At 36.0% G+C, this 144,179-nt stretch overlaps 2 protein-coding genes and 1 long non-coding RNA gene across 7 annotated transcripts; 1 reads left to right on the forward strand and 2 right to left on the reverse strand.

Moving 5' to 3' along the window:
- The first annotated feature begins 13,816 nt into the window (after positions 1–13,816).
- Positions 13,817–49,818, forward strand: LOC110730693 (valine--tRNA ligase, chloroplastic/mitochondrial 2-like). 5 transcript variants are annotated; one of them, XM_021910512.1, is made up of 28 exons: positions 13,817–14,028; positions 14,126–14,210; positions 15,034–15,160; positions 18,638–18,721; positions 21,119–21,213; positions 22,161–22,252; positions 23,951–24,004; positions 24,518–24,570; positions 24,658–24,725; positions 24,963–25,038; positions 25,921–26,004; positions 27,996–28,144; positions 28,220–28,337; positions 28,460–28,576; positions 32,522–32,742; positions 33,447–33,536; positions 34,024–34,135; positions 35,048–35,158; positions 37,311–37,448; positions 39,599–39,649; positions 39,729–39,841; positions 40,699–40,846; positions 47,363–47,467; positions 47,600–47,701; positions 48,491–48,563; positions 48,651–48,817; positions 49,230–49,362; positions 49,453–49,818. In XM_021910512.1, exons 1-27 carry the CDS (start codon positions 13,890–13,892, stop codon positions 49,359–49,361), a joined length of 2,904 nt encoding a protein of 967 aa, XP_021766204.1. In that variant the 5' UTR covers positions 13,817–13,889; the 3' UTR covers position 49,362; positions 49,453–49,818. The 5 variants fall into 5 exon arrangements, with proteins under 5 accessions (XP_021766204.1, XP_021766205.1, XP_021766206.1 ...); XM_021910513.1 differs by having other exon boundaries at positions 49,463–49,818; XM_021910514.1 differs by having other exon boundaries at positions 14,132–14,210.
- Positions 49,819–89,656: 39,838 nt separating this feature from the next.
- LOC110730695 lies at positions 89,657–91,394 on the reverse strand. The gene is made up of 2 exons (XM_021910517.1): positions 90,660–91,394; positions 89,657–90,548 (listed from the first exon to the last, which is right to left on the reverse strand). The coding sequence occupies exons 1-2, from the start codon at positions 90,837–90,839 to the stop codon at positions 90,000–90,002; spliced, it is 729 nt and encodes a 242-aa protein (XP_021766209.1). The 5' UTR covers positions 90,840–91,394; the 3' UTR covers positions 89,657–89,999.
- A 551-nt stretch (positions 91,395–91,945) lies between these two features.
- LOC110730696 lies at positions 91,946–104,263 on the reverse strand. The gene is made up of 7 exons (XR_002513136.1): positions 102,328–104,263; positions 101,784–101,925; positions 101,606–101,667; positions 99,902–100,799; positions 99,475–99,547; positions 95,063–98,950; positions 91,946–93,983 (listed from the first exon to the last, which is right to left on the reverse strand). It is a non-coding gene; the product is annotated as an uncharacterized LOC110730696 (long non-coding RNA).
- Positions 104,264–144,179: the final 39,916 nt, after the last annotated feature.

Here is a 144,179-nt window from a genome sequence, read left to right on the forward strand (position 1 = left end):
GCTAAAGTCGTAATCACCCAATCAAAAATAATACCTAAATCCACTTACTATGTAGATAGGGAAGAAGGGTCGAACCACAGGGAAAAGAGTTAATTTATTCCTAATTAATCAATATAATCTAAATTATCAAGTAACCAAATTGTTATTGTAAAAGGGAACTAAACTACTAAGAGTAAAAGTGGGAAGGAAAAAAAGTAGGAGGAAAATCAATGAAATAAAAGCCTAGGGCATAGGTTCACCAATAAACAATATTCCAGGGTAACTCATAACAATCAATCATCAATGCATCAATTAATCAGATCATAAAGAGCTTTCGCTACGTATTACAATCACAGAGTTAATTTACCAGTATTAAATCTCATCTCTCGAATCTCGACTTAACCATTTATAAATTAGTCCGCCTATTGAAACTAAGCCTAAACATCAATTCTCATTTCTCGAATCTCGAATTAATATTGCTAAACTCATACAATTAAACTAGGCCTAATCTAATTGCATAGCATTAAATCAATCAATAGGAAATTAATCAAGCATTGATAATCAACAATAATTAATTACCCCTTCATATTATTTATGGATCCCTACAAACCCTAGAAGAGGACTACTCACACATAATTAAATCTAAACTAAATAAAGCAATTAAAGGCAACATGATGAATTAAAGAAATAAAATCAATGAAATTAATAAAGAGGAAAATGTTACCAAAGTTATCGTAAACAAGGAGTTGAATCAAGAACAAACTATGGAGTTTGTAGAGAGAGAAATAAACTAAGTAGAGAGAGAAAGTCTAAGAAGAGAGGTAAAACAAATTAAAAATACTCAATCGCACTTATACAAAACCTCTAATTATTCCTAATTAGAAACTAAGTAATAGTCGATGAAGCCTCCTCAGAAACACGCGCCCGATCGGGCGCGCCTTTTTCTTCGTAGCATTCTTCTGGACAGCCGTGCCCGATCAAGCCAATTCTTGCCCGATCGGGCCCAACCTAAATTGGAACCTTGGACTTTGATTGGGCTATTTCTTAACCCATCTTTGGATTTCCACTTAGGGGCTTTAACCATTCGGCCCAATGCTCGTATTTCACATGTCGAGCCCTTAAACATCGGCTTGATAACTCTAACCGGCCTTGGGCTACAAAAAGCGGTCGTGCTCCTCCAATGTCTGTAGTTGCTCCATAAAATCCCGGGAAAATGCTCAAAAAGCGTATTTCCCTACAAAACTCAACCAAAACTATGAAAACACTAGAAAACACCAATTAGTAATAAAAGTGGCTCTAACGAGCCAAAAACACTACTAATTGTGACCAAGGGACGGGGGTAAAATACCATATAAAATAGACATAATATGTTCCTAAAAGTGTTGAAAGCAAGGTTGTTAATGGAGAGGACATGGATCCCTCGAAGCTTGAGAATGAGTTTGAGATGCCTTCTTGGTTTGAGCTTTCTTTGAAGGAAGATGAGAATAGTTTTTCAAGTGGTGAACATGAGGATCTTAAAGATCCAAGGAAGAAGAAATCAAGGAAGAAGAAGAGACTTTCCAATAAATACAAGAGGAATTTGAAGACTAAAGAGTTTGATTTGGTTTCTATGATTCAAGATGACATGGGTCATGATGTAATTTTTCACAAGCTTTGCAATGATTTTACCCTCTCCACCACTTTGGACAAGGTGGTGTTCTTTTTTCCTCCGTGATTTGGAGGAAGGTTTGATCTTAGGACTTTAAGCAAGCGCTTCCCGCGAGGCAACCCGATTTTCTAACTTTTTCTTTTGATTTTATATTTCTAAATTTCTTGTCAATGATTTTCTTTATTTCACTTGTTTTGCGTTTGGAGTAATAGGTTGAATTCATCGGAGTTGGATTACCCCAAGCGAGCATGAGCATAATGGGAATTTGTTTTGTGATGTTTGGTGAGAATATGATCGATATTGTTGAATTTTGAGATGAATGGGTAAGGTAATGTAGGAGGTAAGTTAAGAAAAGTTGTGCTCAAATTTGAAGCAAGTATGAGCTTGGTGGGTTCATTATGGTGCTCTCACTAATTTGGAATGTTGAACCCATTGAAAATGAATTTAGTTACTGGTCATTTTAGTGGGTTCAATAATCTCGGAATGATAAAGATCTTTGAGCCCATGCATGAACGCACCAAGAGAAGAAATTAAGCAAGGAAGAGCAAGCACCTGGTGCGGGCGCGCTGTCCTTCTGCGCGGGCGCGCGTCCGAGCCTCCGAGACTACTTCTTTTCTTTTCTTCTTTCTTTTACTCATTTCCCCTCATCCTCACCCTCGAGCCCATTCCTTATCACACTAAACAACAACCCATGAACCCTAACCCCCATTATCAATCCAAAAACCTTCTCAAATCATCCAAACAATCAACCAAATCAACAATTTCCTTTTCCAAATTTATCATACTCATAAAAAATCATACTACTTTCCCCTATTTTTCAATCTCCAATCTCTCTCCTCCATTGAAGACCAATTTGGGGTTTTTCTATTTGGTGGGAATTGGTGGCTTGTTCTTGATCAATCTTGCTTCAAGTGTGGTATAATCTCCTTCTTTGACTCTATTTTACGTAATTGTATCATATTGTTGCAAGATTTTGATTGTTTATGATTGTGAATAGTAGTATTATGTATTTTGATGAACTTGGTGATTGAATGTGAAATTTGGGTTGGTTATTTGTGTTGTTGGTGATTTATTTTGCTTAACATTGTATTGTTGATTGTTTGTGTAGCCAAATTGTGCAAAATTGTTGTGATTTGTGGAAGGTGACTTTTGGTAGTGTTGGTAGTGATTGAAATTGGTTGGTTGAGCCAAGTGGTTATTGAGTCGTGTTGGTGGTTGAATTGTTTTTTGAAGTTGTTTTGTGATTGCGGTTGTAATAAATTGGCGAAGCAAATATGTTGAGAATTGTGAAAGCTATCACCTCCAAAACCAAAAAGAGAAAAACCAATGTCACCATTATGAGCCATCACCTTCAAACACTTCTTCTCCTCAAGCACAAAACCATGAGCCCCTTCCTCTTCTGAAAATCCATTTCCCTAATCAAGCAACTAAACCTTTGTGGTCAAACTTCAAAAAGAGAACCTACAAGCCCTCACGGCATTATCACCAACATAGCATGATCAAATTGGGAATAGATGAGGATTTGTGGTCTCTCTTTGATAATCTTAGGTTGAGTACTTTTGTCACTCGGACCTACAAGGCTTACCTCGAGCCTACTTGGGAGTTTTTGGCTTCCTTGAGTACTACTCCGGTGCGTGACAAAGACTATGAGATCACCTTCCAGCTCTTCAATAAGGTTCATGTCATGTCTTTGGCCGAGTTCAATGTAGCCTTAGATTTCAACCTGAATGCGAATTTATTCTTTTCTAACCGAGAACATGAGCATTTGGAGGGTTTCACTCAAAATTTCTTTTGGAAAGCCATCACGAGTTTGAATGAGTTTGGCGCTCTATTCTCTCTTGCAAGTGAAATTCATCAACCTTGATTGAGAGTGCTCCATAGACTATTAGGGTACTCGGCGTTACCTAAGCAAGACTTGGGAAAGATGTCGCTCCCGGAGTTGCGGGCTTTGTGGATAGCAACTAGGGAAGAGTATCGAGGTCGGTTGAACTTGGGGCAGATATTTTTGAAAATTTGTATGGACATGAGGGGCAACCGGTCAGGTGATATACCTTGTGGTAGTATGATCACAAGGTTAGATACAAAATTTGGGTGTGCGAGGTATCTTCTCTCTTGCACACCGGTGGGGGATCTTGGCACCCTATATCTCGACACCGATCAACTAAAGCAAGTGCAATTCTTGGCTTGTAATGATGATGAGGAGGTGTTCAATTGGCTTCGTAGGGGCTCTCATTGGTGTTATCTTCCGAACCCCTCTCTTACCTTTATTCACCGGGTAGCTCCAAATGTTTGGTTTGTGCCCTCTAGAAACCGCATCCCCAGGGAGGATGAAGACATGGAGGATGTTTTAAATGATGAGCGGCAAATTCATGAAAATCAACAACAACAACAACATCAACAAAAACAACAACCGCGACAACATCATCAACAACATCGTCAACAACAACAACAACATCAAGAACAACAACAATACATATTTTCTAACCCCGATATGGATGCTCTTAGTGCGCAAATAAAGGGGATGCAAATTCGTCTGGAAGGCATGTATGATCAAGATTTTGAAGCAATGTATAATTAAATGAGAGGCATTTCGGAGATGCAACAAGGTATGTTTCTCCAACAACAACAACATTTGTATGATGCTACTGTTAACAATAGGGAATTCTCCCCCCGCAGTTAAATATCCTTACTTTCCACCCCAACTTGGTCCTATTCCATCAAGCGAGTATCCTTATTGGAAAAGACCTCCGGGGTCCAACACCGAGACTCGCTCATTCCCCGATGAGCACGGTAACTACGATTACCGTGTTCCTGGTGGGAGCGATATAGGGGTGATCCTAACTACCCCTATGTCCACCCCGATCATCCACTACCGCTCGCTTTTCCCGAGTAATATTCTCCCCTTGCCCCTTGGCAACAAGAAAACTTCAAGGGGCACTATGGTTGGCCACTCGATTACACCAGGGGATGAGATCCTTATGGTCCCCCATCCAGGTTTTCCTATGAAAGGGATGACAGTGATAATGTCGGGCCGAGTGGTAGTTAGTTTCCTTATTTTGTGGATTTTTCCTCCATCCCTTATTTTATGTGTTGTTTGCTTTGTATTGATGGGATGTTGAGATGTATTCATGATTAGCTTGGGGGAACTTTATTTTCTTAGGGGTTTGTCTTAGTGGCCAATATAGTTATTAGGAATTTCCTTGTATACCTTTTGCCTCGATGATTGATAGTTGCATGCCTTGGTCTCTTATTGATGATGATGCATGTTGTTTGCTCCCGTGAATCCAAAGCTCTTATATCCAAAGCCCTTGAATCCAAATCTCTTCAATCCAAATCTTGTAGTTTAGGTGATTAGTTGCTAGTTTAGTGTATAGTTACTTTAGTTTTCTTTGTTTATTCTTACGTTTTGGTAGCTTAACTTGATTTTTGCTTTGTATTCCTTTTTGTTTAGTTTTGCTTTCTATTATTTTGTTTTGAAGTTATTAACCGTTTTCTTTGTTTTTAGCTATATTTTCTATTATTCTTCTCACTTGGCTTTGATGATGATGTTATTGATTCTTGGAGCTTAATGAAGGTGGTTGATCTTTCGCCTTATTATTATTAGCATTGCTTGGAAGCCCGGTGAGATCCTTCTTATTTTCTTTCTTTTATTTCTTTACTTTTCTTGAATGCATAGATTAGTATTAGTTTTAAGGAGAAGTTGAACAGTTCGAGGATGTAATGCTTGTAACATCTTAGAGTGTTTGGGGTCATTGACGTTGTTGTCGAATGACCACTTGTTTGACGATTGGGAATTACGTGTTATACTTGCATCTTTGTTCCTTTATTTATTTTCCTACTCTTCCTTTATCTTTATTTTCCTATTTTCTTTACTTTTTCTTTCTTTTCTTCTCTTTTGTTTTTGTTTTTGGTTTGTTTAATGTTTTTGAGGCTTTATTTTTCTTTTTGTTGTCTTTCTTGTGAATTGTACTATATACCAATGGACTTTTGCTTTTGAATGAACGTCTTCCTAATTGGTAGTGGTTTGCACGGTTTGAGAATATTCTTGGTTGATTCTAGGGTGGCGTATAAGGTAGCGTGTCTAAGAACTAGGGGGATCATGAAACCCGATTCTACTTGTTTTTGGCATGCTTGGTAGATGCTTCCTATGGTCAGTTTGACACAAGTAGTGTATTTTTGCTACATCCATGTAAGGTTTATAATTTTACAAGTCTTCTACACTTACTTGCATGAGCGGCATGGATCCTTGACTATTGCGGACCTAATCTTGAACCTTGACTCATAATTCTCAAACACGAGACTAAACCATCTAGGGAAAGGCATCTTTTCGGGGTGGTAATTTTTCTTTTCTAGGATAATCTTCATTATTTTAGTCCTTGGGTTTACATTTGCCTACTTGCTAACCATTTGAGCCTTTTTCCCTTCTTTTCAAGCCACATCTTTAGAACTTTGTTTCATTTTTGTTTCATTTTTGGTTTTTGTGAAGCAAATGGTCATGTTATTGGAGATTGTGGTATATGAGTTTGGATATTGGTTCTTTTGGTAAGCAAGCTTGTGTTTTGTATATCTTGTGAATAATGGCAAGTGAATATATGATAAAGCCGTCCAAAGTTAAAAAGGCAAGGACAATCAAATGCAAAGTTGAAAAAGTCGTCCATAGTTAAAAGAGGTGAGGACAGTGAATAAAGTGAAGTCATGAAAAATTGAAAAAAAATGAGAAAAAGCAAAGCTCATTCAAACGCTTTGGCAAAAATTGAAAAAAGTGAAAATATGAGAAATACAAAAATATTTTGATGTGATTCTTTTCTCCTTTTCAAGCATTGAGGAAAATGCTTCCTTTATTCTTGGGTGAGAAGCGTTTACACTTTTTGTATACATGATTGTGGTTATAGCTTTGAATAAGCTTGAGGGTGTTAGTTTGTTTTTGTTTGATGATTACTTAGTTATGAGGAGAAGGTTTGATCACCCTTTTGCTTCACTAATTAGGAATACCACCAAATTCTAAATTTTAAGCCTACCCTCACCCTTTTGCCCTTACGTTACAACCTTTGGGAAAGTCCTTTTGACCTAGAGGTTGAGTCACATACCGAGGGAGGGAACTATGAGTTAAAGCCTAAGGAGAGGGGATGCAAAGTCAAGACGTCGAGTAGCCGAAAATATGTTCTTTTCCGGCTCCTTCGAGGAGCTATTGGGATGCTCACTAGAGGGAGATTTGAGTCTATAGGGAGAATGCGGTAAGATCGAATGGGATGAGGGTGGATTGTGATTACTAGTTCTCTACGCTTAGCATATTATATGTTTCAATCAACCTCGGATATCTTGGAAAGTGCATACCCCTATTTGCTTAAGAAAGTTGTTTATTCCTTTGAAGTGTAGTCATTTGTAAAGTCCGCTTTGTAAAGGTTTTAATTTTGCTTTTCTTTTGATTTCTTTTACTTTTGTGATTTCCCTCATGTTTGTTTGTTGAGAGTTATGGGTTAATCTCTTAGGAAACCCTTACGAGAGCATCACTCGTCCTTTATAGCGATCTAAAGGTTTAAATGGCTTGTCTTTAGTTGCTAAAGTTGACCGTGATTCCTACGAAAGTGAGTCTTAGTGTATATTCTAATCTCATGTCTTTAATTTTCATTTTTTAATAGTGTCTTTCATCCTATTTCTTCTTGCTTGGTTTTTGCTCCAGGACGAGCAAAATTTTATCTTGGGGGAGTTTAATAAGTGTCATTTATGGCACTCATTTGGCTTCTTTTAGGATGATTTTACATGGTTTTTGTATCTCTTTTACTTCATTTTCTCTAGTTTTTCTTACATTTTCTTTACTTTGCTTTTTCCTTAGAAGTTTTCTTATTTTCTTGCTTTTCTAGTTTATTTTGCATTTTCTTCTTTACTTTCTTGATTTTCTTTGTTTATAGGAAGTTGGTGACATTTGAGAGTCTCAAGTGTGTCCTCCTCGAAGTTTTCAAGTCAAAAGAGATGTCCCGTTTCTCCATTTGAAGTCCAAGAGCAAAGGAATTTAAGAGCTTGTTCATCAAGGTTGCGCTTTCATGTTGTGTGGGCATGAAGGAGTGGTGCGAACCCACTAAGAGTGCTCAAACTTACTGCCTATAGTATCATGGCTCATCTGGAGCTCACGAGGACAAGCTCGGCCGCACTAGGGAGGTTCCCCTGCTCCAGCTGCATGGGCGCGCGCGAGAGAGGAGCGGCCGTGCGCGACCCTGGAGTGGTCGCGCCCCCTTCCTCTCCCTGTTCCGTATCCTTTTTGTAGCGGTCGCGCATGCAAGAGAGGGACCACGCTCTTTGAGGTCCTTTTTGGAACGTCTAACTAACTTCTTTATAGTTAGTTTTGCTATGTATAGAATTTCCTAGATTTTCTAGAGGGAAGTTTTATAAAGAAGATATTTAGAATTAGATTTTGATTAGATTTTTAGAGAGAGAAACTCTTGATTTTGTGGTATTGTTCTTAGATTCTAGAGAGAAAAACTTGGTATTTGATGAATGTGCTATTGAGATCTTCATTCCTCTATGATATTGATCAAAGTTGTGTAAGAATTCTTTACCTTTCAATGCAATTTGAAGTTTAATTTTGTTACACTGTTGAATTTCTATTGTTTAGCTTGAATTTGATTGTTGAAGTTGAATTACAATGTTGATGATTAGATTGATGATTTCTTTTGTTATGCATTTAAATTTCACCATGATTAGTGAGTAGTTGGTTTGATAGGGAATGTGGTGAAGCATGTTTTGGTGATAATCTAATGCTAATTTGGGGCTTTTGATTGAATTGTTGATGTGATTAAATTGGTTAATGAATCTTGTGCATATGCTTGGTTTAAAAAGGAGTAGCTAACTTTTGGGATCATGCTAGATTGCATAATAGTCTTCAATGACACGAACAATTGATTTGAGTGCTATTATTATCGTTTGATCTCAATTTGTGATTTTCCTATCTGAGTCATTTGTAGGGAAATCTATCTTGACCCTAGGAAATAGCATATTGAGTGACTATGATTGCTTGTTCCATTTTCCCTCGCATCGCTTTGTTAATTGAATCCTCCCAAATTAGCAAGATTGTTAGCAATGCATGTGGATCCTAAGTTCCTTAGTGTTTGATATTGAATTATATTTTATTTTTCTTGATTAATTTGATTTCTATTAGTGTAACCAACCCACTCTTTATCCCTTTAGAATAGCTTAACATTGACTTTAGCACTCCCTCCTTCCCTTGGGATTCGACCTAGACTTACCCTATACCTCTGGTTGGTTTAGCTTTATAATTATTGTTTTGGCCGAGAAATCTAGACCCCAACGACCTAGATTCACCCCTTGTCACCGTGCTTTAGGAAGTCTTGAACACTAACATCCTGCCCTGTTACATCCTAAGTCTCTTTATAAAAATCACTACCAAATCCATCAGGACCTGGAGCTTTGCTTCCATCAATTGCGAACATTGCCTTCTTGATCTCTTTAATAGTATAAGGAGCTTCTAACTTAGTTTTCAACTCAGAGGAAACTATAGGCCCACTTTAAACAATTGCTCTATTAACCTAAACTCTACAATCATCTAAATTGCCAAGAAAAACATCATAATACTTCAGAAAAGCATTTGGCAAATCACTGGGATTGTCTATCCAATTGCCATCCATGTCATGAATAGTGTAAATTTTATTTTGCAACTGTCTCTTCTTCAAAGTTGCATGAAAAACAGCAGTATTCTGGTCTCCCTCTAAAAGCCAAGTCACTTTCGACTTTTGACTTAAGAAAGAAACATAATTTTTCTTAGCAGTACTTGCCTCACTTTAAAAATTTCTAATATCAATTTCCCTGGGATTCTGATGCATAGCATTTTGAAAAGACTGCAGTTTATCAGAAGCCACCTTGTAAGCTACCTCGACATCCTGAAAACCCTTCTTATTCAAACCAATTAAAGCTTTTTTCACCTCTCTTAGTTTCCTGGTAACTTGAAACATCCAAGTTCCTTAAAACTCCACCTTCTAAGCTGAAGAGACAAGATCCTTAAAATCTGGAGCCTTACTCCACATATTAAAGTACCTGAAAGGTTTCTTCCCAGTAATCTGCTCAAGAAAGACATAAACAATACCAGGACAATGATCAAATTCTTCTTCATTCAGGAAGCACATCTCAGAATGCTCAAAGATATCTTCCCACTTCTCATTCCCCATCCCCAGCCCCTATCAATCTTAGAGAACACCCTAGTTGTGCCCTCTTGTTTATTGTTCCAAGTGAAGAAATTTCCACGGTATTTAATATCAACAAGACCACAATCTGCTACACACTGTCTGAAGTCAGCCATGTCATTAATAGAGACAGGAGCCCAATTCTCTCTTCATCATTGAGAACACAATTAAAGTCCCCTAATATTAACCAAGGAGCATGAAAAAGAGCTATGTTGACCTCTCAAGTTGTCCCAAAGCGGACCTCTATCCCTTGCATTGTTGAAACCATAGGTAAAAGTGCAATGGAAAGGAACACTCCTATTTTCGACTTGCACACTACAATGGATAAGCTGACTAGTGCTCAGCAAGATGGTAACACACTACAAGAAAAACTATTTTGGGCGACGGATGAGTTTATTAAGGGCAACAAATCTTCATTTTTTTGCACATTGTGAACCGTTTGTGCGACAAGATTAAAATTGTTGCCCTAAATTAAATTATGGGCAACGATCTTCATTACTCGTGGCACAACATGACCTTTGGGCTACGACTTTTCTCTTTTGTTGCGTAAAACAATAATTAGGCCACGATAGCGGATATAACGTCGTCCTTATTTTACATTATGGGTAACGCAATTTTGGAACTTGTTGCCCAAAAATCCAGACAAACAGGCGGAAAATTTTTTCAATCCAAAATTTTGCCGCTTATCTTCGAATTCTAATAGGTTGAACTGTGATAAGTCATAACCCTAGGAAATGCAATTTGCAGTTTATTTTTACCGTCCCTCACTATTATCTCCCCCGGCCCCCCTCTCACTCTTTCACTCTGAATTTTCAATGGCTGTTAATGAAAACTCACTTAAGTTGTCAAATCATAGGTTTCATAGAGTTGTTTATTCGATCGCTCACCATCGTTATGACTAGTAAGGTAACTATTTTGTTCTTACTCCTATCAATTTTGTTAATTATATGACTAATTTGATTTAATATTCTAATATTTTTGTTATTTATTTTCTTACAATTGGATTTTTTAATCATTGAAGGTTTTTCAATTCGAAGAACTGTATGTACGTAGCTTCTCTAAGCCTTTTTTCTGCAAAATTATTCTCTTTATTTTATTTGTTGATGAAATATTTGTCATTTGATAATTTTATTTTTTAGGTAATAAATTTGATTTCGTTCAATTTATCTTTTTTGGTCGTAGGAAATAACATTGGTAAATTTGTGCCATTATAGTGTATAATTATTTATTGGGTATTGTTGTTTTTGAGTTTTAGATTTTGATCTTTAATAATGTTTATTGCTAATTATTTGTATATAACAATGCAGCCGTGTAGGTTAGGTTCCCAACAATGAATTGTTATGGATATTTTAGATCGAAGAAATCTCTTAAAATTCTACATATTGGGTAAGTTACTTACTAGTTTACCATTGTTGAATAATATGTTGTTTGACTTTCATAATTATGATTTTTAATAGTAAATTAGTATAATTGATTAACACTAATTTATATATTGGATAATATCTTTTCAAGTTGTAGTTGATTTGTGTATGAATGAATACAAGTGGTTTCATCTGAATTGTGGTATGTTGTATTGGTAAAACGTGTATTTTTTTTGTTTTGTTTTTTTTTTGTTTTTTTTTTTGAGTCCAAACTAATGGTTAGCCCTTTTTAACTCTTGCAGACTCTTATCAGATTCAGATCCATGGTGACGCAGTCTCCTCTAATTAGCAACTCAACTTTGTCCTTAAAACCTTTTAATCATGTGGTTTCATGTATTTTCTCTTAGAGCTAGTAATTAGATTATCATTACACATGTATTAGAGGTTTTCCAATTTCCAATATTATGCGATGTAGAAGGTTGCTTACTGTAAATAGATGTACTACTTTTTTTATTGGTGACTATGGATATTTATTTTCCTATGAATGATAACCTTTATTATACTCTATAATTAATTCTAAGTATACTATAAAGATTTAAAGTGTGGGTGGATCAAGTTATGCTCTACAAAATATGAGTAAATTTTTAACTTACAAGAAATATGTGACAATAATAAATAAAATTTAAAAAAGCATTGTATTAAAGCTTTTTTTTTAGTAACTAATACAAAGTTTTGGGCAACAAATCTTGATATCTCGTTGCACAAAATAGCATCTCTGGGCGACGACATCTACTGTCGTGGCCCAAAATACCACCATGTGCAACGGATTAAGTTGACGCACAATCAATGGCATGGGCAACGAAGTATTCATTCGTTGCCAAAAATAGCATGGGCATCGAGGATAAGGCGACGACCCCACGACGAGTTGATATTCGTTGCACAAAGGATTAATTATACAATTAATTTAATTATAATTCTATTTTATTTTATTATTGAAAATAACTAATTAATGTTTGTAAAGTTAATTAAATAAAATAAGCAATTTAGGTAATAAAAAGCGAATTCGAAAAAATATATTAAACTATATCAATATGGGTGTCTATGTGTAGGTTTTGAAAAATTATGAACAATGGTAATTTTTTCATAATTATTTACTTTATAATTTTTTCTTAAAATACAATTGAAAAAAAAAAGATACATGATAACCAGGCCACATGACGTGACCTGGTTGGTTTATAATTTTATATTAAGTTAGATCCCATGCCACACACGGTAATTTTCAATAATTCTAATAATAAATTATTCAAACAAATAACAAAATTATCATATGTTGATTTGATATTTGCATTTTATTGTTTAAGCATGGAACTTCAATTACACAATAAAAAAAATATATAATCTTGTTGTAATACATAGTACATAATAAAGTATGTATTTTCTATTAAGAAAAAATATAGTCCATGTCACAAATTATGTTAAGAATATTATTTTTTATTTTTCTGTGTAAGTTTATAATTGTTAATAAGGTTTTTTTTAAAGATACGTCAAATCTTTTTAATGTTCATAATTATTACTTTATATAAATAAGAGATTTGTTTCTTAAATATATTTTTTTTCAAAAAAAAAACCCCGAGTACACACTAGGAGATGACACGTGTCATTGCTGGTGTGTCTTCATATAACTAATATATAAAGCTAAACTTTTAGCCAGGTCACGAAATAGTGACACTTGTAATTCCAACTTTTTGCCAAGTGTCGCACCACGTTGGATAGATTTAAATAAACTTCCTTAGATAAAAAAGTTAGTTTATAATTTTATTTGGATAGAATTTTAGGATAAAATTGTTAGTTTAGAGTTTTATTTTTGATTAAATATCAATATTTCAGATGTACAAATTGATTTATGATTTTATTAAAAAAGTTATTAGATTATAATTCTAAAAAATTATTAGATTATAATTCTGAAAAATTATTAGAATATAATTCTAAAAAATTATATATAAATTTATTTTTTATATCATAATATTTCTTAGAGAGAAGGAAGTTGTTTAAAGCGTAAAACGTCCATCTATAATGTATACTAATAATAAGTTAAAATAATATACTTCACTATCTAATAGAATTTTATTACTATGTAGACCTGTCAATTAGGGTCGGGTCATGAGTCATCATAAATTGAGTCATTTCAAGTGTAAGTCAAGAAATGTTCAACCCTTACCCAAAGTTTTGGGTTCAGGTCAACCCAACAGGCTTTGAACATTTAATTTATTTATTTTTTGCTAATTTTTTAATGTATTAAATCGTACATTTCCACCAATATTATTATTAGTCATTACGTGCGTACGAGATAGCAAATTGTCACAAAAGCACATATATTTTAAAATTTGACATACAGATTAAAATTTATCTCAAAATTCAATAAACAACCCGGGCACCGCACGGGTCACAAAAATACTTTAGTATATAGTTATTGATTGATTACACAGGAACCAAAACAAATGTTTACCATGGTAATATTCTAGGGTATATTATCACACCATTGTAGTAAAGATTATCATATTTTGGATGGTAACAAAATTATACACGAGTGTTGTATATAGTAGGAATTAAGCTTAACAAGTTGGAATTATGGATGAAATAATTAAGACCTATTTCAAAAGTGTTGCCATCACCACAATCTGCTGGTGAAGCTCTCAGAGGAGCACAACAATGGCGTTACTTGCCAACCCTTTAATCCTCTCTTCTTGCTCCATTCGCAAATTCAAACCTCTTATTCTCTCTCAACGTCGCTTCTTAATCAATGTCTCCTCTATTCGTTTATCCTATTTCAGACCTCGGCTTTTCTCCGGTAGTTCTTTATTGTGGAAGAAATTCCCACTTTTAATTTCGTATAATTCTTCTTTATTATTTATAATTATATTTCATAATTGCTGTTTTGGTCGCAGTTTCAGCTTCGAAGAATGAGGTGTTTACATCGCCAGAGGTGGCGAAATCATTTGATTTTGATTGGGAGGAGCGCATTTACAATTGGTGTGTTCTTGACATTAATTAACTAGTAATGCTATGAAGTTGTATAGATTATATTGTGAATTAATGCGGTTTAATATGACTTTGTCCGTTGCATTATCTCTTTGTTGTCTTACTTATCTGCAGACAGCAATTTTATAGCTGATATTCTTGAATAATTATTTTTCCAGTTTCATTGAATTTCTTGTATTTTATGTGCCAAAAATCAAAACCATCCATTTATTTGACTGTTACGATATTTGTGGGAGTTGGGCGAAATTATCTAGCTGGACATGCCACATCAATTTATTATGATTATTGTCAATTGTTTTTTTTTTTTTTTTTTTTTTTTTTTTTTTTTTTTTTTTATATATATATATATTCATTTCATATTTACCAAGCTAGCAAGAAGTGCTACAATGGTGGAGCTACTAGCTTAAGAAATTTTAATATTTGCAAGCAAGTCTCTTGTTAAAGTCATTAAAATGTAGTAGTAGATGAGAAGAGGGAATGGGGGGTGAGATAATGTTTGATTGGATGTGTATAACAGGAAGAAATTTTAACTTTGAGGAAATTCATTCTACTTGCGTTAGATCCTCGACACTTTTAGACATGGGTAGGACACTCCGACCCTTCATTTTTGACCAAAATCATGGAATTTTTTCACAAAATCGCTGCGTTGGACACTTGGATTGATTCTGCAAGCAACATAGCTGTAACAATTGTGCATATTTCCCTTTCACTTTTAAGCTTGCTTAACACATTTGGGTCCTCTCTCTCTCTCATTATGTCCTTTTCATGGTGAAGGCAATTTATGGCATCTTAAAGTGGAAGTGGCTGCTTTCAGGTGGGATTCTCAGGGTTACTTCAAACCAAATATGGACCAAGGAGGTGAACCTTTTGTTATTTCTATGCCACCACCTAATGTAACAGGATCATTACACATGGGGCATGCAATGTTCGTTACTCTTGAGGTTGGTGAAGTAATGTTTGTTTTCTTATAACATCTTAATCGTCTTATGTGTTTCATGGAGGGAAAACATGTTCTTGCATGTGTACTATCACTATGTGATTTGCTAGTGCAGAGATGGAACTTACTTGTTCTTGCATTTGTAATTTGGCGGCTTTCCTTAGAAATTATAAAGTGTTGCTGGGAATTATTGGGATTCCACCTAATTTTTTAAAAACATTTACAACCTAATAGGTCCATTATGTGACTTTTGGGAGGTGCATGGGCCATTATACTCCACATATTAGCTATTTTTCATATTTAGAGAAATAATATGATACATTGGGAGTAAATGTCTAATTAAGCTTTCTTATCGGATTGGACGATGTTTTTAGCTTTTATATAGCTTAATTGAGCTCATGGCCATGAGGTTTTTTGTGCCTTATTCATATGTAACATATAGATACTTTTTTCTCTTTCCTTTATTCTTATTTCTTGATTTTGATGGACGTGCGATGCCCCTTGTATTTCTTCTCCCTCTCTCTCCATATGTTGCTATGATTGGAATTTTTCTTAATGAAAAATGATGATTGAAAGTGGATTTTTGTATATCTTTTTGGAAAATGTTTGAATTTGTCAATAATGAAATTATAGGGAAAAAGCTTTTTTTGGAGGCATGAAAGTACTAACAAAACAAAATAATGTAAAGCTTTAAACTCAGAACTTGGGCATAGCTGAAAGTATGTTTCATCTCTCTTTTTCCAAATACTATTTAATTTAATTTTAAACTTTTTTAAATATTTATAAATATTTAAAGGTATGAGAACCCCCTTAAATTCTTTACCTGTTCAATTACCTATAACTCTATAGCCACCATGTTATTATTGAAAGTACTCTTCACTTTCAACACCTTAATCCCATGAGTGGGGTCGTCATGATAAACTAACATGAGGACTTCTCTATAGGTTACCCATCCTAGTACTACTCTTAATCATTGTGGGTAAAAGAGAAGATGTAAAAAGAGGGGGGGGGGGAGGGGTTATACCGTTATACGATAAAGTAGGAGAGAAAAGGTAAAAGGTGGGTGGGTGGGTGGGTGTAAGATGAAATAGGAGAGAGTAGGGGTGAGCAAACCGGGTAACCGATCAAAATTTTAGGACCCGGACTTGGAATTGGTCGGAACCGGGTCCTAAAATTCGAATCTGGAATTGGAATTGGTTCAATTGGGTCCTAAAATTTAGGAATTGGTATTGAAACCACCGGGTACCGATTCCGGTTCCGGGTTTCTCACTTATGTATGTAATTGTTAAATATAATACAAATTATAATTCTTATTTTAGTTAGGTTTATTTTTAGCGTATGTTAAAAATTTAAAACGTGTGTTCTAAGCTTTTTAATTATATGTTCCAGATTTTAAAGCATATGTTCTATTTTTTTTACACATATGTTCTAAATTCTTTACTCACACTTTCTATATTTTATATCAGTTTATTCTAAATTTTTATTCACATGTTCATAATCTTAAATCAGATGTTCTAAATTTTACTCATATGTTTAAAATTTCATAGAGCAGATTTTATAAATTTTTAATCACTTGTTCTAATTCTTAAATTAAATGTTCTAAACATATTACTCACATAAATGTTTTAAATTATTACTCATATGTTTTGAGTTTTAATTTGAGTCACATGTTCTAAATTTTAACTCACATGTTCTAAATTTTAAATTTGTTCTCACATAAGTATGAATTCTCACATATGGACCTATTATCACCGGATCCCTCATATATATACATATATATGTATATATACATATATATGTATATATATATATATATATATATATATATATACACATATATGTTAATGGCTAAAAATCGTGCATTGGCAACTAATTTGGTTGTTGTAGTTATGTTCTTATTCTATGTGCCCAAAAGCATCACAGAAATAAATGAGTTATTTTATGGGATGAAGTTGGAATTAGTCATTTTAATGATTTTTGGGAGAATGTCTCTCCTCTATTTCATGTTTTATCTAGGTAAGTAAAGGTATATAACCTATGTTCACCGGACTCGGCTAGAGTGTCCGTGTCGACACGACACGATGTGGACACGGACACGAAATTTGTGTCAGATTCGGTAGTTTGCACTCGGACACTTCAGAGAGAGGGGAAGGGGAGAAACCATAGTATAAAAACTCCGCATTTTCGATCGACTGATAGACAACTTAAACCCCCCAAAAACAGCTTTAATTCGTGAGTTCGTCGGAGTTTTGTGGTGGACTCCATTGTTGCCGGCGTGTAGCAACTACATGAATGCATGATAAAGAAATAGAGAGTGAAAGAAGAGAGTGAAAGACTGAGGGGTGAGGGCTGATAAAGTGATAAGAACGAGGTTTTGTGGTAAGTGGGACAACTGTATTGATAAAAAAAAAAGGGTGGACAACTGTGTGATGCTCTTCATTTTGGTTATATTTTATTTTTTAACCACTCAACCTCTTTTTTTTACTTTTAATATTTTGATTTGATAGAAAGTTGTAGTTACTGACGACATTTATTGGTTTTTTTTGACCACTCAACCTCTTCACTTTTAACTTTTTTTTTTTTTTTTTTATTTATAATTTTTTTTGCACAAAATGAAAGTGCCGTGTCCCCGCACCCGTGTCCAAATATAGGATAGAGTCCCCGTGTCCTAAAGTTTTGGAAATTGACGAATCGGACACTCGAACACGGTCCGACACACGTACCCGAGTCCATGTAACATAGTATGTAACTATGAGTGAGCTGGGGCTTAGAATAAATTAACAAAGTTAAGAGAAGATTTTTGTAATAAAAATATATTGGATTTGATATGTAATGGTTTTGGGAGTATAATTTGATTTCATTTTTCTTAGATCACTTTTATACTACCTCCGATTTTTTTTAGTTGCAACTTTGGAATATTTTATATCTCTCAAATAATACCCCAAAGTTGCAACTAAAAAAAATCGGAGGTAGTATTATTGTTATGGTTTGGTTTATTCACAAAAGCTGCTTTGAATTTGTTATCATAAGATTTTAAGTGCATCGATAACACTCCAAAGGTTTGCATGGTGTTTTTCTAACCTAAATGTGGCTTCTATATTTAATAAGAAGGGCTTAATGGGGTTGCTACAATTAGTTTGTCTTAGATGGAGAAAGTAATAATAAAGAATGGTTCAACTTTAGAAATTGGTGTCCTAGACAATGCCATTTGAGATTAAATGACTTTATGGGCTTATTCCTATGTAGGGTGTATGTTTATGCAGCTTGTGCTTGCTTGGCACTTGGAAGTGTCCCTTTATGTGACATCTTGAATTTTATCGTCATTTTTATCTTATGTGATGCTTTCCTTATCCATCTAAAGTGAAGAGGTGTTAATGGATGAATGTTCATTTTTTTCTACAATACAGCTGTGTGCTTGATGTTTCAACTGGGAGGTTTCTTGGAGTTTCTAAAGTCTGATGCCTTTTATGGTCTGTTGTAGGATATTATGGTTAGATATCACCGCATGAAAGGAAGACCAACAGTGTGGATTCCTGGTACTGATCATGCAGGCATCGCTACTCAGGTTTGGTTCTGGATCTGTTCCTGGTAAACATAATGTGATTACCCCTACAGAAACATGTTGCACAAATGGGGAGTTGATAGAGTTTAGTTATCTTCACCGCTTCCAATTTTTTTTCGTTTGGACAAAATTGCAACTGGCTAATTATGTGTGTGTTTCTTGAAATAACTCATGTTGACTTCCGGAAGTTTCCTTTTGCACCCCCTGGTCTCCTTTTTGTCCTCCATTGAACATGATACTAGTTGACTTGCTTACATGACCTCTGCAAATTATCAATCAGTACTTTCATCTTCATCCATAATCCATATCATCAATGTAAGACTTCCCAGCACCCAGGCTGCACCTTTATTTTCCATTACTATTATTTAAAAATCTCTTTATTTTCGTCATGAAAATGACTAGTATGACTTTCCCTTCTGTTTCCTAACTTAATAATATACTCGGCATTCCATTGCTGTGAAGTTGGCTTTACAATATAATTACAGTTGACCTAATAGCAACTTATATAAACTTAATTATGTTGAATTCGATTACCCCCCTTTTTTTTAGTGATTGTGTGACCTGGATGCTTGGTAGTAGTTGTGCCATTGGTTTGGGAAGGGGGATCGTTTTCAACAACAGCATGTAGGCACTTCCTCCAAATTACATTATGGCTAGAAATTTGCGTGGAGCTAAATGGAACAAAGATTTGAAGAAAGTGGCATTATTATTGCGTGTAAATAATGGAAGTTATAAATTTGGAAAAAAGTGAGGTTTTTTTTTTTTTTTTTTTTGGCACCGTTCGTTTCTCTTTGTCAAACTTTGCGGACTTTTGCCATATTTTTCTACTAATATATACCAAGAAAAAAAGGATCTCATTAAATTTGTCATAGTGTGTATATACAAAGTATCAACTTTTTAGTTTTTGTAAAATACAAATCGAAAATTATTTTTGGTCAAAGGTATGCATTGGAAATTAGGAAAAATTGTGGTGCTAATGAAATTAAAAATCATTAACACACAAATACCATAAGTGATGCCAAATGCAAATTTCTACAATGAGTGTCATTCATTGGGCTGGTAATTGATCAATAGGAAATACTGTTACTGAAAGTTGACGTTGGTGCTGTTAATCAATACTCACTAGGGGCACATTAAGAGTAAGTGTTGAAGGGAAAGGAGTAAGCTGTGATACACAAGTCGAGAGGTATAGGTCGTTAACAATTTGTAGTCTTGAGTGTTAGCATTCTAAAAAAAACTATATGTATGGAAATTGTAAATTGAAATAAAATCTGTATTTTTGAAGCGTTTTATAAACAATAATTGAAGAAACATTGGCAACACTCACTTTATTTTTGGTTTTGTTTTGTCTAAGTTTCTGATCATTAACACAATACACATCTGTTGACTCCAACAAGAAATGAGCTTAATAATTATTCCAAAAGTAGCTATAATCGATTGAGCTGAACACATTCGATAACTTTAATGTCTAATTGAATTGGTTTGAACAGATTTTTGAGCTCAACTGGAGTTCAACTTATTAAAATAAGTTTGAACAAAACAGAACAGTACTCAATTGAGATTGGCTCATATAAATCCCTATGCCCTATTGATATATTATAGAAAAAATTGTCAAAAATAATACAAACTTTGAGCAATCTGCCAAAAACAAGTCTAACTTTTAATTAGTTTTGAATAATACAAACTTTGAGGGTTATGCACTTTAAACAAGTTAAAACCGATTAGTTACCTCGTGAATAGGTTATATGGAACACGTGACATTGTATTATTTTTTTAAAACTATTAAACAACTTTATAAGATAAATAAAAAAAAAACCGGTTAAATAAGATATCGGTAAAATAACTTGTTTAAAGCAGATATCCCTTAAAGTTTGTATTATTTAGAAATAATTAAAAGTTTGACTTGTTTTTAGCGGATCGCTCAAAGTTTGTATTATTTTTGACAATTTTTCCTATATTATATAATCCCTCCGTCCCTATTTCTTTTTGGAATATCCCTTGAAGATTACCTTGTTTCCTATATAGTTACATATCTCCACCATTTACCCCACTTGCATACACTCATAGAAGTGAAAAAAAAAACCCATCCACTTGCAATTTTTTTTTGTATAATCTTACAGCATTTTAATCCTATGGCGCAAACAAATAAGGACAAAGGGAATATTAATATCTTTTGGGCTGAAAAGCTTTTCTAAAATGTAATGAGTTGTGGCTACATGCCAAGTTTGACTAGAATCAATTAGTGTGGGAAAGAAACTGTTTTTTTTATTTTTTATTTTTTGTGGAGCAACTTTTTCAGAAACTGCGGTTTATCTTCCAACATTTTTTTAATTTTTTGCCTCTCAAATTCAAAAACAGATGTTCTTATAAACTGATGATGCTGTGTTTCTTTTCTTGTAGTTGGTTGTTGAAAGAATGCTTGCTTCAGAGGGAATAAAAAGAGCTGATTTAGACAGAGATGAGTTTGTTAATCATGTTTGGAAGTGGAAGGAGAAGTAAGTTTGATTCTTGAATTTATTGACAGTTACACTTGGCGATTCTTGATTCAAAAGTAATTCTTATGAAATTACATGCTCATGCACACAAATACATACCCTTTGGTTTTTTGTTTTTGTTTGTTGTTTATCTATTTTAAATTGTTCCCTATTAAGTTGTGCACTATTCACATGCTTTTATTTGATCGGACATTTTAGCAAATTAATAAAAACAAATGTGTTATGAGTTATTCATACTAAGGTGGATGTAACAACTATATCACTAAGTAACCTTCTAATGTGGTATTACTCTTAGTTAATCCCATAAAGATATGCATAAGTTTCCACTTGAGGAAAAGACAAGACATTGGTTCCAAAAATCCCATATTTGAGGCCGAATGCAGCTTTTTGTAGCAAATTATTAGCAAGATATAGTTCAACGAAGACACTGGTGTGGTGATAAACGCATTTTACATTATCTATATGGGACTAGTGATATGAGACTGTTTTATAAAAAAAACACAGGGTTCTAAGTAGTGTCCAATTGATTGAATATGCAGATGCTGGCTATTTATTTAATGTACACAAATCAATATCTTTAACAATGTATTTACTCATGTATGGTGGAATTGCCATTGCTTGGCTTATAAATGCAATTCCTTCTCTATTCTAATTCGTTTATTCCACCAATGATAACTGCATTGATAGGGAAGAAATATAATGGAGAGAAAAATGTTTGTGTGTCATAGTTGAACCCAAATTAATTGATTTTAAAATGTTGTTTTAAAAGAAAAGTTTTGGATGAAGGGGTTCATGGTTAATGCTACCTTCTAATTTTTGTTAATAGAAATGGTTTTTGCTACCTTTATTTTATGTAGTGGACATTTATTGCATTGCATAATTTGTTATGTTATATAATTGCTATTAGAACTTTGTGCTGTGGATATAACAATTTTTGTGACTTATAGGTATGGTGGAACCATTACAAAACAAATCAAGAGGCTTGGGGCTTCTTGTGATTGGAGTCGAGAGCATTTTACTCTTGATGAACACCTAAGTCGTAAGAGAATTTTTTTTTTTTTCCTTTTTTTATATTGTTTTATCTGATTAATAAACCGTCTGATAATTACATTTTAAAATAATTAATTGTATTTGTGCTGAAGTGGAAGGAATTTGGAGGACAAGATGCCCCAAAAATGTATTCTAACTCAAGAAGCTTGTCCTTCTCTTATTTTGTCACTTGCACACAATTTTTGAATATATCTAATGGTGAGATCTCTGACAAACTGAATCTAGGAAAACCTGAAACCATATAGACTCTGTTTGTTTTGATGGGAAACATCTTTCTTGGTGAGATCTATAGATTCATCTTTTTGAGGCTGAAGGTATGCTTTGTGTCATTGAAAAAAGGTTACAAAAATCCTGTAGGAATGATGTGTGGGAACTGTTTCATCTATCTATTTGGTGCTGCATGCAGAAGGTAACCTGCAAATCTGTATGAACAAAGTTCTTTAACCTAGCATATAGCTAATATAGAGTTGAGTGATGAAGTCTATATGCCATGCATTTTTTAGAAAGAGGCGACTCTATCATCCTTTTGGAAGTCGTCGGATCTTAGTACAGAGGATTACTACCTGTGCTACACTTTTGATGTATGATACGAGTTCATTTTGGAGCATTACAGTTGAGGCACCAAATCAATTTGGCATTTATGGTTTTTGGTTGAGGAGCTTCTTGTGGCGACCCAGATTATTTTTTACTATACCTGATTTTAGTTTACGGCAAAACTCCAAAACTGTTCTGTTCCTTTGTACTTTTTCTGTTTAAAATCTTGTGATTTAATGTACTTCATTCTCTTCTGCAAAATGTGTGGGCATTTATCTCTTCACTCTTGTCATGTCCGAGGATCCTTTGTTGATTCTGATAACTGCATGCCGCTAGGAGGAGCATTTCGCTAGGTTCATTAAGTTATTTTCTCAGGGATTGCTTTCAATTAGTTTATTGTTTCTTTATGCTCTTTATTGTAAAATTCATAAGGTTTAAAATACGTGCCTTAAAGTAAATGAGTGTTTTTGGTGTCATAGTCTAGTACTGGAATAATTACTCTTCTAAGAGGACATTTAATGGCTAGATGGAGATTGGAGATGTTGGACATCTACATAATTTGGTGGCCGAGGTGAGGCTCTTAGATGGTAAATAGCAGCAATGTTCTTTGACCATGTTTGATTGGACCAATAATGTGGAAGCTAAGAAGAAATATCTAAATTAAATTGGATAAGTGTTTTCTATAGTGGCTAATAGTTTTAGATTGTATTGGAGGAGCCTAAAGCAGTCTTTGTCTTTCTGATTACAAAGTCTCTGCCATATGTAGCATTAAAACGGGAGGGCAGATTCATTCTAAGGCATTTGTCATGAGAGAGACAGGCAAAGTTATGAATGTAAAATAAGATGGATTTGTATTGTTGATGATAGATAGATAAAACTGCTACAAATATACAGAGATATAAAGTTATATGGTCTGTAAAGTTGCCTAAAAATCTTAGAGGAAAATTTGGCTAGTTCTAACCATCACCTTAGCAAATGGTTAGCCATGAACCATCATTCTAATGACTTTTTCTCTAACCTTTTATTCCTGTAGCTTTAATTAATTTTTTGTTCTAGAATTTCTATTTTTTTTTTTTGAGATTAATTTTCTTGTTCTAGTTGGTACTCTGTATCCAATGCAATGTTTATTATTTGAGAATTTCTACTTTTGCAGGAGCTGTGATAGAGGCCTTTGTGAGGCTCCATGAGAAAGGCCTAATATACCAAGGTAGATTATCTGAAGTCTATCTTTTTAGTGTGACTGTGAGTAATGTATTCTAAATGTGTGCTGCTCAAGTTCTGTATATGTTTTGTGAATATGTGCTTCTCAAGTTCTATCTATGTTTTGTGAATATGTGCTTCTCAAGTTTTGTGTTGACACCCAGATACACTTTTGGCACATAAAGTCTATCTTTTGCTTCTATCTTCTTGGATTGGTTCTTGAATTAACTGCTTGAATTTGTTCTAAACAAATGTATGATGATGCCCTGCAAAGTCTTTGTTGTGAAAGAAAAGGGGTTAGTTACCAAATGTATTTCCCACTTTTTATTTCCTCTTTAGATTGTTATCAGCCAGGTATATATTTTGTTCTACACAAAGTACTGTTGCACAAAAAATTGACTTTCACAAATATATTTAAGTGATTGTGGTTAACTGCTAAAATAAACTTTAATAGTACAAGATGGAAGTTGCTCACATGCATCTAGTAGACAATTGAATATGCATGGGTTGAATGTTTCAGGTTCATACATGGTAAATTGGTCTCCTAATCTTCAGACAGCTGTCTCAGATTTGGTAAGTTCATGTTTGGTGAAGGTATTGCTGATATTTCTATTTTATGATTTTTCTTGGGTTTGAGTTATATGTTCTATACACAATTAGGAAGTGGAATATTCTGAAGAACCGGGTGCTCTCTATCATATTAGATATCGCGTGGCTGGAGGCTCAAGGTGATTGTTATGCTTTATTTTCCTATTCTAGTTATACGTTAGACCTATATTCTCCTTTAAACCAGATCTTATAAGCTGTAGCTGCTTCTTAGTTTGAAGGGCTTATATGTTTAATTTGTACTGGAGTGATCACCTTTTGTCTTGTCATTGTGATAAATTTGAGAGTTTATGTATGTTGGTACACTATTTGGAATATTTCTAATTTGCTAAGTGAAGCCTTTTTTTTCTCATTTGAAGGGAGGACTTTCTGACAATCGCAACGACAAGGCCAGAGACTCTATTTGGTGATACAGCTATCGCCGTTAATCCTGAGGTTTACGGCATTATCTTCCCTGTTCCCAGATTTTGATTGTTTTGTATGATTGGAATAATTGTGTTGAAGTTTTTCTCATTTACACGCATCTTTCTAGAATATCTGTCAAGTAATAAGTAGTGTTGTTTATTCTCTTACCCATATGTTAAGAGAAAGTTGGATATAATGATGACAGTGGACCTGAAGGCATTATTGTATCAACAACATTTGTTCTTAATTACTAAAATTCTACAAAAAATATAGTTGTCATGTAGGTCCGGTATCCTTGATGCTTTTACTCGGTCATATTCAATGAATTGATATCTAATTTTTGTCAATGTTCCATTCGTCTCTGTTAGAAATATACTTTTAGGTTCAATTTAAGATAAATGAGAGTAACACTTGATGAATCAACTTATCATTTTCTTTTGTCTTGCGAATCTACTAGGAAATAATTTAAGGATAACTAGCAGATTAGCTACCATGTTTAGGACCTATAGGTTATTAGGATTCTGCAGCATTATTAGCATAGGATTGTACTGTAAGGACTAAGGAGTATGAATTGATCTGGACTGTTTGAGGATTAATGGGATCAGTTTTGTATTGGTTAGGATCCTTGATCAGATTCTATGATCCTTTCATGTGACATGTACCGAATATATGAATTTCATTACTAAAAGCTGTATCTTTTCATATTACAAGGTAATGGTACATGTCCCGTCAATTAATGAGCATGTAAAAGTATGTCGGGTTACTTGTGCATTACCAGATTCAACGTGCAGCTGCATTTGAAGAATGGTAGAGGCTGCTGTCAGTGACATATATTGTATGCTTGGCAGTAAATTTTAGCTTTTTTTTTATTATTTATTTCTGCATTCTGACCAAGGTTGTTGTGTTTTGAAGGATGAACGATATGCAAAATATGTAGGCTGTCAGGCAATCGTACCAATGACATATGGTCGTCATATCCCAATTATTGCAGATAAGGTAAAATCGTCACCTATTTGTGTCCTCTGATTTTTGGCACCTTTAATTTCCTTTGACCTTATAAAACAGTTCCTTTTCCTAACCCGGGCCGGATTGATCTGTAAGAGGTTCCAGTCTAGTAGGGCTCCTTCCTTACCTACAAATAAATAAATAAACAAATAAGATTAAGTAGGTTTAATCAAGTAATAATGCAAGGGAGGAATAAGAAGTAAGTGGATTTCATGGAAGGAAGTTAAGCAATGAGAATCTTTTTTTTTTTTTTTTTTTTTTTTTTTTTTTTTTGAATAATAAGCAATGAGAATATTGTAATATGATCATGAAAAGTTGAAAACTAAATTACTTGATTACACGGATTAATAAATACAAATCTGTAAGCTTTCTCTTAATTTCCTTTTTTATTATCGGGTTCATTGTACGATTATATTATGAGAGTGTAGGCAGGGGCGAATCTATTAAGGTGCACAGTGAGTCACGTGACTCACCAGCACCAAAAAAAAAAAAAAACAAAGAGACCGCCTATTACAGATAGGCGGTCTCTTTGATGCTTCTATTTGAGTTTAGACCACTGTTTGTTTTATAAATATCAAAGAGACCGCCTATTAAAATATAAAATAGGCGATTTCTTTGTTGCTGCTATTGTCAGGCATAGCGCTACTTTCATATTTCATTAAAGAGACCTATTAAATAACTGGTCTCTTAAGTTATTCCACGTTTTTTTTAGTAATTCTTGTTTTTATTTATACTATATTTGTGCAACTAATTTAATATTTTCCCACAAAACTAATTAAGTAAAAAAATCATAAAGTTAGTTTAATTTAATAGTTTTATAGTACTAGTATGTATTTTTAATGTCTTATTTTTGGATTGAAATTATTTTGGTAAAATATAACTTTTTTTAATATAATTTTTGGATTAAAACAAGTGATTAATTATTAAGGGTGACTCATAAGTTCGAAAATCCTGGATCCGCCACTGAGTGTAGGGAATGATAGTGAAAAATGCTTCATGTAATTGGATCCACAAGAACTATCTCTGGTAATTATACGTAATAAATTAGTCAAAAGTCATGTCAAATCACACATTATATCATCCCAACACAGCTAGTTTAATATCAGGTACTGCTCTACTCCGCTGCTATGTGGGTTCTGACAGAAATTAGGCATTTAAATATCATTGCGATTATCATTCATATTGCCCAATTGGTACCTATAAGGCTATAAGGATTGTCTATTAAAAGTCTGCCAGTCCTCTTCTTTCTTTCTTGTTATTATGTATTTTATTTTATTTTCCAATTTTCATAGACTGAGAACATCATATAGAAATTTAAGCAATGTGCTTGAGTAGAGGACTAATATTTTTCGGATCAGAAAATAAGAATCACCAGCCTCAAGTTGAAGACATTACTTGAGAGTTACTTGCTTAACCCCTGTGCTGTGAGCTTCTGATCAACTACAAAGAGTCAAAAGATAACCACATGATCATAAATACATATTGTTATGGAGGCTCGTTACTTTGTAAGTTGTATGTGACTGACCAAGAAAGGCCACCAGTAATTCAAACTTACTCCTGATGCAAGAACAAACAGAAGAGGGAGGGAAGGGAATTGCTTGTGGGTAAGGACCTTAAGGACAGTTGATTGGCAGTGTATAGAGCTGGCATAAAAGGTATAAGAATCGTCCCAGGAATTGCTGTAAATAAATAGGAAAGGTGATCGACAGAAGAAGGCATTTTGAAGTGTCATAGGTTATGTGGGAGAGTTAGTGAGTCTCTTTTATACTCACCATTTGTATTGTTTTGTTTTGGCTGCTGATTATCCTGCTTTGTTTCAAAGCTTGTTCCACTTTTGTTTACTGCTGTGCTGTGTTGTGTACTTGTGTGTATTAGTACCAATTGCTAGTGCTGCTCAGGTTCACTGCATGATAATCTTTGCAGTTTATGCATGTGTTTACTTTGTGTGATACATAATATCAGATGCTTGTTGATTAATGCAGTATGTTGATAAGGAATTTGGAACTGGTGTCTTGAAGATAAGCCCAGGGCATGATCATAATGACTATCTACTAGCTAGAAAGATTGGTCTCCCGATACTTAATGTTATGAACAAGGATGGAACATTGAATGAAGTTGCTGGACTTTATTGGTAAGTTTCTGAGTATTAGTGCACTGTCAATGATCATGTCAATTATATTTATCTATATGATTATGAATGTTGCAGTGGGCTAGACCGTTTTGAGGCTAGGGAAAAACTTTGGAAAGATCTCACCGAGACAGGCTTAGCTGTAAAAAAGGAACCCCACACCTTAAGAGTTCCTAGATCGCAACGAGGTGGAGAAGTGCGTGTACTTGACCTGGGCACGAAGTGCTGTAATTAATTTAATATTTATCAAAACTTTGCATTTTCCTTTTCACATGTCACTCACACTATTTTCTTTCTTTTAAAAAATTGGCAAAGCAGATAATTGAGCCACTTGTAAGCAAGCAGTGGTTTGTAACTATGGAGGCCTTGGCTGAGAAAGCCCTTCATTCCGTTGAGACAGGAGACCTGACCATTATTCCTGATAGGTTTGAGAAGGTAAGTCATCAATAATGTTTTGAGATAGACCTAATTAATCACTTTATTCCTGTTTGATAATTCTTAGCTTTGTTCATTATTTGTAGATGTGTATGCATAAGGATTGATAAGATGGGTGCAAGCCCTTAGTGAATTTGTATATTTGATTAAAGATGAAACCTGTACATGATTGTAGTGAATGCTTTGATAGGAAACAAAGAGGAATTCTTATATATTTTTCCTTACTTCATAATGTTCACAGCATACTTCACTTTGTTTGAGAATGATGTATATTTGGTCCTAAACTTCTCAGATGCTTGGTCATTAGCTACATATACATACCCTAATTATTTTATGTAGATTGTTAACCGTTAAATGTGATTGATAAAAATAGCCAAAAAATTGCTCCCTCCGTTCCACAATGATATTCTTGTTTGGAATCTTTGACTTTTTTAAGAAAGAGAGAATCTTCTAAATTTCTCTTAATCTATAAGAGTAAATAGTCATGTGGGATCTAGTTTGATTCGTCTTGATGAGTAGATTATTAATATCTAACTTTTATAATTTTTACTAGTGTGATATTAAAGATATTTGCGGTCAAAGTCGGGTAAAAATTTGCATCGATTTACGAAACAGGAACATCATTTTGAAACAGAAGGAGTAAATTTTATAACTTTTGGACAAGTGTGTGACTCTGTGTCTTGGGCAGGGGACTTATGACAATTCATGTTAGCAAACACCAAATCAAGTTGGGACAAAGGCTTTGTGGTTGTTGTTGGTTGGGGGGTGGGTGGGGATTGTTGGGTCTAATTACTAGATTTGTAGGGGGAGAGTGCATGGTGACACCTATGAGCTTGTATGAAGATACATGAGAATTAATGTTAAAAAAATGAGCAACACCCAGGGGCTGGTGGAAGCCCGCCCCCCCGTGACCCAACAGGTGATATGTGTATTTTGTGGTCTGGTCCCATAAGAAACTAATAAATAGTACATATTTAGCTAATACAACAGGTTGCCAATGGTAGCTAAGTTGGTAGTTTGAGTTTTGCATGGGGAAAGAGGTCTCAAGATCGACTCCCCACTTTAGTGCTTTTGTTTTGGTTTTTTTTTTTTTTTTTTTTTTTTTACTTCATCGAGTCTTGGCCCCTTTAGATTTTTATTCCTGACTTCGCCCCTGGCAACACCCACATGACATGCATGGACTAGTGATGTCCAGTCTGAGTAGGGGGTTTGGAAGTGGAAAAGATGGGTTTTTTTTTATTTTTTTTATTTTTATTTTTTATTTCCCCCAAAAAAGTAAACTTGTGATGGCTGCTATTAATAGAAGTTTTCAAGTTAGGCTTTGCAAAGGCGCTTAGGTTGTAGTGGTTTTGGTGATATGTCATATTTGCTGATGGCGTCTAGTGTGGCTGGGGTGGGGTGGGGGTTGGAACTAATAAAAATGGTTTTTCCCAATAGAAATTAGTTACTTACGATGGCTATTACTAATAATATTTTGATTTGTTGAAGTGACCATGTCATTTTAGATGACCACTTGCTTTAATCATGATTTAATTTAAGGCAGCCTAGGGAGGTAAGCTAGAGATGATATGTCATATTGTCATGTACTTACTATTGGTTTTGTTGTCGCCTATGATTGACTAGGAAAGTTTGCCCTAGGCTCTTGTACAATGATGCTATGACGGATAGGTTTGGAAGAAATAATGGCCATTTGCGTTTTCTATCTCTTGCTTATAGACATGTGGTGAAAATCCATGGATTTTTTATTCAGATTTTGGGTAAACAAGTGCCTCTCTTATTGGAAAGTTCATGACTATTTCTCTATGTAAGAAAAATGTGGGGATGGCATCAATTACTTTTGTTTATCTGATATTAGTAAAACATGATATTCTATGTTAAGACAAGGATTTTGATACGGAATATCACAAATTACAGCCACTTACCATGTTAGTATAGTATTGTGATGTAAGAATATTGAAAAAAATAAGAGACTGTTAAGGTGATTATAGAGACTAATGGGTTGAAGAGGGTTTATGTTGATTGATATGATGGATTTGAATGCAATTTACAATGGAAAATAGTATTAGGGAAAGTGAATTAGATATTGGTATAAGGTAGTAGGTCAAGAATTGAAAATTGAACGCGAAGGAGGTCTGGATTTTGGAAATCAAAAGGGAGGAGTGTTGTGATAAGTGTGATGATTGATAACTTGTGATCCAAATGCCATTGTCAGGGAGAGCGTTTCTTCCATGCAGGGGTCCACAGTGATGACAACAATTAGAGATATGTGTTGGATGGCATTGAGTGGAGGGCCTGTTGGCTTAATTTTTGCTGCTTATATTTCTTAGAGAAAGCATTTATATGTAGTGAAATTTGCAATATTGAAACTGATAAGGAGTGTATTGTTAGGACCAAGGGCTGTGGCTACAAAATGTGCAATATGTAATAAACTAACCAAAGGAGATTCTGGTATTACTTTGTTAATAGCTTTAGCTTTTTTAAAAGTTGAAAGAGGGGAAAGGAAGAGGCAGGCAGATTTTGAAGTGAAACCTATTTAGATTTGTGACCTCTTGAGAGTGGTGTCAGTCACTAATTTCAGTCACTTTTGGCAGCTTAAAGTTGATAGTTTGTACAAACCCCCTTTTCAATATTTTCAATCAAAGATTCGATCTTTTCTCTATGTTGTCTGTGTTAATTGTGTGTGTGAGTCTAACAAGCTTGAGTCCATTACGTAATAGTGCGGATTTAATAGACATGAAATAACAATTAAAAAAACAAGATAGATTTTTACGTGGAAAATCTTCTCTTTGCCTAAGAGAAGCTTAAACCATGAACTTTGCACCAGGATTTTAATCAATGTATGAGATGATGATAGTTAACTCTAAGATCTCTTAATAGTACAAATTCCCTCACTTAGGGTTCTCTAACCTAAAAATTATGATTTTAAATAATGTAATAGGATATTTGTAGTAGAGTACAAATTCTCTCCTAACCATGGAATTAAAACTCGGACGTTTTGTTATGTAACAACTGTTTGGTAACAGATTTTGGATATGCCGTTCTGCAAAAACCCATTACATAAAGCCGAATTTGTCCGTTACGTAACGGGGACTTGATGCGTTTTCCTTTATTACCACAACATCCATTATATTCTACTCCCTATGTTTTTTCAAGTGGCCCACTTCTCAAAAACAGCTATTTTTTTTTTAAGTGTCCCATTACCAAAAGTAGAAATTCCACTAACATAATATATTATTTCTCTCTCTTCCTATTAACCCCACTATCATTTTATAATATTTTCTCCCTCTCACATTATTCCTAGTGGTCCCCATTCATATTCTCTTTCTAACTTTTCCAAAAAAAAAATTCCTAACCATACCCACTCATATGAATAGTTTTTTAGTCATAAAAAGAAAAAAAAAATGTAAACAAGTCTTAACACGATAATGTGAGTTTTTGGAAAAACGTTTTAGAATGTGTTAGCCACGATCCGTTCTATTCATCCATCACAAGCTGTTTCCTCGACAATGCGAGCGTTAACATGATCACGGCTGCATTCACAATTTTCATATATGCTACTAATCCTAATCGACTAAGCACATTTTCTTTGAGAAATACACAACCGTGTATAGTACACTACACGGTCGTGTACCTTAAACATTGTACTATCAATCCCCATGGTCGTTTCTTTCTTTGTATACCCCTCCAAGTAGAACCATCTCCAAAAACCAAACATGTAGTCATGTAAAAGGCCCTGGTCTATCAAGAACGTGGGTATCGAGAATACAATAATGGAGGGTAAATTAGTGGTTAATAAGAGTGTGAAGTCAACTTTGTTTTCCTAATAGAGTGGTATGTGCATATACATACTCCCTTCTATGGTGTGTGGAATATGCGACCTTTCTGTTTTTTTCTTTCTTTAACAAGAATGGTTGTTCTTATGCAAAATTTGTTTTACGTTTATAGATCTATAATCACTGGCTATCCAATATCAAGGATTGGTGTATAAGTAGACAATTGTGGTGGGGCCATCGTATACCAGTCTGGTATATTGTGGGAAGAGATTGTGAAGAAGAATATATAGTTGCCAGGAGTCCGGATGAAGCACTTCAGAAGGCTCAGCAGAAGTACGGGAAGGATGCAGAAATATATCAGGACCCAGATGTTTTAGATACTTGGTTTTCAAGGTTAGCTATTATTGTTGTATACTTGTCATTTAGAATATCAGTTGTATGCATTATTTCAAAATCTTTGAGGCAAAAGTTTATTGTTAAACTAAGAAGACTACTATGTTCTACATTGAGATTCAGTGAGAACTGAGGAGTCTTGAAAAAGGTTTTTGTTCCTCTCAAGGCAACACTCATAGGATAACCACATATGTAGAATGATAAGGGGCTTCACATAGGACAAGTAGTTTTTTCAAAATCTTTGAGATTTAAGTTTAATATGAGGCCAAGAAGACTGCTATCCTATAATGAGATTCAGATTGTTTATTCATATTTACACAACACCACAAGGCCACAAGATTTGTTTGTTCAAAGTGGCAATGGGTTTTCCTCTCTTCACGGGGGAGCAGAACTAGAAAATAAGTCCTTGAAAGCTTCTGATTATATTGCAAGAATTTGTTACTACAGGACTTGCACAATACAATCAATTACTGAGATATATTGGTCGTAGAAAATGATGTCATCTACACACTAACTGTTCCCATATTGCAGGAGAAAATTTGACGGTCATTTACTCACTTGTGTATGACAGAAATTATTGACCTTATCTCATTTCTTATTGTCATTTTCTTTCATGGAATAATGGCACAAACTTTTATTCCATTTGTGAACACTAAAATATCTGTAAGCTTCTGATGATGTTTTGCTTATACATTTTTCTCCAGCTCCTTGTGGCCCTTCAGCACACTGGGATGGCCTGATGTATCAGATGAGGATTTTAAAAAATTCTATCCAACAACAATGCTTGAAACAGGGTAATTAAGAGCAATACTCTTCTCTCTGACTGCCACACCTGTTTGTTGTCTACGGTTGCATTAACTATGAGAATGTAACTTCAGTATGGAAAACCTGATAGTTGTAACTTGCTGCCTCTGTGAGGAAGAGTAGGGAGACTAGGGACAGCTGTAGACCACATCTTTCTTTTCAGCTACATGTAGTTTCTGTATGGAATCTATTTTCCCTTGAGTTTTGGTTTTCATTTTTGTATCGAAGTTGTTTGGGAAAATGGATAAGATAACTGAAGAAGTGGATTGGTGTAGTATGGAAGTGGGTTCCATAGTCCACATAGAAAAAGGAACTGAGTAATTTGCTAAACATCGGGTTATTGCTTGCTCACATGAAGATTTAACTTATAATATTTAGTGCTTTAATATAGCTTGCATCAAGCAGTGCAGGTAGAGTATTTCTTGACTATGTTGATAAATGTTTGATGATTCTGATGCTTGCCACCCCTTTGTACAGGCATGATATACTGTTCTTTTGGGTAGCAAGAATGGTTATGATGGGAATAGAGTTTACAGGAAATGTACCTTTTCGTTATGTATACCTGCATGGCCTCATTCGAGACTCTCAAGTGAGTAGCTTCCTAACTTATGAATCTGATTTGCATTTTTTATGGGAAGGTTACACACAAAGGCATATGTTTGGAATCTGAAATCATGGGAATTTGCAGTTGCAAGGTGAATCCCAACCTATTCATCTGAACATTCAGATGTTGAAAATTTAAAATGTTTTGGACCTATATTCTTTACTCTTGTCACTTATGCTGCTTTACAAAAGATTCAGGCACAAAAAATCAACATATAATAGTGAACATCAAGAACAATTATTAGTCATTTCCTATCATTATTCATCTTTCAGTGCCAAGTTTGGTGGAGGAGGGGGCGCGGAGTAGAAAGTGAGTTGTGGTAATTTACAATTTAAACCTAATATGACAGAAGGCAAGAAAGTTCTTGGAAAATATAATTACTAATTGAAAAAAAAAAAAAAAAACTGAAGGACCTGTCGATTGGGCTTTCCAGGGACTTGCGCATATAACAAATTTGAGGAGCTTAATTATGGTGTTTTGTAACTTAATTATGCCCTATGCCTGATTGGATTTCCATATCGGGACTCCTCTTGTCCAACCTGATATTATGGAGTCAGATCAGATTATTCCGTTGCCAAGTCCCCTTCCGTGTACTGATTTCCTGCCAACTTTATCTTCCAACTAATAAAAGTGTTTAGTAAAAAATAATTGTTTTGCTAAAACTTCAAAAAGGGTAATACAGAAGGACAGGTTACCTTACAGAGTTTGAGCCTCCCATATTAAATAGAACATCCTTGAGTTGAGTATGAGTAAAAGTTAGATGATAGAATAACTAGAGATATACTTGCTTCTTAATTAGATGCGAAAGTCTGAAAAGGTTGTTGTATTACTATATCTTTAAACTCGTAGTTTCTAACTTTATTTTATTCTTCTATTAATTTTTATTTTGTGTTTTAGGGAAGAAAGATGTCCAAAACACTGGGAAATGTAATTGATCCTGTTGACACAATCAAGGAGTTCGGAACTGATGCGTTACGATTTACACTTGCACTGGGAACTGCTGGTCAGGTCTGTTTAATGAAATTATAAAATCCTACACTATCATCTAATTGTTGGATTGTAGCTTCCATATCCTTATACCATCCTTTCTTTTTCCTAATCTCTTGTACTTCTGTTTCTCCTTTATAATTCTGATTTTTTTTTTTCGGTATCATTTTGAAATGGTTATTTCACTATGTACCAGTGTACCACTAAGGTTAGTTTGCTCAAGATTACCAATATTTGAATAAGTGCATTGTATACCTCAAAGGTTTGAAAAGATACTGCATAATAATACCCTTAATGATCAAACAGATGTCAACTTTCAGCAGCTAAACCCTCAAAATAGTGAGATCCTTAATTTAAAATGCTGCAAAATAATCAAAGCATTTTATGTACTATTTTGAATTAAAACCTCATTCATTAGGAGTTTTTAATAACAAAAGTTAATTTCTGTTTGGTCTATTGGGGTGTTATCCAGTAATATTTCATACCTTAGGGCTGCACGACTGCACAGTATATTTATATAATTTATAGAAACCTCGAGGGTACATGGTGATATAACCATTGATAAATCCTTTTCTTATGGTTTACAATATTATTCATATCTAATCAAAATATCATGTGAGTAAGACTTATTATAACTTTTTATAAGACCTGGGTACCTTTTCTATTTTCGAGATAATCTTTTGCTTTTGAGGTGTAACTTTTTAATGCTGCACAATAACTTACTGCATGTCCACGTGCGGCTTCTATACCACTAAAATGTGAACGCAATGCATGCCCTCCTTAATTTTCTTAGATGGGGAGCACTGGTGAGATGCCAACTTGAATTGAGCAGGGAGTAGAGTACTGAGAGGTTTGTAAACCTTGTAAGTAATCTCGTGATATCTTTCTATTGAGATATACTAAAGGTCCTTTCTTATACCAAACTGCTCATTTGGCCTCTAAGATATCCCATTTAATCTCCCTATCGATGTTGCCTCTTAATACTGCTATGATGTCTTCGTAGGACAAAAATGTATTGAAATTCCCCTGATGGCACGCAGTGGCTCCAGATGACTTATATTACTGTGTTATAGAATTGATTTTCTGGTTTTATATTTGATAAATAAGAGGAAATTTTGAGATGAAAGCTTGGAAATTTGACTGATAATGGCAAAAGAAGTTGCAAAATGATAAAGTTAATAGCTTGAGGCTTACTCTCTTGATAACTTTAGGTTATCACTCTCTCTTAGTAACTTGAGGTTACCATTCTCTCTCATTCCGCATTACAAATATCATGTCTTTCTACTGCTATGCTACTACTTCTCTTTTATAATCAAGCAAAACTACAAAGATAACCTAATGTTAATATTGTTTGTCCTTTACTGCTCAAGAGATCAGAATTCAGTCCTATGTTGCCGCACTCCCTAGCGCTTCTTTAATTACTTTTGTCTCTTAGTGTTGCTCCTTGTACCGGGTTCATTACGTAAGATATAAACTATTGAGCTTTGTTGCATCTTTTTAGAATTCATATAACCTTTTGAACTAATGCATTCTGATTTATTGGCCTTTTCTTTGTAATGATGTATGCTGAAGCCAGTCTTTCTATTTTCTCGTGTTCATTCTCATACATCTACTGGTGAATAATGGGTTAGAAACTTGGAACTCTTATGATAATTATGGAGCCAAAAAAAAAGTTTTTTATGAACTGTACTATGAAAAGAGGACATTGTGCTAAAAAAGTAAAAACTTTTTGTTTAATATAGTGTTTGTTTAGGTATCTTATGAGCTACTATACATATATACCTTGATGCCAGATAACCATTGGTGAACGTCATTGTATGGTGCCTTTTAAATAAAATTTATTGGTTGATTGTTTACCGTCATTAGCAGGGGTTCTTCATCAGAGTTTTCTTATATTATATATCGAATGTGTATACGTGTAAGCAGCCATGTTTGTTAAGCACTTTCTGTCATTCTTGGAAGATTAACTTATTTGTCTCTCTGGAAAAACCTGGGTGAGTTTTTATAATTTCATATTGGATGATCTAGAAAGCTCATATTCTTAGTATTAGTGGATTAATTTGTTCTCTTTTGTGAGATGGCAATAATTAACTGATTACTTGTTGTTTGGTTCTGTAAAGGCTTCTTAAATGATCTAACAAATGTTAATACTGCCTCTTTGTTTTCAAACCAGGATCTCAATTTGTCAACAGAAAGATTGACTGCAAATAAGGCTTTCACGAATAAATTGTGGAATGCTGGGAAGTTTGTGCTACAAAACCTGCCTAATCAAAGTGATAGTTTGGCATGGGAAACTTTACGTGCATTTGAGGTTGGTATATTTCCATTTTTTTTTTAAATGGCTAATATATTCTTAACTAAGCACCACAGCTTTCCTCTCTCATTTATACTTGTTGATTTCTGTTTCTCTCTCTGGTAATGTTTGAGTTCATATGATTGTTGTGTCAAGAAAGCTTCAATTTGCATATTGCTTCAGTTTGTTGCAGTGAAAATGACAGTTTTTTTACGTGACATGTTAAAACCAAAACCAAATAAACAAGTTTAATTTGCATATCCTAGTGTTTTTGCTTGTTGCATGTCCATTTTTATCAAGCTGAACCACAGGTTCCAATGATTGATTTGTCTCTAGAGATGCAGATACGTAGCATAGCATATGAACATATATCTAAGAATTTAAGCGTTAATTCTAGAGACCTTAAGGAATAAAGTGAATCTGTAGTAGTTGCTATTTCCTGGATACTCTTGGTCTACTCTCAACTGTCTTTGTATATCTGCTTATTCTATCGAAAAAAGTAAAGAATACCCCCTCCGTTCAGTTTTAATTGCAACATGTTGATTTTCACGTTTGCCAATGCATAACTATAACCGTCAATATCTTTAACTATCAAGTAAAAATTATGTAAATATCTAAGAATTTAAGAGTTATTTCTAGAGACCTTAAGGAATAAAGGGAATCTGTAGTAGTTGCTGTTTCCTGGAGGATATCTGTTCTCTTGGTTTACTCTCTACTGTCTTTGTATATCTGCTTATCGAAAAAAGTAAAGAATACCCCCTTCGTTCAGTTTTAATTGCAACATGTTGACTTTCACGTTTGCCAATGCATAACTATAACTGTCAATATCTTTAACTTTCAAGTAAAAATTATGTAAAGCTAATCTTTTGAAAATATACTTTGAGATGAATCTAAGATCCCAATTGACTACATTTTGCCTCAAATACCAAACACTAAGATGGTCAAATGAAAATTGTGATTAGTAGCAAATGTCAATACATTGCAAATAATACAATGTAATAATTGAGTTGTGAGCATGAATTCGTTAGGAGGTATCTTTAATAGTCTTTTTCCTATAAACAAATAGTAATCTTTCTCATTGGTAGCATCTTTATGTTGTAGGATGGTAAGAGAACAAGAGTTATGAATTATATGGTTAGAAATTTAATTGTGCCTCTTTTAGGTTACTAGTATGCCACCTTTAATGATATGATTTTAGTAATATGATTGAATATATGCTTATGGTTTTCCAAGAACCAAAAAGTGTTTTGAGTTTGTTTCTGATCTTTTAAGGAGTGGTTGGTTGGTGTTTGAAAATTTAAAGTGTAGTGATGAATGTGGAGAAGGTTTTGAGAAGCTAAATAATAATTCATTTTGGTAAATAAGAGGGATAGAAGTTTAATGAAGTTTCAAATCATAAGGGTGGTAATTTTCTTCTAGTGGCCTAATTTTTCTGAACAGAAAATGGAACCAAATCAAGAGGGACTCAGCCTAGCTCAAGATTCTTGCAGTCATATGGCTGTATTCTTAAAAGATGACTTGTATATTGTAAATTATGATACCCTTTTATGTCACTTTAGTTTTCATTGAAATATACTACAAAAGGAAGTATGATCATGTTACTCTTTTAAGTGCTTTTTGCTTTTCATGTTGGAAGGTATATAATTTGGACAGTTCTGTTATGAATACTATAAGAAAATGTTTCCAACTCATTCCAATATAGTCTAGATAGTTACTCGTTCTTGGTCACATGAGTCACAACTTACCTAGTACTAGAGTGAAGCTTTTTTAGGAAGTCATGGATAACAACACTGCTTACATTGTTTCTACGATTGTTAAATTTTAGGATTGAATATTAATTGTAATTAAAATGGCATGTGGCGCACTTGATTACTTCACTTTCAATTGTGATTAAGAGCAGGGTATTTTAAAATTTACTTTAAATTATCAACCTAAGTAAATACTTATGAGTTTTTCTTTTCTCTTTGACCTTTTGCTAGCATCTTCTATCAATTTCATTTTCTTCTCTCTTTGTCCTGTTGGCTTTCCATCTGTTTGTGGTTCTACATACGTGATTCTACGTATCTATTATTTTTTGAAATTAACATTTTCCATAATTTAAAGAGAACATTAGCACGTTGCTGATTATTTCTGGTTTCCATTTTCTACTTTTAATTTAATTTTTACAGTTCGATAAAGAAGAGTCATTGCTGATGTTGCGATTGCCAGAGTGCTGGGTGGTGAGAATTATTTAGGTTGTGCTTATGTTTATTGAATGCTATACTCCTATATTATATTGAATTCATCTTCAATCAACAGGTATCAAAACTACACATGCTGATTGACCAAGTGACTACAAGTTATGACAAATTTTACTTTGGAGATGTTGCAAGAGAAACTTATGATTTCTTTTGGGGAGATTTTGCTGATTGGTATGCATTTCTAAGTTCTAATAATCTGTCCTCAAATTCTGCTTCAATCATAGTTACAACAAAAAGTGAGCAATATAACTAATTAAATATATGAATATTATTTTCTTGATACTACAGTAATAGGTTATAGTACATATCTTGTAAATTGTGATATACTTCCTCCATTTCTTTTTAAATTCATTACTTTTTAAATAAGAAAGTTTCAAATTAGATGCTTCATTTCCTTTTTAGTTAATAAATTTACTCTTATCTCTCTCATATCACATGGGTCCTCATTTTTCTCTCTCTCTCTCTCATTTCCAAAATTTGCCTAGGAATCTGTGTTTATGCAAATGATGCAATAAAAAGATTGGAGGAAGTATTATATTTTGTAAAGATCATCCGTTATTACAGATCATGTACCTAAGTAACAGATTACAATAATATCAAGAAGATATTAACACATATTCAATACAATCAGACCTTTCATTAGGCAATGCGTAGGAACCTGAAAGAATGGATATATGTCACTTTGTAACTAATAATTAATCCTATTTCACTGTTCGTAGTTGGTTTCAAGGTAAAGAGAGGATTGAGGGTACTGTTTCGTGGATTATATGAATTTGCTTGTATAATGATGTCAGTGATTGGCTATCACATGCTATGTATCTTCATTGATATTCATTACAGATTACTCAATTTCCTCCATCCTTTTGCCTATTCTATCAATGAAATTCTTCTCAATCAAAACTAAACTGCCCAAACTGTATTCTGCATTAGATTCTAATCTTACTGAAGTGAGTGTATGAACAAACAATGTTAACCTTATGAATATTTCTTTGTTTGACTTATTCAAATGAAATTCATGCGTATAATAGGTACATTGAAGCTAGCAAAGCTCGCCTCTACCAAGCAGGGGATAACTCTGTGTCCTATGCAGCAAAAGCAGTACTTCTGTATGTCTTTGAAAACATATTGAAAATTCTGCATCCGTTTATGCCATTTGTTACCGAGGCTCTTTGGCAGGTATGATGAGTGAACTTCATTAATAGTGGTCCTGCAGTACTGCATTTGTCTGGATAACTATAGTGACATTATTTTGGCTGAGCAGATTTAGATGCTGTGCCTAACTGTCACATGAAATCACCGAACAGTTATGTTATTCTGGTTTATTAGCTCTTCGGTTAGAAGCCTCTTGTTAATAAATTTCACAACTTTATGGTGTTATTCTAGAGGCCTTTACTTTTTTGTTAATTAGATTAGGTTTCAGATGTGTGGGTGCAATGTCTGATTCAATATTCATAATTACTGTCGTTAGAACAGTAAATCTCTTGGAAGATAACCTGTCAGTAGTCTCCTTTAATATGCATTTGAGGAATAGGGACAGTTTAAAAATATCTAGTACATCCTGCCATCTTATCCTGCAATAAAATTGGATAATTTATTCCTGTCAAGCTGTTGCTTTAGATTCTACAGTGGCATGTTTTATTCTGTAACTATGAGACATGCCTTTTGCCTGTGATGTTTGTATGAATGAATTTTCCAAAGGAACTTGCTAGAATTTAGTAAGAAAACAGAGAGAATATCAAGCAAAGAAAGAAGAGAATTTAGCAGCCAAGATATTTGTATTGCAATCAGTGTAATTGCAACACAATAGCCTTCATTCGAGAGGGAGGAACTCTCCCAACAAGCAACCACAATAATATTCTGAATATCCTTCCCTCCCCCTATTAGCAATATTTATAATCATAATTAGCCTAACAAACTCAATTATTACAGCTAATGTAAGGAATCAAAATAACAAACTATTTCTTGAATTACTATCATGCCCTTGATCCAAAACTTAAATCATAACCAACTGTTGTCCAGCTCAGCCTCCAGCATTTGCTAGAGTTTTCTTGAACCCTTTCCTTGCATATGTGAAACGGACCTCAGGTCGGGGTTGATCTCTTGCAATACCCCCCACCCAAAGTTTCACCTTGTCCTCAAGGTGGAAACAAGGAAACCTCGAGTTGACTTCATCAAAGAACTCCCATGTGGCCTCAAAATCTTGTAACCCCTTCCACTGTATCAAAACTTCCATGGTAGTCTGAGAGTTTTGCACCCCCAGCACAGCCTCAGGTTCTACCTCCAGAGTCAAATCAGCTCAGCAGACAAATGCACAGGGAGTTGGGTTGGGGTATGAGTGACTCCAATAGCCTTCTTCAACTGTGAAATATGGAAAACAGGATGGATTTTGGCATAGGGAGGAAGCTGCAACTTATAAGCCACATTACCTATGCGTTGAATGACAGGGTAACGCCCATAAAATCTTGGAGAGAGTTTGTCATTGGACCTCCTCACCAAAGACTTCTGCCTGTAAGGCTGTAATTTCAGGTAGACCAGGTCACCAACCTGAAATGTACCCTCAAGCCTTCCCTGATTCTCATAGTGCCTCATATACACTTGTGCTTGCACCAAGTGGTACTTCAAGTCATCTAACATGGCATCCCTCTCACTCAACTGTTCTTCCACAGAAGAAACAGTAGTACTGCCAGCTGAAAAGCGAACCAGATGTGGTGGATCACGACCATAGAGAGCCTTGAAAGGGGTGCAATTGGTGGCGGAGTGAAAAGAAGTATTATACCTATACTCAGCCCAAGGAAGCCAACGAGCCCAGCTATGAGGCTTTCCATTCACAAAGCACCTTAAGTAAGCCTCGACACCTTTATTTACCACCTCGGTCCGACCATCCGTTTGAGGGTGGTAGGCCGTACTACGCATGAGATGAGTTCCTTGGAGGCGAAATAACTCTTTCCAGAAAATGCTAAGGAAGACTTTGTCCCTATCCGAGACAATAGAACAAGGTATGCCATGGAGCTTGACCACCTCTGTGACAAAAGTGTGGGCCACACTCTGAGCGGAGTAGGGGTGTTTAAGGGGAATGAAATGCCCGTACTTAGTCAACCTGTCCACGACCACAAGTATGGTATCCCACCCCGAAGACTTGGGTAATTCTTCTACAAAATCCATAGATATGTCCTCCCACACCCTTTCCGGAATGGGTAAAGGCTGTAGGAGAACCAAGCGTGAAAGAGTTGAGGTTTTGTTTTGCTGGCAAACATGGCAGTGCTGCACATATTGCTGAACATCCTTTCTCATACCAAACCAGAACCATTCCCCTGCTAAACGTTGGTATGTTTTGAAATCTCCCGCATGCCCTCCAACCACCGAATCATGATACTCCTTGAGCAATTTGCGCGTGAGTTCACTGTGCTTGGGGATCACTATCCTCCCCTTGTATTTCAGCACCCCATTATTCAGGCAAAACCATTTAGGAACCGAATCACCTGCCTGAATTTGTGATATCAGCCCTCTGGAGGACAGCATCATTCTTAATGAAAGATAAGACATAATCCCAGCGAATGCCGCAAGAAGTGACCATAGTACAACACTCCACATTAGGAGAAAATTGATGAGACAAGGCGTCAGCAACTTTATTCATGGGTCCGGGTTTATAATGAATGTAAACGTATAGCCAAGTGGCTTGCTCACCCACTTTTGATAAGCCTGCCCAATTTCCCGCTGTTCAAGGAGGTACTTGAGGCTCTTTTGGTCCGTCCTCACAAGGAAGTGACGGCCAAGTAGTGCCTCCATTTCTCAATGGCGAAGACAATAGCGATTAATTCTTTCTCATAAATTGGCTTGCCCCGATTCCTTACTCCCAAGATTTTGCTATAATAAGCAATGGGGTGTTCAGCCTAAAGTAACACTGCCCACAGACCATGCCCCGAGGCATCAGTCTCCACAATGAAAGGAAGAGAGAAATTAGGTGGTGCCAAAATTGGTGCATTGACCATGGCACCTTTAAGAGAGTTAAAGGCCTGTGTAGCAGCCTCAGTCCAATCAAACTTATCCTTGCATAGCTAGTCCGTAAGTGGTTGAGCAATGAGAGCATATCCTTGGATAAATTTTCAATAGTAGCCTGTGAGGCCAAGGAAGCCCCGCAACTCTCTCAAAGTCGAGGGAGGAGGCCAATCAACCATAGCTTGCACTTTCGCAGCATCCACTTCCACCCCTGCTGCAGAGATCACATGGCCGAGGTAAGCTACTCAGGACTTCCCTATTTCGCATTTTTTGGAATTGGCATACAATGCATGTTCTGCCAGAACCTCCAGCACTTGTTTCAAGTGAATTAAATGAGTGGTTTCACAGGGGCTATAGACAAGAATGTCATCGAAGAAGACAAGAACAAACTTGCGAAGAAACGGCCTGAAAACCTCATTCATAAGTGACTGAAATGTCGCTGGAGCATTGTCAGCCCGAAGGGCATGACCAAGAATTCATAGTGACCCTCGTGAGTGCGAAAGGCCGTCTTATGCACGTCTTCCTTGACTCTAATCTGGTGATACCCAGATTTTAGATCGAATTTGGAAAAGATAGCTGCCCCGTCCAACTCATCCAATAATTCATCAATTATTGGAATTGGAAACTTGTCCAGAGTAGTTTCCTTGTTAAGAGCCCTGTAATCGACACAGAAACGCCAGGAGCCATCTTTCTTTTTGACCAACAACACCGGACTCGAGTATGCTCTTGAAGAGGGTTGGATAATTCCTGCAGCCAACATGTCAGCTACTAATTTCTCCATCTCATCCTTCGGAGGTTATCTGTAAGGCCTAACACTAATCGGGTTAGAGCCGCTACGAAGCACAATAGAGTGTTCAATTTGGCGTTGCGGGGGCAACCCTGGTGGCATATTGAAAACTTGTTGAAAATCGTGCAATAAGGGCTGATACACTGCTGGAACAGGTGGTGCTTCTTCCTCCTCCACACTGCTAATATGATTGAGTTCGAGCAAATAGCCTTTCCCCTCTTTCTGAAGAGTTTTGAGCATTGCCTTCAATGAAATGCCGGTCCGACCCAACTGAGGATTACCCCGTAGTGTGACAGTCTCGCCATTCAATTGAAACTTAAGTGTCTAGGTCTTCCAATTGGTGGTAGTGTTCCCAAGCTTTTCCAACCATTGAATCCCCAAAATGACATCAGAGTTTCCTTAGGGTAAAAGGAGAAAATCTTCCACAATTGTGACCCCTTGAAGGTCCAATAAAACACCCTTACATTCCCCTTCCCCTTGCACTGCTTCTCCTGTTCCAAGCGTCACACCGAAGCTCTTAGTGGTAGATGGCTGAACTTGTAAGTGCTGGCAGCAACCGAGGACAAAAAGTTATGCGTGGCCCCCGGGTCAATCGTGACCACCATAGGGCGGCCGTTGATCGCACCAGCCAACCCCATAGTCTTAGGCCCGGTTAGTCCCATCACTGAGCTCAGGGGTACTCCGGCCTGGTGGTGTAGGGCGAATTGCGGCAAGGGTGTGGGTTGTGGCAAGGGAGTGGGGACAGGAGGCTGCTCGGGAGTGACAGGTTGAGTTTCGACCATGGAAAACTCACCTGAATCGTCCCGGTCATCGTCATCCACCGTGAGAAGCATGCTAAGCCCCCGCCGCTGGCATCGGTGATTGATGGTCCACTTTTCATCGCAGCGGAAACACAACCTGAGTTCCCATTTCTGCTGCAACTCTTTTTCCGATAACCGGTGAAGTTCGCTAGTTGGTTTGGTGGCAGATCTGTTGGTAAAAGGGTGGATTGAGGTGTTTTGGTTTGTGTTTTGGTTTGTGTTTGGGCTAGGTCGAAGGTTTGGGTAAGGTGTTCTCCAGGTGGGTAGGTTCGAAGAGTTGGATCTGGGCTTTGGGCTTAATTTTAATTTCTCCTCGACCCGCATCAAAAGATCCATAGCCAAATCCAGAGTGGGTGGGCTAAGGATCCGTACTTCGACCCGGATGTCCTCCTTAAGTCCATTAATATATTGCCCTTTGGCAATTTCCTCAGGCACTTCGTCAATAGGAGCTAAAAGCTCAATAAAACGGCGCCGGTAGTCCTCCACCAAGCCGGTTTGCTCGTGGGCCAACCACTGCTCGTGCAAGGACCTCGTCGCGGTGGTTCTGAAGCTGTGTAACAGCCGGTGCTCCCACGGGTACCACAGCAGGGCGCCACCACAGCGGCCTCTTGTTGATCCTCCTCCGACAGACGGTAAAAATGGAAAAATCGCTCTGCTCGGAGGATCCATCAATCTGGGTTCGTACCGTCGAATATGGGTAAATCAAGCTTCCGCAATTTCCAATTCGATTGATCACCTTGAAATCCACAATCACCATAATCGGGGTGGTGTTGCGAGGAGAAGGGGTTATCCCACTGATAACCATCAGTTTCTCGTGGTTGCGGACCACCAGACATAGTAGACCGCACCTCGGAACAGAGCTTCTCCTGACCTTCAGCCAACTGGTTGGTGACATCCGTTTTGAATGCCGCCCTAGCCGTGGAGATTTCTCGAGCAACACGAGCAGGGAGCCCAGAAATCTCCTGCTCCAGTAAGTCCAGTCTCTGACCATGATTTAGCCGTGCCATTGTCTTCTCCGGCAAGAATCGCCACTGCTCTGATACCAAATTTGCTAGAATTTAGTAAGAAAACAGAGAGAATATCAAGCAAAGAAAGAAGAGAATTTAGCAGCCTAGATATTTGTATTGCAATCAGTGTAATTACAACATAATAGCCTTCATTTGAGAGGAAGGAACTCTCCCGACAAGCAACCACAATAATTTTCTGAATATCCTTCCCTCCCCCTATTAGCAATATTATAATCATAATTAGCCTAACAAACTCAATTATTACAGCTAATGCAAGGAATCAAAATAACAAACTATTTCTTGAATTACTATCATGCCCTTGATCCAAAACTGAAATCATAACCAACTGTTGTCCAGCTCAGCCTCCAGCATTTGCTAGAGTATTCTTGAACCTTTTCCTTGCATATGTGAAACGGACCTCAGGTCAGGGCTGATCTCTTGCAGAACTATTCATCAAAAAATAATAACTAACAAAGAAATTAAATTAAAGTAGATAATATTTTCCTATTTTCCTATTCACCATCTTCAATTTCTCCTGGCTCCAGCCTTTAAGGATGACATGGAAACGTGCAAACTGGAAATAAGTTCTTTGACATGATAATGTAGTAGGAGACTTGGTTGGGGGTGAAAAGTATTGGTGTTAGGAGTAAGGACTATGGTATTAAGATGCTGGGTGTGAATTGCCTCACTATATTTATAAAATCCTCTCAGATTAGATATAATGATTTATTTTATTTTTTATTTTTTAATTGTTTATAAAGAACTATTTTTCCTCTGAAACAAACCTCAATTGCAGTAATAACATGCCTGAAACCTTTTGGGAGATAAATGTTGTTCAAGTGTTGAGTGAGCTCAAGTGCTTTAATATATCTGGTTAGCTTATGTTATATGTATTTGTGATCCCAAGCTTTTGTTCCATAAAAACAATGGTATTGTCACTAATTTTTTAGATACGTAAATTTAAGAAGCACAGGTCTGTTGGTGACATCGTTTATAATTTTCATCGTATGTGATGGGTTTTTTTTTTGGGATTCAAATTAGCACTTATGTATTAGATTGTTGCTTCTGTTAGGGTTTTGATGGTGTTTTATGCTTTATGTAGGCAATCCCCCATCAAAAAGAGCCTCTGATAGTATCTTCATGGCCAAAAACTTCGCTTCCAGCGTATTCAAATGTGATAAAAAGATTTGAGAACTTTCAAGCTTTGGTAAGTGAATTCATGGTGCACTAAAATCTTGTTTTTGATTTTTAATTTTTGTAAATGGATGTTTTTAATACAATTCCAGTCATGATGTATGCTAATGTAAGAATGACAGCAATTAGCTCTATCTGTTTCCAGACTAGGGCTATCCGTAATGTTAGAGCTGAATACTCGGTTGAGCCAGTGAAACGGATATCTGCAACTATAGTTGCCAACCCTGACGTTTTCCAGTACATCTCTGTAAGTATACAACTAATGTCTTCCAGCCTGTTTATGAATATTCTAATGATATGCTAATCGATGAGTATTTATGTGTGTATTTTTTAATCTTAATGTGACTCACATCAGTATCATCTAAGTATATTTTAAACACTGACGTGAACTAGTGTTATAATCCATATACTACAATTTCAAGTTAGGCTTTGGAAAGGCTCATGAAAAAAAAGGGTCAGTTCTCTCTTAAGTTTTTAGATAGGTATGTTATGCCTCATTTCATGTCAGTAATAACAGTCATCTTAAGTAGTTGTTCAGAGTAATTAATTATGTTATACAATACAGTCAAACTTTTCTTTATCACCTTGTTGTGTATGTTAAGGTGTGGGCCGTCCTCTGTGCATCGCACCATGTACCTTTGTGGTTATTCTTTTTGTTTACGAGCCAAAATAATAAACTAGTGCTCTATTCTGGACATTTGAGAAGAATCACATAGCTGAGATGACTAGGACTTAGTAAGGCTTTGTACGGAGTATTGTAGGAAGCATACGGTTTTTCTGATATGTGTGTGTGTGTGTGTGTGTGTGTGTGGGTGTGTGTGTGTGAGAGAGTTGGTGGCGGGCGGGCGAGGTATGCATCCTAGCGTTCCAGTTGGTGGTGGGCGGGCGAGGGGTGCCTGACTGCTTGCGTGTGTGTGTGTGTGTGGCAATACCTTGCTTTTTGTTTGGTCTCTTGAGGTTGTAATTAGTGGCATATCCTATTTCTCTAACTGTATGTTTAAAAAGAAATGCTAAATGTTATCATCTTTCATAACAGGAAGAGAGAGATGTTCTAGCTCTCCTATCCAAACTGGACCTGCAAGCCTTGCATTTTGCAGAATCACTTCCAGGTTTGTCATCATTACAGTTGAATATTGTTCATTAACCCTAAAAATGATGTCTACTCTATGAATACATATTAACACTTTCATCACCAGAAGATGCAAATCAATCAGTTCACATAGTTGCCAGTGAAGGTTTGGAAGCATATCTTCCTCTTGCCGATATGGTAGATATCTCTGCTGAATTGCAGCGGCTTCACAAGCGTCTTATTAAGATGGAAGGGGAGTATAAGGGCCTTAAAGCTCGCCTTGGTTCTCCGCAGGTAGGAGATGTTTTGGTCACTAACCTCTGTCTAGCTTTTGATCTTTCTTTCATAATTGTGTTATACTGTCTATAGTATGCCCATGTATCGGTGCAAAAGAGGCTAGAGACTGGAGCTGGTGATTTTATTTTGTTGACATTTCATATCCACTCACATCACACCCATATATCCAATCATTTCAAGCAAAAAAGCAACACTTGAATGGGTTAGGGTAGTACTTATATAGAAGAGACTGAGATAAAAGATATCTAGCTTATACGTAGTATGATCTAAGTTCTTTCTTCATCTTATTTACCACTCCATGGGCATTTATTAGCATTTGCCTTTCTTTTTTTTTTTTATTTTTTTTTTTTTTTTTAAAATTAACACAAATTCTTCCTGAGTCTTTCCGATTTTCTTTTCATACCCATAGTTTTTGGAGAAAGCTCCCGCAGAAATTGTCCAGGCATCTCAAGAAAAAGCTGAGGAAATGGAGGAGAAAATAAATCTGACCAAAAACCGAATAGCTTTTCTTGAATCTACAGTTTTGATGACAAACAGTTAAAGTGAGTGATACTAGCTGCTTCTTTTGCTTATTTGTCTTTATGTTGGATCCTGTAAATTGATATTTCAGCGTAATAACGGTGAATGGTCAGGCATCTCCAGGTTATTTGTCGGTGTTTTTGCTGTTAAGAGGATTGTAGTAGGCTGGTAGCATTCAAACTGAGAATCTTAGAAGACATTTTCTGTTGATGACTTGATGTTGCTGTTAAGAGGATTGTGGTAGGCAGGTAGCATTCAAGCTGAGAATCTTCTAAGACATTTTCTGTTGATTCAACGCAACACATCATGCAATTTTGACTCTCGTACATTCATGTATAGTGGTATTTAAATATAAATCTTGACTTTAGCCATTTTCATGGTACTCCTCTCTATTTAAGAGTCAAGGTACATCAATTTAGCTAAGTGAACAACTATGTTTAACAACTATATTACATAGTGATAGTTTAAACATTTTTTTGCCTTTTTTTTTTTTTTTTTTTTTTGTGTTGGCATTTATCTTACCCATGCGCTGCAGGAATTTGTTAAACAAAATATTTGATGGCAAATAACCAGTAATTACTTAAATGGTGATAGGACAACCTCTATTGATCACTAGTAGGAGTCATCAAGGCCATATATGCTTGTGAAGTTGTGGTAAGATAGCAAAGTTTGAGCACTACTAGAGTACTAGTCTACTTGGAGCCATTAGGGTCAAATATGGCGTTGTGAGTTTGTGTTAGCCAGGAGATAAATTGGCATAATCATATACTACCTTCGATTTTTTTTTAGTTGCAACTTTGGAATATTTTATATTTCTCAAATAATACCCCAAAGTTGCAACCAAAAAAAAAATCGGAGGTAGTATATACTAGCTTAGGTCTCGTGTCATGCACAATAAGTCTAATTATCCAACAAATAAAATTTTATAAAACATACCCATTAGCTATATAGAAATTATATTATCATAATCTATATTAAAAGGTTGTTTAAAAAGAATTTCATATACGAATCACTTTTATTGTTACTAGTTTTGTACCCGTGCGATGCCCGGGGTTTTTTTTTTTTTATTGAATTTTAAGATTATTTTTTAATCTATATGTCAAATTTTAAAACATATCATTGATACAAATTTAGTTAGGAAATTATGTGTTTTAATTTTGTGACAATTTAAACTATGTATTAGGCATGTAAGGACTAATAATAATAATATTGGTGAAAACATTTCTTAGCTTGTAACCTAAAATAATGACCCTGTCCGAAATGACTTGTGATCCGACCCGATTGTCGGGTAGGTTTACACACAGTAATAAAATTATTTTAGATTTTGAAGTATTATTATTTTAATTGATTAGAATATATTATAAATAATAGATGTGGTACATTTTGAACTAATTCCTTCGCTCCAAAAAAAATATTATGATACAAAAAATACAATTATATGATAATTTATGAGAGTTATAATGTAATTATTTTATGAATAAAATTATAATTCAATTTGTAAATATTGGTACTTTATCGAAAATAAAACTCTAAATTGACAATTTTATCTTAAATTCTATCCAAATTTGATTGAAAATAAAATTCTAAACAAACTTTTTTATCCTACAAATTGAATTCTGTATAACTCTATCCTACGTGGCGCGACACTTGGCGAAAAGTTAAAACGCCAAGTGTCGCTGTCTCGTTGCCTGGCTAAAAGTTTAGATTTAGTTATATGATTATTTTTAGCAAAATCTAATATTAATTAGTTTAAAAGATATTTAAATAAGAGTTGGAATAATATTTTACGTAAATGTTTATGTAAGAGAATTAAGAGCACCAAATAAATAGAAATATATTTATTATGAAGATATAAAATATTTGGAATATTATTGTTATATTTGTATTATATAAATGTATTCTTAAAAAATTGTCTAAAAAGAAAGGAGAAGTTTTGGAGGGAAAAAAAGCACCAGGATGTGACACGTGTCACTTTCGGTGTCAGTTTTAGTATTAAGTTACTGATTACTAGTTTTGTGCCCCATGCGATGGCCGCGTTGTTTTTTGAATTTTAAGATAAAATTTTAATTTATATGTCAAATTTTAAAATATATCATTGATATAAAATTAGTTAGGAATTGATGTGCTTTTGTAACGATTTGTTATCTAGAAGGCATGTAATGACTAATAATAATGTTGGTGGAAATGTTTGATTTAATACATTAAAAAAATTTAAAAAATTCAGCAAAAAAATTAAATAAAATAAATGTTCAAAGCACGTTGATTGGTTGACCCGAACCCAAAACTTTGGGCAAGGGTTGAACATTTATTGACTCGTAACCTAAAGTGAAACAATCCGAGATGACTCATGACCCGGCCCTAATTGATAAGTCTACATAGTAACAAAATTCTATTAGATTGTGAAATATATTATTTGTACCAATTAGTATATATTATAAATGGATGTTTTGAGCTTCAAACTACTTCTTTCGCTCAAAAAATTATTATGCTATAAAAAATAAAGTTATATGATAATTTTTTAGAATTATAATCTAATAATTTTTTTGAATAAATTATAATTCAATTTGTACATCTGAAATTTGGTATTTAATCGAAAATAAAGCTGTAAACTAGCAAATTTATCTTAAAATTTTATTCAAATAGAATTCTAAATTTTATTTTATGAAATCTATTTAAATCAATCAACGTGACGTGACACTTGGCGAAAAGTTAGAACGCCAAGTGTCGCTGCCTCGTGATCTGGCTAAAAGTTTAGCTTTATATATTAGTTATATTATTGATTTGTTCATTTATTTCCTCCGTTTCAAATTAATTGACACATTTTTCATTATGCGTGCCTGCATTATTTAATCGTAGATACCTAAAATCATCACTAAGTTAAAATTATAAAATTTTAGATATTTTGAAATACACGTGAGGAATCCAATAAGATTGGAGTGAAATATACTAAAAAGTCAAAACATATCGACTAATTTAAAAAAGGGGAAATATATAGGGGATGAATTTGGTAATAATAGAGTGATTTTAGGTTCATCACCTTGATAAACAAAGGGTAAACATGTAATCTCGAATAAGGATATTATTGTAATTTGGTATCTACCTGAGTCAACCTTATGAAAGTTGTGTTAAATGACGTTATCCCTTTGGACAGTTACTTCATTTTCTTCCTCACCCAACTTCATCTTCTTCCTTAGAAATCTTCTTCATTTCCTTTCTCAGCCACCTTTATCTTCTTCGTCACCTTCAATTCGCTTCAATGAAGTCTTCGCCAACACCGAAACCGACTCCACCACCACCATTTTTCGGCAACTTCACTGCTGAATTAAACGAAAAACCTAAGAAAAAACGGAGAAATAAGGTGACAATTGCATATAATTTTACGATAAAAGCTTGCATACGAACAACAAATAAAAACTACAATCCCAATTAGCACTTCGATGGAGAAATTTCATTGATCTTCTCTCTCTAGAATGTTCCCCTTTTGGTGTTAATTGGGTAAGATTCGGTTAACAAAGTTGCTTCATGCCTTATGGTAATTGACTGAGCTAACTTATAAGGTTAAGTTTTGAACTCGAGTCAATTACCAAGTGGACAACAAAGCAAAATACTGAAATTTTTAATGATAAAGTGCGACAATCAAGGCGACTTATTTACAATGTTGTCATTTAATTAACAACAAACGTACTATGAGAAACTTGGATTTTCTCATAAAATAATCCTTCCCTATGTAAGTACACCTTTTTATGTAAGAATCAATCTAATTCAGAAAATTAAATTAGATGTAAAGGTGGATATTTAGTTGACATAATGGTATAATTGTAAAATGTAAACATTGAACTTTTCTTACGTACTTGCTTAAAATGTACTCAACACTTTTTTAAGAACATATAAACAAGATCAAAGCTTCAAATTTCACTCAATTTCTCTCTCCAAAATTCCCCCATTCGCTCAATCTTCCTCCGGTTTTTCTTTCATAAGTTTCTCCAAAAAATTTCTCCCAAATAAATCTCCAATTGTTCTCTCTCTATCTTAAATTTCACCTAATTTAAAAAATTCTCCCCCTTCTATCTCTCTCACTCTCCCTCTCTTAAATTTTCTTAAATTTATACAAAATTTGTTGCAAAATTGCTACAGTCAAACAAATTTCTCCATAACTTCAAATTGATAGAAAAAAAACCCCATATATATGTGGAGTCACTAAGAATCTCAAAGAAGAAAAAAAAAATAACAACAAAATTTTCAACGACTATCATGAGTTTGCAGCAAAATAGTAAACCTAATGTTGTGATTTCAATGCATGATAATTAACATGAACTAATTAATGGGGAATGAGAGAAGATAAGAAAGAGAAAGAGATTATTTTTTTACAAATTATTTTTTATGTTAACTTTGGTATAATATAAGATGTATTTGTAGGCTAAGTGTTTTCATTCATATATACTTTTTCAATTGAGAAGAGAGAAAGGTATATATGTAGAATTTGTATGAACTTATGGCTTAAATCTCATTAATCTTATTAGATCAATATATACACAAGGCTAACCCTAGAATTACCATAACATGGTAACTAGAAATTATGATACAATATAAAAGATAACCTCACATAACAACTAAATATTCCCAAGTATCTTTAACCAAAATATATATTTACAATACCCCCCCTCAAGTTGGAGTATGGGTGTAAAAAGTGCAACTTGGAGAGAAGATTGTCGAATTGCGCCTTCCCAAGTTCCTTCGTGAAGATATCTACCAATTGAGGAGTAGAAACATAAGATGGATAAATTAAGCCTTCATTAATTGCATCCTCACCAAAATGACAGTCAACATCAATGTGTTTTGTTCGCTCATGAAAAACAAGATTATTTGCAATATGCAAAGCTAACTCACTATCACAGAATAACTTGATTGCTTTGGGATGATGCACTCCCAAGCTCAACAACAAGGCCTTAAGCCATTTCAACTCACAAGTTATCACAGACATAAACTTATATTTAGCCTCAGCAGAGGACTTCGACACCGTGTGTTGGTTTTTAGTCTTCCACGAAATAGGTGAATGCCCGAGGAACACAAGCCAATGTGTTAAAGAGCGACGAGTAAGTGGACAAGCCGCCCAATCTAATCACACCAATCCTACAGAGTTAAGTCACTATCTACATTCAACAAAATACCCTGACCCGAGGTTCCTTTAAGTAGCGAACTACACGTAGAGTCGCTTCCCAATGTTTACTATGAGGCTCTTGCATGAACTGTGTACGCCAAGTCAGGCCTAGTGACCGCAAGGTAAATAAAATGGCCTACCAGCCTCCGATATGCCTTGGGATCCGTAAAAAGCTTGCCTGTAGCAAGACCAAGTTTGTGATTTTGCTCAATAGGAAATCCGCTTGGCTTTGCTCCTAACAAACCTGCTTCAGAAATAATATCCAAAGTATACTTCCTTTGACACAAAAACAAACCAAATGAACTTCGAGCAACCTCTATGCCCAAAAAATATTTCAAAGGACCAAGATCCTTCATTTAAAACAATCATAAGATAAGACTTGAAACTCATAAGTGCAGCAGAAATGTTCCCAGAAATAATAAGATCATCAATATAAACTAAGACATTCATCTGAACATTATCATTAGTACGTATATGTGAAAAGAGAATAATCAGAGTAAGATTGTAGAAAGTCGTACCCTTTCAAAGCCGTAACTAGCTTGGTAAACCAACATTCGCGAGCTTATTTCAAATCATTCAGAGATTTTTCAAACAACACACAAGAGTCAAATCCAAACACTCAAACCCGGGAGGAAATTTCATATACACCTCCTCATCAACATCACCATGCAGAAAGGCATTGTGAACATCCATCTGATGGAGTTCCCAATTTTTAGAGGCCACAATTGCTAGAAATGCCTGTATTGCTGTCATCTTTTCCACAAGTGCAAACATCTCACTGTAATCAATACCTTCTTGCTGATTGTTTCGGGGTTTTCTGATGTCCTGCGGGAGAGTTACAATTCCGAGACTGGAACCGGACGCCTGTACCTGCAAAACAACGGAGACTCCTTGTGGTGGGAGCTCCGCCTCCAACGATCAAGTTAGTACTTGTTTGAGGAGTAATAGATGCGGAAATTAAAGGTGGGAGATCTGGTTCCTCTAGGGGAGGAGTGATCAATGTGTTTAGACTTCTCTAGGTGAGAGTCATCAATTGCTTAATCCCCTTTAATGAGGATTAATTAAGTATTTATAGTCTTTGAGAAGCGTGCCAATCCTAGGTTTAGGTTAACCTTGGGCTGATTGGGCTTTCCTCGGAAGTTGGGCCTGGGTGGCCGGTTTCTCCATTAGGCATGGAGTATGCCACGTGTCATGACATAATAGTTCCAAGGTGGACGAATAAGCGTGTGCCACGTGGCAAGCCCTGACAGTTCCGACTGGGGGACACTTGGCAGGACCTGATTGGCCCACGTGGCGCATTCCGATTGGTGGGAGCAAAATCCCCTAATCATTTGCCCCTCACAGGTGGCACGTGACTGGTCACGTGTTACCTGTGAAAGGTATCGCCCTGTAACAGGCGACGGCCTGCTACAGGTGTCAGTCGGCGAGAGGCCGAGAGATTCTCCCGCCAAAATTTTGAATTCTGGAAGTGACCCTTCGCCTTCTCACTTCGCCTATATAAAGGAGTGTTGACTTCGGTCATTTTCACACTTGAATACTTTGTGAGAGAACATTCGGACCCCTGAACTTGCTCTGACATTTTGGACCCTTTCTGCCTACCGCCTGCTCTGACAAGCCGACTGCAAAGGATTTTCAGAACTTCATCAATCGTCACTCGTTCAGGTAACTGTCGGTTCTCTTACTCTTAATTTTCTCTTTATTCTTTTTTTTTGAAATGGCACCACGGAAGCACATGACACGACCTAGGTTAGTGATCAGCCGGTCACCGGGGACGGCTGAATCTAGGACTAGGAGTGCCGCATGCCCTTTTCTGGACCCATCTTTGCCCTTTATACAAAGTCCGACTGTATATGTGTCTATGCAGAGCATGATGGCCAGAACAAAAAAGACTGTCAGGATCTCAAACTTAGACGGCTCCTCCCACAGGGTGCCGATTAGTGAGACATCTGACCAGGCGCCAGATGTGGAAGTGAAACAAAGCGGCTTGAAAGCCGGCAGTTCTGAGGGAGGAGTCAAAGTGACCCCTTCCCATTTTACAGTTGAAAATTCTACATTCTCTCCTGCTCCTTTTAAAGGAGAGGAGGCGGGCCCCTCCGGGAGAGGGGAGGAGCCGTCCTCTTCGGACTCGTCAGAGGACGATTCCGAGTCTAGCTCTTCTGGCCATGCTTCTCTGGACACAGAAGAGAAAAACAGTCGCCTGCAAGAGGCGAGGCTTTCTCACGCAGTTGAGAAGGGGGACGATTGGGCGGAGCCATCCGCCTCTCACCGAGAGCAAAATACCCCGTACTACTGCACGGTACCTCGGGGCCGGATCACAGCCATGCAAGAGAAAGTGGAGAGCTTTATCTCAAACCACACAATGGGCCCCGACTTTTTAGTGTTTGTGCCGGATCCAGAAGACACAGTCGTCTGGCCGGCTGGTACCAGTTATGATAGCGCCTGCTTTGGCTGCTACGAGGCGGCTATCAAGGCTGGGCTGCGCTTCCCACTACATCCGGCTGTTCAGCGGATCTTGGATGGGTATGAGTTGGGGTTATGACAGTTAGCCCCGAACTCCTGGGTCAACGTACTCGGCTATGTGGCCGGGTGCGAACTGCACGGGGTGGAGCCGAGCTTCGAGGCTTTCGCCCACATGAACTACCTCAGCCGGACCCCTAAGGCAGGCGGTACCGGCTGGTATCAATTGACGAGCCACAGGGGCTACCTCATGACGAGAGGTAAAGCAAACAAATGGAAGGACTGGCAGAGCACCTTCCTCATCATTGAGAGTTCAGACACAGAGCTGAACAAGCGCTTCAACAGGTGGAACAGGAATCCGCCCCTTCTTGCATGCGGCCGCAGCATGCCGCCTGTTCCCCCCAAGGCTAAGAAAGAGATCCTAGATAAAGGACTCTTCAAAGTAGAGTCGAAGGTGAACTCTACTTCAGGGGTACGAGAGCAAGTACCCCTGCACTGCGTCCCGAGCTTCAAATGGCTCTACGACGAGTACTTTTTGGCCGCCTGTGGCCTCAGCAGTCGGTGCTCAAGAGGTAGCCGGCCTGTCGAATACTCTGTTGTTCCATGCATTTCTTGTTATGACTTTTATTAACTTTGCTATTTGTTTTTGCAGCGGACGCTATGAGCAAAATTACCGCCTCCAAGATTGCGGCGGCCATGTTGCGGGCCTCCATCATGCAACAGTCTTCAACCGACTCCCCCAACAAGGGGGCACCCTTGGTGGGCTTCGAACCTTTCACCCTCTTTTTGGAGTTGTGTTTATGCATATACTGACTCTTTTCTTCTTTTTTAGACGGGCGCTCCAAGAGCTTCTTCTTCCCAACAGCCGGACCCCAAGGCCCGGAGGACGACTGTTGCGAGCTCTCCTGGTTCTGCCAGGAAACATGTGGCGGCTGAGAAACAGCCGACCACTTCTTCTAAAACTCCAGCTGGGCCACCTAGAAGTATGAAATTATCCTTGTAAATTTTAGACTTGCTCCCTTCTTTACTAGGTCTAATCCGTTTGTTTATGCTTGATGCAGCCGGCCCTCAGGAGCCTGATTTGGTCGAGGTGGCCAAGTCTATGATCAAGGCCGTTCCTCCAGCTGAAAGGGAGGCGGTCAGGGGTGTCGGCACCCTTGACCTAGACGGGATTGCAGGGGTCCTTGCTGAGGTATACTTAGCATATTTTTGAGTATTTGATTTCCAGGACGCGTGTTTTCTTTTTGTTTGGAAACTGACGCATGTTCCCCTTTTTACTTAGGCCCTGCTCCGAGTGAACGGCCTTCGCAAGCCGCTTGACCGGAAGAAAAAAGAGGTAAAGGCTGCAAAAGCTATGGCCGCCTCTGACTGTGATAAGGCAATGTTTCAAATTGCCCAAAATGAAGTTCTGACCATTGATATTCTTTATTATCAGGCGCAGGCTACCGCCGCTATCCGGGCTCAGTTAGAGGCGGCCTAGAAGAGGAATAGCGAGCTGGAGGCGACCATCAACAGCCTCAAGGCCGAGCTGAGACCTCTTCGCCAAAAGATGTCCTCGTACGAAACCTTGGAGAAATCCTTGGCGAGCGTAAAGGTACGCCTGGTGACCCAGGAGAAGAGTCTTACTCAGGAGCTCTCGGAAAAGGCCGAGCAAGAAAAGAAAGAGCTGGTCCGGGAGATGATGGAAGACTCTGCTCAAATCCAGCGCATGACTTGGGGCCGCCTCTTCCCCAATGCCGACTTTGCCTCATGGGAAAAAACGTACAACCAGTGTTCTGATAGATATAATCAAGAGATCCTGGCGGCTGCTGAGGAAGAGGCGTTGGAGGAGGCGTTGGAGGAGGAGCAGCCGGTAGTGGCGCTTGTGCCGCTTGGGGGTAATGCATCAAAGAAGGATGCAGCTGAAGCCGAGTCCAGCAAGAAGAGTGTTGACCAGGCGGCAGCTGCTGATATTGAAGATCTGCCCCCTTCTTAAGCTTTATGTCTTCTTTCCACGGCCTGCGTGCCGTTTGTTTGTATTTACCCGGCCAGGGGGCCGGGGCTCTGAACATTTTTCCGGTCTTTAATGACCGGCTTCTTTTTAATGAATTTTTTTTTTGTTTTGCTTCAAATTTGTTTAAGTATTGAATATTCTGATATCCAATTGTACACTATACCGACTGTTTTACATGGCCGATAGTTGCAGACAGGTACGGATAGTTAGTCACGCCGCCTATGCCCCTGGACGACTGGTGGTCTGTTTCCAGGCTAGACGATCAGTCAGCCATTTATCCAACCGGTATTCGAACCATTTTAAAGACTGGATCCCCCTTAGGCAGGCGGTCCTGTCATTAACCAAGTAGGAAAGTGGTTTGACCAAGTAAACATGATTGTTACCTAGTCGCCAAGTAACTGAGTAGTAGAGGTATCAAGCGGTTGGTACCGGTTGTTCCCCTTCATTCGCCAATGTTTGTTGGCTTTTAACTCATAGGTTGTTCACCTAGCAGAAGTAGTGGTTGAGAGCCCCTGTTTGCTAAAAACAGGCGGACGACTCATACCTTTTAGGCTCCATACTAAGTTTGAGAGAGTGACTATGAGTTAACTTTGGTGTTACTCAGTCGCTGTCACTCCTGCTTGAGTAGTAAAGGTACCAGGCGGCGGAGGCCGGCTGATCCTTTAGATTCGCCAATGTTTGTTGGCTATTAACTCAAGAGGTACCCCCTGCATTTATCCCAAGTATTACAGGCGGTCATCTGACTCAGATGTCAACTGCTACCACTGGTTTGGTTAGTGATAGAGTTATCCTTGTCTCAAAAACGGCTACGTGGTTGCCCTTGGGGACAGTCGTATAGGTGCCGTGTAATTAGTTTATAGAGCAATGTTCCACCCAAAAGGGAGCTGCTCTCTGCGACGAATTTCATCCGGAGGGATGCCGCCGGACGCCTGCTATGATGTTGGGACAGGTCGTATTAGTTTTGAAGATTGGATCAGTTGGCTTGGCGCCTGGTCTGATCATTCGGCCTGTGGCCTTGGTTAGTTCTTGGTGAACGTAGGTGCTAAGTAAGAGGAGGGTAGCCGCCTGTTTAGGCACAGGGTCGGCCAGGCCCTGATCATTTTTAGTTAAGTATAAGGGGGGGTGGCTGTGTGTTTGGAACCAGTCGGCCCTCTTCTATGGAGAGTAGCCGACTATATGTCCAGACGGCGTGCCCCTATGGTGAGTAAAATACTCAATGGAGAGTAGCCGACTGTAAAGGTACAGGCGGCATGCCCCTCTGAAAGAGTAAAATACTCAATGGAGAGTAGCCGACCGTAAAGGTACAGGCGGCGTGCCCCTCTGAAGATAGAGTAAAATACTCAATGGAGAGTAGCCGACTGTAAAGGTACAGACGGCATGCCCCTCTGAAGATAGAGTAAAATACTTAATGGAGAGTAGCCGACTGTAAAGGTACAGACGGCATGCCCCTCTGAAGATAGAGTAAAATACTCAATGGAGAGTAGCCGACTGTAAAGGTACAGACGACATGCCCCTCTGAAGATAGAGTAAAATACTCAATGGAGAGTAGCCGACTGTAAATGTATAGGCGGCCTGCCCCTCTTAAGTAAGAATGAAAATTAAACATAGAGAGTAGCTGACTGTTTGTTAGTAGGCGTGCCCCTCTTAGTACAAAATTGAATATTAAGTATGCAAACTTTTATTAAGTAGCCCTTGACTATTTACATCATTCAAAAGAAATATTTCTTAAGATTATCTACATTCCAAGTTCGAGGCAACGGTTGTTCGTCTGGTGTTCCAAGACGGTAGGTACCGTCCCTGACCTCTTCACAGATTCGGTAGGGTCCTTCCCAGTTGGGAGTTAGTTTGCCAGACTCATTCGCCCTACCAACTGCTTCCATTTTTCTAAGTACAAAGTCCCCCACTTTTAGTGGACGCCTGTGTACTTTTTTGTTGTATGATCTAGTCATTCTCAGGCGGTAAATTTCATGGCGCAAGACAGCATTGCCTCTCCTTTCAGGAAGTGAGTCTAATGCCAGGCGCATGGCTTCCCAGTTTTCCTCTTCGTCATATAGCATTACTCGAAGAGTCGGCTCGTAGTGTCTATTGGAAGAACAGCTTCCGCACCATAAGTTAGGAGGAATGGAGTTTCTCCAGTCGCCCCTTTTTCAGTCGTCCTAATGGCCCAGAGAACATGTGGTAATTCATCCGCCCATAGGCCGCCTGCTCGTTCAATCTTTTTCTTGAGACCGTCTGAGATGATTTTATTAAAGGCTTCTACCTGGCCGTTTGCTTGTGGACGGCCGACAGATGCAAAGTAGTGTGCAATTCCTTGGTCACCCAACCAGCTTTTGAGAACAGACGTCTCAAATTGGGGACCATTATCAAAAACCATAGACATGGGAACCCCGAACCGAGTGATGACATTTTTCCAAATGAATGAAATTACATCCTTCGTCTTGATTCCCTTTACAGCCTCCGCCTCTACCCATTTAGTGAAGTAGTCGACGGCAACAAGTATGTACCTCCTTCCGCCTGTAGCAGGCGTATATGGACCCAGAATATCCATGCCCCACTTAGCAAACGGTAGTGGGCTATGAATGGTAGTGAGGTCAGTAGCCGGACGGTGAATTAGTTTGCCAAACCTTTGGCACTTGTCACATTTTTTCACCATCACCATCGCATCTGCTTCTAAAGTAGGCCAAAAGTAGCCCTGCCGCCTTGCCCGTTGAGCAAGCGTCCTACCGCCTATATGGGAAGCACAGTAACCAGAGTGAAGATCGTCCAGTATCTCTCGCCCCTTTTTTGGAGTAACACACTTTAAGAAGGGTTGAAGGTACCCCCTTTTGTGAAGTTCTCCCTTTATTATTTCAAAACTGGTTGCTCGTTTTTTCAGTGCTGCCGCCTGTTGATGATCATCCGACAGGGTACCGTTTGTCAGATATGCCCTGATTGGATCCATCCAGGTTGAGCTTCTGTCTAGGATTGCAATAGGTTCTTCCTCAATGCTTCTCCTAACCATTACTTCCCAAAAAACAGTTCGAGGAGTATCACAGGAGGCGGATGATGCTAATTTTGAAAGTGCATCCGCCTGGTTGTTTTCTGATCTCGGCACTTGGGTCAGATGGAAATCCTCAAGGGAGCCGACTGCTTGTCGGACCGCCTGTAAATACTTGATCATGGCCGGATGGGTTGCTTCGTATTCGCCATTGTACTGACTCACTATCAATTGTGAATCGGAACAGGCGTCTATTTTTCTTGCCCCTGCCGCCTTGCACATGCGGATTCCGGCTAGTAAAGCTTCATATTCTGCCTCATTGTTTGAGGCCTGAAAACTGAAGCGTAGAGCATACTCGTACCTGTCGCCCTCTGGCGACTGACATATGACGCCTGCTCCACAACCATTTGAAGTAGAGCTTCCGTCCACATATACCTTCCAGACTTGGTCTGTAACTTGAGAGTCAGGAGGACGAGTCATCTCAACAATAAAGTCAGCAAAGGCTTGCCCCTTCACTGCTTTTCTAGGCTCGAAAGTAACTTCGAGGCTCTGTATTTCTATGGCCAATTTGATCATTCGGCCTGACGACTCCATGATGGTCAGTGGCCGCTTGATAGGTTGGTCTGTATACACGACGACTGCATGTGCCAAAAAGTAGGGCTTTAATTTTTTAACAGCCATGAAGAGTGCAAGACCAAAATTCTCCACTAAGGGATACCTCAACTCGGCATTTTTCAGTACATGACTGACAAAGTAGACCGGGAGCTGACAGCCGTCTCTTTCAGCAAGGAGAACAGCGCTTAACACATGATCAGAGACGGCCAGGTACATGTAGAGTACTTCTTTGGGCAAAGGGCTGACCAGCCTCGGCAAGGAATGCAAGTGAACTTTCAATTTCTGGAAGGCCGCCTCAGCATCCGGCCCCCATTCAAACCTTGCCTTTTTCTTAATTGCCTGGAAAAAGTATAGGCATTTGTCGCCTGATCGGCTTAGAAATCTTCCCAAGGCCGCCAGACAACCTGTTTACTTCTGAACCTCTCGGATGGTACAAGGCGACTGCATGTCAATGACCGCCTGCACCTTCTCAAGGTTCGCCTCTATTCCTCTCTGATTGATAAGGAATTCGAGAAATTTCCCAGACTCAACTCCAAAGACACATTTCTTGGGATTGAGCATGACATGGTGCCGCCTGAGTGTGGCGAAAGTTTCTCGGAGGTCCGTCAGATGATCTTTCTGAAGTTTAGACTTGACAATCATATCATCAATATATGCCTCGACATTTCTCCCAATTTGATCAAAGAACACAGTGTTTATCATTCGCTGGAAAGTGGCCGGGGCATTCTTAAGACCAAACGGCATGACCGTGTAACAGTATAACCCCTGATCAGTGACGAAGGCCGTCTTCTCCTGATCTTTCTTCCATAAAGGAATTTGATGGAAACCAGAGTAGGCGTCCATAAAGCTCATCAAAGCATGGCCGGCTGTTGAGTCGACCAGGTTATCAATTTTAGGCAGAGGGTAACTGTCTTTGGGGCACGCCTTGTTTAAGTCTGTGTAGTCTACACACATTCGCCAGGTGCCATTCGGCTTTTTAACAAGCACCACATTTGCAACCCAGTCTGGGAAGTAACATTGCCGAATGAACCCTGCATCAAGTAATTTTTTAACTTCGGCGGCTGCCGCCTGACTTCTTTCTTTGCCATGGTTCCGCTTCTTCTGCCGTACCGGCTTCTTTTTCGGATCCACGGCCAGTTTATGTACCGCCAGATCAGGACTAATGCCTGACATTTCGTGGACTTCGAATGCAAAGATGTCCTTGAACTCTTTCATAGTGTGTGAAAGTCGTCACCCAGGACTCTCAGAGCAGTCGTCCCAACTTTGACTGTTCGGTCAGGACGTGAGTCGTCTAAGATCAAGTCCGTATGCTCACCAGCCGGCTGAGGGCGGAATTCATCTGACCGCTCCTCTGCCAATGATTGCTATTTTCTGTCTTTTCTTGCGGCCCCCGTCTGGGATGCCTTTCTCTTCTTGCCGCCTGCTTCTTGAACAGGCGCACTCTTCTTGACATTGTCAAGGTCTATTTTTCCACCACTCGACCCAGTGGCCATAACAGTGGGCTTGACATCCGAGAGATAGCACTCTCGGGCCATCCTCTGATCTCCCCTTAGGGACCCGACTGTTCCATTATCCCTCTCAAACTTGAGCAACATAAGAGATGGGATTATAACAGCCTTGGAATTATTCAGGGTTGGTCGTCCCAGAATCATGTTGTAGGCCGAGAGTTCTTCTACTACCAGGAACCGGACTACCATGTGTCGTCCTTCCCCTTTTTCGCACAGGCGGATGGGTAAATCCACTCGTCCCACTGGGTGGACGACTCCTCCTCCAAACCCTACTAAAGGGTGGGATGCCGGATGTATGCAATTAGTCTGATATTTTAGTTTCGACAGACATTTGCTACTGATGAGATCTGAGGAGCTTCCGGTATCTATGAGGATTCGGCCAACTCTCTGGTTGGCCACTTTACATTCAATAACGATAGGGTCGTCATGCAGCCCTCTTACCCCTCCTAGATCTTCTTCAGTGATGACAATCTCAGGAAATGAATATTTGGAGGGCCGTTCTTGGTGAACGGAATTTACATCTAACCGTCTGATATTGTCTTTGTTGCCCCTAATAGTGGGGCCGCCTTCTGAGAAGCCGCCTGCAATGGTGTAGACGAATGCATCATCTGTATCGGAGCTGTCGGCCTGTTGATTCTTTTTGGCCGACTGCTTTTTTGAGGAAGTGTTCCCCGTAGATTTCTTGACATAAGTGTCAAGATCACCTTGCTCAGCCAGGCGGTCCAGATACCGCATGAGACTGATGCAGTCATTGGTGTGATGACCAACATCTTCATGATAATCACAGAATTTTTCTTGGTTCCGACTGTTTGCAGAACCCTTCATGGGGACCGGCTTCTCAATTGAGATCCGTCCCTTGATTTCCTTTAGGATAAATTGGCTATCCTTGTTAAACACATACTTTGGGGAGTATGGTTTGAATTCTTTTTTCTTTTTCTGGGCCGGCTGTTTAGAGGAATCAGCCGCCTAGACCTCTTTTCTCTTCTCGTCTTTGTTTGACGACTGTTTCTGTCGTCCTTCTCTTTTGTCGGACCTTTTCCCGTCTGACTGTTTAACCGTACTACAAAGATCAGTCGCCTGTATATAGGCTTCCGCTTCAATCAAGGCCTCTTGAAGAGTCGCCACCCTCTTTCGGACCAAATCAAATTTGAAGGTCGACCCGTCTTTGAGACCTTTGAAAAAGTCAGTATAGGCTACTTCATCCGGTAACCCTTGAATCTGTATCCTCATCAGGTTAAACCGCCTGATGTAAGAACGAAGCCCCTCCTTCTCGCCCTGCTGAATTGTTCCTAAATCAAGGGTCGTCTTCTTTGCAGGGATGTTCATGGCGAAGTTGGAGGTGAATAAGTAAGCAAGCGTCCTGAAGTTATTTACCAACCAGTCGGCAGGTTGCCGAACCATTGTTGTGCGATTCCTTTGAGAGTCGCTGGGAAACACTTGCACCAAGTGGGATCATCCAACCCTTGAAGGTACATTAGGTTGGTGAATGCCATCAGATGGTCTTCTGGGTTAGTAGTGCCGTCATAGGCGCCTACTAATAAATTTTTCACTTTGGCCGGCTGAGCGGCTTCAGTAATTTCCTTGGAGAAGGCCGACGGCTGTTCACCAAGTCTAAGCAACCGTAGCTGCCAGTCCATAGGTTGGACATTTTTTGCTGCATGTCCACCAAACGGAGGTGGCTGTAAAAAATACTGTTGTTGCGGTACAAACGGTAAGTTTGGTACCGCCTGGTCGCTATGAAAGCCGGACTGACGGGAGGTGCCGCCTGACTGACTCTCATGATACGACTGAGTATGCCTCATCGAGGTATTTCGCAGACTGTCTTGGAAGTTTGAAGTAGAGGCCGACTCTGACAATCGGTCACTCTTCTTCTGCTCTAGCAGTAGCCGAGCGTCTGTGTATGTTTTCCTCGACCCGTCCGCCTGAATATGACGAACAGGTTTCCTATTTCCTGGAGTAGGAAAACGGTATTTTGTGAAATCAAGGGCAGGTGGCTCCCACTTCCTAGATTTAGGATGAGGGGTCGCCTCTCGCCCTTGAACTGGTTTCCTCTTCAGTGAAGTGGAGGGTTTCTTAGCCAACTGTTCCTTGTCCAGAGCAGGCAGCTTCTTGTTGATCAACTCTTGAATTTCTCCCTTGAAGTCCCTCATGAAGGTCATGAGTTCGTTCCTTGTGATGGGAGCAGACCCATCAGTCGGCTGTTGCCGAACAGGCGGTGCGCCTGCTGGCTCACTTCCAGTTTGAAGATGTTCCCGTTCCCTCCTTTCGGTATGACGGGTACGTCGGGCCCTTAGGGTCCCGTCTGAAGCTGTGTGAGCTTCAACTTCAAATTCATTCTCAGTATCGTGGTCCGACTGAACTTGAGGGTCGTCTAGGGGACGCCTCTCTTCAGGAGTCGGCACAAACGTGGATGCCATCTCAGAAGTACTCTCCCCACAGACGGCGCCAAATGTTTCGGGGTTTTCTGATGTCCTGCGGGAGAGTTACAATTCCGAGACTGGAACCGGACGCCTGTACCTGCAAAACAACGGAGACTCCTTGTGGTGGGAGCTCCTCCTCCAACGATCAAGTTAGTACTTGTTTGAGGAGTAATAGATGCGGAAATTAAAGGTGGGAGATCTGGTTCCTCTAGGGGAGGAGTGATCAATGTGTTTAGACTTCTCTAGGTGAGAGTCATCAATTGCTTAATCCCCTTTAATGAGGATTAATTAAGTATTTATAGTCTTTGAGAAGCGTGCCAATCCTAGGTTTAGGTTAACCTTGGGCTGATTGGGCTTTCCTCGGAAGTTGGGCCTGGGTGGCCGGTTTCTCCATTAGGCATGGAGTATGCCACGTGTCATGACATAATAGTTCCAAGGTGGACGAATAAGCGTGTGCCACGTGGCAAGCCCTGACAGTTCCGACTGGGGGACACTTGGCAGGACCTGATTGGCCCACGTGGCGCATTCCGATTGGTGGGAGCAAAATCCCCTAATCACTGATGATTCTCAAAAATAACTAACCGAGACTTGAGGCGTCCAATATCACCATCCAACAAAAACTTTATCTTATACACCCATTGACTCCCTAGAGCACGTTTACTTGGGGGAATATTCCCTAGAGTCGAAGTCCCATCGTCTTATAATGCTTTTATTTACTCTTGCATAGACTTACGCCAACCTTCATGTATCATGGCCTCTTTAAATGATTTTGAATCCTATCTGCTTACACTGCTGCAAGTAACTTATGATATTCACAGAAAATTTGTCACAATTATATAATGTGCTAAAGGATAAAGAGTACCTAAAGGAGAATTGGAAGTCGGAGTGGAGATAGACGTATTTTTAGAAAAAACTAAGTGAGTCAAATAATCCCGAAGCTTTACCAACGAAAACTTGTCACAGAGACCACGACCCATCACTAATACAAAACTAGCCTTATGTAACACCCAAAAAGTGTTACATAAAGTAGTAAAAGTGTTATTATAGACAATAGGTGTAGGCGTCGTTCGAAATGCGCCTACGTTAAAGCATGTGTGAATATGCTTGGCACTCATAGGAAGTGGGAATTGACATTACGATTAGGGACAACGATTAGGGACAAATAAAGTAGGGAGCCACCAACAAGTTTTTAAGGAACTTGTAAACCGTTCACAGATCATAAAAGGTAACCACGAATAAGGGACAACGATAGGCAACAACGATTGACCCGTGAAGGTTACACCCCATTCATAATCCATGAGATTACTTACTCCATATGGTTAGGAACCACGAAAGGAGGATCGGGGATGATGGTACGAAGTGAGTCATGGAGTCACATTCACCCGTATTGGCCTCTACTCGATTCTTATAGTGAAAAATGATTACTGAGATCTCAAAGGCATACAAACAAAAATTCAATTTGCTCCAATCTATTATTAAGCTAAATTGGTTTAATATTATTGCAACACATAATTCTAAAATACTCGTGATCACTTAAATTAAATAACAAGATTAAAAAGGAACCTAAACCGGTCGTCCAAATTATCTTATTAGGCGTGATTTTCAATTACATATTCCCTTTAAACATGCAATATGGTGATCATAAAAATAATAGAATTACCATTAATATTGAAAGCAATTCAACAATAATATCGTTAGTCAAATCAATTATAAAAAAACCTATTCATGATGCTAGAAATTAGAATAAAAATAAGAGTAATTAAGTGAATCAATTACTCACTTTCCGCGTTTCCTTGAATTGCTACATCATGAATAAACTGTTAGTAACTTCAATTAAAATATAAAGTAAATAGAAATTAAATTAAATTAAAAGTAGAGTTGATTTGGTCCAAACCCTCAGTTAATTCTACCTATCACGCCTTGGTTAAAGTATAGAACTTCAGGTATTGTATGGACTCCTTGGAATGCTTAAAGGAAGAAATAGTGAAAGAATGGGGAGGCTAGTGTTTAGGCTAAAGAGGGAGAAGAGAATTATTTGATGATCAAGCTTGTTGATGATTGGAAAAGGGGTGATATGACCTCTATTTATAGAGAAAAAAATAAGGGTCGAAGAATTAAGAAAAGATAAGAATTCGAATCGGATAAAACTCTTGCAGTAGACAACAGTTTTTTGCGGTTTTTGTTTTTATCATATGTTTTGATCTAGAAATCAAAATAAGATGAATAAGATATCGTTGGAAATTTCTTGAAGTCTAATTTCTAACCCAATTAGAATCAGATTAAATATTTTTTAGAACAAAAGATATGGCCGAAATAGTTAGACGGTGTCAGTTTTGAATAGAGTTTGACATTTTATTCATATCTTTTCCGTTATAGCTCGGAATTGATATTATAATATATAATTGGAAAGATAATTTCAAGCGCTATCCAACCATATAAAATTTGGATAAAAACTATGAGGCACGAAAATCATATCTGACTTTCTTTGAACGTCTTTCAATTTGGATAGAAATAGGATTTTCAAAAAAAGGAGTTTTATTCAATTTCAAACTCTTTAATCTTATCTTTTCAAAAAGAATAATTAAGATCTTTTAGAAACTTTTATAAGCTTCCAATTAATCCTAATTGGTTTATGAATTGGATTAAATCATTTGGACCCTCCACATGATCATTGGGTCGTAGGTAAGGTGGGCTTAGGTTCGGTTTGGGCTTAGTTTAATATTTTGGCCATAACTTATTCGTTATAACTCGGATTTGGGCTTATAATATATCGTTGGAAGCTCTTTTCAAACCCTATCCAACTATTCAATCACTGGACCCAGAAAATGGACCAAAATAAACTAGAATAAACATTTTTATAAAAAGGACACAAAATGAATGATTTTAAAGGACAGGAAATGAATTATTTTGGGTTTAAAGGCACGAAAAAAGGAAAATAAGTTATGGTTTGGGGAAATGAGCTAGAAGTTGGGTTGGTTTTATGAAACGGAAATATGGATTTAAGCACTCTAAGATTAAATACTCAACCTGACCAATAATGGCGGTGAAAGGTTGGTCATCATCGGGTTTGGCCTGGTTTTGGGGAGACATTTTTAGGTGTCTACAGAAGCCCCCACTTTGACTGAGTTTGTAGAAACGTCAGTTTCGAAAACGATAGTCAAAGTAGTCGATAGGGACGGAGAATTATTTCAGACGTTCTGCGATCCTAAATCATTCTGTATACGCCGATACCTACAGAAAAATATTAGTTCCACAGATAAAAGAGTAAAGGGATAGAATACGTATCTGACACCAGTGTATCGGTGACAAATGAGTTTGGTAGCTTCCTATGATTGAAGGATTCCACCAGATGACGTTCGCTGAAACACTTTCCATGCCTGAGGAAAGCCGACTGAGGAATTTGATAGCTTTCTAAGCTTGAAGAAACCTACCAGATGACACTTTCCATGCCTGAGGAAAGTCGACGTATGAATTTGGTGTCATTCTTTGCTTGAAGAATTCCACCGATAATGCCTTCCATGCTTGAGGAAAGCCGACTTGGCGGTTTTCTATACTTGAAGAAAAATCCACCGATAACGCTTTCCATGCTTGAGGAAAGCCGACTTGGCGGTTTTCTATACTTGAAGAAAAATCCACCGATAATGCTTTCCATGCTTGAGGAAAGTCGACAGATGATGAGATTGCAAGTCTCTGTGTATCGAGAACCTTGCGCCGTAAAATGATGGTGGTTCGATTGTCCCCGAACGTGGTTTGTAGTTGGTTCGCTTGTCCTCGAACGTGGGCTGTAGATGGTCCGCTTGTCCCCGGATGTGGGCTGTAGATGGTCCGCTTGTCCCCGGACGTGGGCTGTAGGTCTGCTTGTCCCCGGACGTGGGCTGTAAATGGTTCGCTTGTCCCCGAACCTGGGCTGTAGATGGTCCGCTTGTCCCCGGACGTGGGCTGTAGATGGTCCGCTTATCCCCGGACGTGGGCTGTAAATGGTCCGCTTGTCCCCGGACGTGGGTTGTAGTTGGTTCGCTTGTCCCCGAACGTGGGCTGTAGATGGGACCTGCAAAAATAAATTTGCCAATGGACTCGTATATATTGTGATTGACTTAACCACTGACTTGACCAAGTTTGACTTGATGTGACATGACATGTGTATGACTTGTGAGTGTGTGTGTGTATATGTGTGTGTGCAGACACAAGCAAACGAAGATGCAAAAGCAAAAAAATTTCGTCAATTTTTGTCATGAGTGGAGGGTACCGACTTTCTCCTGAAAAAGAAAGATGTGAAAACTGAACTTTTATTTTCGAACTTCCCTTGATGAGAAAATTTTGAAAAAGTTTTTTTTTTAAACTTCCCCAAAAGAAAAGACGCGAAAAAAAGGAAAGAAGTTTTGAACTTCCTCGTTGAGCAAGACAAAATAAATCGCATGGATTGGATTGCTTTTCTTGAAAGTAATGTATGCATGATGCATGTCCTTAGGCCAGGAGGCTAAGGACAATTACATCATGTGACACGATGAATGAACTTAAGTCATGGAGCTAAGCATCATATATGGTGTAAAGAAGCGATCTTGAACGTCATTTAGGTCTGGAAGCTAAGCACGTATACAGATGAAGTGATTATTGCATAATGAACGTTGCTTAGGTCAAGGAGCTAAGAACGATATGCTTTGTGTGGTTAAAAATCATTGATATATAAATGTTGCTCAGCATATTATGCGATGCATGAAACAATGAACATTGCTCAGGTCAGGAAGCTAAGCAAGTATACAATGTTTCTTTTAATGAATGTTGTCTTGAAAGATGATGAAATATGCATAGTGTTTAAACAAGATTTCATGATAAAGGGATCTTAAAGGGAAGGATGATTGATATGGATATGGATGTGTGAGTGAAGTGTGTGAATGTGATACTAAGGCTGGCTGTAAGGGTTACGGTGATGGAAATAGATGTGAGAAGAGTAAAAGATGATGACTCTTTAGGCTGGGTAAGCTAATGTGATGTGGGTTCAAGCCCCCAAGTCTAGCTCTAAATGGGTAGGGATATAGATATAAGCATTGGATATTCTTTGACTCAATCATGCATAGATATGAATATGAATGTGGATGTGGCCGCACCTCGATGTGAGGTTGCCTACGCATCCGTTAGGAATCAGGCCAAACGTAGCTCTAACTGAGCTTTGCACAAGTGTGTGTACACCTCAAAGTGGTCTTTCAAGGGTTGTAATGTGGATAAGTTGAAGGTTTAAAGAAGAAAGGGGTAAAAGGCTCAAGACCCGAGAGAAGCTCCCAAGATATGCAATTATGTATTAGACTTTGCAAGTTTTATTTTTCATATATTTTTTTTTCTTTTTTCCATTCTTGTGAATCAATGTAGGAAATCTCAGATCATGCGGTCCATCACTCACTTAGCATTCATGTTTCTCAAGCACGGTACCAAGCACTCGATGAGAGACGCAATTTGAGACATGTTCATATCGGAGACATTGGAACACTTGCCTTTAGACATTGTTTTTTTTATTTACTTATTCTTTTCCTTTTTTTTTTAATTTGAACTTGCTTTCTGATTGTTACACAAATTGCACACCTTCCCATCCCAGGGTTAAGTGAATGTGGGTTGAATAAATAAGGTCAATCGTTAGACGAGGCTCAAAGTGGTTGACGAAGAAATGGATATGTGATTTAATGGTTAATTGGGAATGATAGGGTTCCAAAGGTGCCTAAAGTCATTGGTGTACCTTGTATTTAGTTCGGCAATTTTTTTTATTTTTGCTAATTACGATCGAATGTAAGAAAGAGATGCTCATGTATGAAGAAGGTAAGAAATGTGACACATAGACACATGGATAAGGAGAGCCTATGCTAGACTTTTTAAGGGGAGGGTTTGAAAAAAAAGAAGAAGAAAACATTAAATCTTGGTGAGAAGCTTGCATCGTGCTTTGTCTTCATGATTGTTTATGAGTTACTTCTTGTCGCCTGGTGAGGAAAAAAGTTTGTTGTTATTGGTGCTTTGATTGGAAGGAAAGAAGGAAGGAGTGACGTTCTCCTTATTCTTCCAACTATTGCCTAGTGATTTTAGACTCAAGTACTTTGTAAGGATGAACTCACTTAATTCATTTACTCAATACTTAGATTGGAAAGGATGAGTGTAAGAAACAATTTTGAAATCTGATGGGAAAAACTCCACTCATTCCTATTACGACGGAAAACGACGCATGCATGGTCCTAATATACGATCATAAACAATATAGTGCATTACTCGAATACAAAGTGTGTGCAATGACTCAACATGTGTGATTAGATGAGTTTATTAAGACTCGTGGTATGATCGCATGGCTAGACATGAAGACGTGAAAAACAAAGGACCCAATGACCAAATAGCACGGAAGACTAAAAGACAAACTAACTTGATTAATTTTGTCCAATTTTAATGTTTATGTTATTTACTAGGTGAAAACGGTCCATTAGCAATCATTAGTCATAAATAAGATCAACCACAATCAAAGACAAAGAACACAAAGTTAGCACTAGGAAGAGGACTAGAATTCTAGAAGAGTTAAGACTCAAGGGTATTAAAAAATAAATAAATAAAATAAAAAATCTATAATCCTATGTTATATGAGTTGACACGGATTAAAGGATTTGGCTAATACTAGCTTGACACGAAAAGATATAAAAAAAAATTTAAAAAAAAACAAAAGAAAGTTGACGCTAAAAAGAAATCTAAACTGGACAGGTTGTAGTATATCGGATTTTGATCTGTGACTCTGATTAGAACGAAACCAACTCTAAATTAAAGATAAAACTCGGGGCTACAGATCCATAGGTTGTACGATACGTAACTCTTTCTAGAACTCCGGATATGACCAAAACAAGTTGACTCTTGTTCAGTATACGGGAATAAAAATCCGGGTGACTCAAAAATAAAAAAATAAAAAAAAAATCTATGGCTCGACTCTAATAATAAAAAAAAGGGTTTGATAAGAGAAAAAAAAAACAATTAAAAAAATTCAATAAAAAAATGCACATATAAGCATATCGTCACGCATGATGCATTGAAGTTCGCAACCTAAAGTCAAGTTCTATGTTCGACTATGGTCAAGCTTTTGGGTGTCAAAGGGTACCATGGTTAAGAATTTGGACGTGTTAGCAAAGCAGCCTCCCTTGAGGGTGTATGCCAACGGGCAGCTCTGCAAGTTCGTGATGAAATCGAACTCGACTCCATGGTTTGGGTGGATTTAAAAACTCGGATGAACCCTTATTGCCATGAGCGTTTTCGAGTTGATAGAGCATAAATCCCCCGGGCTAGCCACATACGTAGAACACGTACTATTGTGGAAAAATGGGTAAGCTAAAATGCATATGCATATGTGACAATGCCAATTAAATCACAGGAATATTCTTAAAGAATCTTTCAAGTCTCATCCACTCATCTCAATTAAATACCGATCACTCAAATCGATAAATAACCAAGAATCCTCCCCAGTGGAGTCGCCAAATTGTAGGCGTCGTTCGAAGTGCGCCTACGTTAAAGCATGTGTGAATATGCTTGGCACTCATAGGAAGTGGGAATTGACATTACGATTAGGGACAACGATTAGGGACAAATAAAGTAGGGAGCCGCCAACAAGTTTTTAAGGAACTTGTAAACCGTTCACGGATCATAAAAGGCAACCACGAATAAGGGACAACGATAGGCAACAATGATTGACCCGTGAAGGTTACACCTCATTCATAATCCATGAGATTACAAACTCCATATGGTTCGGAACCACGAAAGGAGGATCGGGGATGATGGTACGGAGTGAGTCATGGAGTCACATTCACCCGTATTGGCCTCTACTCGATTCTTATAGTGAAAAATGATTCCTGAGATCTCAAAGGCATACAAACGAAAATTCAATTTGCTCCAATCTATTATTAAGATAAATTGGTTTAATATTAATGCAACACATAATTCTAAAATACTTGTGATCACTTAAATTAAATAACAAGATTAAAAAGGAACCTAAACCGGTCGTCCAAATTATCTTATTAGGCGTGATTTTCAATTACATATTCCCTTTAAACATGCAATATGGTGATCATAAAAATAATAGAATTACCATTAATATTGGAAGCAATTCAACAATAATATCGTTAGTCAAATCAATTATAAAAAAACCTATTCATGATGCTAGCAATTAGAATAAAAATAAGAGTAATTAAGTGAATCAATTACTCACTTTCCGCGTTTCCTTGAATTGCTACATCATGAATAAACTATTAGTAACTTCAATTAAAATATAAAGTAAATAGAAACTAATTTAAATTAAAAGTAGAGTTGATTTGGTCCAAACCCTCAGTTAATTCTACCTATCACACCTTGGTTAAAGTATAGAACTTCAGGTATTGTATGGACTCCTTGGAGTGCTTTAAGGAAGAAATAGTGAAAGAATGGGGAGGCTAGTGTTTAGGCTAAAGAGGGAGAAGAGAATTATTTGATGATCAAGCTTGTTGATGATTGGAAAAGGGGTGATATGACCTCTATTTATAGAGAAAAAAATAAGGGTCGAAGAATTAAGAAAAGATAAGAATTCGAATCGGATAAAACTCTTGCGATAGACAGCAGTTTTTGCAATTTTTGTTTTTATCATATCTTTTGATCTAGAAATCGGAATAAGATGAATAAGATATCGTTGAAAAGATCTTGAAGTCTAATTTCTAACCCAATTAGAATCAGATTAAAATATTTTGTAGAACAAAAGTTATGGCCGAAATAGTTAGACGGTGTCAGTTTTGGATAGAGTTTGACATTTTATTCATATCTTTTCCGTTATAGCTCTGAATTGATATTATAATATATAATTGGAAATTTAATTTCAAGGGGTATCCAACCATATAAAATTTGGATAAAAACTATGAGGCACGAAAATCATATCTGACTTTCTTTGAACGTCTTTCAATTTGGATAGAAATAGGATTTTCAAAAAAAGGAGTTTTATTCAATTTCAAACTCTTTAATCTTATCTTTTCAAAAAGAATAATTACGATATTTTAGAAACTTTTAGAAGCTTCTTATTAATCCTAATTGGTTTAGGAGTTGGATTAAATCATTTGGACCCTCCACATGATCATTGGGCCGTAGGTAAGGTGGGCTTAGGTTCGGTTTGGGCTCAGTTTAATATTTTGGCCATAACTTATTCGTTATAACTCGGATTTGGGCTTATAATATATCGTCGGAAAGCTCTTTTCAAGCCCCATCCAACTATTCAATCACTGGACTCATAAAATTGACCAAAATAAATTGGAATAAACGTTTTTATAAAAAGGACACGAAATGAATGATTTTAAAGGACACGAAATGAATTATTTTGGGTTTAAAGGCACGAAAAGAGGAAAATAAGTTATGGTTTGGGGAAATGAGCTAGAAGTTGGGTTGGTTTTATGAAACGAAAATATGGATTTAAGCACTCTAAGATTAAATACTCAACCCGACCAATAATGGCGGTGAAAGGTTGCTCATCATCGGGTTTGGTTTTGGGGAGACATTTTTAGGTGTCTACAATAGGTAACACTTTATTGGGTGATACTTCCTCCCATGTTACCTAAAGTCTTATGTAATACTTTGGGTAATGAATGGTAACACTTTCAAAAAGTGTAACACCCCAATAATTCTCTCTTAAAACCTATGAATAACCTGAACAATTCCAAGAGAATTACTGGCGTGCTATCGCCATGTGTTCAAACGTTAAGGCTTTATCAGAAAATAGCAGCGGAAAAACTAACTCAGTTATAAATAAGTTTCAAAACCAATAACCAAAACCAATTGAATTTTACAAATTGGAACCATTAATGCCCTTATTCAAAACCCCACAAAAGTAGTAAATAAATGAAACCAGAGTTTAAATAAATTCAAACTTGCAAAATAGATAAACTGCGAACAATAACCAACTCTCCACTCAAAATCCCACAACCCTGATGTGAATGTTGCATGTGTAAGAACCTGTGGTTAATCTGCTCCCCAATATTACAAGTGTAAAAATTGGATCGTCACAGGGTCATTGAAAGGCGAAGGCCATGACCAAAGAAAGACACACAAAGCACGCAATTAGCAAAGCTGAGTACATACAAGCTGCGAAACAAAATAAGAAATGCCTAATATGCTACTAATAATCAAGCAGAAGCATCATTAAAATACAGACTCAACACATGGCTCAATTATCAAATTTATTAAGACCTCACTAGTTGATATTAACTAACTCATTTATTTATTTCATTGGATTTAGCAATAGACAAGGTTGTCCAACCCATGTCCCATTTGGAACATCAATAAAAGAAAACCCCATGCCTCCTTTTGGATACATCAATAAACATCCAACGACCACGGGCGTGACTCCGTGACCGTAGTTAGTATGAGATCTCACCTAACTCCTAGTTTTAAAAAAATATATTTGAAATAAGAGACTCGTAGATCAGTCGGCCTCGAGAAAAGTACACGGCTAATACCCCATGTACCCCAACCCCTGATTGTCATCACTCCAGATGCGCACCAATCCAGAGTTTTATTGCTCATCCATCTTGCACTTTACGTGATTTACATGTTTAGACTTAGTGATGACTCATATGCATAACAATACAAACATTCTAAACACAATTCAATCAAACAAGACAAGTTTCCAATTTCAATTCTTGATTTATTAGTGACAAACAACACTTATTATTTATTCGTTTACTACCTCGGTGTATAAACACCTTGAGTGCATAAGGCACCCCAAAACCTTAACCTCGTCTTATAAGACTTGAATTCTTCCTTTACTCATCCTGTTTGCATATTCATGAATGAGTAATAAATTGATCTTTACACTAATCACATACCTTTGCCTCTAAGTGCACCTTGCATAATTAGAGCACAAATAATACTTGCAATATAAAATAGTGCACATCATATGAAATTCACAATGTATAACCAAACAATCTAACTCAGTCATCCCTATACATGATACTAAGTTCTCGATCCGTCCTTAAACATGCACCTACAAGCAAGGTTTCGTAACTTGTACGTACCTTGAATAAACGAATTGGTATGCCACTTTACTATCTAGAAATCACCTTCAATAAACTCCTCTCCTAAACCAAACAATAACATCTCAATCAATACCCAATCAATCAAATTTACAGCAATACTAACTTACTTAAAAACCTTCAAAATCCAAATCAAACAACACTTTAAAACCTTCCCTTTAGTTAAAATTAAAGGCTCATATATAGTTCTTTGAATTTTCTTCATAAAAACGTTAAAATACACTCATATACATGAAATTACAGCAAGTTTAAAGTTTAATAAAAAATCTGAAAATTATTTTAAAACCCCTAATAATCTCCTTTTTTTATGGGTGATTAAACCCTCTTTATAAAACATCAAAAGTAGTACTTAGAAACTATTTCCAACACTTAAAACTTCAATAAAAACATATATTTATGTTTAATTAACTTTAAACATAATTAATTTTATTAATCAAACTCAAGGATAATATTTTAAGTATAAAAAAACTTTGATAAAATAAAAAACTGCTCAAAAATCATATTTAGAGGCTGAATTTGGCCACGAGAGGGTGGTGTTCTCAACCAAAGGTAGCGAGTCTTTCTTAAAACGTTGTTTTCACATGGAAAACACTACTTTTTTGTCAAAATCAGATGAGTTCAGAACCTGATCGGGATTAAAACGAGATTAATATTAACGAACGGAAATCTGAAAATTAAAACACGAATTTACGTGTTCAAAATAATCTGGAATTAAGTTAAAATAATCAGTATTTATAATCACAAAAATTTTAAAACATCATTACTATAAAAGCCCTAAATCAATTATTCATAAAAACCCTAAAATCATGATTTCAATAAATTGAAACCCTAGGTTTATAATTCATAAAATATGAAAATTTATAACATAAATATAATCTGAAATTTATAATATTTATACCATCAAAATATAATTTGATACTAAAAATATAATCTTTATACTAAAATCAAAACCCAAAACAATTAAATTAACATTAAGCAAAATAATGAAACAAAGGAGGATGAAAATAAGACTAACCTTTTTGTGTGGGAAATTTTTGGAGACTCATGGGGTATTTATAGGAGAGAATTATTGTAGGGTAAAAAGGAAGATTGGGCCTCATAAAAATAATGGGTCAATTAAGTAAACAAACGGGTTAGGCTTGTTTGATTGGACATAAATTGTAGAATAAAGGTGTATAAAATAATTTGTTCAAATAGTTTTCGAACAGATTAATAATTTGAAACTTTTGAAATTAAATTCCGGAAAATAACAAATAAATATTATAAATAAAATAAAATAAAATTTATAAAATATTTTAAAAATACGGGGAAGTACAATCTACCCTCTTAAAAGAAGTTTCGCCCTCGAAACTTAACTCGAAAACCATAAATTTTCCAAAACCATTCAAACTTTTGTGTTTTGTATTGCTGTAAATTGCTTGATCCTCAGCATGCACACTCAACAAACTGAACTTTATGCTTAATAAACTCGTACTTGGCCAAAGTTTACCTACTTTAATTGCATGTAAATACCTCTTATGTAACACTTTTTATATTATTAGTATCATCTTTAAAGTGTTACTTTTTATTTCTTAGGTAACACTTATTTATCTTAAGTAACATTTTTCAATCATATAGTATCACTTTATCCGACATTATGTATCACTTTTCGAACAAATGTAACACCTTGTTGATTATTAAATATCATTTTTTTGTATATATATAGTAGCACTTTATTTGATATTATGTATCACTTTTGCAAACTAATATAACACCTTATTGAATAATAGGTAACATTTATTTATTAATTAATTTATTATTATTATTTTATTATTATTATTTACAATATACAACTTTTTTCCTTTTCTTAAATATAAAAAATAATAACATTTACAACAACCATGGATGTGAGATGAACACATACAATAGACAATAATTTGGATTGATAAAATTTCATAGTTTCTTTGAAAAAAATCCATAAACACTAATTTTTTGTTTGCTTAAAGTCCTAAACAATTCCATAAACAAAACAAAAGGAAAGTGAACTTTGGTCTCTAGCTTAAATCACCAAATTTACAAACATGTTAAGCAAAATAAGTTGGCGCAATAGAAAATAGACAACAACAGCTAGCAGTAACAACCGATAGCAGTCCCTAATAGTAACTGCATTTAAGAGTACCATGCTAGCAGCAATACTGGCTAGTAGCAGCTTACAATAACAGCAATCAGCAATACTAGGCTAAAAGTAATAGCAGCTAGCAGCAGCTTGTAGTAACATTAGTCAGTAGTACGAGGCCAACAAACTGCAGTAGTAACAAACATCATCAGCAGCAGGTATCAATAACAACAGTAGATGTCAGTATCAACAGCATCAATAACGGTAACATTAGAAGCTACATTTATGCAAGCATGTTTTTGTGGCTCTGTAGCATGGCGAAAATATTTGTTTCCATTGTCTCCGAACTTCCAATGCTCCAACTCATGGTATCTCACTCCCCTGTGCATAAATGGAAGAGCATTAGTAAATAATATAATTAGAATTGAAAAAGTATAAACCGATAGTTTAAGAGTAAATGAAATGTACCGGGACACGTCCGTTTCATATTTATAATGACTAATTATATAAACATGTTCTTGTAAAAGAAATTATATAGACATATCCTTTGCATATAATTTATAATATAATGAAAATAAAGACATAATTTTTATCAAAATAATTAAATAACTACTACCCCGTTTCATATTTTTTGCAACTTTGGGGTTTTATTTGTGAGATTTAAATATTTCAAAGTTGCAAAAAACATGAAACGGAGGTAGAAATTTTTTTAACAATAGTTAATTTTTCTTGCTTGTATGTATTATCTTGATGATCATATTAGCAAATACTAAAATCAATTTATTTTAAAGAACTGCCATTATTAAATGTTCAAATCTCCATCCAATCCATATACTTATATATTTATGAGTCGAGTATGAAAACATGATTAATATATATGGATGAGATGGTAAGACATCTCATTCATATTTTTGTGGTTATGAGTTCAAATCTCATGATAGACATTTTAATTAGAATATGCTTATAGTTGAAAGATGACATGGCTATAGATATTCCTAAATATCTTTTCCAAAAAAATATCCTCAATTATATATGAGAATATTGAATGTAGAAAGAGGAAAAAGAATGAAAGCTTTCTATATATATTATAACTTTATAACACATTGTTAGAACTTCAGAGTTGACTTTTTGAGCGTGGAAGTCAAAATACTTATAACAATGGCTAAAGTAATCTAAAACACAAGTTTTAAGCGGAAAATGAAAATTTCTTCAAGAGAATTTTATTTATTTATTTATTTTAAAATTTTTTACGAAATTATGCTTTAAAAGCGATGGAGTTACATTTGATATATTTCTTCATATTGAAATGATGTAAATCAACCTTTTGGTTTTTGGAACTTGTAAATCAAGCTCAAGAACATATAAAACAATTTTTAGAGCAACAAACTTAAATTTTAGAATATTAACTCATATCTCGCTTATAACATATACCAAATATCAACTAATAATAACATATGTCTTAAGCTGATCAATATGAATTTTATTGCTTTTAAAATTTGTATTTTCTCATAATATTAATTTTCCCAAAGATGTGACTTGTTCTTGCATGTTAATGTAGTTCTTCATATCAAAAGTAATTCATTCTTTATTTAAAAAAAATTCAAATTAAAATTTAGAACATCATACTTATGTTTTTTAGAAAGCTGACTAAAACCTAAATAAGTTAAATTTTAGAAAATTTAATAAAAATTGTTAAAGTTGTTAAGACGTTCATTGAATAAAAAGAAATATAACAAATTCAATCGAGCATGTGAAGTCTATAAGGGAGAGTTTTTTTATTAGAAAATAAATAAATAAGAGAAAGATAATGAAACTTTAAGTTATATCGATTAAATCCATGGCGCAACACATGTCTGGTTAAAGAAACCAATCAAAATTTTTGTTTCAAAATTGCTACCGTTAGTTAGTTATAATGGATATTTTATATATTTTGGATTAATTAAAAATTTATAACAACAATCCTAAAAATTTATGTTCTATAAATAGACATTCATTTTGATATATTTTGGCACATCTAAGAAAAACATATTTCTCTCTCTAATTTCATCAAAAATTCTATTTAAGTGCTTATTATTAATATCAAAGATAAGTTATCTATTTATTTATACAAATTATTTTACGATTATATAAATTATATCTCTTTTATATAAACAAATTCTCATTGAAAAAAATTTATTATCTTGTAGTATAATTTAGTAAAAACTATGAAAAGTTAGTATTTAGGGTTTTTCTAAGCTATGCCCTTAAGGTTGTTGAGTTTCTAAGGTGTGCCCATGCTTTTTCAAAATTAAAAGTTGTGCCCTCCAACTTAAGTTGTTTAATCAACAGTACCCTCTGACGTAAACTCGACGTTAGTAATTGTACATGAATAAGAAGTAATAAGAAGCGGATGAGAAAAAAGAATAAAAAATACACCGAGAGCTTGACATATCAATGGTTTCTTTTAGAAGAAAGAAGAACAAGCAGATGAGAAAATTTGGAAAAAAATGCTAAATGTTAACCTACTTATATAACTCAAACCCAATTTGGGCGTGAAATTTCTTTCAAAAGTGTGGTAATAAACCGTTAACACAACTACTAACATTGGATTAACGTTATAGGGTATGGTTGAATAAACACCTTAAGTTGGAGGGTACATCTTGTAATTTTAAAAAAGCATGGGCACACCTTAAATTAGAAGTTTAATAACCTTGGGGGCATATCTTAGAAAAACCCTAATATTAATAAAGTAAAAACCAAGATAAACCTATAAAGACCTTATATTTTTCCTAACGTATAAATTGCAAAAGACAATTATAGAAGTATACGTGCGTGTGAATAACGTAAATTCTTAAGCATTTCGATTAAAAAAGAATTGGGGAAGAAATATTTCCCTTTTTTATGCATACTATGGTGACTAACGAGCACAGTGTGCGCACCATATCTAGCTATTTATGAGAGTGCTTTCAATTGTTAATATAATGGGAGAAATGTACTTAAACAAATATTTTAAGGGGTATAAATGTTCGTACACAATTCTTAAGAATTTTAAAAAAGGAAATTAATGTTAATGAAGGCAAATAAATAAATAAACATTTTTAAAGGTATATTTGTCAAAATATTATTCATAAGAGTTAAATAATTATATCACATAAGGAAAAGCTTAGAAGTAATTAATATAATATCAATAAGTGTTTTAAGGAAAAATTCACATAAATACTTTCTCATACTTTTTACAAGGTGAATGAAAAACTCAATCTTTCAGCAAATTGTAAAATTAATTTTTCCTTAAGTAAAATTCAATCCAAAGATGAAACTCTATTTGGTTTTCTTACTTTGAAGATAAGAAAGAATATTCATCTTATTCTAGCAAATATATTTTCTTATTTTACACAAATTTACAATTAAAAATTATACTCAATTTCTTATATGAGTATATCGGATAAGAATTTATACCATATCATCGCGTTTTCTGTGCCACCAGCCGCACCGTACGGCCGTACGCCAACTCAGCACAAATAACGGAGGCGAATAAAAATAATGGGATCCACAAAAATTTCCAAAAAACCGGGACCCATTTCTCACACTTCCCAAAAACCTAATAAATGACCCGCCGCATTTTTTCATTTTCTCACACTTCGATTTTTCTAAAACTCCGATTTTTCTCACTTTTTCAGAGATTTTTCACATGGCTAACGAAAATCAAAATTTTTCAGATTCACAAGAATCCATGGAAATTGAAGAAATAGGCAATTCATTAAGTAATTTAGAGATCGAAAAGAAAATTAGAGAAATTCAACAACATATGCTGGAAAACATCGAAATTACAGGTAAAAATACATGTTTATATTAATATTTCTGCAATATAATTAAATCGATTATATACATGTTTATAATCAATTTTTCAGTAACCCAGCAAAACCATTTCTTATTCAGTAACACAGGAAAAACATTACAAGTAACCTCCAGTAATCATTATTACTATGAATTACCAAGTAACCCAGGAAAACAATTACAAGTAACCCTATGTGAAACCCTACTGGTAATTCGTACATATAGAAATATTCCAAGTAACCCCCTAAATAACTCCTAAGTAACACCTAAACATTTGACCAAGTAACCTCTTAAGCAAACTCTACATATAAAAGTAACCCGATCAAAATCTGAGCTGGTAACCCCTCTATTTCTGAACTAAAATAACTGAACTATCTGGTAACCCCTCTGATCACCCATAAGTAATCAATCTAATAACCACCTAATAAGTAACCCCCTCAGCAAATACTAAGAAAACCCTCTGATAGTCCTTATAGTAACCACTCTGGTAAGTAACCCCTTAAGCAAACCCTAAATAATTCCTCTGGTAAACCCTCTAGTAAACCCTGAGTAAACCCTGAGTGACCCCCTAAGTAACCCCTAAGTAATACATACACATCTGACCAAGTAACCTCTTAAGCAAACCCTACATATAAAAGTAACCCCTTTGGTAACCCCTCTATTTCTAAACTAAAATAACTGAACTAACTGGTAACCCCTGTGATCACCCTTAAGTAATCAATCTGATAACCCCCTAAGTAACCCCTCTAGTAACCCCTTAAATAACCCTCTAAGTAACCCCTCTTGTAACCCCCTAAGTAACCCCTCTGGTAATCCCTCTAAGTAACCCCTCTGGCAGGCCCGTCTAAGGCCCTGTGCAACCAGCCCTACTGCACAGGGCCCCGAAAGTTAAGGGGCCTCATATTGAAGTTAGTCCTTAATAAATGATAGTATAAAATTTTGATATGTCAGTAAGAAAACAAAATGGAATTTGGCAAATTGGTTAAGTGCTACATTACTTCAACTATCAATTGAAAACTAAGGTCAGGGGATCGAGCACTTTTGTTAGTTGTGTAACTGCAGTTTTTTATTTTTTTTAATTTTTTTCCCATTTTTCATGTTAAAATACTAAATTATGTCAATCATATACGTACTTCAACTCTATCAAAACGGAGTAATGTAAGAGTTCTATTTTTTTAAAAAAAATTCTATCAATTCATACACTTATAACTTATATTCTATCAATACGGAGTGATGTGAGTATAGTTTTATGGATTGGAGTTCATGTTAATAATAAAGTTAGCGTGAAAAAAAAAAATGGTATACTATAAGTCTATAACTTAAGTTAATAAAACGAGTACAAGTTTCCATATTTTAGCATGTTAAAAAGATCAAATAGCATAATTTGATAACAAAATTTGCGTGGTTTTTACGTTTAGAGGGCCTATAATTATTAATAGCACAGGGCCCCTAAATTGTTTAAGATGGCCCTGCCCTCTGGTAACCCCCTAAGTAACCCCTTTGATAACTCCCTAAGTAACCCCTAAGTATCCCTTTTAGCAAATACTAAAAAACCACTCTGGTAGTCCCTTCAGTAACCCTTCTGGTAAGTAACCCATTAAGTAAACCCAAAATTACCCCTCTGGTACTTCCTCTACTAATCCCTCTAGTAAACCCCTTAGTAACCCCCTAAGTAACCCCTAAGTAACACCTAAGTAACACCTGAATTAATAAGTAACTCTTCTAAAAACAAACTAAATAACCACCAAACTAATTGCCTTTATGTAACCCCTTAAGCATCCCCTTAAGTAACCCATAGTATAACCCCTTAAGCATTCCCTTAAGTAACCCATTATATAACCCCTTAAGCATTCCCTTAAGTAAGCTTTAAGTAATTCAAACACATCTGATCAAGTAATCACTTAAATTGACCTTTCTTAAGTGATTACCTTTAAATAACTACTGTAGTAACCACTAATTGTTTTTATTTACTGTAATCGAATTAAATATTCTACATGATAACTGTATGTATGCTAATTTTTATTATACATTAACAACAGAACCAAGTGCAAACACAGCAGAACAAAATTAGAGCACATTAACAGAAGAAAACACAAATGATAACAATCTCACACAACATAGTCATGATCACAAAGAAGAAGATTTTGATTATACAGGAAGCCTAATAGGATTTACAGCAAAAACTTTGGGTGAAATTGGTGACATATATAAAAAGCATGCATTTGCTATGGGATTTGGAGTAAGACTATCAACCACAAGATTGACTCAAGGAGATAACAAACAAATAAAAGGAAAAGATTTTTTTTTGTTCTAAAGAAGGGTTTAGATGCAAAGCTAAAGTACAAAAAACTCCTCCTACAGCTAATGAAAATAGAAAAAAAAAAAGTAAAACAAGTTCCTACAACCAGAACAGGTTGCAAAGCATTAATAAGAGCAAAAAAAAAACAAGGAAGGCCTGTTTAAAATTGAGGAACATATCATGAATCACAACCATGAGTTAACAAGAAAAGCATGGCAACATCTACACAGATCAGAAAGAAAGATCACTAAAGAAAAAGCAAAAGTAATTGACCTTATGGCAGAGAGTGGGTTAAAGCCAACTAAAGCTTACAACTTGATGACAAATGAAGCTCGGGGTGTAGAATTGCTAGGTCATACCTTTGAGAGATCATTTAAACTACATATCAAGAAGAAAAATGAAAGAAATTGAAGGTGGAGATGCACAAACTGTTATAGACAGGCAGAAGAAAATTTTTTCTTCAGATTTAAACTAGGAGGTGATAAAAACAGTAACAGGCTAACAGCCATATATTGGAGAGACTCTGAAATGAGAGAGGAATTTAATGTCTATGGTGATGTAACTGTTTTTGACACAACTTACAGAACTAACAAATACAACCTCATTTGTGCACCTATAGTGGGAGTGAATAATCATTGGCAGAATGTGATGTTCGGCTGTGCTTTTATAGCTGATGAGAAGACAGATACATTTGAGTGCCTTTTAAAAACTTTTAAAAAGTCTATGGGAGGCAGTCAAACAACTACAATATTCACAGATCAAGACATGGCAATGTCTAATGCAATTGAAAAGGTAAACATAATATTTTTTTATCTATCTAGTAATCTTCTATCCCCTATCATTGATTAATCTTCTATCCCCTATCATTGATTAAGTAACCCCCTGTTTAAATTGATTTAGAAACTCTTGTACTTATTGATTTAGGAACCCTTAAGCAAACCCTACATATAAAAGTAACCCCTTTGGTAACCCCTATGGTAACCCCTCTATTTCTAAACTAAAATAACTGAACTAACTGGTAACCCCTCTGATCACCCTTAAGTAATCAATCTGGTAACCCCCTAAGTAACCCCCTAAGTAACCCCTCTGGTAACCTCCTAAGTAACCATCTAAGTAACCCCTCTAAGTAACCCCTCTGCTAACCCCTTAAGTAACCCTCTAAGTAACCCCTCTAGTAACCCCCTAAGTAACACCTCTAAGTAACCCCTCTGGTAATCCCTCTAAGTAACCCTTCTGGTAACCCTCTAAGTAACCCCTCTAATAACCCCCTAAGTAACCCCCTCAGCAAATACTAAGAAACCACTCTGGTAGTCCCTTCAGTAACCCCTCTGGTAAGTAACCCATTAAGCAAACCCAAAATTACCCCTCTGGTACTCCCTCCAATAACCCCTTTGCTAACCCCTCTAGTAAACCCCTAAGTAACCCCCTAAGTAACACATGAACTAATAAGTAAATCTTCTAAAAACAAACTAAATAACCACCAAACTAATTGCCAAAAAACCCTTGATTTAGGAACCCTTGTCATAAAACCCTTATTAGAATTGATTAAGTAACCACTGTATTTATTGATTAAGTACCTCCTGATTAAGTAAAATTGATTAAGTAACACACTTTTATAATTGATTTAATAACTCCTGTAATTATTGATTAAGTAACCCTTGTCAAAAAACCAGTATTAGAATGGATAAAGTAACCCTTGTAATTATTGATTAAGTAAAATTGCTGTAAAAATTGATTAAGTAACTCCTATAATTATTAATTAAGTAACCCATGTCAAAATTAATAAAGTAACCCCATTAAGAAAGCCCATTAAGTAACCCCATTAAGTAATCCCATAAACTCCAGTAAAAATAACTAGTAACCTCAATTTATTAAAAATAAATAAATATCGCCAAACTCAATATATCAAAAATAAGAACCCCCAGTCAGAATCCTTTAGTAACCCCTATGTAATCCCAATATTAATGAGCAAGTAACCCCTATGTAACCCCAATATTAATGAGCAACTAACCATATTAAAATTGATTAAATAACCTTTTTCTTCCCTTGTAAACTTACAGGTATTTCCTCACTCAAGGCATAGGTTATGTATCTGGCATCTAATAAAAAATGTTGTTTAAAGATTTGGAGCATTAAAACGAAACACATCTTTCAAAGATGCATTCAATAAATGCCTAAGTGGTTGTGTAACAACAGAAGAATTTCAAATTTGCTGGGATAACATGATAACAACCTATAAACTTGAAAAAAAATACCTGGTTCAAAAGGTTATATAACCTTAGGGAGAAGTGGTGCACAGCTTTGAGTAAAGACTTTTTTTCTGGTGGTATTTTATCTTCTCAAAGAAGTGAGAGTACTAATAATGCTGTTGGATTTAAAGCAAACAAGAACACAAGTTTGCCAGATTTTTTCAGAATATTCAAGCAAACTGTGAACAGATGGAAAAAAAATGAATCTGATGCAGATTTTAAGTGTTCAAACTCTAAACCAACATCACATTTCCCCATGTATGGACTGTTGAAGTATGCATCAGAGATATACACACAGACAATTTTCAGAGATTTTGAATCAGAGTTCAGTTATTCAATGGGTTGCATAGCACATCTACATGGTCAATTGGGAGATCATTACTTTTATGAGGTGCAAATTGAAGATGACATGTCTTCTAGGCAAAAGGTCACATTTGTTAGCACACAAAATAAAGTTGCACGCTCATGCAAAAATTTTGAAGAAGTAGGATGGCTTTGTTATCATTGTTTACGCATCTTACACCAGCATTCAATTACAAGAATTCCTGAACATTATGTCTCAGCAAGGTGGACAAAGATATATAAATCTCATATATGGAAAAAAAGGATGAAAATGCAGTAGAAAATTCAGCAGCAAGAGAGAAATTTATGCCTTGGCGTCACACAATGGCAAGAAAGAGCTACAATCTAATTCTGAAGTATCAACACCACAAAGAGACACGCAAATTCTTAGAGAGACAACTAAAGAAAATTGAAGAGGAAGTAGAACAAATAAAAAGACAGGTAGAAATGCAAGCAGCACAAGAAGAAGGAGAACAATCTGATGAAGCCACAATAGAACAACAAAACGAAGAAGAAATACCAACAGTGAGTGATCCGGCAAGGGCAAACACTAAAGGGAGAAGTAAAAGAATCAAGGGACACTTTGAAAAAGAAAAACAACCAAAAACAAAGAAAACAAAAGCAATGCAAGAAAACAGTGACACAAGAGAATGTGGAACAATCACACCTGTAGTAAATCCAAAGCTCTTTTAATTTCATATTACTGTTTTGTCTTTACAACAGTTAAAATTTTAGAATAATGTAGAAATAATATTTATTAAGTTATTATTTTCCTTGACATTTATAATTTAAGTTGTAGATATTTTTTTTTAATTTTTGTAACATGTACATGATATTGTAAATAAATAACAAGTAACCATAAAGAAAAAAATAAAAGTAACCCCTGACATATACCTTTAATTAAGAAGCATTTAACCCAAAGTAACGCCTAACATATATATATATATACAAACAAAATTAAAAAAAAAAAAGTAACCCCCAATAAGGAAACATGACACCAAGTAACCACTAATAATATAAACAAATGCAAGTAACTCCAACAATGTAAATGGAAGTAACCTTGACAATGTAAATAAAGGTAACCCCTAATAAGGAAACATATAACCCCAAGTAACCCCTTATAATGAAACATATAACCCCAAGTAACCCCTATATAAACAAATGGAAGTAACCCCAACAATGTAAATGGAAGTAACCCCTTATAAGCCCCAAGTAACCCCTATATAAACAACTGGAAGTAATCCCAACAATGTAAATGAAAGTAACCCCAACAATGTAAATAAAGGTAACCCCTAATAAGGAAATAAAAAAAGTAACCCCTAACATACATAAGGTAAAAAAAAAAAAAAAAAAAATACACACCAAGTAACCCCAACAAAAATAAAGTGAAGTAACCCCTAACCCTTTTAATAATCCCTCTAATAAGTCGTCTAATATCTAAAGTAATCCCAAGTAACCCTAGCGCGTAATATTCCATAGACAAAAAAAACAGAACAAAAATTTAAACTAGTTTACATACTTTGAAATATTAACAATGCATCAAGATCAAGTATGACTAATCATCCAACATAGAGATAAAAAAATCAAACATTAACAAACTATATGAATTAAATTCAAATGAATCCAATGATACTTAAAAACCTAGAGAAAAATATATTCCTTACTGTCCTTTGAGTTCTCATTTCAATTCTTCTTTCTATATGCTGGTGCTTTAGATTTAGATGCTGGTGCTGGTACTACCGATGATGCTGCTGGTCCATTACTCTTGACAACTGGAGCTCTAGATCTAGATGATATTTCTGGTACTGGTGGTGCTGCTAATGCATTACGTATTGATTTTCTATTTAAAGTTGCATGTTCTGCTGCTATTGTAACAGCCACTAATGCAGCTTCTTCTTTTTCAACAGCTCCAATTTGTGCTGATTCGTTTCTTGTTGTTTTTCTTTCAGCAGTAGCTTCTTCTGCTGCTATTGTAGCAGCCACCAAAGCTGCTGATTCTTTATCAGATTTAGCTTTTCTTCTCCTTTCAAAATCAGCTTGTTGCTTTGCCTTCAAAGCTTTAATTTCAGCCTCTCTAACAAGCTTTTCATTCCTTAAAACTCCAATCATAATTGCTTCATTGTTTTTGACAAAATCATCAACACGTGACAATACATTTTCTCTTATCTTATTCAAATCAGACAAAACCAGTGAAGCATAAATTTCAGCTCGATAACGACGGCGTTCAATTATCTAGAAAAACGTATAAAAAGAAAATTTAAATCAATAAAATAAAAAAAAAAAACAGAAAAACAGTGTAGAAGACTAAACATTTAAAAATCTTAGAAAATAAAAACATTTCACCTGATTTAAACGATAACTTTTAAATGATTTGCCAAAATATGAAGCACAGTGATAAAGATAGAACACTCCACAATCAACATTGGCACCAGCTTCCTGTCCATCAACTGTAATCATTCGAATTGGAAAATCCATTACATCCACTCCATTTTCACGACCTTTGATTGTCATGTATCTTGACATAAGATATCTCTAAATAAAAAAAAATACATAGTTAAAAAAAGAAATCAACAGGGAAAAAAAACAAAAGAAAGAAAAGATCATGAAAAGAAACCCCTTAAATTAAACACATATGAGAATAAAAATATATTTATGTAACCTCCTAAAAGTAACCCCCTAAAGTAGCCCTTATATCAAAATTATAATTAGTAACCCTTAAATAATACATCTTCCCTCTGATAACAACATAAAGGTAACCCTTATAAAATGAGAATTAAATATAAAGGTAACCCATTAAGTAACCCCTCTAATAACAATATAAAGGTAATCTATTAAGTAACCCCTGATGTAACAATTACTAACATCTCTAGTAACCTCTCTAGTAAACCATCTGCCCTTAGTAACCCATCTAGTAGCCCCAAATTAATGGAATATGAATGCCACCTTCCCTTAACCCCTCTGGTAACCCCTTATAAAAGCACCTAAATAACTCCTCTAATAACCCCTTATATTACACCCTCAGTAACCCCTCATGTAACCCTGTTACTAACATCTCTAATAACCTTTTTAGTAACCCATTTGCCCTTAGTAATCCCAGTCAAAATCGTTTAGCAACCCCTATTTAACACCCCATAATAACCCCTTAAATAAACTTTACACATAAGAATATAAAAATTATGACCAACTAAATTCTAAAAAGTAACCCCCTAAAATAACCCTTACACATGTGAGAAATAACATGTTGTTTGTCAGGATAAGATCAAATTTGTCAGAAAAAAAAATTTATTATTGCTGAAAAGTTAAACAATTATGAAAAAATTAATTTATTGCATTATGAGAAAGTCATACAAATTTGACTGAAGTCATGAAAAAGTCATTCAAAACTGAAAAGTATTTCATTTTATCATCAAAAAGTCATACAAATCTGAAAAAGTAATTAATGCATTATCAAAAAGTCATACAAATCAGACTTCTATTTTGAGACTATTCATAGACAACTGATTTCTATTTAAAGGCTGGATTAAATCAAGTTTTTTCTATTAAAAGACTTAAATTAACAACCTCTATTTTTTCTATATAAAGTTAACAACCTATATTATTCTATATAAGGTTGAGTTTCGTATCATTACCTTATATTTTTCTTCTTCTATTCAATATTGAAGACAATGATTGATTTCTATGCAAATATGGAAAAATGTTCTGTTAATTTCAGAACATATTATCGGAATAGTCTGGTAAATACATTTTGCATTAAGTTTTATATTTATACATTTCTTTTCTATTTTAGTAAAAAGTTAATCTTTTCTTTCTTTCTTTTTTATTTCAGCCACTTCCTGCAGAATGGAAACACTTTCTTTTAAAATTCAAGTATCCAGCTAAAATTCACCGTGGGAATAATACATATTTTGGGAAGTAAGAGTGGTAAGCGTACCAGAAGATACCAGAAGTTGTGGTGGTTGTTTTGTTGATGAACAATGGGCAAACTTTGTAATCTCCAACAACATTGTTCATGGAGAAAGACTGGATATTTATTTTGACAAAGATGTAAATTTTTACATTAGAGTTTTTAATGGTGATGGAATTGAAAGGCTTCCTACTGAAGCAGAAAACGGTATTAATGTATAAGTTTTTGTATTAACATTAAGTTTGTAATAAATATGTTTGGTATCTGAAATAATAATATTTGTATCAAATATTAAATGTTTGTCAAAATAAATTATCATCTATGACAGTATTAGGACAAAGTAACCCCCTAAGTAACCCCCCTAATACTATCTTGTGTAAGAGTATAAGTGACAAAGTAATCCCCTAACACTGTCAAATGTAACAATAAATTTGACAAAATATCCCCTTAAGTAATCCCACTCACTTAAGTAACTCCTAAGTCACAAAGTAATCCCCTAAGTAACCCCAAGAAAAAAAAAACCAAGTAAAGTAACCAAACTTTTTTTAAAAAAAAAGAAGTAACCCAAACACAAATGAAGTAAAGTATCCCCAAGACAAAAAAGAAAATAAAGTAACCACAATGTAAAAAAAAAAAAAGAAGTAACCCAAATAAAAATTAAAATAAATAAAGTAATCACAATGTAAATAACCACAATGTAAAAAAAAAAAAAAAAGAAGTAACCCAAACACAAATAAGGTGAAGTAACCCCCTAAGTAATTCCAACAAAAAAAAATAATATAGTAACCGCAAGGTAAAAAAAAAAAGTAAGCCAAACAAAAAAAAAGTAAATGAACCCTTTTAATAACCTCCTATGTGACCCCCAAAGTAACCCCATAATAATTGTTAGATGAAAGAGTATTTATGACAAAGTAACCCCTTAATAACCCCCTAAGTAACCACCAAAGTAACCACCTAATAACTGTCAGGTGAAAGTATATTGGGACAAAGTAACAGGCTAAGAAACACTCCTAATAACAACATAAGTATCTCCTAAACCACAAACAAATAAACTAAACTCTAAAAAAAATATATAATCTAAACAAATACTATAAAAAACCTTATCAAACGATATATTATACTATAATACATAGTATGCAATCCATCGAAATTTGTTGTATTTTTCTTTAAAATCTCATCATAGATTGAATACTTTCTGTTGTCCAGATAATCAATCGTTTGATCCATAAAGTTCACCACAGCAACAGCAAAATGGTTGTCATAACAAATTGGCATAAAGACTTGCAAAACAGGAATAAAAGATATGATGTTATACCAACTTGTCATACTAAATTCATTCACTTTAAATACCAGAAAATTTTGATAAGGATTAGTATTATACCAGCATAGCAGTCAAAAAATCAGTACATCTAACATTCAAACCATTCATCCCATGAACCATATACATCTCTCTCATAAATACAACCATCTCCAGCCATAACACACTGCAAAACAGGCCACTACATACAACAAAAAACCAAAAATAAATGGATGATATACTATAATTTCTGTTAAATTATTAGAATAAAGAATCCTTCATAATTACCATATGTTCACCTCCAAAAAAAACTCTATTATATGTAAATCCTGCCAAAACCTCCTCCCAATTCAAATGAATATAGAAACAGTCCATAACACGACATGATATTAACTGTCCTGGGATCAATGTTTGAAATTCTTCACAAGGCAATTGATATATATCAGAATAACTGACTATAACCTCCCTGTTATGAAAAACAAAGACAAAAATAATTAGTAACCCCAACACAAAATCACTTTCATAAAATAACCCCTGTAAGAAAAAAAAAACTAAGTAACCCAAGTAAGTAAAAATCAGTAAATAACCCCAATAAAAATAAAGAAAATAATCCTAATAAAAATAATAAAGTAACCCCAGTAAAAATAACCATATAACTTTAAACAAAATAACCTAAGTAACCCCAGTATTGTTAATAAGAAAATCCCAATGAAAATGACAAATAAACATATTAAATTAGTAACCCCAATATATTAACACAAGTAACCCCAATATATTGAGATAAGTAACCCTAATATATTAAAATTAGTAACCCCAATATATTAAAATAAGTAACCCCGATATATGAAATTAGTAACCCCGGTATATAAAATTAGTAACCCCCTAAAGTAGACCTTATATCAAAATTATAATTAGTAACCCTTAAATAATACATCTACTAGCCCCTCTAGTAACCCTTTATATAAACCCTAAGTAACCCCTCTAATAACAACATAAAGGTAACCCATTAAGTAACCCCTGATGTAACAATTACTAACATCTCTAGTAAACCATCTGCCCTTAGTAACCTATCTAGTAACCCAAAATTAATGAAATATGAATGCCACCTGCCCTTAACCCCTCTGGTAACCCCTTATATAAGCACCTCAATAACCCCTCTAGTAACCCCTTATATTACACCCTCAGTAACCCCTCATGTAAAATTAGTAACTCCTGACAAATATATAAAATTAGTAACCCTAGTATATAAAATTAGTAACCCCTGACAAATATGTGATTTATAACACAAAAAGACAAATAATTCATATATAACGACAACTACATATAATAAGTAAATCAAAGTCAACATTAAAACAAAAAACAAGTAACCCATAGTTATATTGATGTGATATAACTTCCAATATCTCTAATATCTCATCTGTTACATGTTGTAAGTGATGACTTTTGTTGTTAAAACATATGTAAGTTGTGGTGATTGTATATGAGTCAAATATAATCATTCAAAACTTAAAAAATTAAATAACACATAACAAATGCAATACTTACGTTGATTTCACTCCCGAATAATTTTCCACAAAGCAATAGTTAGCAACTTTAAGCCTCAACTCCTTCATTGCATATATTTTTTCCCTGTTATTCTTAGGCCTTAGCACTACCTGAAGCATTTGATTTCTTTTTTTTAGACTCTTGGGTTTTTGAGCCTTTCTGCTTTGACTTAGTAGCTGTATCAGAGACAGGGACAGATGCAGCAACAGGAACAGCAGCCAATGCAGGAACCATTTCAGAATCATCTATATTTAAAATTTCCTGTACTTGACTACCACCTGCATTCTCTATTTTTTCATTCTGCTTTGAACCCAAAGAATCACCTGTCGTATCCATCACAGCATCTCCCATCTGAGAATCTATAATATTCTCAACTACAGTACATGTACTTCCATCTCAGGAATCGGTACCATTTGAGAACCTTTATTTTCATTTTGTGAATCTACAATATTCACAATTTCAGGAACAACTTTGACTTGATAATTTTCAGTCTCAATTTGAGAAAGCTGAATTTCTGAATTGTTAAAAGTTTCAGTACCAATGCATGCTTCAGACAACTGTTTCTTTTCTTCTATGTTGGTTGTGACTTCTTCCATATTAAAATCATCAGCTTTCACAATCTGAATGTTCTGAATTCCAACTTTAGAATCATTGCTATGAACATTCTGAAATTCAGTTTCTTCAAATACCATATCTTTTGAGCAATGCTCATCATTTATACCCTTCACCACATCATTAATAACAGCACATGAAAAATCTTCCACATTTTGAGAATCAATTTGTGGTGTAATTGGATCTGAAACTAGAGGAAGATTTAAGGAGTTAAAATTGGAGTTGAAAGATTAGGATTTGTATACGAAAAAAGGTCAAATGAAGGTAAACCTATTTCAACTGTGTTAGTCTTTTCAACAACAGAAGCCTCTTCCATTTCAAGATCTCGAGCATTGTCAAGCTGTATATCTTCAATTCCAACTTCAGTAGACTGAATATCAGGCACAGAAGATTCACAAGAATGATCTCCTTCAACCCCAATTTCAGAAGAATGATCTCCCTCAACTCTAGCTTCAGATATATGACCTTTCTGAATTTCAGCTTCAAAAGGTTGATCTTCTTCTACAACTGCTCTAGAAGATCCATCTACTTCAGAAGTTTGCTCTACATTTGTCAACCTCAGTGCATCATTAACAAATCCACATGCCACATCTTCCAAAACAGGAGAATCAATTTATGGTGGTATTTTCTCAGACACTTGAGCAAAAATATCTTTATTTACATTTGGCGAAGTTTCAATTGACAAATCAGGACTTTTATTTGAAAAAAGTTGAAATGAAGGCAAGTCCTCTTCAAATTTCTTCATTAGAGCAGTTTGATTAACAATCATGTCAATCTGTGCCCAAAATGACTGGTCATTAAATATTGGATCCAACTGAGAAAGCTCAGGTGATCTCTCCTTTTTAGGCAACTTAGAATCTTCTTCTACAGCTGCTGATTGAACCTTAATCGAATCAATACGTTGGTCAAATTGATAACAAAGTAATTAATATCCCTCTTCAACAGCATATAGTTTTCCTCAACATCCTATATAAAAACAAGAGATAAATTAACAAAAAATAAAGAATTAAGAAACTCTAAAAAAAACCCCTAACATATATAAACATATTAAAATAAACCTTGAAACACCAAGTAACATTTTTAGTAACCCCTCTAAAAATCCATCTAATAATCCCCTTAACTAATTCTTCTAGTAACAATCAACAAACAAATAAGTAACCCAAACAAAATACACATAAAGAGTACATTAACCCCTAAGCAAGTAACCCCAGTAAACACAACAAAAGTAACCCCAATGAACAGAAAAAAAGTAACCCCCAGAAAAAAATGAAACCCCAACAAAAATAATTAAAGTCACCCCAAATTAAGAACAAGTAACCCCTAATAAAAAAAAGTAACCCTAACTAAAAAACAAGTAACCCTAATGAATACAAACAAGAATAATGCCAAAAAAACACTACCCATGGAAAAACATAAGTAACCCCAACAAAAATAAATACAAGTAACCCCTAAAAAGAAAAAAGTAACCCCAACTAATAAACAAGAAACCCCTGTGAAACCAAACAAGAGTAACCCCTGAAAAAAATAAGTAACCCCAACAAAAATAAATTCAAATAACCCTTAATAAAGAAGCAAGTAACCCCAATCAACACAAAAAAGTAACCTATAATAACAGATAAATCCACAATATCACCCCCTAACATATATAAACAAATTAAAGTAATCCCTAGAAACACCAAATAACCTTTTCAATAACCCATGTAAAACTCCATCTAAAAGTCCATTTAATAATTCCCTTAACTAATTCTAGTAACCCTAAAAAAAAATAAGTAACCACAACAAAGTACATATAAAGAATACATTAACCCCTAATACAAAAACAAGTAATCTAAATGAACACAAAAAAAGTAACCCCAACAAAAATAAATTAAAGTCACCCCTAATTAAGAACAAGTAACCCCAACTAAAAAACAAGTAACCCCAGTGAAAAAAATAAGTAACCCCAATTAATATAAATTCAAGTAATCCCTTATAAAGAAGCAAGTAATCCCAATCAACACAAAGAATTAACCTATAATAACAGATAAAATAAATCAAAACAAAAATAAAAAAGAAACATAAATAATAAAAAAAAAAGACCAATACAAAATTATACTTACATTCTTGGCAACTTGATTGATCTCCTCATTAGATTGAATTTCTTCGGGAAGATCAAAAGTAACAAACCTTCTAGAAGAAACTACATTCATTGCCACTTCAAGCAAAGCTGTCACTTCACACACTCCTGTTTCTTTTTTTTCTTCTGAAACTTCAGCAATTTTTCCTTCTCTTTTTTTCTTTTCAAATACTTTCTCTCTTTCATTTGTCCCATCCACATGAAAAGCATCTTTCTCTCCTTTTTTCTTCCCTTCCCCATTAGAAACTTCATTACCAACTCTTTTTTTTTCTTGTATAACCAATGGTTTTCTTCTCAACAACAACTCCTTTGGTTTTCTTCTCACCAGCAACTCCTTTCTTCATCTCTTTCTTATCTTTTTCACCCTTCTTCTGTTCATCCTTCTCAATATTATGTCACTAGTGGAAAAAAGGCCATTCGTAACGGGAAAAAAGGGCCCATCCGTAATGGGCAGCGTCCGTTACGTATGCGGCCGTTACGGATGGCCATTATTATTCGTAACAGGAACCGTCCGTTACGAATAACTACTTATTCGTAACGAGCACCTGAAACGCCCGTTACGAATAACCCATTATTCGTAACGGGCACCTGTAACGCCCGTTACAAATAACCCATTATTCGTTACGGGCACTTGAAACGCCCGTTACGAATAAGTACGTATTTGTAACGGACATTGTAAGTGCCCATTACGAATAAGTAGTTATTCGTAACGGGCAATGATAATGTCCGTTACGAATAATCTCCGAATAAGACAAAAAATTAGGGGCATTTGTAACTAGCATTTCAGGTGCTAGTTACAAATACCCCTATTCTTCTTTCCATTTGCCACCCAAATTATTATAATAATTTATAACAAATCCAAATATATTTACAATCATAGCATATACACCGAATTCAATTTACATCAGAAAAGCTGCTTATAAACCAACAATATTGTAATGCTAAATATGTTAATTAAATTTCAGTAAATAACGAACATAGAAAATAACAAATCATAGTAGCATCCAAATGCAGCAGTATCAGTAGCAACAAAGAGCAGCATTATTAGTAGCAAAACAGCAGAAACCAAAAGCTGGCAGCAGCAACTAAGAGCAGCAGCAGACATTGTAAAAGTTGAAGTACTTCTTTCATTGTCTAACTTCCTGCATATTTGTTCAAGCCTACAAAAAAAGGGAAAATGAACAAACCTGGACTTAGATAGCAATATACCAAAACAAGCATCCCAAATTATATAAGATAGACATGTTTGGAACCGTTGTACACTTCCTTAAATCCTAAACAAAGTTATTTCAATCGTACCAATACGATGAGCATTACAGAAATTCATGAACATTATGTAAATTTTAAGAGAGTACCTTCTGAGTTCTTATTAAAGAGAAAAGTCAAAACAATTTGTTAACAATTAGGTAAGACTATTTTTCTTATGGTGTTACAGCAGCCGGCAAGAAAATGACTTTCCTAGGCATCCCTCCCTGTTCACTTCCAATTTATTTCTAAAATATGAAAAATAGTAATAAAGCTACATTTATATCATTAATGAAAAAGATACTACAAGCTAACTTTCAATGTCTAATATCTTGACAAAGAAAGGCAAGTTATTACTCATATGCAAGCTATTTGAGCATATTATAGCAGTAGGTACACTATTTCAGCATTGACCCTGCTTAAGCAACCAACTTCTTACCTACTATTTCCAAGTAATCACTCTGCATGATGATTATGTTGCACCTCAGCTTCTCCAATGAAGTATATCAGTACTGTCAGAAGGGAAGCTTGAAATTTAGGATATAACATGTGCCAATGTGATTTATGACACTTCAAAACTAAGTATTTTTGTTATAATAACCATAACCAATCTCCAATTCTATTTGTGAGTTAAAAATCCAATGCTTAGCTCAAAATCTTGAGAGTAGATTCGAATACAAATCAAACAAATTAAATGAGTTATGGAATATGATTGATAATACATTTGTACGGGGAAATATGAAATCATAGCTTGAAAAAATATATTATCATTCATCGCAACAATTAAACCTCATTTCACAACAAAATAATCACCAAAATTAAACAATCTATCAGCCAAAACAGATAAAAGTCATTATAAAACTAACCTTTCCGCTGGAACTTAATATCAGTTTTGAGTCTTTTGACAAACCCAGCAACCAGGGCACAAGGAAGTGCTTGAAGCCACACACTCTTCCCTACTAGAACCTTCAGAAACGGCACTCAGAGCATTGCTCAACAGGTGCTCCTTAGCAAATATAGCAGCTAATATGCCATTGTGACCATCAAATATCTACTAAGAAATCCAAAGTTTAGTAACTCTCAATCCATGCTCAAAAGCACAAGATCACAAACCCTATAATCTAGACCAATGATTCTATAACAACATACCCAACAAAGATTCTATTCAGCTTCAATATTTTCCAGACCACAAACTATTAAATTTAGATTATTACCAAACAAAAAACCAAAAACAGACTTAGAACGACAACAATAGCAACAACATCAGCAAACAAACAGGACATAAAAAATCAAAGGCTCTCGAAAGACCGTCTCATCTTGTGTATAAATCATGAGAATAACCAAGTGCACTGATAATTCTTCATCTTGTTTCAGGCTTACATATGGCATTCATAATTACATTGACAAGTCCAAACAAATATATAAGCCATTATACACAGAAGAGCATATTTGAAGATTATATAGCATTATTGACAATTTGACACCAAAAGATATACAACATACAGGTAATTGCAAATTCGCATGTTATAACATATAGGTTGAGAGTCATGAGACTATTAGGTTACAAAAACCTCCACGCATTGTATAAATAGCCACCTATACTAACATTTTAGCGAATATAATACTCATAGACACACCTTGAAGTTACACGTATTGTAAGAACTGTAAAAAAATCTGACTTTTCTCGGATATCAGAACCTATAGCTCACCCTTGACCTTCACATCTCCATTAGGCAGTGCATTCCGGGCTTGTGCAATCCTTTTCTACAAAAAGCAACACAATAAAATACCAACAATCAACCAAAGTAGAATCAAATTAAAATTTCATATATAAAACCCAATAATCTAGCCAATTAGAATCAAAAGAAAAAAATCTACCGAAATACACAAAACACAAAGGACCACAGATCAGCAATAATGCAGACCTGAGTTAACAATGTTTCTTGCTCATTTCAGTCCCACCTAGAAGACTAATGATCATATGATGATACTTTTTCCATCCTAATGACCAATACCAATATTTTAAACTTTCATAATTCAATCACGAAGTTGAGCATCCAAAACAATTCGATACGTGATTCCATTAACTAACCTCAATCCTTATTCCGAAGCATATAAATTTACTCTCTCACCCACTTATTCACCCCTTGAAATAGAGTTTCGGAAAATAAAACCCTACTCCTGAAACAAAGGCTTCTCAAAATTCATATGTTTGCACCCAAATATTATTAAACAACAGTGTATAATCCTCATTAGCAGTTCTAGTACCATACAAAATCAAAGTAATCAACATCAGCTTAAATAATATATACATATATATAAATCCAAATCAATTTACACTAAAATTCAAGGTAAATCCATAAAAAAAAATCATCCAATTAAGAAATAAATTACTTAATATCAACCAACTCAACAACAGCTCAACATTAAAATGAAACCGTAAACACAAAAAAAAAAAAACAAAAAAAGGAACCAAATAAAAAATCCAAATCATCAGGAATTGTTCACAGGAGATCAACATAATGACAGTATGAATTGTGGAACACAAAAAAAAGACGACGATTGTATACCTGTGAATGACACCATGACCATGGCAAAAAGCAACATCTTTACACAGTTGGTACATCAAACTCTGCAGCAACCCATACAATCCTCAATCAAAACTATAAAATTGAACAACTTCAAAACACTAGTCAATTATATTAAGCGATATATTTCTCAGAATTATTCCATGAGATATTAGTATACCTTGATGATCAGAGGAGGGACAGTATCCCCGGTATTACGGAAACTACGGATGTAGTTCTTAAGATCAGTGTCCATGTACTCAAACACCAGGTACAAAACAGTCTTCCTCTCTTTGTTTTGCCCTGGTTTCATATCTAACAACCTATGTAACATCAACACAAAACCAGAAATCCATTCAAAACCATATATTATCCACTGAATCCCTAATAACAATAGACGATCAAACCAGCACTTCAATAAGAATTCCAATTACAGAATACAGCAGAATTATTCAAATCAATCGAAATTCAAGCAAGTAATTTGTAAATTGGAAACCCTAAATTGAAGCAGCAGTGGTAAAAATAGAATCAAAGCTACATCATCCCCCTCCCCAACACACACACACACAACTCCATCAAAACATCACCAAATTAAAAAACCCTAGAAAAATTAAATGAAATCAAAATGACATTTGAAACCCTAAGAAGACCCCAATCAAAATAATCGAACAATTACAAAGTGAAAACCCAAAATTTATAATAGAAATGATTAAGAGAGAAATTACCAGGAGAACATCGTTGAGGAACTGCATCATCAGAATCGTACACAGGAGGGCGGCGATTCAGCTTTAAAATCTTAGGGTTAGAATGAGCAGAAAAATGGGATATTTAGGCGGTAAAATTAGGGGAAAAAACTAGGGTTTTGTTCGCTTTCTCTTGAAGAATAATCGGGTTTCTCCAATCTAATTTGCTTGAAAAAATTGAAGAGATATAAACACCCATTGCGATGTTCTTGACCCTGAATCATCACCCTCATATACAATTTTTGGGTCCTCCGCCATTGATGCAATTTAGAGGAGAGAGAAAGAGGGGAACTTTGGGAATTAGTGTGGTGAAATGGAGGAGATTGAGTGAATGGATTGAGGTGAATCAGGAGAAGAGAGAGAGATTGAGTGAGAAAATTAAGAGCAGAGAGGATAGAGGAGGAGAGAGAAAAAATAGGAGGTTTGACGGCTAAGGACAATGAAGTGTGAAACCCTAATACAGAGTAAAAAGTAATGGGCTCCTCTTTGGCTCTCATTAGCTGGGCCACCTATTCGTAACGGGGACATGGTGTCCGTTACGAATACTATATTATTTGTAACGGGCAATATTTTGTCCGTTACGAATACTATATTATTTGTAACGGGCGTATTTTATCCGTTACAAATATATTAAATGTAACGGGCATAGCTTTGCCCGTTACGAATAACCCGTTACAAATGACATATTTTCCACTAGTGTGTTCCTCCTTTCCATCATCCTCTTCTACCTCTTCATCCTCCTTTCCATCCTCCCTTCCATCAATATAAGGCTCCAAGTCTGGAATAGAACCAACTTCAGTAATTGGATAGGTAGCATTATCCAAAACACCATCACTATAGTTCCCATTTTCAGCAACTAATTTATTTCTGAAGTCTTCAATACTCCAGTGTTTAAACAACGGCAAAGAACTTGGACAAGGATCAGTACCCCCTGTCTTTTGAAGCCCATGGAAATAACACATTTGCAACAACAAGATACACCCAACAACATACTTCTGCTTTGGATTATATTTCTTCATTTTGTCAGCCAAATCATCAAGAACATACTGACACCAATTATATTCGCTAATCATGTCCACATTTTCTAAAGCTTCAACAAGCTTCATATCAGCCAATCTATTAGAGGTTGGTGTTAGCAATGTAATCATAGAATACATCACAAAACATTTTTTAAAATCATAATTTCCTGATTTCATTCGTGGATCAGATGTTAACATTTCAGACAACTGCTTCACAGTAACCTGCTGCTTTGTCCCACCATACTTCATATTCCAAGACTTCTTTAACTCTGAATGAGCACCAGTCACTGGAACAACTAATTTGCCCATTAGGATTCCAAACAAATCGTATACATCAGCTGCAGTTAATTGAAATTGATCCCCACTTGGAGTATAAATAATCTACTAGAAGGATCAAAACATTTGCTCAACCATCGAAGCATGCCCCTTGGAAATTCATTCAACTTTATGTGACGCTAACTTTGAAAACCAACAGCATAAACAGCTTTCAACCGATCTTTAGTCAACACTTTCATTAATTCAAACACACCAGTAGGTCTACATCAGACAATCATCTCATCACCCCTACACAAAAGAAGATACAACACAATAAATCACCAAATAAAAGACAAAAAACTAAATAAGTAACACAACCTTCTAAACATATACTATTATAAATAATAAAATAACCACAATCCCTAGCAACATGAAAAGTAACCCCTAATATGTAACCCCTTAAATAATGCCTCAAGTAACACCTCTAGTAACCCCTTATATAACCCTTAAGTAACCCCCTCTAGTAAACTATATAGTAAACCATCTGCCATTAATAACACATCTAGTCAACCAAAATTAATTGATTATGAAACCCACCTGCCCTTAACCCTTCTAGTAACCCCTTATATAACCCCCTCAGTAAAACCCTTAAATAACCCCCTCAGTAACCCCTAAGCAACCCCCTAGTAACCCCTAACCAACTCCCTAGTAACCCCTTATCACCTCTAGTCACACCTTATCCCCTATAGTAACCCCATATTAATCACCTCTAGTAACCCCTTATAACCCCTTAAATAAAACTTAGTTCTAGTAACCCATCTGCCTTTAGTAACCCCTCCAGTAATCACAAAATAATTGATTTATGAAGTAAAATATAATCCCCACTAATAACCCCTTATATAGTCCCCTCAGTAACCCCTGTAGTAATCCCTTATATAACCCCTCAGTAACCCCTTAGTAACCCCTTTAATAAACACCTCAGTAACCCCTGTAGTAACCTCTTATATAACCCCTAAGTAACCCCTTATGTAACCTGCCATTAACACTAGGGAAAATAGTTAAATAACCCCTATAATAAATGTTTAAATAACTAATTAAAATGAATGAATGCATAGGTGCCTAAGTAACCCCAATATAAATAGACAATTAAATAACCAAAACAAATAACTGAAACAATAACTGACCCCTATGACCAAAATCAAGTATCTAATTCAATAAGTAACCCTTCAAACCACTGTATAATTGACTAAGTAACCCCAACCTCAAATATACAACTAAATAACCAAAATAAAGGAACTCAAACAAAATATATTATACCCATGTAACCTACATAAAATGAATAAAAAAAATTCCAATAACTGGAAAAATTATTTCAAATATGCATATATATAACTTACTCCTCCTCAACATTGACAACTTCAACAACTTCTTCTTTAAGTTTGCCTCCTCTTGCTTTTCTTACACTAGGCTTAACATCAGGAATCACATCAACTTCTTCACTACCTTGAGATACTAAAGCTTTAGATGTTTTTTCCTTTCTAACATTTGGTTTTACATCATCACTCTTCTTTTCTATCAATTGCACATCTTTAGAAAGTAAACCGTGCTGCTTCAAAACAGAGACCAGAGAAAGTAGCTTAAAGTCATCATCATCCTGATTAGACTCCTTAAATTCCTTAGAATCATCACCCTGATTGACCTCCTTAGAAAAATAAACAATTAAACTTCTACATTCATTAACTGTAGAAGTAGACTCAGGTAAGACTAAACCAACAGCAGCAGAATCAAGAGGAGTAGAATCAACTTCTTGTTTTTCTACTCCTTGAACATCTGTTTAAAACATGAAATTATGTTAAACACTAATAGTAAAACTTAAAACATATATAACACATAATAAAACCAACAAGTAACACAAGAGTATTATATTATAACATATATATCTAGATAAAAGGTTACCAAGAGAGTAATGAACACAAGGGTTACCAGAGAGCACACACTAGTTACTACAAGGTTTAACAGAAGGGTTACTTAAAAGTTACCACAAGGTAACCCTTCTGGTAACCCCTGGATATAAGGGTAACCCCTCTGCTAACCCCTAGATATAAGGGTAACCCCTCTGGTAACCCTGGTATAATAACCCCTTTGATAACCCTTATATGTAAAAGTAACCCCTCTAGAAACCCCTAAACAAACCCTAAAGTAACCCCTACAGAAAACCTTTGGAAACACATATACAAACTTTCTGATAACCCGTATATGTAAAAGTAACCCCTATAGAAATATATTTAAAAATCTCTCTGCTAAGAGGTGTGCAAAACACTATTGTAACACCATAATTGTACCTATTTTCATTTTTCTAATACATAAACAACATAAAAATAACAACTATGATCTTGAAGAACTAGATCAAAACTAATTATGTGTATAAGAAAAACATCAAAAGTAGATAAAAACATATATATATATAAAAAGAATTATAACAATTAGAAACAAAAAACACAATACCAAAGAAGACAAAAACATTGAACATCAAATTTTTGACAAACAAACAGAAAAATATCATAGCATAAAAATGTATAAAAGAATGAAGTCAAATAAATCACAACATAATAACCAAAGTTACCCATGGATATAAGAGTGACCCCTCTGGTAACCCCTCAGGTAACCCCTGCATATAAAGTCAACCCCTATGGTAACCCCTATAAGTAAAAGTAACCCCTCTAATAACCCCTAAACTAACCCTAAAGTAACACCTACAATAATATTTTTAAAACTCACTCTGCTAAGGACTATGCAAAACACTATAGAACACTATAACTATATTTATTTTCATTTTTCTAGTACAGCAACATAAAAAAACAATAACTATGATCTTGAAGAACTAGATAAAAAATAATTATGTGTATAAGAACAACATCAAAACTTATACATTACAAAGAATTATAAAAATTATAAAACACAAGGCACAAAATCAAATAAGACAACAACATTTAACATCTAATTTTGCTGAAAAAAAGAACAAAAACATAGCATAAAAAAAAAGTAAAATAAATCACAACATAATAAACAAATCAAATCATAAAACATGCAACACAAGAAAACACGGTAAATGATCAACAAACAGGGGAAAAACAATAAACAAACGCATAATTTCAACATAGGTTTTCAAAATTGAAAATGTCAAACAAAATAAAATCGAAAACACATGAGAAAATTTAAATAATGAAAACCTAGGGTTTGAACAACAAAATTCAACAACAACAAACAAATTACAAAAACCGCAACCACAAACCTGAATCGTCGCCATCTTTGATCATAAAAGACCCTGAAATTAGGAACAAGCACATAATTTAACAAAATTACGAAAATAATCGACAAAAAATTGTAAAATGAAAAAAGAAATCGAAAAAAATACGCTAAAATCGCAAAAAAAAAAAAAAAAAAATACCAGAATCATCGCCATTTTTATTCGAAGAAGAACCTTTGCTGCTACTTTTACCATAAACAATTTTACGTTTCGCCATTGAATTATAAGAAGATTAATGGAGAAAGAAAATTAAAATGAAGTAGATTAATGGAGGAAAGAGAAATCAAAGAAGAAAGAGAAATTAAGACAGAAGGAAATGAAAAGACAATGTTCAGGGAGTGAAGTGACAAGAGCAAAATGACGGTTTACACAAAAAAAGGAAAAAAAAAATTTAAAAGTTAAAACGGGAACTCCGTTATTTTCCAAACGTCGTTACAATTAGAAAGCTGGAGTGGGCCTAAAACGGAGCGCGCTGCAGGATTGGGCTTCATATTGTGGCTGGTCGCATGGTGTGGCCAGCCACATATGAAACTTGTGATACCATATAAGGTACAATCAAGTTTAGAATTGTTCACCTAATGAACAATTTTTATTCTTTTTGGCCTTCTTTTTATATAAATAATTCCATGTTTTATCTCTTTATTTGTAATTATAAGTTTGTTATTTCATTTAAAAAAACTGAGTTTGTTAAATATAGATAAGAGACAACAAATCAATTTTATCAATTTTTGTTTTCACAAATTGAAAGTAGTAATTATATAACACTATAACCAATGGGGCTTTCAAGAGAAGAAAAGCATCCTTCTCTAAAAATGGACATTGTCACCGTCACTCCTTCGTAGTCTTTCCATCACTCATCATAAGCCTCTCTCAGGGCCTGTTCACATTTACTTAATTTCAATTCAGTTCAGTTCAGCTCCAATTAGTTCAGTTCAGTTCAGCTCTTAATTTTCCTCTCTCATAAAATATTCATTTCAGCTCAATTCAGTTCAGTTCAGCTCCAATCAGTTCAGCTCCAATCAGTTCAGTTTAGTTCAGTTCAGCTCCAATCAGTTCAGTTTAGTTCAGTTCAGCTCAGTTCAGTAAATGTGAACAGGCCTTGAGTCTCTTCTCCTACCTTCTCTTGATGGTTTTGTAAAATATATGAATTTAAGCAAGTATTTCTTCATTTGTCTGGCTTTTAGCCTTGAACCTCACATCTAAAGATGTGTATGACAATTTCCATGCTCTCTTATAGTCCTTGCTTTTATTTTTGATCATTTTTTTTTTGCTAATATTTTCGATTATTGAGAATTCTATTTTTGATCTTTGTTGTTTTTTGAGAAATTCTCAATGGTACTCATCAGTTTTTTAATTTTATCTTTGGTGAATAGCAAAAATTTCAATTATCTTTGGTACTCATGTATTATTAGTATATACTTCCTCCCTTCTTTTTTTTTCTACTTGCAACACTTTCCTAAAATGAAAATATCACAATACTTAGAACATACTCTATATATATATACATATATACATACATATATATATATACATACATATATATATATATATATATATATATATATATATATATATATATAGCCAAAGTTACAAACTTGCCCTTACTTAACAAATTAAAGTTTCTAGTTCCCTCTAGGGTTTTCCCTTGGGAGGGTTTTTCCTAGCCTCTTTTGCTAGGGTTTTTTTTCTTTGTTTTTTCTTCAATCCTTCCCTACTTTGCTTCATCTCCTTCATTCTTGATTTTTATTTGTGAATTTTGTAGGGGCTTCCGCTGGTTTTTACCGGTGGAAAGCCCCAAAATCTCTTTAATTGCTTTCAATAAAAAGATCATCCTTAAGATGGTGTTCATGGTAGGGATTTTAATTACTTGTTTATTGAAGAATGAAGATCGAAGGTTTCGCAATTTCTACCGGAGTTTAGAAGACCACGGAAGGATATTCATCCAAAAAATTATGCATCTGCAGATCTTATGCCGAATTAGAGCGAACTCACAGATTGTATTGCTTCGGATGAAGTTTTTTGTTAAGGCTATTATCAATCGATTCTGCGATGTTAATTTTAGGGTTTTATATGTTTTTGTTGGAATTTTAAATTTCTCAAAAATTGATTGTAAGTACTGTTTGGCAATTTTATAAATGAAATTTGTAATCTTCCCGTAAAAAAAACAAATTAAAGTTTCTTTAATTAACTCACTTGTCCACCCTCTTTAAAGTAATTTCTCTCTCCTCTCAATACTTACATACCCACTCCTCATTACTCCCACCATAGTCCATAGCAACCAAAATCACTACCACTATTCCCACCATAAGCACCGCCCACCTCACCCAAATCACCAGCCACCACTTTGTTCGAAACCACCACCCAATCCCGACGAGCCACTGAAACTACTACCCAATCCCACCAAGCCACTGAAACAAACACCTAATCCCGCTGGCCACCAAAAACCACCACCCACCCCTACAAATCTCACCAAAACGACCACCCTTCTCTACCACTTTTGCTAAAAAATAGTAATAATTGATTTTTGTAATCGTGGATGATTGATTTTTCTCTCTTCTCAATAATGGTTGTGAAGATGGTGATAGATTTAAGGAAGAAAGGTAGATAAGATGTTTTTGTGATGGCGCTATGGCGGTGGTGGTGATAAGCAATCAATTTTTTTTGATAAATAATATTAATTAGTTTTCTTAGATCTATATATTTTTCTTTCATATTATTGTCAAATTTTTTTTCCAATTAATTTTTTTTTGTGATAGTGGAGCTCGTCCAAATAGAGTGACGGTAGCGGCAGCTTCGGCAGTGGAGATGTCGATGATGAATGGGTGTTGATTAGTGGGTTTGTTTATTTTGCAGGGATAAGTTTAAATCAGTGGGTGGGTCATTAAAACTTTAAAAGTGTTAATTGAAGAGTTAAGTCATGTGAGGACTAGGGAACACTGAATAGTATTTTTCTTAAAATGTGTACTAAAGGATGTGTTGCATGTATATAAAAACGGAGGAAATATATATATATTTTTTGAAGAAAATTATTAGTACGTACTCCCTCTGTCTCCTTTTGATAGTCTATTTTGGATAAATTTTAGTCCCAAAATGTTTACCCCATTTGCTTTTTCCAACAACCATTAATATTAATTTTTTACCAAAATTCCATCCAATTTGCAACAATACTTGTGCAAATTTATATTTCTCATGTAAATTTGGTTAGTCTATGTACTTTTATTACTTTCTTACTCTACTTTTTTTCATATCCATTATCTAATGTCAATTTACTTTTTCAATGTACTTTTACTATTCTCATTTGTGTTTATTAATTCCCGTGAAAAATGTCCATAAGGGACTATCAAAAAGGGACAGATATATTCCCTCCGTTTTTGAATATTGCTCCACTTTTCATTTCCGGCCGTTTTTTAATACTTGCTTCATTTCCTTATTTGAAAAGTTTTAACAATATTTAATTCACTTCTCACACCTAGTGGACCCAACATAATACTCTTTCTTCTCCTATTATTCCACTACTTTAGTTTTTTACAATTTTTTATTCTCCAATTATCCCACTACCTCTATATTTTATTACTTTCTCCAAAATCAACTTCGTGCATGGAGAAATGGAGTAAGTACTTAAAAACGGAGAGAATAACATTAATGATATATTTTGGTTAAAATACTTAACTAGAATTAGGGTTGTTCTCATTGACTGAACTAAACTGAACTGGACTGAAATTAGGAGCTGAACTTAACTGAATTTCGACGTATGAGAACAGACCTTAGTTTTATTATTAATATTTAATAATTAAATAATTTTGAAAATAATTAAAAAGGAAAAAAAAAATCAAAATCAAGAGTAAAACACATGTTCATCTTCTCCGACAACTTCACCCTTTTTCCCCGCCATTAATGACCTCTCTTTCTCCCAATTTTACCTTATTCTCCTCATATATACGACCTTTCATATCCACCAATTGCGGCTCAATTGCGGGTTGAGAGGTAAGTGCGCAAGAATTGAGATGGTGGTTTGGCAAATTAGTGAAGGGTGAATAGATAGTGGCCTGGGTTGCGGCAGCAATGTTATCGGTAGGCTTTAAATCACTGCTATGTTGTTGTTGGGTTGGTGCGGTTGCCGAGGGAAGTGCAGGGACAACGGTGGTGTTGGTGATTGTGTAGCAAGGGAGATGTTGTGCAGGTCGCTGCTTGTGGTGGAAGTTACGGGGTTGCTGTTATGGCTAGAAAAAAAGTGAATAAGTGGAAGCTCTAGTTGGGGTTTCGGTGAAGGGTTCTGGTGATTTTGGTGCACCTGGAAAGAATATTAGGTATATTTAAAAGAACATGGGCGAAAAAAAGAACATTATAGATATTTATAAAGAACGTGAGCATAATATGTTCTTTAAATTTGATTAATATGTTCTTTGAGTTTGAATTATATGTTCTTTATATTATACAATATGTTCTTTAATGTATGTACATTTAAAAAAAATAAAAAATTCAATCACCCGAGTAACTAGAAAAAAGAACATGTTCTTTACTGTATTATCATGAACTTTTTATAAAGACTTTATGTTATTTGGTTAGAGCTGATCAAAGTTAGATCGACCCGACATGATTTTGGACGGGTTTTGGGCAAAAAAATTTCACCCCCAAATTTGGTCGGACCCGGCCCGTAAATTTAAATTTTTGGGCGGGTTTGGGATTGCGTTATTATGCATCTTAGTTGATTTTTTGTACTCAACACAAAAAGCCCGCACGGTCGGACCATTTTGGGCACAAAAACTTCAGCCCAAAACTTGGCCCGACTCGAGAAGTGAGCTGATTTTTTAACCTTGGCCCGGTCCACCCAATGATCACCTATATTTCTGTCAAACACGAACATGTTCTTTTTTGTCAAATATAATGTTCTTTTTCAAACACGTTTAACCACCCAAATAACCATGAAAAATAACATGTTCTTTTTGTAAAGACTTTATGTTCTTTGTAATGTCATGTTCTTGTCAAACACAAACATGTTCTTTTGTCAAACACAGGTATGTTCTTTTTCAAAGACTAGCATGTTCTTTTTTTTTGCCCATGTTCTTTAAAATATGTCTAATGTTCTTTCCGGGTGCACCATGCGCATGGTGCACCCGGGTGTACTATACTATTTTCAGGAAGGAAGATGCGACAGGGGGATGGTAGGTTCAGCGTGGCGCCGAGTGGCTGGGCTTGTGGGGATGGGGTGGTTTTCCTTTTTAATTATTTTTAAAATTATTTAATTATTGAAAAATAATAATAAAAAAAAAAACCTAGTTAAATATTTTAACCAAAAATATATTATTAATGCTATTGCTAATACATACGAATAATACATGGGAAATTTTGGCTAAAACTACCCTAAAGATAGGGTCATTTGTAAACAAATATCTATTTTTTAATATTTGTTTAGAACTACCCAGAAGTTACAAAACGTTTGGGTAGCACTACCCATTAACATTTTCCGTCCAATTAAGACGTTATTAGGCCCACTTTTTCACTTTTCCTACTAATTAATTTCCCTAATTACATTCTCTCTCCTCACTAAATAACTTCCCCTCCATTCTTACTCAAAAAATCCAAGAGAACATACTCAATCTATTGAACACAAATTCTCAATTATTCAAGTAATGTTTCACACTTTCCTTTTAATTCATTGTTTATTGTATTTGTTTTCAAGTTTTATTGAACATGTAGACACCCATTTATGACTCCCCAAAACCAAACCCAGTGATGAATACCTTTCACGTCGAATCATAATCGAATGAAGTGAAAGTGTGGAAAGTTTAGAGTTGTGGATAGTTTTAATTTCTTTTCTCTTCTCTCTGTTTTTGAAAACCTATTTTAAGAAAACAGTCAATCCAGTTTGGTTGGTCCATGATATGGGTCCAATAGTAGTGTAGTTGGATAGGGCTTGAAAAGATCTTTCCAACGATATATTATAAGCTCAATTCCGATGAATATTGAGGAAGTTATGGCCAAATTACTAAATTGGGCCCGGTTTGAGCCTTATATGCGGCCCAATGATCTAGAGGAGGGCTTAATATAGATTTATCATTCCTAATGCAATTAAGAATGGTTTTAGTCTTCTAGATTCTTCTAGAAGGTTCTTTTCATTCCTAATTCAATTAGCATTGATAAATTGACTTTTGTTGACTTTTTAGAGTTTTAATCAGAATAAAAGAATGTTTTTGAGGAAAATACGATTTTATCCTCCTGTACGGTTAAATTATATCTGATTTTAGAAAACGCGTTAAAACGGGATTAGCGCCTAATGCCAGACATTAGCGCTTGGCGCTAATTGCCAGCGTCGGCGCTAATCAGGTTTTATTCGCGTCAGAACTTTGTTTTGATTTCTTATCTTTTTGGTTGATTTTCTCTATAAATAGCCTTCTAAAAACGCCGATTTCATTCACCAACTCTCATCAAGATTTTCTTGATTACTCTTTCTCTTTTTTCTAAACTAGCCTTCTCTCAAAAACAAAATTCCGCATTCGCAAGACTTAATTACACCTAGCCATATTCGAAGTTGTCTTCGCCCTACACGTGAAAGGTTTTAATTTATGAGGGTTTGGTCCCAAATCTCTCTTTCAATTATTTAATTTAATTGTTTTAATTATTATTTTCCTTGAAGTTACTAACGTGTGTATTTTGTTATTAGAAAGAGGTACGAGGCATCCAAGTAAGTACTTTAATGGTTTTATTAATATTATGATATAGAAATTATGCTTAGGTTGTTATTTTGATTCCTAATATCATGTCTAGGGTGACTTTAAATACTAAGTATGATTAAAAGTATGATGCTTCCTAATTTCTTACTAATATTTATGATTGTTAGTATCATGTTAGGGTTAAAGCTTTGATCTTTATTGCTAGTGACATGCTAGGATTTGTTATTAATCTTGTTAGTATCATGCCTAGGATCTTGCTATTATTATGCTTTAACATGATTATTTTAATTATAATTGTTATTATTATGTTGCTTGATATTTATTGTTATTGCTTGATCACACCTTTTATGCATGTTTAAAGGGAATTTGTACTTGTAATCACGTTTAATAAGATAATTATAATCTTGTTTAGGGTTAATTTGATTATAATTCAAGTGATCGCGAATAATAGTTTTATTTGTGCATTAATATTCAACTAACATAGATAAACAGGTTTAGGGTTAAACCTATTGATTATATGTTAGTCAGAAAGCGCACATGAATACAATCAGAATAAAGTAGAGGCCTATTATTAGGGCAGTTTCAATCTCTTTTAGGCTGGATTTGTACCTTCATCCCCGAACCCTATTTGGTTCAAGATTCTATGGAGTTGACGATCTCTTGGATCGTTAAGGGGTGTAACCTTCACCTCGTGAACGGTTTACAAGTTCCTTAAAAAACTTGTTGGCGACTCTTTTGCTCTATCTTCTTTCCCTTTGGACGCTACCGTACTTTAGTGTATGATCACAGTGGGGTTCAAGCTAGGGATGATGCTTGAAATATTCCCTACAGTTTTGTGGCGACTCCACTGGGGAGGATTTCTATTTTAATTCCTGAAATTTATTTGGGCAATGATTTAGAATGAGTGGATGAGACTCGAAAAGTTCTAAGTATTTCATGTGCGTAATTTTGATTAACATTATTGTCATATGAATAAAAAAAAGATCTCATTGGAAAGACCATCCGTAATGAGTTAAACATAGGATTTTTACACGTAGGAAATTTGAGGAATATCTTTCACAACTAGGACCGAAATAACACTGCGCGAAATTGGAAAATTTTATCGAGCACAGCAAGCTGCTGAGGCATGTAGGTATTAGCGTCAGTGAACAGAAGTTAGCGCCAGTATTTTGGCTTTAGTGCCAGACGACAGCTCTGTCGCCAGGCGCTAAAGTCAAAATTTGGCGCCAACCTCTGTTTGCTGGCGCCAAATTCTTCCAATACCGAGCCAGAAATATGCGTTCTAATTTCGACCAGTTTTTAGCATTGTTTGCTCGATCCTACTTCCTAATTGAGTTTTTCTTACTTTTCTGAAACCCATATGTGTTCTACATATGGACATAACCCCCTGGGAATTCATGCTCCATCTACCTGATTGAACGCTCTGAGCAACAAAGGGTACATCCGAGAATGTTGAATTCACCAAACCATGGAAGCGAGTTTTTTCTAAAATTCGCGGTGTCCCATCCACTCGCGCCAACCGTTCACGGTTAGGCTTCCGCGCGGTGCATCCGGACAATTAACCATGGACCCTCTATTGACTAACCCATATCCCGAACTTTAGAGAACTAGAGCCATGGTTAGGTTGCAAACTCATTGCATCATATCGTGCCTACTTGACTAATTGTGCATTATTTGTTGTACATATGGTATATGTTTTTTCTTAACCATTTGTTTGACTTGTGCTAAAATTAAATAAATTAATGACTAAAGGAACTTTGCCTAATTAATTAATTAATTAATTTGAGTAAATAAAGTCTAATATTTTAACCAGAATTGATTTAGTACGACTTTAGGCATACCCCTGTTGAGTAATAATACCGAAAGCAGCTCCAGATCAACGTTCCAGCACTGGCGCCGAGATTTGGACTGCAGCGCCACTCTGTGGAGTGTAGCGCCTGGCGACAGCTCTGTCGTCTGGCACTACACTACACAGTGCAGCGCCAGTCCTGTCGTTTTGGCGACAGTTCGGTTTATTGCTCGAGTCATCACTTTGTGTCTGATTAAACAGTTTGCTAATTAATTCTGTTAATTATACCTTGTTAAGTCGTTAATTGAGTCTAATCACATAGTCCAGCCACATGGTCATGACACGAGTTTTAACATGTCACCTACACTCACTAATCTTAGCACACACTTTGAGTGTATATCACCATGACCATGTCTTAGGTTCATGTATGAGTCGGTTTTTTTCCGTCATTTAAGTTGGGGGTACATTCTATTCCTAATTTTTTCATATTTCTCCATCTCCATCATGTTTGCATTCTCTACATGCTTTATTCACATTACAACCTTCATTCTTCCTACCTTCATCCATCCATTGAATGTTGAATAAAGTTTGAGTCAAATAATTAACAATGAATATCCCCAAATTCCTTTTCCACAGTACTTGGTCGAGGAGAGAAGGGCGATTAATCAAGGATAACCTCTTTATTCAAGTATTACTTTTTGATAAACCGATTCGTCAAAAGAGGAAGGCTAAAAAGATATTGGCAACTCAAGAGGAAGTTAATGAACTTAGGAGTCAATTGAGTGACGTGACTGAGGTGTTAAAGGCTTTAACCCTCAAGATTGATGACCCTGTGAAGCAACAACAAATGAACCTTATGCAAAAAAGCTTGAGTAAGCTATCTAGTGACTATAAATTTCAGGGCATTAGTTCACAAGGGGTCTCGCTGGACAAGGAACTTCTTCCGCATAAGTTCAATGCCAACGACATCCCAAAATTCAAGGCAACAGATAACCCTTACTTTCATCTAAGAGCTTTTGAAACTATAATGAACATTAAGGGGATTGATAAGAAATTCTTTCATTCTTTGTTTTCTTTATCTCTTGAGACCGTTTGTCAACAATGGCTTTTTTTCCTTGACAAAGAGAAAACCTCTTCTTGGGATTCCATAACAAACACTTTCATAAATAGATATAAGTGCAACATTCAAGACGAAACAGACCACAGACAACTTGAGATGTTAAAACAAAAAGAAAACGAAGGGTTCACGCCTTTCTTCAACAAATGGAGGGAAACTTCTGCTGATATGGCCAAGGTTCCTACCGAAAAAGAATCTGTGAGGATGTTTATCAAGAATCTCCAAGGGAAGTATTCAAAGCACTTAAATACCAACACAACTTGAATACTTTCAAGGCTGTGTATGATATAGGCATTGACATTGAAGATGACCTTCTGAAAGATAATAGTGCGAGAGGTAAGAAGAACGACCATCCTTCTTCTTCCTTTCCCATTAATGAGGTACATGCTACGAACGCCTCTAAATCGCGAATCCAAAGGTAAAAAAGAGTGTTCACTCCACTTGGTATGAGTTATGAAACAGATTTCGAGAAGCTACACCACAAAAGACTAGTCATGCCCATAGGGCCCATCAAAGATCCAGTTCCAGAAGCCAAGCCACCTAAGTGGAATCCTAATAAGCACTGCAAATATCACCAAGAAAAGGGTCACGACACTGAGGAGTGTTGGAAACTCAAAGAATCTATTCAATATCTGATAGATGACATAAAACTTCCGAGATTCTAGCCATCGCAGAGGATCAAACATCCTTCGATCCTTCACTCCTTATCACACATGTAGGTGAGCCCATGATCGAGACAGCTTATATAACCTCTCTTGATGAAGTGGCCATGATTGAGGAGGATGAAAGTCTTTTTTTAGATAATACCAGGGAAGACTCGTTAAGTCTAAAAGAGGACGTTCGAAAACTGCAAGATGTCGTTTCCATGCTCTTGAATGTGGTAGAAGGACTAGCAAATCGGGTGATGGTTATCGAATAAAATTCTCGCCAAGGATTTAATGAAGAACTTAATGCTCCTAAGCCACGGGCAAAACGGACCATTGAAGAATACACACCAATAGGAATGACTTACAATGAAGCTTTTGACTGTCTTCACGATCAAGGTTTTATTCACCCCATTAGTCCCAGTCAAGACCCTCCGCCTGAAAAACGGTTTCCCAATTGGGATCCAAATTCTTATTGTCGATACCATAGAGGTCGTGGTCACACCACCGAAGTATGTCTCGCCCTCAAAGATCGTACTCAAGATCTCGTTGATTCAAATCTCCTTCATGTTCCTCCACGCGACAAGAAGGCCAAGATTAGTAACAATAGCAACAGTGGATGTAAAGGAAAGAAGAACGACTATCCTTCTTCTTCCGAAAACACCTACTCTAGTAACAGTGTTGGTACTTTCGACCTTAATGAAATCTTATCCATGGATAATCGAGGATTTAGAAAGCAACTAAGAAAGGATTTCACCCCTATTAGAATTAGCTACGATGATGATTTCGATCGACTCCATGAAAAGAGACTCATTACTCCTATTGGACCCATTCAAGATCCCCCACTTGAGAAGAGATTGCCTAGTTGGAACCCAAATGTACGCTGCAGGTACCATCAAGGTAGGGGTCATACTACTGAGATCTGTTGGAAGCTAAAGGAAGCAATCCAATATTTGATCGACAATAACGGGCTTCCAATACCTCCAGTCGGCAAGAACACCAAGTGATGATAAGTCAAAGGACAAGAGGCGAGCTTCAACGATAAGATTTCATGATCTTTTTTTTTTTTACCCTTTCCCCAATAATTCTAGCATAGGCACCTTTCTTTTCCCTTAGATTAATTTTGTAGATTATTTCTTTTTCTCTTTTAATAATATGAGTATTTATTTCCTTGCATATGATCATCGCATTGCATTGCATTTTTTAAAAAAAAAAATCCATGTCAAGCTAAGCACAAGGTATACCAATGATTTGAGGCACCCCTTGTAGCCACATCATTTTGCCTTTCACCCTTCTAATTTACAATCCTTTCTTCATAAACCACTTTGAGCCTTGTCTAACGATAGACCTTTCATTTTTCAACCCATATCTACCTAACCTTGGGATGGGACACTGTGCAACTTATGTAGTTTTCAATATCATAAAAAGCTTGAGTGACTTCGAAAGATTAAAATAGAAAAAATAGAAAAATAAATAAATAAAAGTGTACAAAAGGGCAAGTGTTCCAATGTCTTTGATATGAACATGTCTCGAATTGTGTCTCTTATCGAGTGCTCGGTACCATGCCTGAGAAACATGAATGCCAAGTGAGTGATAGACCGCATGACCGGGATTTCCCATACTTATAAAAATAAAATAAATGCTAAAGCAAAAGAAAGAGCTAAAAAAGAGTAGAAAACCTCAAGCATGAAAATACAAATATTCAATAGCAAAGTTGCACACCTTGGGGGCTTATCAAGGGTCTTGAGCCTTTATCCTCTTCTTCTATAACCTTTAGCCTTACCACGTTACAACCCTTAAAAAGACTTTTTTGAGGTATACACACACTTGTGCGAGGTTCGGCCAGAGCTACGTTCGGCCTGATTCCTAACGGATACGTAGGCAACCTCACATCGAGGTGGGGCCGTAAAAAAATGCATTCATATTTTCATAATTGATCATATCGAGGGATTTCCAATGCTCATCCCTATTCACTTTGAGCTAGACCTGGGGGCTTGATCCATATATCATTAGCTTACCTAGCCTAAGAGTCACCATTATTTGACTCTTCTAAAAATAATATCTTTCCACACACTTAGCCTTTGCGGCCTAACCTTAGTGTCATTATCACAAACTGCACAAATACATGACTAAATATACTTCCTTTAGGAACCCTTTGTCATGAAATCTTAACACAACGTTGAAGCATGCCTTGTCATATCAAAATCGCTCATCAATCATAAATTGTCATTGCATCACGAAGTATGAAGTGCTTAGCCTCCGTGCCTAAGTTACCGAAATACTTTCATCATTGAGTCAACCATTGAGATAGCCTAGGATGGATTAATCCTTGCACCTTGAGAGATAGTATCAAACAACATTTGACTAAGCTCATTCAACATGCACCTTCAAAAACTTCGCTTCTTTCTTTTTCGGGAGAAAGTCGGTACCCTCCACAAAAATGGCGGAAAATTTTTGCTTTTTTGCATTTTTGAGTCGCACAATCACAATACAATGCACACACGAGTCATGAGTCGCACGTGTCTTTTCACTTTGAGTCGAGTCAACCTCGAGTCAATTACAGCGAGTCAAGTTTATACCTTGAGTCATGTCAAGTCAATGAGTTGAGTCAAACGACATTAAACCTTAGGTCAACCCTAAAGAAGATAAGCAAAGTCCTATAGTAAAAAATATAAATGCAGGTGCATCCCAGCAAGCGAGGACATTCCCGAATTTTTTCAAAAAAACCGCGAATATGATACAGGAGATTCCTCCAAGATAGGAGGAGTTATATTGATCGGTAAATTAGAGATGAAGAGCTTTAATTTACAAAAGATTTGAGCGGATTTGGTTGAAAGGAAACGACCAAGGTCAAAGTTCGGAGCAAAACCAAGCAACAGCGGCAGCAAGAGCAGAATAGGGAAGACCCGACTCCAGCGCCATACGACGGCATCTAGCGTCTAGCAACAAATTTCAGCGTCTGGCGCTAAATCCGAGCGTCTGGAGACAGAGCCAAATCGCGGCGCCAGAGGCATTGCAGCGGCGACAGAGCTCAACCACTCAGAGCAGTTACTTCGACCTCTTTCAGCAATTTCGGGTTCCTTGGTACGCCAGTTAGCCCCTATAAGTAATTTGAGATGATCAAGTAGTCGGCTTGATTACAATCGCAATAAGTAATTGACCTGACGAAAGATCGTCTCACTTAGCTTAAAGCGCCTAAGCATTGGCTCATCGCAGAGACACCGACATACTGATTCATAAACAGCAGAGGCACCGACATAATGGTTCACAAGCAGCAAACCTCCGACATACTGGCATAGCAGAAGCAAAGTTCAAGCGAGCTTTAGAGATCGACAAGCGTTGGTCTTCGAAAATTTTTCTTCGGAATATTATCGCAATAAACATTCAAGCTCTTTTGTTCAGAGACGCGTGGACATCTCTTTCAAGCTCTTTTATTCAGAGACGCGTGGACATATCATTCAAAATCTCTTTTGTTCAGAGACGCGTGGACATTTCTATCAAGCTCTTTTGCTCGAAGACGCGTGGGCATATTGTTTCAAAGCTCTATTGTTCAGAGACGCGTGAACATTTTCAAAAAAGCTATGTTTTTCAGAGACGAGTGAACATCGAAACAACAAGATGGCGTTCCCTAGATTGTGGAGAGTTGTCACAAACAACTGAAGGTAATTTCAAGTGAAGTTGTCTTCGATCGTGTTCCCTAAGATGTGGAAGATGGTCACAAAGCAAAAGAGGATCGTTTTAAGCGAAGCAATCTTCGATAATGTTCCCTGGCTTGTGGAAGATTATCATGGCAAAATTGGAGGCAGGTACAAGCGTAGCAGTTTTCAAGCGGGATGGTATTCTCTAGCTTGCAGGAGGTCATCAAAACTGAATACAGCAACAAATTGGTTACTTTTAGAGACGTGTGCTCGACGGTGCAAGATACGCGTTTTTTTAACTCTTTTATCTGTTTGAACTAAGGCTAGTTTGCAGGTATCGGCGTTACAAGAATGATTTAGGATCGCAGAAAGTTCTGAATCATTCTCTATCCCTGTCGATACTTTGACTTTTGTTTTCGAAACTTGCGTTTCTCCAAACTCAGTCAAAGTGGGGGCTTCTGTAGACACCCATTTGTGTCTCCCCAAAACCAAACCCAGTGATGAGTACCTTTCACGTCGAATCATAATCGAATGAAGTGAAAGTGTGGTAAGTTTAGTGTTGCGGATAGTTTTAATTTCTTTTCTCTCCTTTCTGTTTTTTAAAACCTATTTTGAGAAAACAGCCAATTGAGTTTGGTTGGTCCATTATATGGGTCCAATAGTAGTGTAGTTGGATAGGGCTTGAAAAGAGCTTTCCAACGATATATTATAAGCCCAATTCCGATGAATATTGAGGAAGTTATGGCAAAATTACTAAACTGGGCCCGGTTTGAGCCTTATATGCGGCCCAATGATCTAGAGGAGGGCTTAATATAGATTTATCATTCCTAATGCAATTAGGAATGGTTTTAGTCTTCTAGATTCTTCTAGAAAGTTCTTTTCATTCCTAATTCAATTTGCATTGATAAATTGACTTTTGTTGACTTTTTAGAGTTAATCAGAATAAAAGAATGTTTTTGAGGAAAATACGATTTTATCCTCCTGTACGGTTAAATTATATCTGATTTTAGAAAACCCATTAAAAATGGGATTAGCGCCTAACGCCAGACATTAGCGCCTGGCGCTAGCGTTGACGCCTAGCGCTAATGTTAGCGTCTGGCGCTAATTGCCAGCATCGACGCTAATCAAGTTTTATTCACGTCAGAACTCTGTTTTGATTTCTTATCTTTTTGGTTGATTTTCTCTATAAATAGCCTTCTAAAAACCCCATTTTCATTCACCAACTCTCATCAAGATTTTCTTGATTACTCTTTCTCTCTCTTTTCTAAACTAGCCTTCTCTCAAAAACAAAATTCCGCATTCGCATGACTTAAATACACCTAGCCATATTCGAAGTTGCCTTCGCCCTAGACGTGAAAGGTTTTAATTTCTGAGGGTTTGGTCCCAAATCTCTCTTCCAATTATTTAATTTAATTGTCTTAATTATTATTTTCCTTGAAGTTACTGAGTGTGTATTTTGTTATTAGAAAGAGGTACGAGGCATCCAAGTAAGTACTTTAATTGTTTTATTGATATTATGATATAGAAATCATGCTTAGGTTGTTATTTTGATTCCTAATATCATGTCTAGGGTGACTTTAATACCAAGTATGATTAAAAGTATGATGCTTCCTATTTTCTTTCTAATATTTATGATTGTTAATATCATGTTAGGGTTAAAGCTTTGATCTTTATTGCTTAGTGACATGCTAGGATTTGTTATTAATCTTGTTAGTATCACGCCTAGGATCTTGCTATTATTATGCTTTAACATGATTATTTTAATTATAATTGTTATTATTATGTTGCTTGATATTTATTGTTATTGCTTGATCATACCTTTTATGCATGTTTAAAGGGAATTTGTACTTGTAATCACGTTTAATAAGATAATTAATAATCTTGTTTAGGGTTAATTTGATTATAATTCAAGTGATCGCCAATAATAGTTTTATTTGTGCATTAATATTCAACCAACATAGATTGTATGTTAGTCAGAAAGCGCACATGAATGAGATCAGAATAAAGTAGAGGCATATTATTAAGGCAGTTTCAATCTCTTTTAGGTTGGATTTGTACCTTCATCCCCGAACCCTATTTGGTTCAAGACCTTATGGAATTGACGATCGCTTGGATCGTTAAGGGGTGTAACCTTCACCTCGTGAACGGTTTACAAGTTCCTTAAAAAACTTGTTGGCAACTCTTTTGCTCTATCTTTTTTTCCCTTTGGACGCCACCGTACTTTAGTGTAGGATCACAGTGGGGTTCAAGTTAGGGATAATGCTTGAAATATTCCCTACAGAATGCAAATAACATAATTAAGGTATAAATTAGTGATTCATATTAGGGTTTATGGGTTCAAATAAATTTGAGGGTTTTGATTTCTAGAGTTTAAGGGTTCAATCGATTTCTAGGTTTCGGTTGTTTTAACTTTGAGATTGAATTCAATTGTATTTTAATTACTAAATTGCCATTGTAATTGGTAGGATGTCTAATTGGCCATTGTAATTCGTATGATGTCTAAATTTGAGGGTTTTTATTTCTAGGGTTTAGGGGAAGTTAAGTAAGGAGGAGAGAGAAGATAATTAGGGGAATTAATTAAGTGGCAAAAGTGAAAAAATTGGCCCCATTAATGATCTTTTGGACGGAAAACGTTAATAGGTAGTGCTACCCAAACTTTTCTTAACTTCTAGGTAGTTCTTAACAAATAAAAAAAGGGGTAGTTGTTCACAAATGACCCTATATTTAGGGTAGTTCTAGAAAAAATTTCCTAATACATGAGTACTAAGGGTAACTGGAAATTTTGTTGTTATCATTAAGAAAAATAGAAAACTAATGAGCACCATTGAGAATTTTCCAATTTTTTTTCCTCTGAAACTTTTTATTTTGATGTTTAATTTTGTTTAGTAACATGCCTCTTAATGCACGATTATTTATCTCATCTTTGTCTATCTGTAGTTTTTTGGGGGGTGGGATGGATTTCTTTTTTATTTCCTTTTAATTGATGTTGTAGTTTTCTTAAGATTTTCTTAGTCTTGGAGTCTTTGCCTTGGTGGCTGATCTGCCAGCTATGCTGTGTCAACTTCTATTTGCCTATGCTCTTAACCCTCCTCGTCAACGATCTACTGTTTCGTCGCCAAAGTGTCTTCGCCGCCACACTGCTATAGCCTGCCTACCACATCGTGGTCGGCTGGTTGCCGTCGGTAGTTTCATTAAGAAGCCTATTTATTAACATAGGTCTTTATCATTATTATATTTTCTTAATGTATGTTAATTTTCTGTATTTTTCTTTTATCTTTCCTGAGATAGGGAGATTTTTATATTCTAATAGTCTTTTCTGATATAGGGGAGTCGGGAGATCATTAGTACTGTGTACCTCATCCTATTAATGATTCAATACCTCATATACTAGCTAAACATCTCTCATCCTTAGTATCTATGATATCAACAACCTCTAGCCGCTAAACAAGTGTGCTATACTGCTATTACTCTATAACTCTATTAGATATAAAAATGCGACTTGTTCAGCCTAACCTAACATACAAACAACAAAATAAACAGAATTTTTGCCTTTAATTTGTCGTACAAATGAATACTTCCTTCGTTCCAAACAGATGACACTTTTCTTTTTGTTACACTTTAAGAAAAAACCTAAGAGCCCAAAAAGACTATAATATCCTTATTCATCACCCCTTTATTGGTCCTACCTTCACCACCTACCTACTACCCACAATCATGTACTCTACAGTCAGGGCCGTTTCTGACTTTTGTGAGGCGTATGGGCAAAATAAAAATTAGAGGCCCTATAAATTTAGTCATATATACATATGCACTAAAAATTGATTGTATATGAAGAGTACTTTTTATTAGGCTATATTATATTCATTTTTTTTTTAAATTCCAACATTTCGATTTCAATCTCATTACATACACTCTTTTGATCATTTCTTGATTTATAGGTTTGAATAATTATATATACATGTGACATCTTGTTAGATTTTCTTCTAAATATACTTTCATAATATTAACCTTAATATAAAATACATCTTGAGTTATGTAAGTTATAACATGTGCATTGGCATGAAAAACGTGAAATTCCCAACGTTGTGAAATATTGTGATTAAAAATGAACAAATTAAAAATTAATAATCAATTTCATACAAAGAACAGTGGCGAATTCAGGAATTTCGAACTTATGAGTCACCATCAATAATTGATCACTTGTTTCAATCCAAAAAAAAAAAATATATTTCACCAAAATGATTTCAATCCAAAAATAGGACATAAAAATACATATTATAAAACTATTACATTAAACTAACTTTATGATTTTTTACTTAATTAGTTTTGTGGGAAAATATTAAAGTTAGTTGCACAAATATAGTATAAATAGAAACAAGAATTATTAAAAAAAAAGTTAAATAACTTAAGATACCTGTTATTAAATATAATATGTCTTTTTAATGAAATATGAAAATGGTTGACAAAAAGATTTTAATAGGCGGTCTCTTTGATATTTTAAAAAAAAAAAACTGACAGTGGTCTAAACTCAAATAGAAGCAACAAAGAGGCCGCCTATCTGTAATAAATCCCCCCTATCTGTAATAGGCGATCTCTTTGATTTTGTGTGTGTGTGTGTGTGTGCTGGTGAGTCACTGTGTGTGCGTGTGCTGGTGAGTCACGTGACTCACTGTGCACATGAATAAATCCGCCCCTGACAAAGAATACTTCATAATAATCTAATATTAATGTGAATATGATATAATCTTAAAAATCTTATTAACAAAAAAAAAATCTTAACTTGATAAAAATAAAGTCATAAGAAAATATGAAAGTACTAGATGAAACCCGTGCTATGCACAGTTTGTTAGTATTTTTTTAAAAAACAATATTTTTCATATTTATGCGATTAAAATTGTTATTATATTAGTTTTAAAATATTAGATAAAATTCCTAATCTAAAAGATAATATTTTGTATTTAACTAATTTAAATTTTAAAATCTCATTCGCCAATTTTGTTTACGTGGCATTTGAATTATTTAATTGTAAAAGAAAATAATAATCTCTTATTTAATTGGCTACCACTTAAATTTATAATCTTCCATGGCGCGATAAAGAAAATTAAATCCTACGTGGCTCTCTAAAAACTCGGGGAAAAACTCCCCTTTAAATATATATATTAGATTAGACATATAAATGCTCAAAAATGTAGTGCAAAAAAATTTTGTAAAATAAAAAGGAAAGAACTCTTATTGGGAAAAAAAGATATGGCTAATGGGTTTCGAATCTGTGTTACTAAATTCTAGGAAAAACAAACAATCCTTAGCCAATGAACCACCATGTTACTTAGTTGAAGATATCTGGAAATTAATTAAGATACCTTTAATAATTTAGGCCTTAACAATTTAGCAGCAAACTGGGCTTCAAATCTGGGGCCCTGGGCGGGTGCCCCGGTTGCCTTGCCCCAGATACGGCTGTCTCTACAGCTACCACTAACACCACCACTACACCATGCTCCATCATAAACACAACCGCCACTTTCACCGGCTCACCACCTTCATCTACTCAACCAACGCCACCCCACCTATGACTAGTCCACGCCATTGTTAGAACTTGGTGATGTAGGAAAAGGAGAACACAAAGATTGACTTTATCAATTGACAAAAAGGGTAATTACATTTAAAGTTGTCAAAAGCTGACCCAACCAAAAATATCAACCCGAACCCAATTATTAACCGACCCATCTAAACCCAAAAAAATGGTGACCTAAACCCGACTTGACCTGACCTGAAACCAACCCGAGTTGACCCGAGTATGTGAGACCCAAACCCGAACATAAACCGACCTAAAGATGACCCGACCTGAATGTAACCCGTAAATTATTGACCTGAACCGAACCCGACTTGAATCGAAATTGACCCAAACCCATTTTAACCCGTCAAAACCCGAATTTAACCCGACTTGTTATTAACCCGACCTGAATTCCACCCGACCCGAATTTAACCCGACATGTTACAAACCCGACCCAAAATCAACCCGACTTGTTATTGACCCAACCCAAATTCAACCCGACTTGTTATTAACTTGATCAAATTTTACCCGACCTATTACTAACCCGACCCAAAAATTTAATCCAATCTGTTACTAACCCGACTCAAAATCAACATGACCTGTTATTGACCTGACCTAAATTCAACCCAAATTGTTCCTGACCCGATTTCAAATCACCTTAAATTCAATTTAGACCACCTTATTTTTGTTGATCAAAGCATTTTGTCTAGGGAGACCAAGTCGGTCTAGGCCAGCAAAAGAAAAGACCATCATCCCCAAATTTAAGAGTTAAATGTAGTATATATTTGTTGTATGGTCAAAGGAGATACTACCTCCGTTACATAGTAGTTGCAACTTTGCAATATTTTATCTCTCACAAATAATACCCAAAGTTGCAACTAATATGTAACGAAGGTAGTAATTATCTTTCTAAATTATAGACTATAGTTCCCTAGTATGTTTCCATATATATTATAGTCAAAGGAAATAATTAGCTTGATAAAAATGATAATTATCTATTTATAATTAGTTGAATCCGAATATGACCCGACATGGAAATGACCCGGCCTGATTGTAACCCGCAAATTATTGAGTTGAACATAACCCGACCAGAATCCGAGAATGACCCGACTTGAACTCGAGAATGACCCGACTTGAACCCAAGAATGACCCGACTTGGAAATGACCCAACTTGATTATAATCCGCAAATTATTGACTTGAACCGAGCGCGACTTGAATCCGAGAATGACCCGACTTGAAAATGACCCGACTTGATTATAACTAGCAAATTATTGACTTGAATCGAACCCGGCTCAAACCGAAGAATGACCCGAACTAATTCTAACCTGCAAATTATTGACTTGAACCGAACCCGACTCGAACTCGAGAATTATCCTAACCCGTTTTAACCCGTGAAAATCTGAATTAAACCCGACCTATTATTTACCTGACCCAAATGTAACCCGATCTGTTATTAACCCGACCTAAACCCGACCCAGATGTATGACCCGACTCAAGCATGACCCAACCCAAACCGGACCCGCATAGGTTACGTCATTAACCCGAACTAACCCGACCTACTCTTGCCCGACTCGTTTACCCGAATTGACGGTTCTAATTATATTGCTTAGTTTCTTACATCACAACTACACATCATAGCATATTTATAGTTGCATGTATGTCGGTTAATGCATGTTCACCGACTTACAGTTGGCTTTCCTATGCATGCTTTAGTTATCTAGGCTCTAGCTTATATTAGTTATAGTTTAGTTTTTTCTTTTCTTGATATTTCTTTTGATATAAAATAGGCTTAATCCTAGATTTTTCTAAATTAGTATTTTATTACTTCCCCTTAATCTGAAAAATCTTGTACTACAAACCGTCTTCTCAAAATATTCTTTCAGTTTTTGCTGATGATCTTGTCACCAATGGCTTCTAATGTTGTTTCTTCTTCTTGTCTTTGACAATCCTTTAATGTTAGTGTCATGTTGGTCTCATGTTACCAACCTTAATTTGTTGTCTTTCTTTTTGTTAATTTGGTTGGTACTCGTGTTACCATCTTTCTAACTGATGTTAGTGTCACTAGGAATCTCCTAAATTTTTCCTTTTAGAATCAATTTTTCCTTCAAATTTGGTGCTCATGTCACGAAATATTTATGGTAATGCACTTGTCATTAGCAACCTCCTAATTTTCTTCTTCAAAACAAAGTTTATTCATTACCTTCCATGCCAAAATTAGCAATTTCCACATCGACTTTTTGAACCAGCAATTCTTTCCAACATGGCCGAATTTTTTGCACATCCAACATTGTGATTTTCCTTTGAAGTAGTAATCTGCACAGTCATGGTTAATCCTCTTATAAATTTTACAAAATAATTTATTCTCCTTGCTTTTGTATTTTGGTGAATCTTCTTCATCTTCACCCTCGACCTTCTTCATGGATCCATTTAATTTCTCTTTATTTCTTCTTGGGATTTAAGGGAAGATTTTGCTACAAGTGCGGTCTCCTTCGTATCTTCATAGCTTTGACGATTTTGTCTTTGTTCATGGGACTCTAGAGATCCCATAGATTGTTCAACAATAAAGTTGGATAAATATTTTGTTTCTTCAATTATTGTAGCTATATTATCAAATTTTTCATTAAATGATACTAGAATTTTCATCATAATTTTTTCATCCGAAATTTCTTCTCCATATGTACTGTATTCATTTGATTAAAAATCTAAATAGTTTTTGAAAAATAATCTTTAACCAACTCATTATCTTTCATCTTTAGATTTTCAAAATCTCTTCTTAAATGTTGAAGTTTAATACTTCTCACCTTGCTATCTCCCTTGCCTCACTCTTTGTTGTATTAGCCCTCATAATTCTTGGAAATTTTATTGTATCCTTCGCCGCATTTTGTATGAGATATAATGCCTTTGCATCCTTCATCATTTCCTCCTTAAGTCTCTTCCTTTGAGCATCATTTAGGCTACTTTCATCTTCATATTCCTTATAGACTTTGTTGGCATAACTTTATAGTCCATATGATTTTAACATTGTTTTCATTTTTATTTTGCAAAGATTAAAATTTTCTCCAACAAAAATTGGAATGGGAAAACTTACATTGTTTATTGGCCATTATATATTATGTTGTGTTTAATTTGGACTAATACAGTATGATATTATATGAAGGCTTTGGGAATTTGTGGCTCTTGATACTAAATGTTAGGATATAGGTGCGGAAGTGTAGTGAGATTTTTTTTTATTTTATTCGAATGAGGATCCAAAGTTCCAAGGAAAAACAAGAAAAAACTACAAGCACACAAAATAAAAAAAAATATATAAAAAAAAACTACCTACGGAGGGATAAAACGAGGCATAGCCACACCTCTATTATCCTCCTCTAAATACGACTAAGTTCTACCAGGATACAATGATATTTGTAAAAGTGAGAACACAATGGTTGACTTTATCAATTGACAAATGATAATTATATTGCTTAGTTTCTTACATCATAACTACACATCATAGCATATTTATGGTTACATGTATGTTGTTTCGGGGTTTTTTGTGATATCCTCGGATAATGGTCGCGCTCTTCAGCCAATGAGACAAGGACACTTGAAAAATGAACGAATATTCCTTTACTGGAATATTCGCCTCCGACGATCAAGTTAGAGATCGGGAAATGGAAAGTTTAGAGAGAGAAAGTAGAGAGAAGTTGGAGCTCTTTAATGCTCTTTTTTAAGGTTATGTCACCATCCAACCCTCCCATCATAAATGATTGGGGTATTTATAGGGGTGGGAGTGTGTGCCCCTTTAGGGTTTGTATCCTAAAATTTCGTGACATGATTGGCTGCGCAATCAGAGAGTGCCACGTGTCACATGGGGGCGCCGCTTTGCGGCTTTCAATGACTTTCCTCGGGATTTGGGCCCTGATGTAATAAGGGCCCTTTCTCTTGCTGATTTCAAGTGCTCTTTAGGGCATCTGACACGCGTCATCTTCCCATAGGGACACGTGTCATCCTTTGACTGGGCCACGTGTCACTACAGTATTGGACCACGTTTTTGGGGTTATTTTACCCTAAATATTTGCCCCTCAGAGGGGGTGGCTCGTACGCTTACAGTTCGCCTCCTCTGATCCTCTACTCGTCTTAATGCGTCTGAGTATGCAGAGATTTGAACTTGTATATAGGGGCGGACAGATCATGTCCGCCAATTGAAGGGGCGGACGCTTTTAGACCAAAAGTCGTATCTTGTCCGCATGGAATTTTTCCAAGACTGGTAAGGTCCGGAAATTAGGCGGCCGGATCTTGCCACCTAGGTTTTTGGAAGAAGGTGCGGATGCTAGGTCTTTTGAGATGGAAATTTTAATTCCGCTAACTCGGCCGTCTATTTGGGCACGTCGTTACACATCCGTTTCTTTTTTCATCCAAATTGACGGATCCCTTGTAACGACTTTTGGAATTCTAGGTTACTTTTTCAAAAAGTAACCGTTTAAACTCTTGGGCGGGAAAGATGGTTTTACCATTTTGCCCCCATAAATTTGGCCTATAAATATGAGGGGTTTGACTTCATTTTGACACTTTACAATCTTGAGATTTCTAGAGAGAAGTCAGAGCATTTCTAGAGAGAGAAAGTGATTTCCCCTGAATCTTCAAGAGCTCCGCCGCGTAATTTGAGTTTTCCGGACATTTTTTGAGTTTTCCGGTAATCTTCAAGACCTTCAAGAACTTGTCAAGCTTTCAACACGTACGGAGGTAGGCCGCCTGCTTTCTCTTCCTTTACTTATATTTTTGTTTTTTTTTACTTTTCATTTCTTTAAATCTAGCTCAACACTCGGCTTCGTCCGTTTCTCCTCATGAGGCCGGTCGTTTGCCTGGGACTGAGGAGTCTAGAGTGGAAAGAGACGAGTCGTCTAATTCATGGAGTGGGTCCATTTCTAGTGCGTACCAACTCACCTCCACCTATTCTTCTCTGTCGTCCCTGCAGTCGAACATGGCAAGAACAATGCAGACGCATGATCTTCATGTGGCCAGAAATCCAGACGACAGTCTAATTAATCCTAGGATCCCTTATGACCCAAATAGCACTGACATTGAGAGCGGGTCTACTACCCGGACAACCACCTCCACGGGCACTCATCATTCGGCCGTGGAGGATACTTCTTCTTTCGAGGAACGCCAAAGAGCTCAAGGCATTTCTTCTGTGGTGGGAACGTCCGGGCAAACTCCCGAACGAAGGTTCCCCCAGTATGCCAACTCGGTCATGGATGAGGTCGAGTTGCTATCTCGTGAAGGACCTCCTTCCTCTTCTCGGGCGGACGCTGGTCCGTCCGTCCCATCTTCTCGGGCGGACAGACCAAGGACGGGGATCTTGATTAATGAACCGTCCGACCTACCTCCTCGCAGTGCCCCTCCTACAGGAAATCAGGCGGCCACTGCCAAAGACAAGGGCAAAAGCCCGTTAATTCCTGAAGACTTTCCCTCAACTTGAGGTGGCCATAGCTCTAGGGGCTGCAACTCGGCCGAGGCAGCAGATCTGGATAGGGTGTTGTCCACTGAGTTTGGGAGCGATCCTCACCAAGAGGAAGAGGAAGAGGAAGAAATTGAGAAGGCGGCCAAGGGTGAGGCAGCGGCCGAGGAGGACGTCGCCAACATTGATAACTTCAAAGATCTGTACGCCTGTACAGTGGGTAGCACGGCCTTAGGCTACCTAAACGACAAGTTTGAAAGATACAAGGCATTCCTCCACCTTGGGGAGGGATTTGAGATTCAGCCTCCGAGGAAGTCACATGGTGTGGCTGCCTGGGAGGAAGAGAGGTCGCGCCAAAGGGCCTTTAGTGTATATAGGGCAGCCTTGGACGTTGGACTGCGCTTTCCTCTCCACCCTTTCGTCCGTACTATTTTGGACGAGTATGACATCGCCCTCTTCCAGCTGATGCCAAACAGCTGGTTGAACGTATTTGGGTACTTGGTGACGTGAATCTGCAAGGGCTTCAAGCCGGAATTTGCGGTCTTCTGTGAGATGCACTCGATGACCAAGATGGACTGAGACACGGACGGCTGTTTCATTCTGAGCTCCAATAGAGACTACATGGTGGTAGTTGACCGCGTCTCCAAATGGCGTGATTGGAAGCACCGATTCTACCGCATCAAAACTAAGGACGTCGAGTTCAATTTGCGGATGAATCGGTTTAACGCCGCGCCGATTCATCTTGGACGCTCACAAGCCTGATAAACCACCCGTCCACCCCAGCCAAGAACATCAGCTTGACTAATTCAAAGTCAAAAGGGTGAAGAAGGACGGCAAAACTGAGCGCGTTCCGTGTAACTGGTCCCTCTATCCAGTTGACTTCGGGACCCTACGTTCATGTCGGCCTACGACCTATACAAGAACTTGCCCCAAGGTGGACGCTTGGACATTTATATTTTTTGTACGTGCATAGTTTTTCCAGTTGAAAAATTTTCTAACACTTTCTTCTTCTCTTTTTTTTTTTACAGCTGAGGCGTTCAGGATGCTGGATCCGAAACAAAAGGGGGAGGTGAACATGTCGGATATCGACTTGGCTCGCTACAAAGCTCGTCAAAAGATGTACGAGCAAACTAAGGAGGTAAAAGCATATCTCTTTCCTCCTTCATGTCTCCTTTTCGTCCGTGTTAGAGTATTGGGAGGAACATACTTCCTGACATCATGCAAACGTATCTTTTCGTCCGTGTTGATATGTTGAGAAAGCCCTCCTTTATGAATTCTTACGTCCGTGTTGGCGTGATGGAAGGGACCTCCATCCCAGCTACACACGGACTCTGATGCATTGCTCTACTTATATTTTGCTAACTTTTACATGCTCTTTCCAGCTGGCCACTCCAGTTCCCAGGGCTAAAAGGAAGCAGACGTCCGCGGCTGCCAAGGACAGGAGCGCGTCCAAGCAACGGAAGACGGTCGCCTCTAAGACCCCTTCCAAGACAGCGGCCAAGAGAAAGCCACAGTCTGCTTCTACGCAGTCCAAAGGAGATCAACCCCGGTTGGGACAAAGCGGGGTGTAGACACCCAAATTTGTCTCCCCAAAACCAAACCCAATGATGAACACCTTTCACGTCATTTGAATATCGAACAATGTGAAAGTGTGAAAATTCTAGTGATGAGGATGTTTTTATTAAAATATCTCTTCTTTCGGTTTTTGAAAATATTTCTTTTCTTACCTTATTTATGCGAAATGTGCATTCCAGTTTAGTTTAGTCCATGATAAGGGTTCAATAATGGTTTACTTGGATAGGGATTGAAAAGACCTTTCCAACGATATATTATAAGCCCAATTCCGATGGAAAATGAGGAAGTTATGGCCAAAATAATAAACTGGACCCGATTTGGTTTTTATATGCGGCCCAATGATCTAGAGGAGGGACTATTATTAATTATCATTCCTAAAGCTATTAGGATTGATTATAGTATTCTAGAATACTCTAGAAGGTTCTTTAAAATTCTAATGGAGTTAGGATTGATAATTATGTTTCAAAGAGTTTGAAATTGAATAAAACTACTCCTTTTTAGAATCCTTATTTTGTACGAAGTGGAAAATATCCAGATTTTATTTTTGTGCCTCATAATATTTATCCATATTTTATATGGTTGGATAGATATAGAAATTATATTTCCAATGATATATTATAATATTAAATCCCAGTCATAACAAAAATGATATGGATGAGATATGAAACTCTATCCAAAACTAACACCCTTCCACTATTTCGTTCATATCTTTTTATCTACAAAAGATTTTAATCTGATTCTAATTGGGTTGGAAAGAAGACTTCAAGAGCTTTCCAACAACATAATATATTCCTTATTTGAACTTTTGGTTCAAAAGATATGATAAAAACAAAAAAAAACGCGTGAAACTGATTATTAGCGCCTGACGACAAGCATTAGCGCCTGGCGCTAAGGCTTGGTGCATGGCGCTAACCTTCACCACTTGACGCTAATGACCAGCGTCTGACGCTAATTGTGTTTTATTCTTGTTGAAACTCTGATTCGTTTTTTTATCCATCCAACTGATTTTCTCTATAAATAGCCTCTTAAAATTCTGTTTTCAATCATCAATTCTCAACAATAATAAAAAATCATCAATTTCCACAAATTCTCATCAAGAATCTCTTGATTACTCTCTCTGTCTCTATTTTCTAAACTAGCCTTTTCTCAAATACACAATTCCTCATACAAGATCTAGACCCCGTTTTCATTCACCAACTCTCATCAAGATTTTCTTGATTACTCTCTCTCTCTCTCTTTTCTAAACTAGCCTTCTCTCAAAAACAAAATTCCGCATTCGCAAGACTTAAATACACCTAGCCATATTCGAAGTTGCCTTTGCCCTAAACGTGAAAGGTTTTAATTTCTGAGGGTTTGGTCCCAAATCTCTATTTCAATTATTTAATTTAATTGTTTAATTTTATATTTTCCTTGATGTTACTAACATGTGTATTTTGTTATTAGAAAGAGGTACGAGGCATCCAAGTAAGTGCTTTAATTGATTTTATTGATATTATGATATAGAAATCATGTCTAAATTGTTATTATGATTCCTTGTGTCATCTTAGGGTGTTTTGATCTTCCTAGTATCATGTTTAAGGTAACAACTATAATTTTTAATATCAAATATGACAATTATGATTATTATGATACTTCTTATTCTCTTCCTAATATTTTTGTTAGTATCATGTTAGGGCTAAATATTTGATCTTTGATGTTTAGTGACATGCTAGGGTTTGTTATTAATCTTGTTAGTGACATGCTAGGGTTTGTTATTAATCTTGTTAGTATCATGCCTAGGATCTTGTTATTATTATTATGCTTTAACATGATTATGTTAATTATGATTAGTTTTATTATTTTAATTATGATTATAATTGATCAATATTATTTTAATCATTATTATTATGATAATTATTATTTTATTAATGATTGTTATTATGTTGCTTGATATTTATTGTTATTGCTTGATCACACCTTTTATGCATGTTTAAAGGGAATTGGTACTTGTAATCACGCTTAATAAAATAATTAATAATTTTATTTAGGGTTAATTTGATTATAATTCAAGTGATCGCCAATAATAGATTTATTTGTGCATTAATATTCAACACACCTTGATAAACACGTTTAGGGTTAATCTTATTGATTGCTTGTTAGTCAGAAAGCGCACATGAATACAATCAGAATAAAGTAGAGGCCTATTATTAGGGCAGGTTCAATCTTTTTTAGGTTGGATTTGTACCTTCATCCCTGAACTACCAGCCATGGTTCCAGACCTATTGGAGTTGATGATCTCCTGGATCGTTAAGGGGTGTAACCTTCACCTCGTGAACGGTTTACAAGTTCCTTAAACTTGTTGGCCACTCTTTTTCTCTATCTTCTTTCCCTTTAGACGCCACCGTACTTTAGTGTATGATCACAGTGGGGTTCAAGCTAGGGATAATGCTTGAAATATTCCCTACAGTTTTTTGGCGACTCCACTGGGGAGGATTTCTATTTTAATTCCTGAAATTTATTTTGGCAATGATTTAGAATGAGTGGATGAGACTCGAAAAGTTCTAAGTATTTCATGTGCGTAATTTTGATGAACATTATCGTCATATGCATAAAAAAAGATCTCATTGGAAAGGCCATTTGTAATGAGTTAAAACATAGGACTTTTACACGTAGGAAATTTGAGGAATGTCTTTCACAACTAGAATCGAAATAATGCTGCGCGAAACTGAAATTTTATCGAGCACAGAAAGCTGCTGAGACATGTAGGAACTAGCGTCAGAAATCAGAGTCTAGCGCCACTAATTTGACTCTGGCGCCAGGCGACAACTTCTGTCGCCAGGTGCCAAAGCCAAATCATTGGCGCCAGCCTCTGTTCGCTGGCGCCAAGTTCTTCCAATACCGAGCCAGAAATATGTGTTCTTATTTTGACCAGTTTTTAGCACTGTTTGCTCGATCCTACTTCCTGATTAAGTTTTTCTCACTTTTCTGAAACTCATATGTGTTCTACATATGGACATAACCCTCTAGGAATTCATGCTCCATCTATCTGATTGAACGCTCTGTGCAACAAAGGGTACATTCAAGAATGTTGAATTCACCAAACCATGGAAGCGAGTTTTTCTTAACTCGCGGTGTCCTATCCACTCGCGCCAACCCTTCACGGTTAGGCTTCCGCGTGGTGCATCCGGACAATTAAACATGGACCCTCTTTGACTAACCCATATCCCAAACTTTAGAGAACTAGAGCCATGGTTAGGTTGCAAACTCATCGCATCATGTTGTGACTACTTGACTACTTGTGCATCTCTTACTTGTGCATACTTATTATGTGACTAAACTAACCATTTGGTTTGACTTGTGTTTGTAAATAAGTCTTAATAAACTAATCAATGAATAAAGGGCTTTACTTAATTAATTTATTAATTAATTTGAGCTAATAAATATGTCTAAAATCGAGTCATAGTTCCTTCGAGTCAACCTGAATTTTTATTCACGTATACTGCACAAACGCCAACTTATTTTGGTCATAGCCAGATTTCTAGAAAGAGTTACGAGTCGTATAGCCTATGGATAATTAGCCCCGAGTTTTATCTTTAATTTGGCGTTGGTTTCATCTAAATCAGATTCACAGATCAAAAGTTATGACTAAAATACCACAGCCTGTCCAGATTAATGCATATACATGAAGTCTTAACTTAGTCTTTGCTTGAGTCTAGTCACATAGTCTAGCCACATGGTCATGACACGACTCTTAACATGTCACCTACACTCACTAGTCTTAGCACACACTTTTTACATACTCTTCTCACATCATGACCATGTCTTAGGTTCATGCATGAGTCGATTTTTTCCGTCATTTGAGTTGGTGGTACATTCTATTCCTAATTTTTTCATGTCTCTCCATCTACATCATCTTTCCATTCTCTACATGCTTTCTCCATATCACAACCTTCATTCTTCTTACCTTATTCCATCCATGCATGTTGAATCGAGTTTGAATCATGTGATTAACAAAAAAAAATGAGGGTAATAATGAAACAAATGCACAAGGCAAGCTTCTCACTAAGATTTCATGACCTCTTTTCCTATTTCTTTTTCATTTTTTCCTTTCCCCAATAAGTCTAGCATAGGCACCTTTCTTTTCCCTTATATTTATTTTGCAGGTTATTTCTTTTCCTTTAATAAAATGAGCATGTACTTTCCTTGCATATGATCATTGCATTGCATTAAAAAAAAAAAAAAAAAAAAAAAAAAAAAAAAAAAAAAAAAACACAAGGTATGGTATACCAATGATTTGAGACACCCCTTGTAGCCACATCATATCACCTTTCACCCTTCTAATTTACAATCCTTTCTTCAGAAACCACTTTGAGCCTTGTCTAACGATAGACCCTTCATTTTTTCAACCCATATCTACCTAACTTTGGGATGGGATTGTGTGCCACTTATGCAATTTTCAAAAACGTTTGAGTGACTTCAAAAGATTAAAATAGCAAATAATAAAAAATAATAATAATAATAATAATAAAAGTGTATAAAAGGGCAATTGTTCCAATGTCTTTGATATGAAAATGTCTTCGATATGAACATGTCTCAGATTGCGTCTCTTATCGAGTGCTCGGTACTGTGCCTGAAAAACATGAATGCCAAGTGAGTGATAGATCGCATGATTGGGATTGCCCACACTTATAAAAATAAAAAATTGCAAAAGCCAAAAAAAAAACCAAAAATAAAAAAAGAAAGAGCTCAAAAGAGTAGAAAACCTCAAGCACAATAATATAAAGATTCAAAAGCAAGGTTGCACACCTTAGGGGCTTATCGAGGGTCTTGAGCCTTTATCCCCTTCTTCTATAACCTTTAGCCTAACCACGTTATAACCCTTAAAAAGACCTTTTTGAGGTATACACACACTTGTGCGAGGTTCGGCTAGAGCTACGTTCGACCTGATTCCTAACGGATACGTAGGAAACCTCACATTGAGGTGCGGTTGTAATAAACATGCAGTCATATTCACATTCACATTCACACATCATGATCATATAAAGGGATCTCCAATGCTCATCCCTATTCACTTAGAGCTAGACTTGGGGGCTTGATCCTTACATCATTAGCTTACCTAGCCTAAGAGTCACCACCATTTGACTCTTTTAAAATATAATATCTTTCAACACACTTAGCCTTTACGGCCTAACTTTAGAATCACTATCACACACATCACAGATACATGACCAATTGGTCCTTCCCTTAGGAACCCTCTGTCATGAAATCTTAACACAACATTGAAGCATACTTCGTCATAACAAAATCACTCATCAATCATAATCATCATTGCATCGAAGTATGAAGTGCTTAGTCTCCATGCCTAAGTTACCTAAATACTTTCATTATCGAGTCAACTAGGATAGTTTAAGATGTTACAATCCTTGTACAGTGAGAGACAACGTTAACGGATTAAGCTCATTCAACATGCATCTTCAAAAAAAACTTCACTTCGATTCATTTTCGTGTCTTTCTTTTTCGGGAGAAAGTCGGTACCCTCCACAAAAATGACGGAAATTTTTTTCTTTTTTGCATTTTCGATTCCCACGATCACAATACAATGCACACACGAGTCATGTCATGATGTCACCTTGATTTGAGTCTAACACATGTGTCAAACACTTTGAGTCGAGTCACCTCGAGTCAATCACAGCGAGTCAAGCTCATACCTTGAGTTACGACAAGTCAATGAGTCAAGAAACACTAAGTCTTAGGTCAACCCTAACGAAAGATAAGCAAAGTCCTATAGTCAAAGATATAAATGCAGGTGCATCCCAGCAAGCGAGGACATTCCCAGATTTTTTTCAAAAAAACCGCAAATATGACATAGAAGATTCCTCCAAGATAAGAGGAGTTACATGGATTAGTAAATTAGAGATGAAGAGCTTTAATTTACAAAAGATTTGAGCGGATTTGATTGAAAGGAAACGACCAAGATCAAAGTTTGGAGCAAAACCAAGCAACAACGGCAGCAAGAGCAGAATAGGGAAGACTTGACTCCAGCGCCAGACGACAAGGCTGTCGCCTGGCGAAAAAGTTCAGCGCTTGGCGCTAGATCCCAGCGTCTGGCGACAGAGCCGATTCTCGGCGCCAGCGATATTTTAGCAGTGACAGAGCTAAAAGCCTCTCAGAACGGCTATTTCGCCCTCATACAGCAATTTCGGGTTCCTTGGTACGCCAGTTAGCCCCTATAAGAAAATTGACATGATTAGTAGTCGGCTCGATTACAATCGTAGTAAGTGATTGACCTGAGAAAAAATCGTCTCACTTAGCTTAAGCGCCTAAAACACTGGCTCATTACAAGCACCAACGTATCGGTTTAAAAACAAGCACTTAAACGACAATATTTCTAAATACGGATTGTCGCGCATTCTTCTTAAACGACAATATTTCCAAATATGGATTGTCGCGCATTCTTCTTAAACGACAATTTTTCCAAAAATTGGATTGTCATCCCCAACTGACAATATTTCCAAAAATGGATTGTCGTGCATCTTCTTCAATGATAATTTTTCCAATATTGGATTGTCATCTCTGGCAAAGTTTCCAAGCGTGGATTGTCGTGCTCCTTCTATGTTTGGAAATTTTTTCCAAGTTCGGATTGTCATCGCTGGCAAGTTTTCCGAGATTGGATTGTCATACACTTTGTTCCCTATGGCAAAATTTCCCAAAGGATTGATGTAGGACTCTATTCATCATAAATTTCGACAAAGGTTCCTCGACGTGGATTGTCATTCATTTCAGTAAGTGGCAAATTTTCCCGAAGTGGATTGTCGGTCAACTCTTTTTTGCAAATGTTCCAAGACGCGAAATGTCAATTGTGGCAATATTTTTCTAAAAGGATTGTCGCATAGCGTTGGAAAATTTCCAAGGTGGATTGCTTTCAAGAGTTATATTCCAAGATTTGGATTGTCGATCGTAGCAAAATTCTTATGACAGATTTTTACGAAGCATTGGCAACTTTTCCCAAAAATGGATTTTGGAAAATTTTCCAAGATACGGATTTTCGCTTCATCATGGCAACATTTCCAAGGATGGATTGTTACGAAGCATTGACAACTTTCCCTAAATCGGATTGTCATACATCATACAAGAGTTGTGTTGGCAACTATTCCTAAAGAAAAGAAGATTTTCATCACAGCAAAAGCACCGACATACTGGTTCACAAGCAACAAAGCGCCAACGTACTGGCATAGCAGCATTAAGGATCAACAAGCATTGATCTTTTCGAAGACTTTCACAGCGAAAATTGGAGGCAGTTAGAGGCGTAGCAGTCTTCAGGCGGTATTCTCTAGCTTGCGAAAGATCGTCATAACAAATCGGTTACCTCTAGAGACGTGTGCTCGACGGTGCAAGATACGCGGTAACTCTTTTATCTGTTTAACTAATGTTAGTTTGCAGGTATCGGCGTTACAAGAATGATTTAGGAATCATTCTCCGTCCCTATCGCTACTTTGACTTTTGTTTTCGAAATTGCGTTTCTCCAAACTCAGTCAAAGTGGGGAATTCTGTAGACACCCAAATGTGTCTCCCCAAAATCAAACCCAATGATGAATACCTTTCACGTCATTTGATTATCGAACAAAGAGAAAGTGTGAAAAGTCTAGTGATGAGGATGTTTTTATTAAAATATCTCTTCTTTCTGTTTTTGAAAATATTTCTTTTCTTACCTTATTTATGAAAAACGTGCATTCTAGTTTATTTTGGTCCATAATAAGGGTCCAATAACGGTGTAGTTATATAGGGCTTGAAAAGACCTTTCCAACAATATATTATAAGCCCGATTCCGATGAATAATGAGGAAGTTATGGCCAAAATACTAAATTGGGCCCGATTAGGTTTTTATATGCGGCCCAATGATCTAGAGGAGGGCCTATTATTAATTATCATTCCTAAAGCTATTAGGATTTATTATAGTTTTCTAGAATACTCTAAAAGGTTCTTTTAAATCCTAATGGAGTTAGGATTGATAATTATGTTTCAAAGAGTTTGAAATTGAATAAAACTACTCATTTTTAGAATCCTTGTTTTGTACGAAGTGTAATATATTCAGTTTTTATTTTTGTGACTAATAATATTTATCCAAATTTTATATGGTTGGATAGATATTGAAATTATCTTTCCAATGATATATTATAATATTAAATCCGAGCTCTAACGAAAAAGATATGAATGAGATATGAAACTCTATCCAAAATTGACACCCTTCTACTATTTCGGCCATATCTTTTTATCTACATAATATTTAATCTGATTCTAATTGGGTTGGAAAGTAGACTTCAATTTCTTTCCAACGACATTTTATATTCCTTATTTGGACTTTTGAATCAAAAGATATGATAAAAACAAAAAAAAACGCGTGAAACTGATTATTAGCACCTGACGACAAGAATTAGCGCCTGGCGCTAACCTTCAGCACCTGGCGCTAATGACCACCGTCTGACGCTAATCGTGTTTTATTCTCATAGAAACTTTGATTCGTTTTTTCATCTATCCGACTGATTTTATCTATAAATAGCCTCTTAAAATTCTATTTTCAATCATCAATTCTCAACAACAATAAAAAATCATCAATTTCCACCAATTCTCATCAAGAATATCTTGATTACTCTCTCTCTGTCTCTCTTTTCTAAACTAGCCTTTTCTCAAATACACAATTACTCATACAAGATATAGACACACCTAGCATAATTCGAAGTTTCCTTCACCCTAGACGTGAAAGGTTTTAATTTATGAGGGTTTGGTCCCAAATCTCTATTTCAATTATTTAATTTAATTGTTTGATTTTATATTTTCCTTGAAATTACTAACATGTGTATTTTGTTATTAGAAACAGATACGAGGCATCCAAGTAAGTGCTTTAATTGATTTTATTGATATTATGATATAGAAATCATATCTAAATTGTTATTATGATTCCTAGTGTCATCTTAGGGTGTTTTGATCTTCCTAGTATCATGTTTAGGGTAACAACTATAATTTTTAATATCAAATATGACAATTATGATTATTATGATACTTCCTATTCTCTTCCTAATATTTTTGTTACTATCATGTTAGGGCTAAATATTTGATCTTTGATGTTTGTGACATTCTAGGGTTTGTTATTAATCTTGTTAGTATCATGTCTAGGATCTTATTATTATTATTATGCTTTAACATGATTATGTTAATTATGATTAATTTTATTATTTTAATTATGATTATATTTGATCATGATTATTTTAATTATTATTATTATGATAATTATTATTTTATTAATGATTGTTATTATGTTGCTTGATATTTAGTGTTATTGCTTGATCACACCTTTTATGCATGTTTAAAGGGAATTGGTACTTGTAATCACGCTTAATAAGATAATTAATAATCTTGTTTAGGGCTAATTTGATTATAATTCAAGTGATCGCCAATAATAGATTTGTTTGTGCATTAATATTCAACCAACATAGATAAACAGGTTTAGGGTTAATCTTATTGATTGCATGTTAGTCAGAAAGCGCACATGAATACGATCAGAATAAAGTAGACGCCTATTATTAGGGAAAGTTTAATCACTTTTAGGTTGGATTTGTACCTTCATCCCCGAACTACCACTCATGGTCCAAACTTATTGGAGTTGACGATCTCCTAGATCGTTAAGGGGTGTAACCTTCACCTCGTGAACGGTTTAAAAGTTCCTAAAACTTGTTGGCGACTCTTTTGCTCTATCTTCTTTCCCTTTGGACGCCACCGTACTTTAGTGTATGATCACAGTGGGGTTCAAGCTAGGGATAATGCTTGAAATATTCCCTACACAGGGCCTCCAAATCTGTGGATCATGCGGCCGAGCAGATCCATGAAGAGTCCATAAAAATGGACGACGGGGGTAAGTCGACCCCAGAAAATACAACCGGCCCCTTCTCGACTCCACATGTCGAGAGAGTTCAAAAATCTGATTGGCTAAAGGCCTCTCAGTCGGCTGGTGATCAACCCAGTCGCACTGGTTAGGAGGGGGACGAACCAGCGCCGCCTCCTCCATTCAACTTCGGTACCTTATCTCCTCCGAGCTTCTCGGACGGTTAGTCTAAATAACCTTTTGCATAAAATTCACTTTGCACACAAGTCTTTTTAATCAATCTGACACCTGTGTGCGGTTGTTTACAGACATCGCGGAGGAGATGAATATGAAGTTGCATGACCAGTCCCTAACTGGCGCAGATAGGAAGGCCATGCGGGAAGCCATGGCCAGGGTCGTCCCCCAAGCGCAGCGAGACAAACTGCGGGGGATCAATGAGGGATTCCTCGGCCCTATGATAAACTGTAGTTCTGAGGTAACTTATCACAACTTGGCTGATTTCATACTTAGAATGTTTTCTCTATTGTTGTACAGACTTCGTTCGCTCCAGTTCGCAGCTCTTCCTTCGCCTTAATGCCTTCCTCGAATGGAAGGAGAAAGAAAATGACCGGCTGAAGAAAGCTTGGACAGAGGTCCGCAAAGCTCAAGATGCCGTCACTGGGACGGCCGCGCTCCAAAGGGTCCATCTGGACGCTCAGATCACTGCGTTGTCCGATAAGGTGGCGCGGCAAATAGAAGACCTGGTCAAACTGGGCAAAACTCTCGAATAGGATACTTTGGCCAGGGAGACCATGCAAGAAGAGCGGGCCATGGCCATTGATGAGTCTATTTTATATATATTTTTATTCCCCGTCCCACGGTCATATTTGTGCTTATTTGAGCTGTGCGGAGCTATTTTTAATACTAATATATGTTTTCTAGTGTTTTTGTAGAGTTGGTATTATTTTGGAGGAATTTACAGAATTATGTCA

Source organism: Chenopodium quinoa, unplaced genomic scaffold (assembly GCF_001683475.1).
Source record: "Chenopodium quinoa cultivar QQ74 unplaced genomic scaffold, ASM168347v1, whole genome shotgun sequence".
Classification (NCBI taxonomy): domain Eukaryota; kingdom Viridiplantae; phylum Streptophyta; class Magnoliopsida; order Caryophyllales; family Amaranthaceae; genus Chenopodium; species Chenopodium quinoa.

Coding starts and splice junctions, on each gene's coding strand:
- LOC110730693 (XM_021910512.1), top strand. CDS start 13,890: ATGGCGTTACTTGCCAACCCTTTAATCCTCTCTTCTTGCTCCATTCGC. Junction 26,005..27,995: donor TCCCAATTATTGCAGATAAG/GTAAAATCGTCA, acceptor TGATTAATGCAG/TATGTTGATAAGGAATTTGG. Junction 28,577..32,521: donor TTCCTGATAGGTTTGAGAAG/GTAAGTCATCAA, acceptor TTACGTTTATAG/ATCTATAATCACTGGCTATC.
- LOC110730695 (XM_021910517.1), bottom strand. CDS start 90,839: ATGTCAAGATACATGACAATCAAAGGTCGTGAAAATGGAGTGGATGTA. Junction 90,549..90,659: donor AAAGTTATCGTTTAAATCAG/GTGAAATGTTTT, acceptor ACGTTTTTCTAG/ATAATTGAACGCCGTCGTTA.